General features: G+C 40.3%; 2 protein-coding genes, 1 long non-coding RNA gene and 1 other non-coding gene across 4 annotated transcripts in view; 3 read left to right on the forward strand and 1 right to left on the reverse strand.

Moving 5' to 3' along the window:
* The first annotated feature begins 66701 nt into the window (after nt 1-66701).
* NT5C1B (5'-nucleotidase, cytosolic IB) lies at nt 66702-86505 on the forward strand. Its single transcript, XM_026519287.2, has 11 exons — nt 66702-66723; nt 67447-67562; nt 69534-69623; nt 69931-70164; nt 70721-70858; nt 72715-73182; nt 73486-73653; nt 74808-74937; nt 77826-77948; nt 78371-78555; nt 86173-86505. The coding sequence occupies exons 1-11, from the start codon at nt 66702-66704 to the stop codon at nt 86503-86505; spliced, it is 2007 nt and encodes a 668-aa protein (XP_026375072.2).
* On the forward strand, nt 74309-74411 carry LOC113247717 (U6 spliceosomal RNA). The gene has a single exon (XR_003313360.1). It is a non-coding gene; the product is annotated as a U6 spliceosomal RNA (small nuclear RNA).
* A 3002-nt stretch (nt 86506-89507) lies between the features above and the next one.
* RDH14 (retinol dehydrogenase 14) lies at nt 89508-94298 on the forward strand. The gene is made up of 2 exons (XM_026519331.4): nt 89508-90003; nt 93241-94298. The coding sequence occupies exons 1-2, from the start codon at nt 89611-89613 to the stop codon at nt 93856-93858; spliced, it is 1011 nt and encodes a 336-aa protein (XP_026375116.1). The 5' UTR covers nt 89508-89610; the 3' UTR covers nt 93859-94298.
* Nucleotides 94299-140428: 46130 nt separating this feature from the next.
* LOC123000345 (uncharacterized) overlaps nt 140429-144179 on the reverse strand; it is a 5459-nt gene continuing 1708 nt past the window's right edge. The window contains exons 2-3 of the long non-coding RNA XR_006408298.3: nt 142302-142527; nt 140429-141638 (exon numbers count right to left, since the gene is read on the reverse strand). This is a non-coding gene — a long non-coding RNA (uncharacterized LOC123000345). The remainder of the gene's footprint in view (nt 141639-142301; nt 142528-144179) is intronic.

The following is a 144179-nucleotide window of genomic DNA, read 5'->3' on the forward strand; positions in this document are numbered from 1 at the left end:
AGATGATCATTTGAGGAAATGTCATACATAATGACTAGAACAAGCTAGGATGTGCCACAGATAACCATTTTTCCTTGATTCTTTTCAATTTTGAAGATGCACTTTTTTTTTTTTTTTTTTGTATGTTTGCTCTTTTCCAAAACTGGGACACAGCTTACATTGACTGCCAAAAGCATCTTGTCATCAACTGGACGGAGAGGCAATTGTGAGGTTGTTGTCATTGCTTACTCATCTGTGACATGACTCAGACACAGAGTATCTGTAAATCAACAGTCACCTTTGATTAATACTTTTCATTGGTAACATCACACACAGTTTTAAACTCAGATTTACAACATCAGTTGCTGCTTAAAATGTTTCAAGATTATCTTAGAAAAGCAACATTGAAAATAAGTTTTTTATATAAGCAGATCGCTTGTCACATGCCAAGCAATTCACATAATGGCAAGAAAAGTTGCAAATTTCTCAAAATTAACAAAGATTTTCAAGCTCAGAAGGCAGTAGTGATAACGCAGCAATCGGGGCCCAAGCCGACTATCGATAACTCCCGTATCCTCTCAGACACGTGAGACTGTCTTTCAAACATTAGAAATTTGTCAGAAAGATTCTGGCTTCTCTCAAAAGAAGTTTTGAACTTCCAGCGAGAGGTAATTCAATTAAGGGGGGGAAAAAGGAAACTCTGGTCTTCTTTGACAAACCTCACATTATACTGTAAGTCCTAAGGGTGCTATGTCAAGATAACAAGCCTGAGTGAAGAAAGGGAGAGTGTCACCGGGATGCTCTCTGTAATCCCTAATGGCCAAAATTGATGCAGAAAAAAACACAACAGACTCTGTATATGCAGGATTAGCCTCAAATGTTGATGCTGAACCTCAAAAGAAAAGTAATACGTAACATATGGATTAATGTATTCTAATGGTAGTTAAAAATTAATTAAAAGAACACACTTAAACTGTCTCCCCCCAAAATGTTAGCATTAAATCCATTGACCAGTTTATCATTGTTGGTATCATAGATTTGGTGACATGTGATCAAAACCATAAAACTGAGTAATTACTGGGTATTTACCAGGCATTGTATGACACTTCTAGCTTTTACTACCTCCTTAAATCTCACATCAACCCTACTTGAGAGGTATATTAGTTCCATTTTACAGGTAACAAAGCTGAAATTCAGACAGTGATGAAATCCATTTTCATCATGCAGCTGTGAGGGGATTAAGCCAGAATGTGAGCCCAGGCCTCTCTTACGTCTGGGTCCGCTGCTCAATGACCACAGCCCATGAATTAATCTGTCACTGGAAGAGCACAGTAGTCATCCACCTAACAGAGTTCCAGAGCTAACCAAAACCACACCTGTCCCTCCCATGTCCCTCCCTGTCCCATGAATGATTCAGAGGACGCTACAAAGGCTGGGCTTTGGCAAGCTTTTTCATTTCTAAATATTTGTTTGCTGTCGCATTGATTAAACTGCTCTTTGTAGGCCTCATGTTAACAGTACATATAGGGCTTTCCTGTGTATTTTTCCAGATATGCTAGGAGAGATTCTTGCCAAACTAAATGTGATATTCCCAGGGAAGCATTTCAGGCTTTTTGACAGAGGCTTCTTAGGCACATGGGTTATGTCACTTTTGTTATCTATAACTCTTCTCTCCCATGAGTCCTGATAATACAAAGTAGACAATAAAACAATTAAAGTAGAACTATTTTTCAACTACCTCTCATCAGTAACAGCTCATTCACTCCTAACCTGGAGAGACTGTATGATCGCACACTCCAGTATCAGCTTATCTGTAAAGCAGAGAGAGCCACACTCTGATCCTCTCCCTTACTTTAATGCATTGGTCATTTAATGATATCACAATCAGACATGTCCCAATGTCTCCTTTCCCTGACACACTGCAGATGTCCATGCTTCTGGATTCTGAAGAAAAGTAGCAATACAAAAATGTGTGGCATGACCAATTCTTTTCTACTCATAGTAAGCTTTTTCTGCATGTTACACGTGTGTGTATGTTTTTTCAACCATACCAAGTATGCATTCAAACATATAGACACCCCATGCCATGAGTGTGTGTGTGTGTGTGTGTGTGTGTGTGAGAGAGAGAGAGAGAGAGAGAGAGGAAGAGAGAGAGATCCCATCCACCTTACCCTTGACTGAGGGAGAGATGAAGCTGGTTGTAGTGACAGGCTTCTGTCTTTATGACGTTAGGTTCCCCTGCCTGATTTCTTTACCAAGTAGCTAAATTTTTAAATAATGCATTATACAAATCCAGCCCACAATGCCTACTTTCTATGTCACCTAGCTAAAGATCCCACATATCAGCAAGCTATGCAGACATTCCATTCATTCAGCAAATATTCTTTGAAGTGCTCCTGGATTCAAGGCCCAGTTTAACTATCACCCTACAAAAAGAGGATGCACCAAAAAAAAAAAAAAAAAAAAAAATTTTTTTTTAAGTCAATATGATGTTTCCATTCAGAACAATAGGATTCTCCTTATTTCTCAAAGCTTCAGTTCTTCTGACCCACAGAGATAAGGGAAAATCAGAGAGAGGGCTGGTATAGCAATTTCATTTTTTTTAACCCTATTAGTTTCCTATTAGTCCCATACTTACCTTTCTAAGCTTTATTTTTTTTTTCAGTGAACATGAAAAACATCACTGTTAAATTACAATTCCGTGGAAATACCCAAAATACCAGTCTTTCTAAAATCTATCACATATTCAGAGAGGTCCAGTACATATCCTATGGATCCAAAGTTTTTAAAGCCAAGTATTTGTATTACAAATGTCAGGTATGCCTAGGCTTGTTTAATCCCCATTGAAAAAATAACTCAAGTACTGTCGTGTGTAGACAAAGTCGATTTACTCAATAATTTAAAATCCCATCTGGCTTTAGATCACTGGGAGTAACAGTTAATGGGGAAATGTTCCTCATATCTCGATCTTACTAAATTACTTTAAATATTTTCAGAGGAAATGGGTTGGATTTGGTGGCTTCAGTGCTGAGGTGAGCCCAGGCTTCACAGAAGAGGCCACATCTGCATGTGTATTGGCCACACAGGAGGGGACAGAAAATGTGCCAGGGGCCTTTGTCTTCTGATGTCCCAGGATGAAAGTCTAGGAGTTGACAGCATGTTCTCTCCTCTTCAGGCAGATTTTTAAGGGCACTGAAGGAATATCCAAGTAGCTTCAAAAATTTCCTTCTGGATCTAAGTGTGTAAATTCCCTAGAGCCTCTGGAGAGGGCCCACCTTCCTCCCACCCTCTCAGAGTCTATAAACAAGAGAACAGTACAGTTCAGCCTACGCTCTAATGGAGCAGAGTGCAGTGTCTAATAACAAAAATGAAACCTACAGCTTTGAGACATAAGTCAAGGAAAACCTAAAGCCTTGGAAGCAGATATCTATATGCCTCAGCTGACAGGGCTCCAAAAGTCAGAGAAAAAAATGAAAGAAATAAAATGAAGAAAAGAAATTTAAAATGCATCCTGTTTTTCTTTCCCTTTGTTACATTGCATCATAACTGTCTTTTCTGTCCCTCACTCACTCCCACCCCCACTCCCCAACCACCAATATCCTGGAAGTGCCTTGAAGAGAAGGACCAATTTCCACTGAAATGACTAAGAGTCGATGCCCAACAAATTCAGATTCAAATAATGTAGTCAATAGAAGGGAAAACTTGTTGAAATTGTTTTGGGTGAGATCACCGCCCGCACCTCAGGAACCATGAAATTTGAGTCCCCTGTTCTTGGTCTCCTTTGAGAACAGACGACCTTGAGGATAGCCTGTCTTTATCATTGACTAGCAAGGAGATTTTGGGTGAGTCATTTTACCGCACCAAGTTCAGAGAGCTTAATAATGTCTCCAGCCACTCAACCAGGAGATGGCAGATTCAGAAAAATAGGTCTTAGATCACAAGAGTCAGAGGAATTTCAAAATTTTCTGGGTAGAATACAGATTAAAAGTTAAATCAATGAGATAGTGCATACTTGTAGAAATATAGATATTCAGTAAGTTAAGATACATTCAGGGGAATTGTTAGAAATAAGAATCATCATTTACTGGCATTCATTATGTGCCAGACACTGCTTTAAGCACTTTACATATTACAACCGATTTGTGGCTCATTACATCCCCTCCCTACTTTGCTCAGACTGCTCTCTCTGACCAAATTCCCTTACCTACCTTGCCTACCTGAAGAAGACTCAATTTTCAAGACTTAGCACAAATTTCACTTCTAAATGTCTCCTCCCCTCCTTTGTAGCTTCATTCTTTCAAATATGGACTTCTAAGAAGCAATAACAAAAACTGTGGTTTATTTATTTGTGTATATATTTGACTATGAGCTCCTTGAAGGCAAATACACATCCAGTTTACTTCTATATACTCAGAGCTAGGCCTAATACATTGTTTGCTAAATAATAAACAGATGCTGCTAGATAAATTATCTGCAGATTTACTATATTTCAGATGGCTAAGCCTAACAGAAATCTCTTATTAGTTGCAAAAAAGCAAAAATAAATAAATAAATAAATTTAAAATAAATACATAAATAAAATGTCAGACTGTGGAAACCCAAATGAACTGAGCCAAAATTATTAGACCTCTGTATGATATCCCAGAAAACACATAAAGCAGCAACCCAGAAGGAAACTCAAAAATTAACAATCTCTTCTGAATTTGGGAGAAGAGAACAAACCTAAGTATATCACCTTCTCTGGCTAACTGCAACTTCTAAACCAGCAAGTTTAAAAGGCAGTGGATGAGAGACAAACAGTGACAAATGGCAATGTGGTCCACAGAGATGCCTCGGACGGTGGTGTCTGAGCCCCACTCCATGACCTTGACACACTCGTTAGAAGAATTGCAGGGTTTCATATTTTGTTAATCACTGCTCCTGGACTTCATTTTCCTTTAGGAAGTAACATGATGTAGAAGTGCTGATATCACTCTTTCTTCTCTCTTCTTAAAAATTAAAAATCTGCATATATTTGAATCTCTATAAATAGAGAAAAATATATAGCTCTTTCTTGGGGTTGAGTTCACTGGAGCACTGGCTAAGACGTTAAAGGAAAGGTGATAGTAGCCTGCACTGATGACTTTGTTTATAACTCTTCTGTCCCTAGAAAAAGACCACCTGCATTCTTCTTGTATCAACACCCAGAGCCAGTCTAGTGCAGGGAGGCTCCTGACCCGGGGCTGCAAATCTTCATCTTGTTACCAGCATGTTTTTCAGGCTAGGCCATGTTCTGAAGCCTTTATTTGACTTGTTCCAAAAATCCTTAAATAAAAGCTATGATGAAATCCTTCAATAAGCACATTTTTGCATAGCATATAAAGCCTTTAATAATCCTTCCTTCCCTCCAAAATTGAAAGTATGTGAATCCCTGAGCGTGGTAGTAGACCCGTCCAGGAAGTGGAAGGCACCCTCCACGCAGCTACAGAGGTCCTCCATTGAGAGGCCGAAGCTGGCTACATTGTTTGACATGAGGGTTACTTTTCAGATAGTGAAATTTTAGTTGCCAGGTGCCAGAGGCAATTTATCAGACGCTCATAAAATAAAGATCAGAAAGCCCATCCGTCTCCCCGCGCATCTGGGATCTAGGAAGGAACACTCACAGCCCTGGATCCTTTAAACAGCTCTCACTTAAAGAGCTTGATGTTTATAATAACAAAAAAAGGAGAAAGGGGTCAGGTCAAATTCTGCCGAATAGCAGGTGTTGTTATAAGTGTTTTGTTCTTGCTCTCTCTCTCTTTTTCAGAAAAAGTAATCTGGGAGAATATTGAGCTGTTGCAGTAGATGCCCTCCACGGGCATTTATTTATTTATTTTATGTTTCAACAGAAAAATGTGATCTGAAAACTAGAAAATAAAAGTCTTTTGACCATAAAAAGTTTTGAAAGTTTTTTCATGAAAACATCAATTACTAGACGAACTAAATAGAATCAAAGTTCTTGACAGTGTTACACAGACTGCAGAATGGTGTCGTGTGAGGCTTATGACGCACATGAAACATAGTAATTTTGAGTGACACTAACTAACAACTAATAATAATGCTTGCACATATATAAGAACTTTTTCCTCCATTAACCCCTTGAAGAGCAAAGAGAGGAGGAGACTGGTCTACAATCACATGATGTGTAAGTGACAGAAACACTCAGACCCTGGTCTCGGGACTCCAGGCCTTGTGCTGTCACCACGGGGCCACCAAGAAGCAGAGCTCTGGGGTGCAGCTCTGCACTGAGGCTCAACCAGCATCGTTCTTTCTCACCGAATGGAAATTAATACACCTAAATTTTTGGTTAGTTGAAAGCCAGTTTAAGGCCAGTTACTTAATTAAGATATCCTTACCTTACCTTAGTTCTGAACCTTTACTATTTTCTTTTATTTTTTTTAAAGATTTTATTTATTTATTCAACAGAGATAGAGACAGCCAGCGAGAGAGGGAACACAAGCAGGGGGAGTGGGAGAGGAAGAAGCAGGCTCATAGCGGAAGAGCCTGATGTGGGGCTTGATCCCAGAATGCCGGGATCACGCCCTGAGCCGAAGGCAGACGCTTAACCGCTGTGCCACCCAGGCGCCCCTGAACCTTTACTATTTTCTTATTTTGTTAAGCAAATGATATGATTTTATGTTAGGGATAATGTACATTTTGCAAATAGTTCTACTTCCTTTTTAGTGTTCACTAGACAAAAATTCAAAGCTAAAAATACTTCCCATTAATATTATGGTTTTCATTTCTTGGTAATATCTTCTTTCTCGTTCCCTTCTTCCCATCTTCTCACTTTGTGCTTCTTTTTCCTTGCCCTTATGTCTCTGTTTTGTTGTTTCCTTCCTCCTCCTCCTCCCTCCCATTCACTTTTCCTCCTCCTCCTCTTTTTGTTTATTCTCTTTTCCTTCTTTTAAATCTTGTGATGCACCTTTAATTTTTCTTCATTGTGTAAGAGATGGAAAAGGAAGAAAGGAAGAAAGAAAGAGAAATGAGAGAAATGGGAGGGAAGGGGGAAGGAAAGAAAACAGGGATGGTAAAACAAAAAAAAAGAAGGACTCTGGAAAGATATGATGATGGGAAAAATAAATAAAATACCAAGAAGAAGAAAATCTAGCAGGATATACAAGTGTTAATCACATATAAAAGTTCAAAAATAATGAGAATAAAGGAGAAAAATGGGGAAATTGAAGCTCATGGAAAAATGGCTTATTATTTCTGGAAAAGAATCTACTATTATTCTTATATCTAGTTCTAATTTGTTCATTAAATATTTTAGTCCATTAAAATTTTTGTATATGACCAAGGAATTAATATATTATTACAGACTGATATAAATATAGATTTTAGAGCCTAGAAAGGGCTTTATTATAATCACAAGATCGCAGAAATGCACAGGGGGAAACAACCAGAGTTACAAGAATCCTCAATGGAAATAAGGCAGCTTCAATATTGTGCCTTGGAAAAGTGCTGACCTGGAAGTTAGATCTCTAGACAACATTTCAGATACGTATATGAGAGAAGAAAACAGTAGGTATTTGGCAACCATAGACATTCATTGGTAGGACTAAATTACAAATTAGCTAACAACAAAATATTATTTTCCAAGCATATTGGACACAAGAGAAAATAAATCGAAGAGAGCTTGTCAGACATCATCATAGGCTGGCTCTGAAACTCACACAGGGGATCAGTAATTCATGTGTTTGGGGAGAGAGAAAACTTACAGATTCTTAGGAAAGATGTTTTTCTTAGCCCAAAGCCCTTCCTAAATGTCACAGTTCTTCAGCATCCTTGTGGAGGTTGTATGTCTTGGGGACTTTGAGAACTACTCCCCAAAATTCACACTTACTGGGGAAATGGCAATTTAAGGCATGATGTTGATGGGTTTAAGATCAAAGAATTTCCGCTCCGTAGTTCAGAAAGGAACTACTTCTTGGTGCAGAGAAGTGCTGTGCAGCCTTAGGGCCTGGTTCTTGCCTGTGGGGCCGGACTGCAGGTAAACAGATCTGAGCTTTCTGAAGGACCCACATCACAGCTAGGTCACAGGAATAATAACAGATCACCCCTAACTGCTCCATGGCACCTGATGGACACAAGATGAGTGGCCAGTCTGACAATGAGTCAGTTTCAAGTTCCCTGGAACTCTAATATTCTTTAACTGCCCCAGGCAGCCACCATCCCCCAAAGACAGATGAATTCAATTTTTTTCCCCCTGTGAAAATTCAACATTCATTTAGGAATGCCAACTGTCTCCAAAAATTGGAAAACTCAGATTACTTTGGCAATCTATGACTTTGAGGGTATCTAAAATACTCTCTATTTTTAAAAAAGATTTTTTTATTTATTCATTTGACAGAGCGAGAGAGCAGGGAGCCTGGTAAAGGCCTAGATTGCAGGACCACTAGGTTCAGGACCTGAGCCAAAGTCAGACGCTTAACCACCTGAGCCACCCAAGTGCCCAATACTCTCTGACTATTGATTTCTAGAAGCAATTGGTGTATAGAGAAATCAGGGTGAACCTGAACAAATCACTCATTCAGAGTCTGACTTTTCATAATCCTGCTCATCATTATCAGTAACAATAACTTCACTACTTTATATTTGTACAGCTACCATAGACTATTGTGGGTGGAACTGTGTGTCCCAAAAAGATCCGTTGAAGTACTAAACCCCAAGACCTCAGAGTGTGATCTTCTTTGGAAATAGGGTCATTGAAGATGTAACCAAATTAAGACGGGGTCATACTTAATTATGATGGATCCTAAATCCAATGACAGCTCTCCTTATAAGAAAGTCATCTGGAGACGTAGGAACTTTGATACGCATGAGAGGACAATGACCATGTGAAGACAGAAGCAGCATTTGAGTAACGTAGCTGTAAGCCAAGATATGTCAAGGACTGTCAGCAACCATCAGAAACTAGGAGTTAGGCGTGGAACATATTCTACCTCAGAATCTTCAAAAGAGACGAACTCTGCCAACACATAGATTTCAGACTTTCAGCCTCTAGAACTATGAGAGTAAATTTTCGTTGCTTTAAGCTACCCAATTTGTGGTATTATGTTACACAGCATCTCTAGGATACTAACATACTGTATAGACTAAGGAACATACTGCATGTGAACATCCGATGTGACATTTTATTATGGAAAACTCTTGGGGTAAGTGGAGTCACAGATGTCACCATTGTCTTTACCATGCACTCATTAACTGTGGTATGACTGTGTGCTAGGTACTGAGCCCCACATATTTCTAAACGAATACCACAACCAAATAAGAAAGGTATTATCAGTCCCATTTTATATAAATTAGAATGGTTCAGTAACGTGGCTAAGGTCATAGCTCTAATAAGTTGTGGAGCCAGAATTTGAACACACTTTCGAAGTCAGAACAATCAGCCCTTAAACATTATTATAGAATACTCCATTGTACCAACTCAAAAGTGAAAAGGAAATTCAGCAGATTATTTTATTTAAGACTTCTCCCTTAATAGGTGAAGAAACTGAAACTTCTGTACACAAGCTGAATTTTACTTAGGAACACACAAGATGCTCCATGATATTAACACAGGTCTTTGGTCTCTCCTTCCACTATACCATGTCAAGCACACTCTTCCTGCAGCATTTATGCCCTTCAGTGTACCCTTTATACTATTTTATGCATGCTATATGTATTGGGAGATTAGGGCAAATGTAAAGAAACACCAAATAGGGAAATCCTTGGGCCCAGGCTTCTCAGACAGAACCAGAAATAGGGCCTATAGTGATTAACTCTGGAAAGTCTACACTGGTCAACTAGCTTCCCTGGGCCAATAGTTCTTTCCTCACTTTCTGACTCGCTGTCTGTGCTCCAAAGTTGTGCCCATGCCTGGCTTAAAACAGCAGCCACCACTACTTTTTAGAGGAGCTAAAAACAGACGAAGGGCATGTAGGGACCAAAACAACATCACTGCTTCTATGCCATGAGACTGAGGCATTCCTGGCCCATCAAGTGTTCTTGGTGTGACCTAACAGGATTGGCCACCTTCTTCTCTGATCTATTCCTATCAAAGAGATGTATTAGAACAACTTGAAGACCAGGATGGTCTACGCTGCTGAGCTGTCCTAGTGTTCTTCCTGCTCAGCACATACACAGAACTCTCCTTGGGAAGCATGGTAAGGCACACACGCCAAGTGCTAAGGAAACTAGTGATGCAAGGCTTTGACAACTATAGCAAATCTTGCTTACTTACCTGTAGCACATTCGGTGTTTCAAGAATCAAAAAAATATTCTCAGTTCTGAATTGAAAACATTCTTAATCCCACTCTAGGAAATAAGTAAAAATAGAGCATAATGGGTAAGGACACAGGCTTTAGTCTCAGATAGCATTTGGATTCACTTATTGGCTGTGCAGTCCCGGACAAGGTGCTTAGTCTCTCAGAACATCGGTTTCTTCATTTGTGAAATGGGGATAGTAATCTGTTCAGGGGGACATTATGAGAGTTTATTACAATAACCTATGTAAGGCATTTAGTGATGCAATTAAAATGCCAAATATAAATGGGTTATTATTATTATTATTATTATTATTACTATTACACTAAGGAAATTTGATAAGACAAAGCTTTATATGAAAAAATATTCATTGCAGTGTTATATATAGCAAAATGGAAAAAAAGGGAAACAATCTAATGGCTCAAAGTAGGGGATTAGTTGAAAGTATTTTGTACCAGGCGACATGGGATTTTTGCTTGGGACACAGGATTAAAGAAGCATTGCTCTTGCACTTGAAAATCTCGGAGTCTAGGGACACCTGGGTGGCGCAGTCAGTTAATTGTCTAACTCTCGGTTTCAGCTCAGGTCATGAACTCAGGGTCATGAGACTGAGCTCTGCCTTGGGCTCCACACTCAGCACAGAGTCTGCTTGAGATTCTTTCTCCCTCTCCCTGCCCCTCCTGTTTGCACTCTCTCTGTCTCTCTCTTTCTCCCTCTCTCTCTCTAAAAAATAAACAAACAAATAAATAAATAAATAAAACTTAAAAAAAATAAGAAAAGAAAATCTCAGAGTCTGGTTGAGAAGATGAACATATAAATGCCAAATTCAATACAGTAGCATCAGTGCAGGGATGGAGGAATACACAGTAAGCTGTGGGGTCTAGCTGAGTGGCATCCAAAGAGAGACAGGAATAGACTGCAGGGTCAGTACCTCAGAACATAGTACAGCTGTACTCAGTGCCTAACTGCTGAGCGGAAAAAATACATTGCGTGAAGTAAAAAATTACTTCGTTTTGTTGTCGTTGTTTTGAATCAGAGATAGATCCAATTTCAAGATCTGCAAAGTGGCTTTATCCACATTTAAATAATAATTTCAAATTTTCCTGACTAATTTTACAAGCAAATATTTAAGATAATGGCTTTCTGTGCAATCTGCAGTAAAAGGAAACATACCTGGATTATACCTAAAGAATATCACAATTAGAGAAATTTCCTTAGCTGTAATCTCTAGCATAGCTAAGGGGAGGAAAAAAAAAAACAAAACACCTAAGACATTCAAATGAATGAATCTCATTTTTCATCCAATTTTGTGTCACATTCTATGCTTGTAGTATCAAAATATAAAAAGGACACCACATTAATAGCAATTTGTAGGATCAAAACCATTTACATAATGCAATAATCAAGTAGATTTATTATAAATTTTACTAAGTTTCTGTTTGGGTTTGATGCCAGGAAAGTTCCCCTCTCTTACTCAGTGTAGACAGTTTAACTTCAGTGAATGTACTAAAACTGATAGCATCCGCTCTTAGGATATAAGCTAGCACTATGTCTGCAGAATTGATAAGGAAATTATTTTCTCCAAAACAAAGCAAGGGAAAAAGATAAAAAGGAAATGGCACACTTTATTCTTTATGTTTCTAGATGACAATTAAAGCACTTGGGATTAATTGTCTACCATTTTAGTGACCTCATTTTTTACAAAACAAAGTTATCTTAGGAATTCCCCATTCCCAAACTTAGATTATGGCCTCAATTTAAAGTGTAAAGTCTGTGTTTAAACCACACACCCTTTTTCAAGGCAGTAGTTACAAACCAGCAGCATGCTTAAAAGCAGAGACAGAAAATTAATTGCTAAATATTTCATCAGTCTCTGCGAATTTGCTTTGATGTTACAAACCAATATCAGGAAGAGGAGAATAAACACCTTTTTCTGACTTTTTTTTCACTTTGAGTATTTACGGGTTTAGGAAGTCAAATAGGCAAGGACAAACACACACACACACACACACACACACACACACACACACACACACACATATACTCTGATCTATGAACCCAACCACCACTCCAGAATGCCAAATGTAATGCTTTCCAGAGCTCTAGCAGTCTCTCCCTATACTCCATCAAGCTGTTGGTCCCTAGGATGGATGGCCAGGAAGACACTATGAAAATTTCAACTTCATAGCAGTAAGGAAAAGGGTAGTAAAAAGTTGTATTTGTGTCATGGGCCAAATTCCAGCATCTGGTACCAAGAGACAACACCATCTAGCACACGGCTCCTCAAAGAACAAACTTTGTGAAACATGTATTTAATTTCCAAGATCAACTCCTATTTTATTGAGATGCAGACCTCAATTTCACAAAACTTCATCCTGAGACAGAAACAAGGGCTTAGTAAGTTGGATGCATTTTAAACAGAATATTATGAAAGCAAACAAACACTTAAGAATCCTAACTTCACAAAACTAAAACTTCCTATTATTTAATCTTGAACATTTTTTTGTTTATTTTTCTTCTCATTTATTTATTTGTGATGCTATTTTCCTGTACTCTAAAGAGTTAGGTTTTTGGTTTTTGTTTGTTTGTTTGTTTGTTTTTCTGTTCAACTCTATAAATAACTACTAATGGCCCACTGTGTCCCAAGCATGTCCTGGTCATCACAGATAGAAATATACATAAGTCAAAGTCCCTTCTTCAAGGAACTCAGCTTAGTCAAAAAGACAGATAAGCCAAGAGGCATTTATAATTCATGTTTTATGTGTTAGCCTCCAATATCATCACCCAAAACAAAACCCCAGAGAGGGAATTAGAACTTCTCCTTCTCTTGGCTTCTGCCTTATTGATTCAATTAGTTTAAAAATTTGCTGAAACACTTAGCTCCTTCTCCATATTTTCCTAAGCATAATGGAATAATCTAGGCCCCACTCTATAAAAGGTTGTACAAGATCTGGTTTACTCCTGAGAAAAGTAAGGCCCAGCCACCCAGCAGGAATGCTTTCAGGATTGGATCATGTTTTTATTCTTGCAATGCACCATTTAAGAGCTACTGTGGTTTTTCTGAAGTTCCATTTGTGGGGCATTAAACATGCAGGCATTCCTTTGTATATTACATTATGCTACATAATACGACTAGATTCCAACGTTTTTACCTTTTCCTCTCTAAAGTAAAAGGCATCTAGGCTTCGGGGTAAAATGTTCATGGTACTCTTTTTTAATGCCCTACTCTTCTCAAGATGAAGCAAAATAACCTCACAACTGTACAGAAACCAACCAACATTCCACAACAAAATTTACTGTAAATACCCAATTTGGGTAAAGAATTCCTAATATCACTGTTTGATTTAATAACTATAGGATACTACTTCCTCTGCACAGATTTCCAAAACTTAAATAAACCTAGCATTCCTATCAACTGTTTGTTTTCAAAAATATTTGACATTTTTTCTCCTTGGTAGAATTAAAGACTTATTTAGAATTGCACTTGCGAGGAAGGAATGGTTTGATATGTCTGCCATTTCGTATCAAATTTGAATAATATCAGCTGAAAGCGCACTTCATCCAAAAGTCAAGATGAAATGTAAAACTTCACCCATTATCATATTCTTAATGTTTTAAAAACTATAACCAAAATGTTGCTGTAGAACAACAACAAAAATGAGAGCTAGAAGGAAACTTGGCAATCGAGAAGAACTAGATCACTTTACAAATGCTTAATCGAGAAGAACTAGATCACTTTACAAATGCTTAAACTAGAGTTCAAATAGGTTAAGTAACTGGCCCAAGCTAGATCTTAGTTGAGCCAGGACAAAAGTCCAGGACAATGACTCTTATCTAATTGTACTAATGGGCACAATGACCAATTTACAATAATAATATAGTATCCTTCCAGGCTTCCTCTGCAGCCAGTCAACAGAACATAGTCAGGGTCTCCATCTACAACTTTTTCCTGCAGCACTTCTCAGAATCATGTACAATCCCTAATGTCCATGATTTCACTCTCCATGTACAATCCCTAATGTCCATGATTTCACTCTCCAAGTCACTAAGTCCAAAAACGAAATGAGAACTCTCTGGAGGATATAGGCAGGGAGAGGACTAGCTTATAGCCCAAGGATGGGTCTTCTGGAACAGGACTGAAGAAAAGCTAGGCATTCTCTCCAGCCTAGCATGTTGCTTGCCATTTTCACCAGTAGAGAATCTTTCTTTTTGACTAGAGTTCTCTTCAGTTTTCCCAGAATCTACTCTGGTTTAAAGAACCTCATGCGTGGAGCCCAATCCCAGGACTCCAAGATCATGACCTGAGCTGAAAGCAGACACTTAACCAATGGAGCCACCCAGGTGCCTCAGAACAAACATTCTTTTAATGATGATCCAGCCTTCCCTTGCCACCCTCCCCAAAAAGCATCCTTCATTACAGATACTCAGACTGCTCCTCATTTTGCAGACAGAGTCTATATAGTCCTATCTCCACACTTTTTTGTTTATGGCATATTTTGCTAGAATGACTATCCCTTTACCCATACCCATTTACCAAAATTCACACTTCCAATAAAATCCTTTTTCCCCCCATATCTCTCTTTTTCCATGTGTCTTTCCCAATCTCTAAATCTAACAATATCTCTAGGTTTTGTTCCTACAGAATTTTTCTTTGTGCCTTTATGTTGCATTTAATGTTGCTTTTTGTTTGTTTGTTTTGGGCGGTAATAATTCTCACAGGAGAATCTACCAACTAGACCATGCAGGGCTGGATCTGATTCATCTTTCAAACCTGTCCATGACCAGCACAGTGGTTGGCACATGGCGCACACTCAAAACACATTTGCTGAGTTTAACCTAGCTAATGTATACACTAGAATCATAGAAGACTTAGTATGATGAATTGCTGATGCTAATCTTAGCATTTCCAGTGTGGTAGCCATTCCACTTGCTCCTCCTCTTTTTCCTCTTCTCCTCTTTGAATCCTTACTGTTGTCATTGTTGCCATTAGTATTCTTATCATTATTATCTTGATCGAGAACTCCGAAATATATTGCCTGTAAGACCTGTCAACATATATGGACATACTTGGCTGCTGTATGAAGTCTATAGGTCTTGGCTCCATTTGGTACAGCACAAGATAGCATCTCCTTTCTTAAATCAAGCAAGAGTCTGAGCAGCAGAGAAAGCCTCTGGTCATGCTTCTTTTTGCCATGGCATATATAAATTATCCCTGACCATTAAGGCATAAAATAAAGTAACCTTAAAAAATGCAGGAAGCTATAAATTACCCTGAAAATGTTTTAATCTCTCACTATCAGCTCTTCCTTGGATCACAATCAAAGAATATCCCATTTAAAGAAGCCCTCATGGGTTTCTTCTCCAGCAGAATGCCTTGCTTCAAATTAATGTCTGGGATGGAGGAAAAGCCATTTACGTTTTGTTATAACATTTCAAAAGGATATATTTTATATTCTCAATTAAACTGTGAGCCCCTTGAATTCATGTTCTGTTTCCACGTAAAAGAACTTTGAGAAACAGTGGCCATTACCAAAGTTTTATCACAAAATATTGTTGTGTAAAATTGTCCAAACAGCCCTGCTAAAACAGCTGTTTGAACATCTGGATGACTCCATTACAAAAAAACTCTCTCCCAATGAATCTCCGTCCCCCTGCCGTAGGCATCTCCTACACCAAGGTCTTTGTGACAAGTGATGACAGTAGACGCTCTAGTTTTCGAAGTCAACATCACTAGGCTCCTCATCACTGCAATAAACCAAGGGTTGCTTCAATAGAATCCTGTTTAGAAAGTGCTATTTATAAGAATAAAAAAAATTTATTTGTCCACAAAGAAAACAAAATATTCAGACAAAATTGACAACTTATCATGTTAACTTTGTAATATATCTACATGTATATGTGTATTTGTAGACATTTCTACATATATATGTATTTATCTATATATTCTGCATATATCCACTTCCCAACATTCAGACTATCTGTCAGCAGTTTCTTAATTCCTTGCAACCTATATGTGAACTCTACTGTAAAATGAATGATCACATTTATATTTGGGTTCATAAACTGTTCATAAAATATTTTTAGTAGCTTATAAAGTACTTGGCTTATGTTATTATAAAAGGGAGAAATGTAAGTTATACATCTCACTAAAATCCAGGTTTCAAAATATTGCAAATACACATATTTCCACAAACTCATCAGAAGTGGGCCTGGAACATTCTGAAGAAAGCACAGAAGAAAGTTTCCAGGTCTACTTAGTTCTGTATCCTCAGTACTTTAGTCCAGTACTCAGCAACAGTTGGCATTCAATAAATATCTATAAGCTAGATAAACAAAGTAAAAATTAAATCTTTTGGAGGCAGTATGGTATGATGGGAAGAGCAAAATTTGAGTCCTAACTTCAGTCTCTCCCGGATGCAAAATTTGGGGCCCTTGTCGTTGCCTCTCTGACCCCAAGCTTCTGTCACAACACAATAGTGATCCTCAAGGTATGACTGTGAGAATCAAATGAAGACACATGTGAAAGTCTTCTTATAACAATAATACTACCATCTATTCAGTGCCAAGTATGCACAAAGCAATTTCTATGATATAACCTCTAATTCCCATAATAATTTTTCCAACAGATACTAGTATCTCTGAATTTCAGAAAAAAATTATATACCCAAGTTCCCTAGTTCTGTTGGTTTCAATTTTTTACTTTAATAGGTGGGAGTGGATCTTCCCCTGACCACACTGTAGCCACCCATTTGAAAACATAACATAAAGCAATTTGCCTGTTCCTACATGGTAGCATGGTATCTTGACATTTGTTGGGCATGTCCCCTACCTCATTCTTTTCCTATATAGTCTTCACTGTTCTTGGTCTATTACTCTTTCACATAACTTTCAGAATCAGTTTGTTAAATTCACACAAAAAGTTGGAATTTGATTAAAACGGCATCAAACCTATATATAAATTTGCAAGAAAACTGGCTTTTTTACAAAGCTGAGCCCTCTATCCATAAGCATTTATTTGGGCCTTCTTTACTATCTTCAGTGAAGTTTTTAGAATTTGCTCTATAAAGTGGGTTTCATATCTTATGTTAGATTTGTTTCTAAGTATTTCACATTTTTGATGGTATAGTAAGCAAGCACCTGGACAGAAAGTAGGTAAGCCAGGTTTTGAAGTCAAATCAAAATGTGTGTGAAAGTGCTCTGGAAACATATAAAAGTACACACAGTGGAAGATACTATTATTAACATAATTTTATATCTGGTTAGAGGAATTAGAATAGTCATTGAACACATTTCCTGATTCTGGAAGCCCTGTGTGATATTTAGGTTTCACTTACAGCATGTTACAAAGCATGGCAGGACAATAAAGTGGTGGTAAGAAGCCCAAATAATATGAAATCACTCTTTTCTACAGTCCTGGGAATAAAGGAGAAAAGGAAACTCAAGAACTTGAAGATTGTGCCAGAAATTCCATTTTGGAAGGAGGATGCTGTCTTCAAAGCAGCTAGTGCCTCCCACTTCTCTCTGTTTTGATATACAGCCCGTCACCAACTTTGGTGAAACTATTTCTCATCCTCTACAACAACCTAAGGATCAGATCCCAACTACTTCTGGGGAAATGCCACATCTCCTAGGGCATGTGAGAAAAGAACATTTCAATTTTATGGCACCATGAGCAAAAATGTCATCTAACGGAGCCTGGAGGAAAGAGAAGTAAAATATTATAAATGAACATTCCTTCTTCCTCAGTGGAGGGAAGAAGGAAAGAATTTAGAGCCAGATAAGGAACCCAAGCCAGAGATACTACAGCATTTTACAGCCTGAGGTCACCAGGAGGGGGGCAGGAGGAGGCCAGGATAGAGGAGTAGAGCAAGTGCTAGGCCAAGAAGTGTAGGGGAAATGTGTGGAGTTAGTCCTTGGAGGCTGCCGGGTGAGAACAGGGAAAGTGAAATGGGGAGGCAGCCAGTGAAGGTGTTTGGGGCTGCTTGAGAATATCAAATTTCTTTCTGAGAATAATGGGTCAACATGCACAGTGACAGATTCTAAATCAAGAATAAACTAAAAACACTAGAATAGCCCAGAGGGAGATTGCTACCAAGAGTCCTCTCTCCAGGCAAGATAGGTTACTTATGTCCGATTGCTCCATCCCTGGAATGAAATACATGTGCAAACTCAGCAGATATAAAACAAACAAAAATAGTAATTCTAAATTTGGGAACTGATTGAAGAGCAGAAAAATGCAAGTTTCAAGACTTGTAAAGGTTGGGGGGATGATATGAGTGGTTGTGAAATTGCAACCGAAGAGTTGTACCATTTATTCAGGGGTTGGTGAAAATTCCCAGAAGGGAACATGTGGCAAAGTTGGCTGTGATGAGTCAGAACTGTATTCACCAATCTCCACGAGCATAACAGGAATTCGGAAAATTCCAGGAGAAAGCATAATGAGGCTACAAACTGGGACCAGGGGACTCCATCAGACTCACATCTTTCACTAAACATTCGAGGCACTGGAAAGCTTTTGAGTCTGTTTTTCTCATCTACCTGAGAAAGCTGAATTGTAGCATGACAGTTTTGCTCTTAGATTGAAGAGAATACATATTTCTTTCCCCTCTCCAGCTCCTAGAAATCAGGAAGTCTCTCCAGTACATTCAGTGACAAGATCTAGGTATCTTTGTTGTTTACTTTCTAACTTGTCAGCTTATTAAAATGGACACTGTCCTAGACAATCCGAAGAGAAGTCTGTATCTCTTTCCCACTTCTGCTGCCCCAATCACAAATCCCTAGACCACAAGCCTGTACATAGATGCATAGATGCCAGTCTGTACCCTAGCATCTTTGAGCATGTCCATCCCAGAGTGGTAGAGATGGCTAGTTTCCTGAGGAGCACAATAACTATAATCAAAATACCGATAAACTAGCATGTATTGAGTGTAAGAAGTCATTCTAAGATATTACTACACTTCCCCTCACAACAGTCCTATGAGGTAGATAAATACATTCATTATCCATACCTTACAAATGAAGAAACTGAAGCACAGGGAGAGTAAAAAATTTGGCCAAGGTCATATAGCAAGATTTGTACTCAAGCAGGTTGACTCAGTGTTGTCAACCACTGTGTGATAACTTACTGATGTCCAAGTGCAAAAAAAAAAAAAAAAAAAGGTGCTCAGGGCTTTGGAAAAGAATGTACTTTGTAGTACTAAAGGAAGAGCTTCACTTGACTTTGCAGGTATTTTTCTCTGAGCTCCCACAGTAATACACATCCATCTACATTAACCCATAGCACACTGCTACAGTTGTTTGCTTAAACATCTGTTTCTCTGCCCAGTGTACGAGCCGCTTAAGAGCAGTCACTATATGTTTCATCTAGCATCCTCAATGTCTAGCGTAAGACTGGAATATCTTGGTACTCTATAAATTTTGTTAAAGGAGTGAATAACTTAAAGTCAAAGTATTTTTTCATTCTTTCATTATTCTTTTCATTTATTTACTATGGGCCTATTGTGGGGCCAGATCCCATGCTGAGCACTGTGAAAAACAAAACGAATTGGTCATAGTTCCTGCCTTCAATATGTTCTCATTCTAGTCAGAAAGCCAGATGAACACATGGAAAATTTCAATAGAGAGTAAAACGTTCCTTGACAGAATGAAGTATGTGGTATTACAGGAACATAAAGAAATAGCACAAACCTAGCCTGAGGTTGTCGGTCAAGGTTCCCTAAAAGAGGTTTTGAAATGCCTCCGGGAATTAGCGAGGCACCAGAGAAGCATGGACATAGGCCAGTAAAAACGTGGGTGCATTTGGGCACTTTCATGTGGTTGGATGTTGAGGTAGTACAGATTATGAGAAGTCCATTGCGAAAGAATACTGAAAATGCAACTAGAGGTAAGATTTAAAGAGCAAAAAAGGTTAAACACTGAATTTCCTCCCCGAAGATCATGGGGAGTCATGGGTATGTGGCAAGCAAGCAATAGAGTAGCACTACAAAAGAGATTAGTTCCACTTCAGGCGAGTTGTCAACCAGAAAGCTGGCACCGAGATGTCGGCAGAAAAAGAAAGCACAGGGCCCGTCAGGAATGGACAATAGGTTACAGCCCAATTGTTGCATGTGAAGAAGCAAAACAGGAGAAGATAGCACAGAGTGGCCAAGGAGAGCAGTACTAGAGTCGTACAGAACTGCACTCAAATCTCATCTCTTTCACAGAGTGCTTGTGTGACCTTGAGCAACTTATTTAAATGCTCTGTGACTTAGTTTCTCTTTCTATACCCTGAAAATTAAATCACTAACCATGTAAGATTGATCTAAAGATTAAAGGGGGTAACATGTAAAATCCTCAACTGGAAAGGAAGGTAAGGGTTTCTCTATATTGTGTTGACAAGATTTTGCCAAAAAGCACAGACATTATATAGAGAAACCCTTACTTCCTCCCCATCGGAGCATTATATAGGTTATTTACTCTTCATTCCGATCTTACATGGTCGGTGTTGTTGTTGTCAGAGAACTCAGGATACAACGAAGAGGGGCACTCTGAAGTTTTTCAGAAATATATTTTTCTCTGTACTTACCAGGCTCTAGGCCATTACTCACGTCACATTCAACATCTTCACCCCTCCACTCCACCATTTCCTAAATCCCTATGCTATTTAGGTTTCATCCCTATTATTACCAACACCAGCTGCCCCATTGAAATTGTTCTTTGCTTGGTGTGAAACTCCCTTCTGGGATCCATTCCCTGATGTGCTTTGAGAGCCTCAGCTGGTTAGGAAACCCATTCCCCACCTACTCGCACATCAAGGTACCGATCATCACTCATGTCTTATACCAAACAGGATTCTCACTTCAAGCAGCCTATTGCCAATCATATGGATGAACTGGACAGCCATCAACCATACTAGCAAGAAAACTACAGAAGTATCAGTCCTATTAAATTGTTATTCCTTAGAACATTTACCCCAAGCCAGCACGGTATTTATTTTTTAATGCTTTTATTTCAATTGCTCTAAAGATAACAAGGAACCTGAGTGGTTCTATTGTTTCCTCACTCTGGGTGATGGGTTACTCTGTCTCAGGTCACACAATAACCTCCATTTACCCTAGGCACATGGTGTGCCAACTGGTGGGCTAGCAGGTTGTGGTGGCCCTGGCTTAGAAACCTGGAAGGAGGAAAGTTTCCACTTCTCTCAAATATGTCCAGAAAACTGACCTTGACTTCCTATGGATGATGGCTGGGAAAAGAGGAGCATTTGTGCAAGGAGATAATTAGATTCTAGTCTGTGGCTCTTCCATCCAATCAAGGGCATTTCTTTTAGTCAGGCCTACAACCAGCAAACTTTGTACCCAGGATACTGATTCAGCACACAGTAAATTCTAAAGATGCATATGTATAATAGGAGAAATCCCAGCCCTTGGAGAAAACAAAGACATATTTACAAAATGCAATTTAAAATGCTAAAAGGTACTGCAATAAAAGAATGTCCAAACATTACAGAAACACCAAGGAGAGTGCAAGTATAACACAGGTAAATAACTTCCTTAAATAACAAATTATTATACTGAATGCTTTATTCCATTATCTTATTTAATTATTATAACAATATTATTACATGGACACTATTGTTATCCTCATTTTACATACGAAGAAAATGAGGCTCAGAGCTTAAGACCATACCTTAACCATGCATTGAAAGAAAGAGTTAAGTACAGATTGTTGAATCTATGCAGCACCTTAATGGACCTTAGGAAGGATCCAGTAATACCTCACTTACACACATCACATTCCTACACACACACACACACACACACACTTACACACAATCATCTAAATCTCCAAAGAGGAGCCAGAATAGAGCCTAGCAGATTCAGAGATAAGTTTTCCATCACATGTCCCCAAATGATTCAAAAGACTGTGGTCTGAGAAGTCCCAGACTCTAGAGAAATCCTCTTCAAAATGAATTCCTATTTCCAACTTCTTCTCTTGATATCTACTGCCTTAGTTCAGGAACTCATTAGTTTTTGCCTGAATTATTGCATCAGTCTCTTTGGGGTCCTGAGTGACTCCATTCAGTTGTTTTCTTTTTTAATTATTTTATTGAGGTATAATGTACATATAACAAAATATAATAACATGTATAAAATTTAAGTATTTAGTTTGATGAGCTTTGACAATTGTACATACCCCTCTAAACTAAAACCCAAAACAATGTGTAAAATACATTTGTCTTTACCTTAGGTTCTCAATAGTTTGACTATGATATGCCTAGGTATGGTTTTTGTGTTTGTTCTGTTTGGTATTCAAAGAACTTCTTGGATATGTGGGTTAATATCTTTCATCAATTTCAGATAATTCTTAACTGTTATATCTCCATTTTCCTTTCCCATCTCACTTTCTTCTTCTGGCACTTTTAGTCACACCTATTTTATGTCATCTGTTATTATCCCACCTATTCTAGATACTGCATTCCATTTCTTCAATCATTTTTCTCTTCATCTTTCAGTTTGGATAACTTCTATTGGTCTGTCTTCAAGTTTACTACTCTTTTTATTCTACTGAACTTAGTCTATTATTAAGGTCAGTGAATAAATTATTCAATTCTGGTATATTATTTCTAGTATTTCCCTTTTTAAAAAAATAATTTCCATAATTTCCACTAAGTTCCCCAAATATTCATGCATGATGTTCACTTTTTCCTCTAGATCTCCAAATATATTTATCATAGTTCATCTAAAGACATTTTATGACAATCCATCCAGGTTGTCTTCATTTATGTGTATAATTCTACTGATTATTTTTCTTTTTATTATGGGCTCATATTTCCATGTTTCTTTGCATTTTGTATAACCTTTTTATTGTATGGCATATATTGTGTATAAAATCACAATAGGAGTTGGGGTCAATAATATTTACCCCAGAAAAGTGTATACTCTTCCTCTAACATAAGTGCGTTTGTGTGTGAGTATAGGGTCAGTAGGGCCAGAGATAAGGTTGAGTCCATCTAAACTGGGTCTTAATTTTGTTACAGATCTGGGCAGACAGTTTACCACTGGCTTTGAGATGATCTGAAGCCAAGATCAGGACTTTCTCTTCAAAGTGACTTGGGATCTGAACATGGCAAGATTCAGGAGGACGTATTAAGCTCAACAGCCCAGACTACAGATTTCTAAGCCAGGGAGGTCTCTCCCTATTTTATAGCTCAGTCTCCAGCCTTCTAAGTCACTGAGAAGTTATATTTGCATTCTGGGCTTCTGCTCTGGGTTTCAGTGCCTCAGCATATCCCCACTCCCTTGCTTCCCTTCCCTCAGTCTTCAGTGAGCTTCTGCAGTGCCTTCACTGAAAACTTGTTGCATAACAAAAACAATTCCCTCAGCCCTCCTGTTCTACCCATAGTTTTCTGCAAGCCCCTGGTTTGCAGTAAGTAAAAGCTCTGTGTGCTCTGGATGAATCTCACAGTTGTATTCTACCCCTTGTCTTCCATAAACTTTGCACATGAGGAATCAATTTTATGCCTCAGATCTTCATCTTCAGCCCTGCATCTTCAGCCTACTATGTATCTGCTCTCCACAAATACCCATAGGAAAGTGCTGGTGGATGGATAGAGACTTATTCTGGTAATTGGGGATCCTCAGTATTCAAATCCTCATGCCAGCCCACATGTGGCTATTAGCAGTTCATTAAAACTTCAGGTTGTTTCTCTTTACTTCTACAAAGGGTGTCTTCATGGCTCCTTGTTCCACCAAGGTTGAAAGCAACCATGAATCTCTTCTTTTCTAGGAAAGGTTTGCCTCTTTCTGGAATTCAGCTCATTTAAGTTTCTTTGCATCCTTATGTCTTTTCTGGGCTTTAAAAATAGCTTTGATTTTGTGGCCTCCCTGGCTTTTTTCTAATTGTTAAGGTAAAAGTGGTTGTCTCATGCATATTTCTGCATGAGAAATTTCTCATGAAAATTCCTAACCAAAATTGAAAGTCTCCTCCATTAATATTTGACTCCTCAAACTCATCATCCATATATCCCCAGAAGTGATCTTTTAAAATATATCTTATCATGATATGCCCTGATTAAACCTTTCAATGGCTCCTTATTGCTCATATGCTCCTTAGCATGATTGGCAAGACCTTCCATAAATGAGATTTGCTCCTCTTTTCAGCTTTATTTACTGACTTACATTTTATAGCCCAATAATACTGAACTATTTCTAGAGTCCATTTATTCACCATGATGTTTCTAAGCTTGGAATATCCTTTCCCCCATATTTTGCACTGGGTTAACTCTTAATCATTGTTTAATACTCAGGTCAGGCATCACCTTTACCAGGACTGCTTGCACACTACCTCCTCTCTTCCCCCGCCTCTCCAAAAAGTTTAGATGTGCCTCTTCTGTGCTTTCACAGCCATAGCCCCGTGTATACATTGCAGCCATAATATCTAATATGGATTCATCTAATACGGAAGAGACTTCCGTTTATTTATTTATTTTTAAGATTTTATTTATTCATTTGATAGAGAGAGAGACAGCCAGCAAAAGAGGGAACATAAGCAGGGGGAGTGGGAGAGGAAGAAGCAGGCTCCCAGCAGAGCAGGGACCCCGATGTGGGGCTCGATCCCAGGACCCTGGGATCATGACCAGAGCTGAAGGCATACGCTTAACGGCTGAACCACCTAGGCGCCCCAGAAGAGATTTCCATTTAGACAAAGGACTGACTCCTAGTACATGTCCCACGTACAATAATTTCATTGTATACTTACTGAAATGATGAATGAAAAGAAGGAGAAACATCAGATTTTCATTCCAAAACTATTTTAATGACTGCTACGAGGCAATATCCTAGGTACTAGATATACAAAGTGAACACGGCAGACAAAAATCCCTATTCTCATAGTTTTTTAGGTAACTTCTATTTAAAATACAGAAAAGAATTAAGAATATTGAATATTAGGAGTTCTGGGTCAGGGCACTGATTTGATAGGATGCAATAGAAAATGGACAATTTTAGACATCAAAAAATAAATTAAATATCATCCAAAGACATTTTTCCCTACAGGACAAAATCCACGGTCTGGTCTCCTATTTCCCTTTCCTCAGAAGCCTACCCTCCCAGGCCACCATGGGCTTATTCACTAGCCATACTAAGTCACTCTCCATTTTCTTCATGTTTATCTGTGTTGACTGTGCATTATATGCTCTCATTTTTCAGGCCTTTTCTTCACCTAACAAACCACTATGTTTTAAGATTATCCTCTCTCAAGCATTACTTCCTCTAACTGCCACCTTTCAAGTACAGGTAATCCTTTGACCATTCAACTGGCATCATTTTATTATAGATATCTGAATGTTAAAATGGAAATTTCAGCTCAGATCTTAAGGCAATAGATATTGGATATTAAGTGGAAAAAATATAATGGACAGAAGCAGTTGGAAAGGTCTTTCTTCCTTAAGGTGAGGAAAGTCTTTCTGGAAGGATCACACTTCACCTTAACCAGAAGTTTTTATAAAAGCATTATGATGCAAAAATCTGGAAGAAATAATTCTAGGCAACAGAAACAAGTGTCGAAGAAATAAGCTTGGTGAAGTTGAGGAATAGAAAGAGCAGAATGATACAAGATGAGATCAAAGGGAATGGTTAGATGATAAAGAACTATTGGAAATAGCAAGGAGATAGAATTTTATTCAAATGTTTTTGGATGCCATTGAAAGGTTTTAAATAGGATTATAAAATATGCTGAAACTTACTATTAATCAGAGAAATGTGTGTTAAAACAAGATACCACTTTACAACCATCAAATTGACAAATGTTAGTAAGTTGGACAATAGTGGTGTGCCTGGGTGGCTCAGTCAGTTAAGGTCTGCCTTCAACTCAGGTCATGATTTTGGGGTGCTGATATCCAGCCCCACATGGGGCTCCATCCTTACCAGGGAATCTGCTTGAACCTCCCCCTCTGCCCCTCCCCCACTCGTGCTCGAGCGCTCTATTTCTCTCTCAAAAAATAAATAAAATCTTTAAAAAAATAAGCTGGACAATATCAAGAATGAGTGAGTAGAGAGAAGTGTAAATTATTACAACTACCTTGTGGAGTCATTTGGCAACTCTTGTGAAGTTAAAGACATATATACCCAGAAATTCTACTTCTAATGTATGAAATAGAACAATGGTTCTCAAACTGGGGGTACTAACCCATTAATAGAACATAAAATCAACGTTGTAGATAAAGAGTAACACTTTTATAAGACAGAATCACATAGCATACTGTAACATAGCATGGCAAAAAACAGGAAATAATCAGAAATTATCAGAAAGTAATCTAGGTAAGTATTATGAGATTTCTATTTCAATCATATAAATACATAGGAATACAAAAGACAAAGGTTATAATGTAAAAAGTATGTCTTACTGCATTATTTTTTTTTAAATCACTACTCTAGAGAAATTCTTGCACATGTACACAGGGAAGCATCCAAAAAGGTCAGTTACAACATTTTTTATATTTAGTAAAAATTAAAAACAATTCCAATGTTGATCAACACAGAAAGGAATAAATAAACTTGTGATACAACCATATAGTGTGTTTCACAGAAGTGAAACTTAAAAACTAGAGCCAAGTAGGTGAATCTCAAAAACAAATCTGAGAGAAAAAAAACTACTTGATTCAAATAATGTAACATAGTTCATACAGTAAAAAAAAAAAAAAAAGCAAAAAAAAATCCTATATCTTCTTTAGCAATACATATAGAAAAAACATCAATGCATTCATGGAAATGACATTCACTAAAGTGAAAATAATGGCTACCTTTGAGAGCAAAGGAGAAAAGGATAATGGGCAGGACATTCAGAAAGTTTCCCTTCACTTTCACTGTTCAGTTCTAAAATTGAGAGACAGATACATAATTATCCATTATATGATTCTCCACAATTTCTGTATGTTCAAAATATTTCATAATAAAAAATTAATTCTGCTTGCCATGTGTGGAATATGCGGGGATGAAAGTACTGAAAGCAGTAGCCCACAAGAGGTGTTGGCAGTGGTCTAGAAGAGAAACAATGGAGATGCAGGGTTCATAGAGGCAGTATGCCAGACCGGGAGAAGAAATGTTGGATCTATTTTGGAGGTGGAATGAAAGGCTTTGATTGTGAATTAGATGGGAAAGGGAGTGGTGAGAAAAAAGACAAAAATTAAGACTGCTTCCTGGTTTTCACCTTCAGTAACTATTGGGATGGTGTTATTGGCACAGGGAAGACAGAAACAGATTTGGAAGGAAAAATCAGAAACTTCAGTTTGGATTTGTCCAGTCTTAATTATCTATTCAGCATCCAGTGGAGATGTCAAATAACAATTGAATATAGAAGTTTAGAAGCCAGGAAGTTACAAGCACACACATATGGTTCTGCTCTTTAATGTGCATCAGTATCTTTGAGGCACTAGGTTCTTCCACTTGTTGCAAGAAGACATTCCATGTACTTTGCAATTTGTTTTTGCTTTGAGCCTTAGGATTAAAAATTTCTTTTTATCTTTAGTCTTCCATCTTGAAGCTTCCAAACATACTTGAAGAAATTTACCCACAGATAAACCTTCTACTTCTAAAGGAGTCCAGCAGTCAACAGCAACACTAAGCTACACAGCCACTACTGGGCCCTCCTTCACTGTTACAAACATTTATGGACCATGAGCAAATTCTACACACAAGCACTCTGCAGGATTCCTTTGGGAATGAAGTTTTCTCCCATACCATCACTGCCCTGAGGACATGAAATATGAAATATAACAGAAACCAGAGGATACACATAAAAATCATCCCACAACATCCAACTTTTGTTAAATATTCTGGAGTGCCTATTATGTATTAGGCACTACCCTAGATCTGGGGATTGTAACAGTGAGTTTGACACTTATGCTGGTTAGGGCCAAAAGGCAAATGAAAATAAAGTTACATCTCTAATAGCAAATGGAAAGTAAACAAAAATAAGGAGTCTGATAATTAAAATAGTAGAATATCCTCTAGATCAAGGATCATCACCCTTTTTCTGCAAAGGTTCAGATAGTAAATATTTTAGGCTTAACAGGCTACATGGTTTCTGTTGCAACTACTCAATTATGCCTAGATCCACAAAAGCAGCTACAGATAACATGGAAAAAAACAAACATGCTTTGTGCCAAAAATTATATTTTTATGGACACTGAAATTTGAATTTCATGTCACTTTCACACTCACAAAACACTAGTCTTTTGTTTTTTTTCAACTATCTAAAATGTAAAAACTATTCATCAGTCACAGACCATACAAAAATAGGAGGTAGGCTGGATTTAACCATGGATATTGATTGCATACGCTTGCTCTAGACCAACTTCATAATTCTACTTCAGCCATAAGAATAAGTTACATAATTTGCAGGGCCCATTGCAAAATTAAAGTGTGTGGGGATCAAACATTATTCAGAATTTCAAGACAACTATAGCCGAGCATTAAACTAAGTGTGGGGCCCTTCTGAGTATGGAGCCCTGTCTGACGGGCTCCATGAAGGTGGGCTGTCATGTATTTATATCTTAATTGCACTTCTATTTTCCTGGGTATAAATTGACTGTCATAGACATGATTTTAATTATGTGCCCCTGGCATCAAGTATTTATTTGAATTCTGTACTGCTGGAACCTGACATAGTGTCTGGCACAGAGCAGGTGTTCAAACCAAAGATGGTAGGATGAAGGCAGAATGCAGGAATGACTACAGTTGAATGTTTTGTATCTTTTGTTTCTTGAACCACCAAGAAACAATGATATGTTACTGTCACAGAATGTTATAGTTCCCTTGAAAACCCACCCAGAGGCCTAGAGATATGCATTTCTGGAGTTTGCAATATGAAACCAGCTTGATCTTTCCTTGCAACATTGAGCTCTCTTTCTGTAGCCTCATCTCATCTCTTCTCCCACCGGGTACCTCACTCTCCAGGAAGAAGCACCCACTGCTGTTTCAAACATGCCAAGTCCTCTCAGTTCCTGGAGTTTTTGCACGTTGCTTCCTTTTCCTGGAAAGACTTTCACCACCTTCACCTGGGGAAGCCTCGGTGTCCTTCACAGCTTTGTCATCTTGTTCCAGAAGCCTGTCTTCTCACAATGCTCCCTACAGGCTGCACTGGGTGCCAGGTGCCGCTCCTGCATTCCCCAGACTTCCTGTCCCTGTGTCAGAGCGCTAATGGGGAAGCTTTGAGACTTGTTCCCCCGCTCCTCCAATAGAGCTGGGCCAGCTTGTCAGAAGCAGGGATCACAGGGCATTCATCTTTGTCTCTTAAGCACTTGGCACGCAATAGGTGTTCAATAAATGTTTGATAAATCAGTGAGTGAATGAGTATATTGAAAGGCAGCCTAGTAAATGTAGTCTGCCTAGGTCTTTTATTTATTTATTTATTTATTTATTTATTTATTTATTTATTTATTTAAGATTTTATTTATTCATTTGACAGAGAGAGAGAGCATAAGCAAGGGGAGAGGCAAGGAGAGGGAGAGGGAAAAGAAGGCTCCCTGTGGAGCAGGGAGCCCAGCATGGGGCTGTATCCCAGGACCCTGGGATCATGACCTGAGCTGAAGGCAGATACTTAACCAACTCAGCCACCCAGGCACCCCTGCCTAGGTCTTTTAAAGGCTTATTTCCCTTGGTAAATCAGAACTAAAACAATAGCCTGAAGCCCTCCCCTCAGAAGAACAGCAGCTTACAAAGCTCACAAAACTGGCACAGTCCTCCCTTCGAGGAATGTGGCCCATTGTGGATGGTGAAGGCAGCTGTGGCCACCCAGTGGTCACTATTACAGTTCTCAGCAAAGCCTCAGCAAGTCTGATGGGAAAGTTCTGCATCTGTCTTCCTTTTGTTTCATCACTGATTCATTCATGTAGCAAATACTTATTAGGTCCCAGGCACTGTTCTAGCATGGGGATGTGTCAGTGAACCAAAAAAGCCCCCTTTCTCATTAAGCTCACTCTCTAGTGGTGAAAGTAGACAATAAACAAATAAACACACAATAAATGTCAGATGATAATAAGAATTATGAAGCACAAGAAAAGCACAGTGAGGGACTTGGGCGCAGGTGGAGACAGTCCAACTGAGGGTGGTCAGGGAAGGCTGCTCTGACTAGGTGACAATTGAGCAGAGACCTGAAGTAAGTGTGGGAGTGTGTCAGCAGCAGTCCCTGCGGGGTGGCCAATGAACCTCACACTGTCCTTATGTCACGTGCACAGGTTAATGTTGCATGACTGAGTTCACTGGCCAGGATCAAAACCTGGATGTGGTCTAGTTCACAGATTCCAACCTTCAGAGGCTCTTCTCCCTAATTCCATGCTTATTATTTATATAAGACAAAATGCATAAGTAAGGAGATTACTTTCCAATCCAAAAATACTCAAATCTAACATAACTCTCCTTACTAAGGTCAAATGACTTCCCTTTGGGGTGCACATGTATCATCTAACTTCCTTTTTAAAATCTACGCACTAATAGATGTACACCATTCCTAAATTATCCTGCGCCTTCCTTGAAGAAGCATGAGACATTCTTTAAACATTAAGATGATGGTAAGGGATGAAATGTTTGTATAATTTTCCTTTTTGACATCTACCATAGAGTTTACAGGAAATATGATTAATAGTATAAAAATTGTTTCTATCTTTGGCTAACCAGTATCCGGTAATGAATCAACTCATCACAACCGAAGATAACATGTACTCTGTTCAGATTTCTTAAATATGACATGATTGCAAGTGGAAATATTCCAAATCATGAAATATTTACAGAGCAATGAAAACAGTTAAGACACAATAGGCATGTAGGAACGTTGTTCTGAACAGAAAGACAGACAAAAGAAATGCGTGCTGACAGATGAACGGATATATGGACCCTTTATAAGGGCCTAGGACATCTCTCAGGATAGGCATGTCTTCTTTAGGAGTTACTGATTCAGACCTCTTTCTATTTCTGAGATGCAGCAGTCACAGGATATTTGCTTTCACTTTTGGGTTATAGGATAAAAGCTAAAGTGAGAAATAGCTCTAGACATTGGCCAAGAATCATTTAATGCCTTTCTCTCAATCTCTCTCTCTCTCTCCCACCCTTCCCGCATCATCCTGTTCCTCCTCCTCTGTCTTATTTCCTCCTCTTCTTTCTCCTCCCTCCTCTTTCTCTTCTTTCTTCTCCTCTCTCTCTTTCATTATCTCTACCTCTATGTCTCCCCTTTTCCTCCTCCTACTCCTCCTCCTCCCCCTGCCCCCCTTCCTCTCTTTCTGTCTCATTTTCCCTGAACTTGTAGCTTTAATGACTCAGGGTGAAAAATTGTATTATTAGCACATAATATTCAGGGATTCTTTAAAAATATTGTCAAACATAGAAGAAATTAATGGTCAAATACATGCCAAATTTCTACATATCCATTATTAACATGTGAACAATGTATTGTTACAGTATCTAATCAACTTAGACTCTGGGAACTGACTTCAAGATTCCACATTGAATTAATTTACAAAATTTGCAATGACCCAAGTTCCCCTTCAGTGCATCCTCCCTTCCTTCTAGATTCCATTATCACTGGGATAATATAATCAAACTAATATTTTACAATAATAATCCTAATCTTTCACCAACACAGTTAATATTAAATAAACAGAAAGAGTATTTGTAAACAGATGTCAGAAAACTGTTATTTGTGTAAAATTTAGCCCCCCAAATACCATATTATCTTTGGCATAAGATGAGCTGTGAAGTTTATTATTTTTAAGAATCTTTTCATTTTGAAAGAGCATAGCCTACATTTTGTAGGATGCCAGGTATCGTTTGCCTATAATTCAAGAATGGATTACTTAATATTTCTCCCACTGTTCTATGATTCAAGAAATTCTTAATGAGAGAAAAATGCACTACTGTGGTTAATTATTCAAATAAGAGATAAAAAAATAAGAGCATTTCTTTTAATGGTATTTACGATTCCATTGTTAAAAAGAAAACCCCAGGCCCAAGATGGAGTCACTTATGTTAGGTCAAGTCACCAAACCAGGACTTAGTAGCTAATCTAACTGTAGTTTTGACCTCCTCCAGAAACGTAGTCTTCACTGGTTATTCAGGAATTTTCTGGTCAGCACGGATGAAGTAATCTGTCACATGGCCAGTCCCCATCCCCCAAAGGTTGATGAGGTAATCTACATGATAAGACCCTCTGCCTTACCCTCTAAGGGAAGGTAACCTTGCTTGAAACAATCCTTTTCTTTTGCTAATGACTCTTGTGGTACCCTCCTTTTAAAAACCTTCCATTCTGTAAAACTCTTCTTCTGAAGAGCTCCTGGGTAGCACAGTTGGTTAAGCGTCCAACTCTGGATTTCAGCTCAGGTCATGATCTCTCAGGGCCATGATCTCAGGGTCCTGATTTTAGGGTCCTGAGATTGAGCCCCACATCAGGCTCTGTGATGGGTGTGAGGCTTGCCTAAGATTCTCTCTCTCCCTCTCTCTCTCCACCCCTCCCTTGATTGTGGATGCACACGCACGTGCTTTATCTCTCTAAAAAAATAAAAAATAAATAAATAAACTCTTCTTCCAGTTTCCCTCTACTTTCTGGATGTGAACAGCCAGATTCTTAAGAGGCTTTAAGCCAATTAGATTTACTCAGTTGCATTTTTGCTGTTTTAACACTGCAAAACCAGCTTCTTCAGCCACGGTCTTTATTGAAAACAACAATGGACACTTGTATATATCTGCATTCTCTTGTCCTTGGTATCATTAGGGGCCTTTAAGTACAAGAACTGACAAACAGGAACTGTCTCTTCCTCAGGTTTATTTGAACATTTAAAGTATTACTATTACTGACATTAATCTCTTCTGTGAAGGCTCCATTGCCTAAAGACTAACTGCACAATGTATTTACTCATATTTACTTATCCAAAGGCAAGAGAAATGTAAGTGGCTTTTTGGTGACAATAAGCACCTCTTCTTTGTTTATATTTAGTAAAAGCCCATTCTATGGATGGGTGGACCTCTAAACACCATCTGGGAGCCTTAGGAGAGTTCCCTGAATCAGTCAGTGGTGTGAGCAGGCTTCAGACAAGGGACATCTTGGCTAAGTCAAAACACAGTGTGTTTACTTGGTGCTGGCTTTTATTGACTTTCACTAAGAAATCAGGCTTTTTTTTTTTTTTAAGACTTATTTATTTATGGGGCACCTGGGTGACTCAGTCGTTAAGTGTCTGCCTTCGGCTCAGGGCGAGGTCCCGGAGTCCTGGGATCGAGCCCCACATCAGGCTCCTCCGCTGGGAGCCTGCTTCTTCTTCTCCCCCTCCCCCTGATTGTGTTCCCTCTCTCGCTGGCTGTCTCTAACACTGTCAAATGAATAAATAAAATCTTTAAAAAATAAATAAAAAATAAATTAAAATAAAAAAGATTTATTTATTTATTTATTTGAAAGTGACAGAGAGTGGGGGGAAGGGCGGATGGAGATAATCTTTAAGCAGACTCCCCACTGAATGTGGAGCCCAATGGGGCTCAATCCTCAGACCCTGAGATCATGACCTGAGCCGAAACCAAGAGCTGGATGCTTAACCAACTGAGCCACCCAGGTGACCCAAGAAATCAGGCATTTTTGGTTCCACTGAGATAAACTCACCCAGGGATGGAGCAGTTGTGGTAGTTTCCATTGACTTTATGTTAATGTTGTTACCAGTAAGTTACCATTTATGACATAATGACTATATGCCAGGCATTCCACTATGTATCTCACATACATTATCTCACTTAATCCTCCCAACCACTAAACCATTATGATCATTATCTCCATTTTACTGATAAGGAAACTAAGACTTTCAGAGTTTAAGATTCAAGGGCACATAGCTAATAAATAGTAGATCAGGGTCTTACACCCAGGTTTGTTCGATTCTATAGTTTAGGTACCCCCCCCCCCACACATACACAATTCTTTATTGCCAATCATATTTAGTATATAAACAATTGTTAACACAAATTACATATAAAATGTCTCTTTTTTATAATATAGTTAAAAATACTCTTCCCTCTAATGTCAACCTTCCTCTTGAATTTATTAGAACTCTGAAGCAAACACACTGGGCCTTACATCAGGAGAGATAAGTTCTGGCCTTGAATTTACCACCAATTTGCTGTGTGATTTTGGGAAATTCATTTCCCTCTTTGGGCTTTAGTGTTGAGATCTGCAGAATAATGGAACTGAATTATATTATCTCTAGAGTCACTCACCATTTTGAGATTCTGTGAACTGCCCATTGGTTGAGAAAGACTTGTCTTCGTGAAAAGATATATTTTATCACAATTTCAATGATCATGATTTTTCAAATTAATGGAATTTTGAGAAATGAGCTTCATCTTTAAAAATTGAGTTATGGTTGAGAAAAGTAACCATCTGAATAGCCTAGCTATAAAGATGGGAAATGCCAGACATTGTGCTAAGTGTTTTCACTAATGCCATGTCAATTCTGAGATAGGTCCCTTTACTCTCATTTTACAGAAAAGAAGATTAAGGCTCTAAGAAGTCAAGTTTCTTGTCTAAGGTTATGTAGTTAGAAAGTGGTACAGAAGTGACTCAGACCCAGACCCCTTTCTGGAATCACAGGCTGTCAGGGGTGGAAGAGGTTCTGTAAGTCATAGCCTAATGTTCTGTCTAAAATTAAGTTAATCCTGGGCTGCTCAATCCTGTAAGTAACTTATGATCCTTTTTACTGGATATAGGTTTGAAATGTATCCTGCATCTCCTGTGGTTTAGATGAAGAGAGAGGAGACAGGCATAAACTCATTAAAAGGAAAAAAAAAAAAGTGAGATCCAATGAAATAAAGGAAAACCTAAGTTTAACACAGTGATTAGGAACTCAAGGCTTTGAAACAGACTGACGTGGGTTCAATCTTGACTCTGACACTACATAGATATGTGACAAGGCAAAGCATTTACTTTAAACTCAGTAAGCCTCAGTGGTGTCCTCATCTGTGAAATAGGAATACAGTATCTACTTCACAGCCTTACTATGGAGATTACATGGGATACTCCATGTTAAACTGCTCAGCAGAATACCAGGTACATAGAGAAAAGTAGGCTACTGTTCTTAGGTCTTTCTCAATGAACTAAAGGGGAGGACATAAAACTGTACCCCTTACTTAGCTCTGACCTCTAGGGCTCCAGCCTTCTCCCTCATCCCCCACTGCCATCACAAAGAAATCACATTTCACTAAAGACAAACTGTGCTCATGGTTCAATAACTGGCCTCAATGCTTTAGCCAGTCATTCCAGGTCTGTGTAGCAGTCGCATTACTAACGAACTCTTTAAGAAAAGATGAACAAATATACAGGTACCAACAACCCCATCATAGAGCTTCAGTACTCAATACAAATCTCAGCCTGCTTGACAACATCATCACAAAACCAGGTAGAAACCTATGCAAGCTTTCACTAAAAAATATTTGGCAAGAACTAGGAATGTCAAAAAATGAGGAGGGAAGGCAAAGCATGAGGTAAGGACAGTACTTCAGCCTCAGATATGAAGGAGATGGATGGTTAGTGATAAGGCTATTCCAGTTACTGGTAGCATGGATGATTTGTCTTGCATGAGCTTGTCTAAAACAATAATTCTTATTTACATGCAATTTTTACACTACTTTCCTTGGAAAACATGAAGGCTCTCAGCCCAGTACCTCAAGTTCTTCCAAGGAACAATTAAAATAAATAGTTCTCGGCTACAGCAAGGTGGACAAGGATTGAAATAACCAGAAAACAATAAGGACCGTGGGCAGCAGATGGAAAATGGCGCAGAGACAATAAACTCTGAGTAGAAGCATAACAAGGGAGGGTAATCTCACTAATGGTGGTAACTTTTCCTCTCACTCCAGAAAAGGCCTGATTATTTCCAGGTTGTCTCCTCCAACCTTCTCTCTGTCACCTTTCCTTTTATATGTCAAATTACAAGGGTCTGGAGGACAGGATCACACTTTCATCCCTGTGTGTTTGACCATACGAGCTCAGTAAATGCTTTTTGAAGGAATGATTGAAATCAGAGTAAACTCTAAGGTGTACAAGCACCTAGACTTACAACACTACATTTTCTGGCTCCTTAAACTCCATAATTTTCATGTTCTAAAATTTGGCATGGCTATGTCTCATTGTCTTTTTTTTCTCCTACGAGTATAAACAACTAAACAATGTGGTCATGAACGTTGTCTACTTGTGAAGGGTGGGAAGCTGTAGAAACAAGTTTTATGCTGCTAATGGTCTCAAAGTCCTTTGGCTCAATATTTAGTCCTTCTTAACTACAAATTAATTCGATTAAAGTTTGAGAGGAAATACATGATCTTATGCCCCTTTCTATTGAAAGATTCTGCTAAGACTTTTAGGATATTTGGTTGACTATTTTTAAATCATGAAATATACATAAAACTATATATAAGATATGTTTGGGTTTTTTTTTTAAGATTTTATTTATTCATTTGTTAGAGAGAAAGTACAAGCAGGGGGAGTGGGAGAGGGAGAAGTAGGCTCCCCACTGAGCAGGGAGCCCAATGTGGGGCTCAATCCCAGGACCATGGGATCATGACCTGAGCCAAAAGCAGGCTCTTAGCTGACCGAGCCACCCAGATGCCCCAGATATGTTTTTGGATGTAGGAAAGAATTCTAGCTTAGAATTTAAAATGAAAACAAATGCTGTGGGTAAGGTAGCATGGTATATCAAAAAAGTTGTTGAATGGGAATTAAAGCATCAGAATTCTGGTTATGTCTCAGCTTTAACTTGTCATGTGATGTTGGACACATTGTTCACCCTTTCTGGACACCTTCTTTCCATTTTGTAAATTGAGATGGGTTATTAACCTCAAAGGGTTCTTCACAGCCCTAAAACTGAAAGGTTGGTAATAAATTAATATGGAGCCAAATTTATACCACACATGTATACAATGCTCCCAAATACGAAAGCATACAATATGTGCTATTTAAAATCTGCCACAACACAGGGCACCTGGGTAGTTCAGTTGGTTAAGCGTCTGACCCTTGATTTTGGCTCATGCCATGATCTCAGTGAGATTAAGCCCCGTGTCAAGCTCCATGCTCAGGTGAAATCTGCTTGAGATACTCTCCCTCCCTCTTCTTCTGCCCCTCTCCCTGTTTGCTTGCTCTTTCTCTCTCAAATAAATAAATAAATAAAATCTTAAAAAAAAAAAAAAAAGAGGGGCACCTGGGTGTCTCAGTCGATTAAGTGTCTGATCCCGGGGTCCTGGGATAGAGCCTCATGTGGGCTCCCTGCTCAGTGGGGAGTCTGCTTCTCCCTCTGCCCCTCCCCACTGCTCATGATCTCTCTTTCTCTCTCTCAAATTAATAAATAAAATCTTTTTTTAAAAAAGAAATTCTTAAAAATAAATAAGTAAACAAAATAAAACAAGCCACCATCACAAAAAAAAAAGATTTAAGTTGTATAGCTGGGCAAAGAAATGTCTAATGAAGTAACTATCAAGGAAGAAAACAAAAATAAATTTGGTTCTGAAGGAAATAAATGAGGAAGGAAAAGATTTTGATGACTTTCCAAAACTAACTTAAGTCAAGTTGTTCAATAAAATTTAGCAATATTTATTCAAGATAAAAACTACAGGAGTTGAACAAGTTGTTCTAATTTTAATATCAAATGAAGGATTAAAATGGAAATTAATGCACTAACTCCCACAAGATGAAGAAATTAAAAAAAAACAATAATTTCAAGCAACACAGTGGTAACTTACAGAAGTATTTTAGTTATTTCTGACTAATCAACTAGTAACCATAATACGTATATCAGAACTATTTCCTATAAAGTAATCTGAAAAGATAAAATATCCTTGATTCCTAAAAAAAACAAGCCATATAAACATTTCTATAACATTTTTATAAAATACACATTAAACAGTGCTCTTGAATTGTCTTGAAAATCTAATCAACTCTCACATAACATTCAATCCATGGGAAAATGTCATAGTTTCAAAATAAAACAGAACTCGAAGTGAATTATCTGATTATGGCCCATTATCTGATTATGTGTACTGTAAATACCAGAGAACAGTGTCCTATAAATCCACTTAGGGCATACAAAGCCCCCTATCTGTATAATTCCTTAGGGCCCCAATCTCACACTTCCCCCTTTGCTACAGGCACACCAGGTACAGTATAAAACAGGAAAGGCTGCACATTCTTTTTGTTCACTGTTTTAATTCAAAACCATTCCCTCAGGTCTGTTTCTTGCCACTGACTCTACACTGCCTTCCAAGTTCTGTCTACTAGACTTGCTGCCCATTTTCATCCTTACATTACCTGCTGAATTTGTCACTAACTACCACTTTCCTAAGTTCGACCTTGGTTTCTCTCAACAACACTGTGCTTTTTTATAATATGATTTCCTCTGGTCACCTTGAATAAGCATTCTTAAAGAGTCCACATTGGCCTCAAGACCTCCTGCTCCAGTGTATTCTATAGACCGGGCCACCATTAGCTCTATCCAGCCCACTGGATAAAACAAGACCAAAATTTTTACAATCTAATTGGCAGGGATTGTTAAGGGGTTAAAATCACATAATATGGAAAATGCCTCATCACTGCCTGATTATTTTAAATATTCACTGGCATAAAGAAATAAGAGTATATTACTGGTTAAAATCACGTAATATGGAAAATGCCTCATCACTGCCTGATTATTTTAAATATTCACTGATACATAGAAATAAGAGTATATTCATTTGGCAGGATCATAAAGGATCATTCACCCGGTCAACAAGTAATTATTAAGCACCTACCCTATATCAAGCCCTGTGTCAGGCATCAGGATACAGTAGTAAACAAGATATATTCCATGACCATAGATACTTTAAAATCTAGCAGGGATGAACTTTGACGAGTAATTATGAGATGAAGGTTATGAAGTAGAGGTATAAACTCTACAGAGATGTATAAAAAAAAGGAGGCTTAGCTTATTTTGGGATGTCAAAGAAATCTAGGTGAGGAAGTGAAACAGGGAAAGGACTTTATTAATTATTCTACCTAAACCCTCAATTACAAATAAAGCCATTTCAGGGGAACCTGGGTGGCTCAGTCAGTTAAGCATCTGCCTTCGTCTTGGGTCATGATCTCAGGGTCCTGGATTGAGCCCCATGTTGGGGAGCCTGCTTCTCCCTCTCCTCCCCACCTGTGCTCTCTGTCACACTCTCTGTTTCTCTCTCAAATAAATAATTAAAATCTTTAAAAAAACAGAAACAAATAAAGCCATTTCAAGCTGGAAAGAGGAAAGGACCATTTTGCCCCATGAATTAAAGGCTGACTGGGTAGTAGCTGACTCTATACATACTTCTCTCTCTATCTTGCTACCTATTCTCTAAATAGAACTTTCCAAAACAAATATTGAGTTAAAAAGACTACGATAGAGAGACAGGGGTGTTGTAGGCAAGCAATCAAAATTGTTATGGTAAATAAATATTTAGGAACATTTAATTCAATTCAATGAAAATATTATAAGTAAAAGTAGACAGCACGAAGTAAAATAAATGTTAGTATACACTGACATCACAAGTATTCACTTTGACAGTTTAAATTCAGCTCATCTCTAAAGGCCCAGCCACTTTTTATGTTCTCCAAGAAGCCTTAAATCTGGCCACAGGCAGCTCCTCAGAACTCCTGGCACACTTGACTCCCTGCACCACTCCTATGCCATTAATGTTTATTGCATTATCATCTTTTCATTTTCACACTGTTTTAAGCTTGAGTACAGCAGGAACTGCACATCAAAGCCATATGCATAGCCTTTAGTGCTGAATAATCAAGGAATCATATCATATTATGTTAAGCAGAAATCTAAGATGGCCCTCCAAGATTCTAACCCATGATATATACACCATGTGTAATTCCTTCCCCTTGAGTTTGAGTAGGACTTTGCATATGTTGGATTCCAAAGGTGAAGGGAGTTTTACAGATGTAATTAAGGACCTTAACCAGTTGACTATGAATCAATCAAAATCAAGATTATACTAGGTGGGCCTGATCTAATCAGATTAGCTCTTTAAACAAGAGTGGAAAGTTCTTTTCTTCTGCTACATTTGAAAAAGAGCCACCATGAGTTCTACAGCTGCAAGGAAATGAATTCTGCCAAAACTCATATGAGCAGGAAAGAGTACTCTTAACCTCAGATGCAACTACCATTTCAGCCAACACCTGATTGCACCTTCTGAGCAGAGGACCCCACGAAGGGTATCTATCCTACTGACCCATGGGAAAATGTGATATAAAAAGTGGGTGTTGTTTTAAGCCACTAAGTTTGTGGCAAATTATTACATAGCAATAGAAAACTAATACAGTATTATAATGTCTGTACTCATTGTGTATACCTGTGCAAGATGGTCTGGAAAGAGAAAAGCTGGTTCCTTCAAGCAAACAGTGACAAATAGTGTATTAGTCAGCTTGGGCTGCCAAGAAAAAATACAACAGACTGGAATCTATTTTCTCACAGTTCTGCTGGTTGGAAGTCTAAGATCAAGGTACCAATGGGGTCGGTTTCTTGTGAGGGCTCTCTCCTTGGTTTGTGGATGGCCTCCTTCTCCCTGTATCCTCTCCTGGCCTTCCCTCTGTGCAGATGAGTGTCTCTCCCTCTTACAAAAATACCAGTCCTATCAGATTAGGGCCCCACCCTTATTACCTCATCTAATTTTAATTGTTTCTTTAAAGGCCCTGTTTCCAAACAGTCACATGGAGGCTAGGACTTTAACATATGAATTTGGGGTGGGGTGTAGGACATAGTTCAGTCCATAACAAAGAGGTAATGCCAATGGATGGCAGAGGAGCCAGTGAGTGGCAGTGGAAAAGGAGGAAACGGGACACAGCAGAAAATGTATAAAGGAATAAGGGCCTGATGTTTACTTGGATGTTGAAGATAAAGGAGCAACCCAAGCTGAAGCAAAGTTTTCTGTCTTGGAGAGATCCATCAAAAGGGATGTAACCGACATAAAGGAAATCATTATTACTTTGAGGACTATTGTCCTCTTGTTTTGGTTTTGGAGGGAATAATCAGGAAAAGAGGGGCAGAAACAGGGCAAGGATTTTGTTGAAATTAAGGAATCAGCAAGTCATACACACAGTTTTTATCTCCTAGATAAGAAATACAGTCTAAAAAACGTAAATATAAAGTTCACATTTTAGCCAAAAAAATGATTGATGTGCAAATAGTTACAGAAAGTCTTAGCTGAAATTAATGAAGAACTTATGGATTTTTTCTATTTTTAAAATGCAGTTCTATTTGTTTCATTTCCCAATAAAGAATCAACCTATTGTAGGGACGCCTGGATGGCTCAGTCGGTTAAGCATCTGCCTTCAGCTGAGGTCATGATCCCAGAGTCCTGGTATTGAGCCCAGTGTTGGGCTCCCTGCTTGGTGCGGAGTCTACTTCTCCCTCTCCCTCTATACCTCACTCTCTCTTTCTCTCAAATAAATAAATAAAATCTTAAAAAAAAAGAATCAACCTCTTTTATATTGTTCAATCCAGTTACATGTGAAAAAGTGATCAAATATAAGTTTATCAAAACTGGAAATATTTTGTATAGAAGTTCTAAAGCATGTTTTATAAAACATAAACCTCATAAGGAAATCTATTACAGAGTTTTGTGGTAAAAAAAAAAATGTACATCTAGGGGTGCCCAGGGAGGTGCAGTCGGTTAAGCATCCGGGTCTTGGTTTTAGCTCAAGTCATGATCTCAGGGTCTTGAGATCAAGTTCTGCATCAGGCTGGTGATCAGGACAGAGTCTGCTAAAGTTTCTCTCTCCTCTCCCTTTGATCCTCCCCCCTACTTTTCTTGCTCTCTTACATAAAACAAATAAATATTTTTGAAAAATGTACATCTAAGTCACTACTTGAGAGCCATAATGCCCATTATCTTATTAAAGATTCTGAAATCAATGAGGATAGTCTAGATCAGCGGTTCCCAAATTTGGTTGTATATTAGTGTCACTGAGGGAAATTTACAAAAACACAGATAAACAGGATTTACCCTAGGTTAACTGAGTCCAGTCGTGGTGCTGGGCCTAGATGCTTCTAAATTTAAATTGTCCTCAGATAAATCTGATGCATGGCTACAGTGTTGGTCTGGAACAGGTTAGTAAGACATTTACGCTAATCTTGTGCTTTGTCCTTCTGTCATCATGAACAATTAAGTGATTCCTATTAGATGTTGCTATTAGCCTCATAAGACAAAGGAGGAAAATAAGATTTTTAAAAGTTAAGAAGGCCCTTCCTATTTACTGGTAAAAATGGTGTAACCCAATCCAGGACGTTTCAACTCCAAAGCATGTCCTTTCCACTACTCTAAGCTTCCTTCCAGTGTTTGAGAAAACTCATATTTCATTCAGAAATCTATGACTGCATTCAATGAATATTTTATTAGTATCTACACATTCACAACATAAACAGTTGTGAAAGCACAGTCTCTGCCTCTAAGAAGCTTAGAAGCTGGTTCAGGGAAGGAGAGAGTAGTGAGCAAAGGACAGAAAGAAGAGGAGGGAAAGAAGACAAACACTGACATGACTATGATAAAAGCAGTAAATGGTTTGGGAGAGTTTCTAATAAAATGCCTGGGAAGGAGGATGGGAACAAGGCTATGGAGTAGGACAGGGGCAGGGTCTTAGTATATCTGAATGAGGGAGAAGATAAGGAATGGCTTCATGGGGAAAGGGAAGGGGTATTTGACCTGGTTCTTACAGGCAAACCCCCTCCTACCACTTACAGAATGGGGAGCAATACAGTTAGAGTGCCTTCTCTTCATCTTCCAGGGATGTGCCCTCCAGCTGCATGGTCCACTCTCTGAAGGATCAACCTGGAAAGGTTCCCCAAAGAGGTCATGGAAAAATGGTTGGAACATTTTAGGTGGAGAATTCTGGAGTCCCAGTTACTTGGAACATGGGGTAGAACACAGAAAGGGTTACTGTGTAGGCTCAGGAGGACACAGGCCTTTTGGTCTTAATGATTTTGTACCTTATAGTGAGAAATATGGCTAAGGAAGGCCAGAATGGGCTCCCTAAAGCCCAAGCTGTCCAGAAGGCAGTACCTCTTCAAGTCACAATCAGATAGGATTCAGAGACAGTGCTGGAGGAGGGAGGAAGAGGCAGGGAGAAAGGAGAGCAAACTGATATACTACCCACATGCCCATGTGGATGTCACCTTCTCCTGGAAGATTTCTCTTGCAGCCCCTCCTAAATTTTAATCCCACCTTCTCCCCTTTGGCACTGCATTCACTTGTGCTACAGTTACGTATGCACCTGTCTTCTCTCTCTGATGGACTGAAAGCTCTGGTCCAATTCATCACTGTATTCCTGAAACGTAACACAGTGCCTGGTGCAGGATAGGTACTCGATCCATGTTTGTTGGATAGAAATAATTAAAGGAAAAACTTATAAAGAACAAAGCCTATAGGAAAATGCTCATGATCAGTGCTACATAAAAATCATTTTTCTTTCAGATGCAGAGCTACCCTGAGTTTCAATTATTTGGCACTTACTTTCTGACAGGCATTGTGATAGCCCCCAATAATGCAAAGATGAATCAGATATAGCCCACAGTTAAAGAACGTACAGGCTATCAAAGGACATATTCAAGTCAACAGTCACACTGCAATGTGGTAAGTAGTAGGTTAGAATGCAGCACAGGGTTAATTCTATGGGAATTCCAAAGCAGAAGTGCCTTACCCTTCTGAGGATCAGGATGAGGGGGGATGGGAAAGCAGTGAATGGTCAGGGATAGTGACAGCTGAGCTGGGACCAGGACTGGGCCTCCCCACTCTTTTGGAGGTGACTGAACACACAGGACTAGATGGTGGATCTTAGTTCTTCCAGCAATATTTATTTGAACAATTCAGCATTTCACTGAATAGCAGGTGACTGAGCATGAATTTAGAGAGAAAGGATCAGTAGGTGACACCTTTAAAAAACAGCCACCTCCTGCAGTCAGTGGTTACCCCCACCAGGAATGAGATCTGAAAAGGCAGCAGGAGGGATGGTTACAATGAGTTTGCAACAGACTGGAATGCAAGTCCAGAAAGTGCAAGACAGAAGACAAGGAGCTGCCACGGGGGAAAATTCACAAGGAACTGACCTAGTTCTTCAGAAAGGGCTCCTCTGGACACATGGCCCCGCAGGCTCCTGACACTCAAGAATGACCATTGCTTGCAGTCTTGGAAGCTACTCCAACTAAGCAGATAATCACACTGTGAAGCAATGGCCCCTCCTTTTGCCTCTATCCCACTATATTAGTTTGTTAGAGGAGCTATAACAAAGTACCACAGACTGGGGGTTTAAACACCAGAAATTTATTTTCTCATAGTTCCAGAGGCTGGAAGTCCAAGATCAAGGTGTTGGAAGTGTTGGCTCCTTTTGAGGCCTCTCTCCTTGGCTTGTAGATGACCTTTTTCCTGTGTCTTCACATTGTCTTCCCACTATGTCTGTGTCCTAATCTGTTCTTCTTATAAGGGCACTGGTCATATTGGGTTAGGGCCCACCCACATGACCTCATTTTATAGAAATTACCTTTTTAAAGGCCCTATCCCCAAATACAGCCCCCATTCAGATTCTGGGGTGCTAGGGGTGAGGACTTTGATGTGTGAATGGAGAAGGGGACCTGATTCAGCCTGCAGCATCTACTGAAAGGGGCACTTCTGTTCTGTGTTAGACTAAGTTTTCTGTTTCTGAGGAATTTAAGAATTCTGAGTGGGAAAATTACCTCCCCAAGGTTGCTAGTATCCCTTTGGAAGAGGTAAGTGCTCTCTCAGGTAACTAATGGAGCCGGGAAGGACAGGTCCTGAAGAAGGCAGAGGTAGATTGATGAAGCTTAATAAAGTTTGAGCATCAAGGTCTGCTACCATGAGTCCTAAGAGCTATAGACTAGTTAGCAGGAGAGAAAACGCATGACTGCCATCAAGAAGCATTTCTAGATGAACATTTCCAATAAACTGACAAATAGATTTCAAGAAAAGAAATCTGAATATCCAGGTCTCCAGTAATGTGTTGTGATTATGTTTCACGTTCTTAACAAATATTTACTTTTATACCTAATTTAGTATTCACAATTTTGCATTCTTTCTCTCAAGTTTTGGCTTCCCCTCAAAACTAGATCTGCCTCGCAGAAGAAGATGAAACAGATGAAATTCTTTCTCATAGCTTGGACATTGAAATGTCCACAAATCTAGGGTGGATGGAGCTCCGGAGTTGGGTGTTAGATATGCCATCTACTAAGGAGAGGCAGGGGAGGGTTGGGAAGGCAGAGTGGACAGAACCTAGACACTGGTGCTGTCTATTCTTCATGGAACTTATCCACCTTTGAAGTATTCAGTCTGGGCCTGATACTCACACTAAAAATGCCCACTGTAAAGACACAGGGGAAAAAAAAAAAAAAGCTTTCACTGGAAAATAGTTTAAAAGCCTATATATTGGCTCTAAAATTATTTTTAACAAGAACTAAGGGACTCTTTTCCCCAGCAACTGAATTCCCCAACTCATCCAAACCAGACCTTTGTAAAATCAGATCAAGGCGACACACAGGACCATACAACTTGCGTTCACCAGAGCTGGCCTGGCCCATTCTGGTGAATAATCCCAGCTGCACAATATGCACCATGCCAAATGCCGGACTTAGAGGCCCCGCGCCGCAAGACCTATGCAAAGGAAGCTGTGTTGCCTTACATCAAGGCTACTGGGATGCAAAATCTCATTCTCCTCATGCTATTTTGCATTCTAAATGCCAGTCCCTCTAACTATGGCTCCATTATTCCTGGCAATGAGTTTTAACTTGTGAATAATTACAGCTCACTCCTCAGTTTCAGTTTCGGGACTAGTTGAGTGTCAAACATGGCTGTCAGAGCGATGAAGACCAAACACCAGATGTATTACTTAAAATAACTAGATAGGAGGAGGTGAATGAGATAGATCATCACAGTGAACTATCTAATATTTCCTCCAAACTTCAATTTACCCATAAGCAGAGTGGACAATTGTACACATGCCCAGCCAACCAAGTTGCCCTGGTAATCTGACCACACAGCAGAGATACTCTCTTTGCAGCTGGACACATCTGAAAGAAATTGAATCTAGGAGCAGTCACACCAAACTGCCTGCTTCCAAACTCACCCATTAGATAAACCATGTCTATTCCTATGGGAAGAAGTGAGTGGAGACAGGAGGGCAAAAAAAGCCCAGGAGGGTCCCTTTGGCCAGAACAATGGACACAGGGACTGGAGGCTTCCATCCTATGGTATGGGCAACAAATATCTCCTGTCTAAAAAAATGTTTTGATCTTTATATCAAGCAACTCAGTGTTCAAAAATATATCAAAAGAAGATAATCAGTGATACAAAGAGTTATGTACCAATATCCTCATTTTAACATTAGAGCAGGACAAAAGTCAAAACAATAAGGAAAAAGAATAGTATGTCTCTATTAAAATGTTTTCTAAATGTTTTTAATAAAATGAAAGACATTCATGTTGTAATGGTGAATTTTTTTAAAGGCAACAAAAGCATACTGCAACATAATATCAAAACTTTTTTCAAAGTGTTTCCACAAAAAATGTAAAATGGATAAGAAACATTACATAGGTGTATTTTTCTTATATTATTACATATTTTTCAAATGTTCTACAAAGAGTAAATATTATTAGTATAATCAGAACAAGATTATTTTTTCAATGTGCCTAATGTAGCCAATCCATGATGTTCACTATGTACATGAATTTCATAAAATAAAAAGGAATTTCATATTTAAGTATCACTCTTCAGTCATGGATTATAAAAAAAAGAAACCTAAACCTGTATAGCATATTACTATATAGACAACAAATATCAACAAAAAGGAAAAAAACACAACAAAACAACAAACAAAAAACCAAAAAAAAAAGCACCTTACCATAAAGATATCAAATATTCATATCTGTATGGATATCCCCATATTTCTACAATACAAAATGGAAAACATATATTTTATCCTACTGTTATAATCTACCTAAAAAGATGAGGATAAATATCTAACATACTATTGACTCTAGCAAAACTAATCAATGATCAAATAAATTACTGTCTGCGAGCCAAAGCAGTATCAACATTTTTTTAAGGATTTTCTTTTCTTTTCTTTTCTTTATTTAGAGAGAGAGAGTGTGAATAGGAGGGGTAAAGAGAGAGGGAGGGAGAGAACCTCCAGCAGACTCTAGGCTGAGTGCAGCCTGATGTTGGGCTCAATCCCACAACCCCAAGATCATGACCTGAGCCTAAATCAAGAGTCAGATGCTCAACTGACTGAGCCACCCAGGTGCCCCTCAACATTTATTTATTTATTTATTTATTTATTTATTTACATTCAATTAATTGATATATAATGTATAATTAGTTTCAGAGGTAGCGTTCAGTGACTCATCAGTCTTATATAACACCTGGTGCTCATTACATCACATGCCCTCCTTAATGTCCATCACACAGTAACTCCATCCCCTTACACCCCTCCCCTCCAGCAACCCTCAGTTTATTTCCTATGATTAAGAGTCTCTTATGGTTTGTCTCCCTCTCTGATTTCATCTTGTTTTATTTTTCCCTCAACATTTAATTATACACTATTAGGGTTGCCAGATAAAATAAAGTCAGTTCAATCAAATTTGAATTTCAAATAAATAACTTTTTTATTATAAGTATGTCCTTTGCAATATTTGAGAGTCCATGCAATATTTGGAACATACTTACACTAAGAAATTATTCATTATTTATCTAGAATAACAATTTAATTGGCCACCCTGAATTTTTATTTGCTCAATCTGGCAAAGCTGTTCATGAAGTCATTTCAGAAAGCCATGTTCCCTCCCCTAAATATCCATTACTCCAGTTCCAGCAGGGGCTAGAACAATTGAATTAACCAGAAAGCACTCATCAAATGAAAACTAGAGCTTCCTAATTCAGAGGGAAACACTCCCAGGAAGGACACCTGAACAGATCCCATGCTTGTAAAACTTGCTGTGTACACTGCACTATAACTGCCTTTGCAAACTTCTCCCTATCCTGATTCCTGTTGCAAGTCCCAGGTCAAACAAGAGCAGCAGGGAATCCAAGAGCCCTCATTTCCCAGCTAAATACTAAATGGAATACGTAGGAGCCAGCAATCCTCCCCCCACCTGAGAGCCACCCCGCTGCACTGCTGTACCATGCAACAGCTTCAGGAGGGTGGTCTGCACCAGCAGTGGTTCCTCTGCAAAGCATAGACGTCAGAGAAGCCAGGAATGGCTAGAGCGCTGTCATCACTGGAAGAAACAAGGAAGACGTTGTCTGGCTTCCTTCTTATTCCAGAGATGGTTATCACATATTGTGATCAGAGTAAAATGGAGGCTGAACAAGGGCAGGAAGGACACTTGGACAAGTGATGTATTATTATCCTCTGGCTCTTATTCCATTGTATGAACAATAAATACAGATACAGAACAAAAGATGCAGCTATTCAAATCCTCTCTATCTCACATATACATAAGAACTCAATCTCCAAGAAGACTTTGGTAGCCAGGTGGCTCTCTGGATCCTTATCAAGTGCTGACCACAAACTCCAAAATATTTCTACCCATTGTTTGGTGCATTACTTCCAGGAAAGTTGTTTTAAAGGAAGATCAGCCACAATACTGAACTCTGAGAACCGTAACAGCAGGAGTAGGAAGGAATCCAGCAGAGGACACGTTCTGCTGTCTGAGCTTTTAACCAGATGACCCACCATGCCAACAGGGACTCACAAGGGCAGCTGCAGGTTCCTCCCTGGGTAATCTGCCCTCTCCTCAATTCTCTGAGACCTGCCCCATCCCAGCAAGGAGGTTTTATAGCCTAGTGTAGAAAGTGACAAAGTAGACAAGTAGACAGCAGCATGGTTAACTCCTGCTATTCAATCACAAAAATGGCCTAAGACTCAAGCCAATAAATTATACATTTATCACCCCGCAATTATACATTTATTCATCCTGCAACTGCCCTGTTCACCTACAATTGTCCAGTACACACAAAGTGAGGATAACACCAATGTCCAACAGTTTGAAATCTATACTATTAGCCCAATGCTGATTGGATGCAAACCAAGAAAAAAAAAATCATGCTTTTTGTATTCTAATTCTTGTAACTTAAATATCATTTGCTTTCAAAACTATTTGTGTATATGCGTGTGAATTTTGCATTTTGCTGCAAAGCTAACGTTATCCTCATGTGTGCGTAGCATATTTTCTTTTAGCTCTTTCCTCTGTAATACTACATACTTTACTTATATGTCATTTGCCTTAAGACCCTGTGACAACCCTGTTTCCAGTCCTCTTCACCCAATCTGGCTTCTCAGTTGAAATAGTCTTACCTATCGAAGCTGATTGTCTCCAAATGTCCTGTGGCTGGAAGCTTCCATTCAGCCAGCCCAATAGCATACCCAAAAAAGCAGAATGCTGAAAGAAATCATTCTGTGCCATTAAGAATAAGTTCTATTCCCATCTCTCTGATCTATTTTTACTGACACTGATGAAGAAGAGGCATTATTCCAGCAGGCTTTGAAAATCCTTAAGACATTGAAAGGACATTGACATTGAAGACATTGACATAAGACACTGAAGTGTTCTCAACAGAACACTTCTAATAAACATTTGCAAATCAGACCTGCTCTTAGAGAACCTAAATGTCTAAGCTTTCTATTGACACAGGCACCCACCAGATTGCTTCTTCTTCCCTGACTCCATGTGAGTATGAGGTGGCAAATACTCTTTAATTCATTTTGGTTATCACTCTGTAATATGAATGGACAGCATCTAAATGAAAATGACTCTTTCAGCCTGCTTTCCCTTCACAGAAATGAAAGTGGGGTTAATCTACTATATATTTGTATCAGGAAAATAAAACTCTATTGATGTGCATCGTGAAAGGAGTGAAAGGACCACCTCCCTCTTTCAGTACAGTGTTGGGGTGGGGAGCGGTCAAGAGAGAGAAAGGCTGGTTGAGTCCCTGGCTTCTACTTGCCAGAAGAACTGAAAGGGAATTTGCCTAGTGTGCGTGTCAGCTTTCTCATCTACGACACAGGAATGAAACCCTGCCTACCTCCTAGGCCCATTGTAGGAAATGAGTGAGATCATGTGAGCAAAAATATTCTACAAACTGTAATGACCCCAATAGCTGCAAGTTCACAACATTTGAGCTCTAGCTACAGAGGAGAGTCAGTCTCTAAAGATTCGCCTCGAAGCAAGGGCGGAAATGGTGACTTGAAAATAATGCTTTTATTTTAATCTGAGTGTGTTAAACAATGTATATCTGCACCAAGCAGATATGTTACTCTGGGGGAAAAAAATAGCTTGCTGGTATTTCAGTTTGTTTATTTTATGCCAATCCTACAGAATAACACAGCCCTTCTCTCCATAAAAGCCCTTCCCGATCAATAATGTGTTTAATCTCAACGTTAAAGAGGTATTTAAATTAGCACATGATTCTCAAGTTCCTTCTCCCAGAGAAGTTCCACAGAGTAACCTTCTAAATATTGCTTTTGTCTGGGCCAAATCAACTTGAGATGCCAGAAGTACATTACTACAAAGCTGCTTATAAGACAGTGCCATCATAACAAAATGGTGAAAACCAGAGCAGTTTTTATTAATAACAGCAGAACCTAATTTCATGGGTTTTAATTTACCATTTTTACATTTTACTATGACATTATCCAGATATAAATTGTTATGATGAGAAGCTATTCACTAGGGACCAAAAAAATTACAACTCTGCTTTCAAAAAAAGATTTTGCATATATCAGTGAAGGACACGCTAATAAAGATTGGTCTGGAACATTTCTCTTTATGACGATTGACTTATCAGCAATAGTTACTGCCGCAGAGTTGGAAATTACATAATTGCGAGAAACTGTAGATATTTGACTTGGCAAGAACCCTAGGTTTATCTGATTTATTTTTGTAAGAATTGGGCCCCGTGGATATTTAGAAATGTTTAATGAAAGAACAGTAGAATATAAATGAAACAAGCAAAAATCCTCTTTTCAAAGGCTTCATTTAACTCCATCGTCACTGTTGTGATAACACAAATAAACCAAAGACAAACCTCTGGTGATAGCATTGGGGAAAAGCACTGCTCTAAATTAAAACATTATGAGCTACTAACATCTGGACAGTTTCTCCCTCTTCGCAATCATTCTCGTCCATTCTCTGCCTACTATTTATCAGTGGGCACTGCATAACGTGACATTGAGCTTTGGAACACATCCACAGTAATGAGCACAAAACACGATGGGGCCATGTTCATGTGCAGGCATGTTCTGACCTCTGTACTCGGTAAAGAGGCCATCCCTTGGAGAGAGAGAGAGAGAGAGAGAGAAACTAAGAGACAGAGACAGACACGGAGAGACAAAGGCAAGTGTTTTGTTAAGCCCAGGCTGTTCTCCTGCCTTTGGATCTCCAGTGCCTGGTCAATGCTCGTTACAAAGCTAATTCTCACAGAGTGCTTTGTTGTAGAATTGAAGCAAATGGTTACATGGACTGACTAGCTGGATATAATAAGAAAAATCAGAACACAAAGACCTGAGTTTTTCTCTGGCTGTGTCATCAACACTGTGACTTTAGTTAAGTCATTTCTTCTTTCTAGGCCTTGGTTTCCTCATCTGTAAAATGAGTTCCTTTTGCTTGATGGTATCTGAAATATCTCAAATATCATCTACTCTATTAACCCAATTTTTTAGAAGCTTACTGTCCCACCAGAAATGTCATACTCCCTCCCCAATACAACAAATTGTTTACTGTATTTACTCATTCAATTGACTTATTTTGTCAATGCCCCCCAACAGAACTTCATCAGTAGCTAATTTTTCTGTTATGTTCTTCTTGATTTCCCCACCTAGCATAGTTCTGATAGTATCCAAGCAGTGGTGGGCAGAATCACATAGCCAAAAAAAAAAAAAATTCACATTTTGGAGTCAGGCCAATAAGAGTTTAGATTTTGGTCCCTTCATTTTCTCAGAAAGTTACTTAGCTCCCATGACACTTGAACCTACAAAGCGAGATTCCTACTTCCTTCATCACAGAGTTGTTGTAAGGCTAAAATAAGATAAACACATAAAGCAGTAATTTGGACCTAGCAGTTTCTCAATATTGTGTTTTTGCTTATAATCCACCTGCATCTTGCAGATCCATTTTAGAAATTTAGGTATGTCCCCTCTTTCCCATCCCACAGATTCACATTGTGAGATCAGGCCCAGAAGTGAATGGGTTAAGCAGACCCTAAAGGAAGGGAAACCTACCTATTTCAGAAATTAGTCATTTATCCTTCATTCCTTCGGAAACATTTATTGAGGACCATGATGAAGCACGATGGTATCATGCATCAGAATACAAAATATAATCAAAGTGTTGTAGGAAGACAACATATAAATGACAATTAAAATGTCATGTAATATGTTTGATAACAGAGGGATGTACATGAAGATATAGGAGCATCAAGGAGCATCTGAATCTGGTTACAGTTGCCACTGGCTTGGTAGTTTCAAAATTCTCTTGTTTCCATTAGTAAAAGGGGAAGATAGTGCTGGGTTAAATACTCTCCCCCTTGAGGACCTTTTTTTTAAAGCAGAGTACAAAATGATAGGAATGATAGGAATTGACTCCCTCCATAGGAATATAAGTAATGGGATTTTAGTTGAATACTTATTTCACAGATATCTATGAATGTAAAAGGATTATTAAGTAAGATCAATTTGTACATTAAAACATAACAAGCTTGTGGTTTTCTCATCACCATAAAAATGTTCATGCACACAAATACTTCAAATGTCTATAACAGCTTTATATACTCAAAGTCATAAGAGTAGCAAAGTTCCTCATTTTAGAATGTTATTCAGATTTAATAATGAATAACTATCATATAGAACAAGTCTTTTCAATGATCCAGTTGCTAACTGACTGGCAAAATGAGTAGAACTCTAATCTAATACTTACATAAACACAGTAAGTGTTGACTCTGTTTTCAAATTTTTTTTTCAATAAAAATGACCCAAGTTCTTTTTAGATCCTTTGTATTCTGTCTTTCATTGTCTCTTGAGCAGTAAAACAATGGTTGTAGCATGTCAAATATTTAAAATTTGGTCTGGAAGCTATGTGGAGGTAAGAAATTGGGGCAAAAAACACTAGAGGCAGGGATACAAGGAAGAAGACTTTTAATTTATTTAACGAAACCATATTTACACAGTGTTATGAGTTAGCAATTCTAAAACTAAAAAACTCTAAAGTTGAGGAATAAATTATGCTGGGGGGAACTGAAAGAAGGAAGTTACAAATATGAAAGGAAGGTTAGAATGAACCCTGTAAAGCTGGATTGTGATTGGAGATCTCAGCATCAATTTACGGTTTTTAATATCATAGATAGGTAGGCAGACAAACAGATGTATAAATAAACATAGGTGTGCGCATGTGCCTCTGTGTGTGCGTGAGTGTACCACGTAGCCCACCCACAGGAAGGGCCTAGCAGCAATGACACACTAGAAGCAACAAGCCACTTAATGCCTTCATACTGGTTTCTATATACTATCGTTCACTAAAAGGAACTAGAACTCTAGAGAAATAGCTGATTCCAGGGATGGAAGAGAAAAAGTATAAGGTAAATGTAGAGAATTCTGTTATTCTCAAAAGTAAGAAAGTGCTGAAGAATCACGGAGACATTTCAAAGGTATAAAGGAAGCCACTTGGAAGGGTTCCAACTAGCCAAATCTGGGACAATATGAGCACCTAAAAAATATGATAACAATGAATACATCCATTGAATAAAATACAAATATGAGTCTACACATACAGAAATGAGTAAATGCATGAAAAGAGAAGGTACTTTATTAAAGTAGAATGCCATCTAATAAGTAAAGAAGGAATGGAGCTAGAAAATCATCAGTAAAGCTAAAACTAGAGGTGAAAGTTGGTGAGGATGGGATATTTGCACAGTCTCTCAATGTAGCTCCTCGCAATTATGCATTACACACAAAGGGGCAATCAACAACTTCATTATGGAGAAACCTGGAAGACACAAATTCAACCAAATCTTCAAATTAAAATCACCAATATTGGGACAAACTGAAATTGTGATCCTCCTGATGAGATGCACTGAGAAGGGCACAGTATCGCTTCAGGGGCATTATTCCAAAAATACCTGAATCTAATGAAAAGGAACAGACAGAAAAACCCAAACTGAGGAGCATTTTAAAGAATATTTTGCTAATAATTCTCAAAATGCAAGGTCAAAAACAAAACAAAAGGAAAGGCTGAAGAATTTTACCAGAGATAGAAGATTAAAAAGACATAAAAACTAATGTAACTTGTGATTCTGGATTAGATCCTGAATAAGAAAACCCATAACTATAAGAAATATTATATTGCGACAGTTGCCAGATGGGAACAGAAACTCAGGATGAGATAATAATATTAGATCAATGTGAACTTTCCTGATTTTAATAAGTACATTGTAGTTATGAAAGAGAACCTCCTATCTTAGTAAATGCACACTGAAGTATTTAAGGGCATAAGGGGCACAGCTTCTCCAACTCTCAAATTGTCAAAAAAAATTATCTATCTATCTATCTATCTAGAAAGAAAGAAAGAATGAGGAAGAAAGGCAGAAAGAATTAAATGGAATAAAATATAAACCATCGGTGAATCTGAATAAAGGGAATGCAACAGTTCCTTTTACTATTTACTTGTCTGAAAATTTTTAATTACATTGAAATCAACTAAATCATGCATTTATTCAATAAACATAATTCTGGCTCTCAATCAGTTCACAGTATAGTAGGGAGAATTTAAACTACTACGTGGGACACCTTGTGCTGGTAAAGATATTTACTGGCACAGTGGTAACCCAAAATAAGAAGTGGTCACCTCAGCTCAGGGAAATCAGTGAACCGAGTTCAGACGTTCCTATCAGAAGTGATGAGGTTTGCACCCAGAGGAGGGTGTCAAGAGTATTTAAGAGATGTCATGGGGGGCGCCTGGGGGGCGCAGTCGTTGAGCGTCTGCCTTCGGCTCAGGGCATGATCCCAGTGATCTGGGATCGAGCCCCACATCAGGCTTCTCCTCTAGGCTTGGGAGAAGCCTGCTTCTTCCTCTCCCACTCCCCCTGCTTGTGTACCCTCTCTCGCTATCAAATAAATAAAAATCTTAAAAAAAAAAAAAAGAGAGAGAGATGTCATGGAGGTGGAATCAGTAGAACTCAGGGACCAGATGAATGGCAGGATGGCAGAGCGAGGAGAAGCTTTGCATGCCTCTTGTGTTCCTACTCAGGTAACAGAGCTCATGGGATAAGAAAAACAGAATGAAGAAAATATATTAGAGGGAGAGAATAAATCCAATTTTGGACATATTGAATCATCATCAGGCATGATCATCAGGCAGCAATGACACCTCTATTTACTTAAAATAGTCTTTGTCAGATATCAAGTAGACTAATTAATCACTGAGGACACTTGGCCGAGAGTTGGAAAACCCCAAGTAAGTACAATGTCATTCAAACCTCCCATTGGTGGAAATACAATCGGGGTCTAATTTTAGGGTCATAGAAAGCACCTCCTCAAACCCTAGTCTGGCCTCTGATACAGAAAGTCTTTCCAAGGGACACAATATCTTTACACTTGTTTTTTTTTTTTTTTTTTTTTTTTTTTAATTCATCCAGGAAACATTTACTTCAAACACTGACAAGGCACTGGAGATACAGAGATGATTAATTCATAGGCCCTGTCCCCCAAGGCTTATCACAGACTAGTTGAAAAGAAAAATAATTATAAATTGGTGTGCTTAGGATAGAGGCTGCACAGGATGGTGTGGAAGGGACCAGAGTATGACAGTGAACATGGGATTAGGGGTGTGGCTCGTTTTGAAGATATTAAGGAAGTCAGGCTAAAAGATGCTAAGAAGTGACCTCACTAAATGTGACAGGGAGGAAAAGGGATCTAAGACAAAGTCAGGATGGATTCTACCTGAGCTACCTGAAGGCCTTCCACAGGAATAAGAACACAGGAGTAGAAGGAAGCTTTTTTGTTTTAATGGGGAAGAGGAAGCAGCCAGCAGAGGGGACTCACTAGAAAAGAAAGGAGAGGCTATCAATCTCAAAGCCAAACTCCAAAAAACCGAAAAATGTCACGAACGCCAATTTTGTCCATATGCATTAGCAAAAATACCGAATGCAAGCTGCACTGGACTTGGGACTCTGCTCTGGGTTACGCAGCATAGACACATTCATCTCTGACCTTTATTTTGCAATAATAGCGAGGGGAAGCACTTCTGAAAACAAGCTGCTTGCTCCTTAAATAGCAAACACACATATTTTCTCACCAGGAAATCACAGAGACCCCAAATCTAAAACAAGCCAAAGGAAAACAAAGAGAGAAGCCTACTAGTCTCCTGTTCATGGGGCCCTGAAGTTCAGGGCAAGGCCCTCTCTAGGTGGTCATGGGGTCCTGATAAAATCCTCCCAGAGCCCCTGAAATTTGTTTATGCAGGTGAATCAGGAGGCAGGGGCCCTGGGAAGAGGGTGGTTACTGAGTGTCTGCTCTGTGCCAGGCACTGAGCTTCACCCTTCATGTTCCTTGTTTCCTGTCTCTCCAGGAGGTCAGTATTATTATCATTCCTATTTCACAAATGAGGAAACAGGCTGTGAGGTTAAGCAACTTGCAGAGGCCCCTGGGGAGTGGCAACACTAATGTTCAAAGCTAAGGCTGCAGATGACAAAGCTGTTTCTTTTCTCAGCAGTGTGCTGCCTGTCTCAAGGAGGTAAGCGCGCTTGCTGGGCGTTCCTCTTGGCTGGAAGGGAAGCACCTAGGACTGCCACCTCTGATGTGGGAAACAAATGCAGAAGGAAATGGAGGTAACATTAAATGTCCTTACAACCTGCAGCCCGTTGACAAACACTTGAGGCAGGCAGAGTATGATGTTCCTCCAGAAATCTCCCAACTGTCTCAATTTTAATGCCTTGCTAGAGGGTAAAATATCCTTGGTTTGAGAACAGCAAGGTCTCCAGTATCCTGTGAGTCTTCTTTAGCTGTGAAAATCCTTTTGGAACTTCTCTTACCTTTACTTCCCCCAACCCCAAAGTTGCTCCTCACAATCTCCGGGCAGCGGCTCTTTCTGCCCATGGGTCCTATACCCATGCTTCAATAAAACCACCTTTTTGCACCAAAGATGTCTCAAGAATTCTTTCTTGATGGTCGGCTCTGGACCCCAACAGCACTACTCCAAAAACTACCTCACCTCCACACAGGAGATAACCTGAGGACAATGCAGGGGCAGTATGATTAACGTGTGTATGGGCAGGTGTCTCAACCATCCCTTTTTTGTCGTTTTCCTTTCCTTTCCTTTCCTTTATTTATTTATTTATTTATTTATTTATTTAAGATAACCTAATAGAGAAAGCCCCTTAGTCCCTATAGTTCCTCTCAGATTATGGGCTGTCTGAGCAAGCTGGTAATGTCTTGAAGGTCTAAGGCCAGGAGGCATTTCAAAACTTGCTCTGGAAAACAGAAGCATCAGAACATCACACGGAACCAGAGAGCTCAGAAGGCTGCTGTGAAACCCAGGACACGTCTTCCTTCCCACACGGCAGTTCCAGGTGCGGTGGTTATTATGTGCCATGAACATGAGGAGGGCACATACTGAAGTCCCATTTAGCACTTGGTTCATCTGACCGGCATGCAGCAGGAAACTGGATAATTTTTTTTTTTCCCCTTGGATGAGGCATAGCAAGCTGATTAATGATGTGAGGGAGAGTGGGCTAAGGAGGGGAGTTCTACAAATGTTTCCTTTCCGAGAGCCATTGCAGGCATGGGGAAAGAAAGGTGTGCATTGTAAGGGGGTGGCAGGCAGTACTGGGCTAATTAGGGTTTGGTTAATGCTGGTGAGTGTCGAACATTCCTGCTAATGGCTGTTACTAATGGGAGAAATGGGATCATTTGTTAACTTTACTTAGGAAAGTGAGTGTTGAAGGCAGGATGGAGAAAAAAGGTGAGCATGGCCCATTCTACCTAAGCCAAATGAAAAGTGGAAAAAACTCCTCATGATTTTCCTTAAAAAAGCAAGACCCCGATTTCACACGGTTACCAAGCTCCCTCGCCTTTGTAAGAAAGTGATCACCAATTTCTACCTTGCCTGCCTGTTTTTCAGGACCTTTGGCCATCTTCCAGTTGACCTTTTCTCCCTGTTCAACATGCAGATTTTTAAATGGAAGTTGTCTTGAAGGCATGTGTTATTAAGAACTTACTGTGAACTGTGCTCTGTGCTTTGACTTGCATGATTTCATGCAAGTTTTACAACACAATTGTGAGATGTATATATGCATCTAATTCCTATTTTACAGATGCAAAGATTAAAGCCCAAAGCCCTAATCTACACAACCAGGTGGCACTTTCATTCTTCAAGGCCTTATGTTTTGTAGAGCATCTTTACCTTTAAGACTCCCCAGGATAATCTTTACAACTTATTTTCTAAAGCACAAGAGTTTTCCTTTTCTTTTAATTCTTTCCCAATCCATCTGACACATTCCATTCCAGTGTCCCACAGAAAGAGTTCTCTGGCCCTTTGAATTCATAGTAACCCCTGAGTCATGTGGGTAACCAAGATGGACTGACCCAAGAAATATGAACTTGAAAAACAGCTTATTCTTTGCTAGTGAATTCTGAATGGCATACTCTCCTCTCTGGATAGCCTTCCCAGAACTTGTACATTGCAGACGTGACCTACATAGGTGGAAGGCTGACATAAAAGTCACCTGGGCAGAGCCTAGTGTATGTGCCCATTGGCCTTCAGTCAATATTTTGAACAAAGAAGTTCCACTTATCAGCTTTCAGCAAGAGTGCTCTGCATAGGCACTATGCACAGGGTCGATATGATGACCCCTCCTTAATCATGTTCCCAGACCTGTAAAGACATGGTCTCACCCAATAGGGTTTATATTTAGAAATATGAAGACTCATTCTTTAGACTATTGAATTAACTGCACAGGATTTCAGATTGACCTGTTGTTAATCTGGGTATTGGAGAAGTTCCCTCAAGAGGAAGTACCATTAAGCAGTTATTGAAGCTTTAAAAGCAGGTAGGACTGAGAATCTTGATTCTACCAATTGTCAGTTTTGTGACTTTGGACAAGTTACTTCACTCTGCTTGGTAGTTGAAAAGTAGTAAATAGTATAAAATGTGTAAAGTGTCTTTTAATTCCTAAAGATTTCAAACCATCCCTAGGGAGCAGCATCCAAAAAGGGGAAAGAAAAATTAGTCGCTGAAAACCTGTGAAGACCTGAACACTTACACAATGTTACTTCCCCAGAATTATACAAGATAAAGCAAGTCATGGGCAGGCCTGAATTCAAGGGGTGGGAAATAAACTCTACTTCCTGTTGGGAGTGGCTGCAAAATAATGTGCATGACTCAGTCAGCCACAGAACCAGGTACTCTGAGCCGAACATACTGCAGGTATTGCCCATGTAGTTCTCCCTTAAAAACTCTCAAAGTAGGCATTACACACCCATTTTATAGACATGAAAAACAAGGCTTAGAGACATTAAGAACTTATCTGAGATTAACCAAGTAGTTACTAGCACATCTCGATTTTAACAGGTTTTACTCCAAAACCGACACTGATAACTTAGATATATACATTAAAGGCCAATCTCATGAGCAATGCCTCCATTTCTATAGGAAGGAGCTAAGAGAAATATATTACTTTATCTTTACATTTATTTTTTTAGGACTATTCCAAAGAAAACATCTTGAGTTTATACACTCTCTATTAGGTGTCAAGGTGCTTCCAGGTCTGTTCAATGCCAGCCTCAACAATCTATCGAGAGAGAAGTGTCAACCACTCCTCCAAAAATGTCCAAAGACACAAATCCAAGGAACTTAGAAAGAGGCTCAAACAACTCTTCATATATTACTTTTCCCAGCCCATACTCTCAAAAAATAGGAAATGTCTTTAAATCAAGTGCTAAGAGCAGCCCTAGTTAGCTCATGTTCCCAGAGATAGATGATGTCCGTTAAATGAGTGTTGTAAGCAAATTTTTAAGATGACTCCTCCACAAAAAAACACTCCCCTTTGAATAGCTCCCTCCCCCGTGAATACAATGGGACATTACTTCCATGATTATGTTATTGTACATGGCAAAAGGGATTTTGTAGCTATAGTTAAGGTTACTCATCAGTTGACTCTAAGTTAACTGAAAAGGAGATTATCCAGGTAAACATAACCTAATAATGTGAGTTCTTTAAAAACAAAGAGTTTTCTCTGTCTGGTAACAGCAGAGAAAGGGAGTGAGATTCAAAACATGAGAGGAATTCAACCAAGGCAGGTTCTCCATTAATGAGATGAAGAATGTAGGGCAAGAATCTGAGAATGGCCTCCTCACGCTGAGAGTAACCCTTGACCAACATCCAACAATTTGGACTTCAGTCCTACAGTCACAAGATACTAGATTCTGCCAACAACATGAATGGGCTTGGAAGCAGATTTTTCCCCAGAGCTTCCAGATAAGAGCCCAGCCTGGCTGACACCTTGATTTCAGCCTTAGGAGACCTTGAGCAGAGAACCCAGATGAGCCTATCTAGATTTCTGTTTTACAGAACAGTGAGACAATAAACTGACATTGTTGTAAGCTGCTAAATGAGTGAGGATTTATCATACAGCAGTAGAAAATGAAAACAGCAAACCGATCCAAGTGGCAGATGGAGGCAATAGGACAACCCGAGTCTTTCCCTTTCTCCAGAACCCTCCTCTATCATCTCAGGCAAGGCATACCTGTTGACTAATCTTAGGCCTGATATTCCCCAAACTATTTACTCTGTGATATGGGCAGTGTCCATGGCTTACTATATTAAATTTTCTATGATAGTCTTGATTTGAAATATATCATTAGACCACATGTTTTCATTTTCAATACCTCGCCTTATTTAGGTAGTAAAGCATTAGTCATAGGATCACAGCAATGCTTTATGCAATATTCTGTTCACTCACCAAAACAAAATAATTAACACCCATTATTGGTAGGCACCTTATTATACTAACAGTCATCTTCACAACCTCTCTGACAGGTAGATATTATTCCAATTTGGAGGTCAACAGAACTAAAGTTTGAATGGAGTAAGTGGTCCAGAGACACTGACCAGCAGCAGTTGGATTTGAACCCAGCTCAGTCTTACTCCAAAGTTCAGAACACTATTGGAGAGTGATGCATAGATCTGTAAAATGGGCTGTGAAGAAAGCATATTAGTGATTACCTCATGCTGGAAAAGGGGCAGATGGGGCATGATATCTCAAGGGTGCTAGTTTATTTTTGAAATGATGACAATATTCTAACATCGATTGTAGTAATGGTTGTAAAACTCTGTGAATACACTAAAAACCAATGAATTACACACTGTAAATGGATGAATTGTATAGTGTATTAATTATACCTCAATAAAGCAGTTTTCTAAGAAGAAAACTGAGAAGGATCTTGTAGAAGAAGTTGAGGTATATGAGGCAAGGGAAGCAGGTGAGGAATGGGTGTGGGCTAAGTTATGGAAAGCCTTGCATATCAGGCCAATCTGACTAAAATCTGTTCCTTCAAAAATAATGGGTCCCTACAAAGGGTTTTAAATAAGGGAGTGAAAAAATCCTATTAGTGTTTTAGAAAGATACCTCCAGTGGCTCTGCAAATGAATTTAAGAAGAGGGATGCAATACTGTAGACCTGGAGGTTGATAAAGAGACTCTTGCTTAACTCACTGAGAAGATGGACTTGACCTAAAGCTAATAGAATGGAAGAAGGCCTAGTGTTTGAGAATCAATGCAGACAGAAAAGAAATGTAACTTTTTGAAAGCCTGAGATAAGGAAGAAGGAGAAGCAAAAGAAAACTGGACTTTCTAGTCTGAGAGGCCAGCTTTGTAAGGACAATGCTGCCTGGCATTTTATAGAGCCTGGGGGAACTGGACCCATGGCAATTCTGGGCGGTGGAGGGAGAGGGAGTTGGGTACCTGTAAATTCTACTTAGATCCAAGGGCTCAGCCCTCTAGCCAAATATAAATGATACTGATATGTGGGTCCTATACCCAGAGATTCCGATTAAGCCTGCCTGTGATTATGGACTGGGCAGTGGAATTTTTAAGAGCTCCTAAGTCATTCTAACATGCAGCCAAGCATGTGAACCTCTGGCTTGGATGTTCCTTTCCAGCTGAGGCTGGCAGAAGAGGGCACAGCTATTCCTTGCCAAATGCTTATAGCCTAGCCAATAAAACATGGCTCTGCTGAACAGAGGTGTAGCCCCATCATCAGTTACTTGGGGTCTGACGGGACCATCCAAGAGGCAGTTTCACTGATGGTGGGTTTTACTAAAACAGATAAAATTTAAGGTAAGGAGAAGACTATTTGAACTGGTTAACATGGAATCAGTGGGCTAGCTAGAGCTGTACTGTAGAGTAAGAATTCCTAACTACTCTAGTGCAGTGATTCTCAAAGTGTGGTTCTCAGACCAGCAACATCAACTTCATCTAGGTACTCATTAGAAATTCAGATTCTTGGGCTCTAATCCCAACTTAATGATCACAAACCTTGGAAATGAGGCCCAACAATCTGCGTGTATTTTTTAAAGTAAGCTTCTTAAAAATTTTGAAATAATTATAGATTCATAGGCAATTGTAAGAAATAATACCAGGGGTGCCTGGGTGGCTCAGTTGTTAAGCACCTGCCTTTGGCTCAGGGTGTGATCCCAGAGTCCTGGGATCGAGCCCCACATCAGTCTCCTCCGCTGGAAGCCTGCTTCTTCCTCTCCCACTCCCCCTGCCTGTGCTCCCTCTCTCGCTGGCTGTCTCTCTCTCTGTCAAATAAATAAATAAAATATTAAAAGAAATAATACCAAACAATCCCATCACCCTTTGCCCAATATATCCCGATGGCATCTTGCCAAACTGTAATACAGTATCACAGCCAGGATATCAACATTGATACAAACAGGTTAAAAATATAGAATTCTTCCACCATCATAAGGTATCTCTCATGTTGCCCTTTTATAACCATATCTAATTTCTTCTTGCCCTCACCTACTTCTTAAACCCTGGCCACTATTTTCCCCATTTCTATAATTTTATCATTCAACGATGTTATATAAGTGGAATCAAACAGAATATAACGTTTGGGGATTGGCTTTTTTCACTCAGTATAATTCTCTGGAGAGTCATCCAGGTTATTGTGTGAATCGAGGGTTTGTTTCTTTGTATTGCCGAGTAGTGCGATGTTTGTGTAACCATTCACCTATGGCAATCTTGTTTCAACAAGCCGTCCAGGCAATTCTGATGCATGTTTGTTTTTGAGAACCACTGATCTCTAGACAAAGAACTTAAAAAGATAGGGAAGAAAAAAGGCATTTTTCTACTTCGACTTCCTACTCTGAACTTACAGGTCTTCTCAGAGAGATGGGAAACCACTCCTTTTCATCTTCACCACTACTGTTAACACAGTACTCTGTATCCTGCTTATGGCTGCTATGCATTTCTTAAGGGATTGATGTATTTATTTAAGAAATATTTATTGCGGTGCCTCCTAGTAACTGTTTCAGGCACCAGGAAGACAGCAGTGGAAAAGGTATACCGGTCCCTGCTCATGAATAACTTTCAAGACAGTGAGGCCAGAGGAGACAATAAACAAATACAGTCAGGTCGAAATAAATGCCGTCAGCTTACAGCCCAACCAACCCGAGGTGGCCCTCTTGAACACAACTCCAACATGAGCACTTGGATTCTGATAGGCCCATCCAGCTACATGTTTGAATCTACTGGTCACTGTGGAAAGATTTTGTACGAGGAACTTTACTTTAGCTGAGAAAGAAGGTACTCGGGAAAATATTATTCATAAGAGCAAAATCTTGGATATACTCCAAATATTCAATAGTAGGGAAATACTTATGCAAATTGTAGCAGACCCACTCTAGAGCATATGGAGTCATTAAATTGATGGTTACTCGGAGCAGGTAATAGCATGAAAATACCTGTGTTTAATCTTATATAGAAAAAAATCAAGATACTGTGTTATGAATCCTATATAATTCTAATAATATTTTACAAAGGAAGAAAGATTAAATTTCAAACAAATGGATGAAAAAAACTTTGGAAGAATATAATTGTGATTATGACTATCAGGATACTGAGTTCACAGACGCTTTCTTTTTTTGAACTCTCTAATTTTCACTAAATTTTATTATCTTTGAACCTATCTATCTACATACATATAAACATTTTAAAATACTAATAAATGTTGACATTCTGACATGTTAGTGACTTTTGTGTCTTTACACTCAGAGAAGAAAAGCTATGAAAGCAACAGAGCCACTTTCCACAATATTAATTTCAATAGATCAGGGTGGACATGGTGAAGAAAAAGATTCTTCAGGTCTTCGCAGTATATTAGTGCCTAGTTGTATTACTCAATATGTATCCTATGTTATGAAAATCTCCTGGCTAAAGGAGAGTTTACTAGTGTCCTCAGAAATTTTGCATAATATCACAACCTCATAAGAAAATAAGAAATAGCAGGATAGCCAAGTAGGAGTCATGTCCCACAAATGACTCTGCAATGCTCTCTTAGCTCTGTCAAGGGAATGGGTATATTCCTCTCAGAAACCATGGCAAGAATCAAAACACATTTGCCAAAAATAGATGGAGAATGCCTATTTAGACATGTTTGTGGTATTCCACAATGTCTTTTAAGCCTTTTATTGAGCTCTTTTTTTAAAACAAAAACTAGAACTGACAATGAAAATTTCATTATAAAAACCAACTTTGGGTGATCTGGAAAGGGTGCATGACAATGTCAGAACATTGCAGCATCTTGGCTTTATTATTAAGGTTGAACTCACGGAGAAGCAAATCCAAGACAAACAGAAGATATGTTGCTGTGATGGTTTTTTTATGTAACAACTGGACCGGGCTAAAGGACGCTCAGATAGCTAGTTAAACATTATTTGGTGTGCGTACATGATTGTAATCTGGAAGAGATTAGATCTGAATCAGTAGACTGGGTAAAGAAGATCCACCCTTACCAATGTGGACAGATTTCATCCAACTCACTGAGGGTTCAAACAGAACAAAAAAAGGTGGAGGAAGGGTGAATTCTCTCTCTCTTCTTGAGGTAAAACATCCATCTTCTCCTCCTGCCCTCAGACATCAGAGCTCCTGATACTCAGACCTTCAGACCCTGGGGCTTAAACCAGTGGTCCCTTGGGTTTTCAGGCCTTTGACCGTGGATTGGGAGTTCACCATTGCCTCCCCTGGTCATTCAAACTGACGCATATCACTGGTTTTCCTGGTTCTCCAGCCAGCTGATGGCATACTGTATGATTTCCCAGCCTTCACAGTCATATGAATCAGTTTCCATAGTAAACGACTTCTTATATATCTATGTATCTCCTATTGATTCTGTTTCTCTAGAGAGCCCTGACTAACACAGCTGCCTACACATATGTGTAGTTTTCAGTGCTCCACAATAAAGTTAATCATCAAAAGATAATAAAGAAAAACAAATCAGGAAATTTGAAAAAATACAAATAATTATTTAATATCAACCTCAGCACTCAGAACAAAATGATATATTTAAATCTCAGTACATAAAATAATTCAAAACATTCATGAGGCTCATATTCTATCCTAAGCTGTGTGTTATGGGAAAAGACCAATAATCAAGGAACTTATTGAATATATGGATGCTGATTTACATGGAAGAGTCATGGAAAGGACCAGAAGGAAAAGCCTATCTTGGCTGTAGACTAGAAGGACCAGACAGAAACCAAAGACTCTTTCATTCCCTCCTCTCTGAAAAATCTTCCTCCTGTGTCTCAGAGCTCCCCAGCTTTTGTTCCTAATTGCTACTCTAACTGCCCCCTCCACCAGTAGGGCTAGAGAGTTTAGGGTATGGGAAGAATCACCAAACTGACATTTGATTGATTATACATGTATATGAACAACGAGTATTTAAACTTCTGTTCCTACAACCAGATTGCATTGGAGACCAGAGATTTCTATTTGAATTCTCTAGTATAGCTACAGCAGAATTATAAATAAAACAGTAATAGCTAACAATTTTTAATCACTTATAAATACCAGGCACTGTCTTAAGTACTTCATACTAGTTCAACCATCACAACTACCATTTGATGTTGATCATTTTCTCCATGTTATAAATACGGAAATTGAGATTTAGGAAGGTTAAACCACTTGTTCAGGGTCACCCCAAGATCCTGGCAGGGGCTGGGTTGCAGGAGGACAGTGGAGAAAGAATTCAAACCCAGGTCCTCTAAACTTGAGCCTGCATGTTTCACTTCCTGGAAGACCCCTTAGAGAACTTCGCTCAAAGTCAAAAACTTCTTCTGATTTTGAAACAAAGTTATCAACTCCAATTACAAGAGGTGGAAATCTGCCTTTGTTCATGATGGTTCCACCAACTCAGGCTGGTACGTGAGTCTCTTATTTAAAGCTTGGGTGATGATAAAATCAGAGCCATAAAATGCATTATATTAGTAGACCCTGTAAACCAGAGTTGGGGGCTGGATTTACATATTTTCTGTGTATATACAAGAGGGACAAATGAGTGTTTAGAAGTTCAAGGATGGGGCAAATGGCAAGAAAGATGGGGAAAATGGCAAGAAAGATGGTGCGAGTACCATTCTACTACACTGTGTCTGGTCATAGGGAGAATGCTTTGAATTTGTGACATAGAAATGGTCTTGGCACTGTGAAAGACCCAACACTAAGGCTAAAAACGAGTCTAAACTCCTTGTCTAGAACGAAATCTCAGCTATCAAAAACAGTCTGCAGATTGCAGAAAGTTCTCCAAAATCTGTCAGGATGAACAATAATAAATGATTGGGTCCACAAATGAGTTTACCATTCATTTTGGCACTGCCAGAAAATGTACAGCCACAGTGGGGTTTATATCATGAGTAAAATAGTAATGTTTAAAAAGAAAGAAGCAGTAATATTGATATTGCTTCATATTAAACATTTTAACATTGTTTAGACATCACTTCCTAAAAACTCTAAGAATGGTTATGAGTGGATGTACTCAAATATGAAGAAATACTATTGCTTTTTTTATAATCACATATTCAGATTCAGTTTGTTACTATGGAATCACATATGATGTCATAAATTTGACATTCTAAATGCAAACCTAGGCAGAGCAACAGAAACATCAGGAAATGGAGCTGGGGAGAGGAAAACCTGCATAACAACAAAAGAAATTCAGGACTTAAAAGCAATGAGTCAAACATCTCTGAAACAGAAAAAGAAGGTGAGTGAATTGAATGTACTAGCATCTCGCCAAAGAGCTAAGGAAATGTAGACATCAACAAATGTAGATATCATTACCTCTGGGAATGTTCTGCAACAATTAAATCACTTCAGATAACGACTACTTGTGGAGTACAGGGAAGGAAAATAAAGAATATGAAGAATGGAGAAAAATGAGATTAAAGCATTCAGAATCAGTCAATCTAATAATTCAGCATTATTAAGCATATGCTCATATGTTAGTGGCAAAAGGTGAAAACACTGTTGCTATCTTTGAAGAATGCACAGCCTAGTAGGAAAGAGAATACATAAACAAAGTACAATTCGGTGCTCAGTAAAAGTATGTACAAAAGACACAGGCAACACGAAGGAATGTTTAACTCTGGGAACTTTTCCCAGGTCATGCTGAGCTGGGTTTTGAAGAACGTAAGGAGAAGAGGAGGTTACAAGGAGATAGGGTGATACATAGGCAAATACAAGTGATTTAGCACAAGCCAACATAGAGATAAAAGTGTACCGTGGAGGGCAAGTTGGAGGTAGACAGGATACACCATGAGGCTCCTGGTCTGTAAAACCAAGTGAATGAAGAGTGTACACAGAAATGAAGCATAATTAGATTAATCCTTTATAAATATCGCTTTAAATAGATAGGGTCAATGGATCTAGAAGTTGGGAGGAGTTGGGGTTATGAAATCTAATCAAAAGTCTATAATTCTAAGAATTCAGGCCCATAATGATCTGAGATCTGGAACAAGGCAATGATAATAGGGATGGAGAAAAGGGATTGAGTTTTAAATATCTTTTGCAGTTATAAGTGACAGGATTTTATGGTGACGATGTGGGGAGTGGCTGGAAGGATTTTAGGATCAGTTCCAGGACCACACAGCTCTGCCATTCTCTGCAGTCACAGACTCAATCATCCAACTAACACTGATGCAAAACGAGTATTATGCATCAAACTGAGGGCTTCAGAGGGGAGGGGGGTGGGGGAATGGGACAGACTGGTGATGGGTAGTAAGGAGGGCACGTATTGCATGGTGCACTGGGTGTTATATGCAACTAATGAATCATCGAACCTTGCATCAGAAACCAGGGATGTACTGTATGGTGACTAACATAATATAATAAAAAAACATTTAAAAAAAAAGAGTATTATGCAGACTGCTCCCGAGGACATTGGTCTAAGCTAGAAGATGAGCTCTTAAACACAGAAATAACACTAATCTCGATCGCAATACAGCTACCGAATTAGCATGAAACAATACAAATAATGCTCCAATACGATGGTATTTCCTGCAATTGAAAATGAACATATTTGAATAGTGTCCATGACAAAAATCATCTCCCTGTGCTCTCCTACAGTCTTCCCTATTAGTTTGTTCACAAGAAACCTCTTTTTACTCTAGCTTGAAAATATGTACAGAAGGCAGGACTGTCAATAGATCTGCACAGGATTAAGAACCTTGATTTTAAAAAACAGGCTATTATGGGTGAGGTTTAGATCCACAGAAGATTAGAGTTAGGGTTTATTAAGGAAACAAACAAAAGAAGTTTCAATTCTACACAGCCAAAGGAAAAGTTCCTTAAGTAGCAACCTTCAGAGTAGTAGAGAAAATAAGTTATTCTGTGTGAGCATGCCACATTTAAATCAAAGTCCTGCTGAGCTCTGGAAAATTCTCCCATAGCCTTTTGCCTGATATCATTTGTTTAAATGATAAATGCCTCATGCCTCAAATCTATAAACCAACAAATTTCTATATTAAAGATTGTTTACATAGTTCTCTGATATGTGTTATTTTTATTAACGTCTGTTAGAACAGAGGGAAAAATGTCTAAAATTTATATATATCTATATATATTTTATACTGGCAATGAGACAAATTCTAATTTTTATTCATCCTTTTATTCCCAAACTCAAGGTTTCTAATGCTCCTGAGATTAATTAATAAACATTCTTTGTTTCCATATTAAGAATGAGACTGGATCGAGGAACTCAAAAGACAGCCTAGACACAGACAAAAGAAAGGATTCTGAGAAATCAGGAGTTCGTCTGAGCACTCAGGTGAGCTGACCTCTTTTAGAGTTGGAGAGAGAATTAAGGAGCAGAAAGCATAACGGAAATTTAAGGGAACAGGAAAGTTCTGGGAGAGAAGACTGAGCTGCCAAGATTTCTATTAAGGGATATCTAATGTCCTCATGAAGAGGTTAAGGACAAACTAGGAGAAGCTGGTCCCTGCCTTCCCCACCAGTAGACACCCCCACCGTCATCTTCTCTGCTCAGCCTATGGGAGGAGACTGATCTTTGTGCAGATCAGGGAGGGGAGGGGAGTCTGGCCATCGCATTGACCATTTTCTGCACAATCTTTCAGATGAGGCGTGCAGTCAATCCGAATCACTTGCTGAGATGTTGCCCCATGCGAGGTCACTCGTCGTGTAGACGCTGCCTTTGTGCAGCTGAGGGAACAGTACCTCTTGGCCCCTGCCGCACAATACGTATTTATATTCACATGTGCCTGTTGTGGGAGCAGGGCCGGCAGATCACCATGATCAGGGTGAGCAGAGATCAAACTACTGATTTTGGAGGGGAACCACAGGCAATCTGGGTGAGGGGAAGGATACGGGGAATAGAAACTTCCACTTGCCTCTCCATAGTGTCTTCCAGTCTGATTCCTCCCAAAGGAAATGCTAGAGTGCTCTACTCCCCCTTAGGCCGCTGCTTGGGAGCCCTGATGCAGCCTCACTTAGATGCTAGCCGCCCACGTCTTTGTAATGTGCTCAAAAATGGTAAATGTGTCTTCTTAGCTTCAGCTAACAGGCTTAACCTTAAGGGAAGAAGTGGGCAAAAGATCAGAAAAATGGTCAACTCTACCATGTTCCATATAAGAAGAGTCACAGGTGAAAAAATACGAGACCAGATTTGTTTCTTAGTTTTGGATTCTCCTCCAGGTGGATCTCCACTTTTTGCTCATCACAGAATTTAGGATTGGGCCAGAGCTAGAATAGTACCTAAGGGTCAATGTTGAATTAAGGTCATATAGGACAGGGACCTTCTCATCGGGTTCTACTATGTTTAGCTTGAAATGGTTGTTCTGTAGGCATGTGCATGGCAGGAGTGGGTGGTGGGGTATTACACCCCTGGGTCTCTTTTTTCCTCCAAAGGGATCGCAGGAACTATCACTGCCAAAGACTGATTCTCGAGGGTACCTTGTGCGAAATCAGTGGTCCCGAACTTCACGAAGCCCATCCACCAGAGGTCCATCAATAGACGAACCCCGAAGCAAGAGCACCAGTCTTAAGGTAGAGATGGGAGATGAAATGAAGGAGAACATGATATAATAATGATGATAACGATAATAATAATAGTTAACATTTATTGATGCTTTCTATGTCCCAGGCCCTGTTCTATATACTTCACATGTTTTAGCTAATTCAGTCATCATTACAACAAACAAACAAAACAAATCCATAAGCCTCATTCCACAGTTGAGAAAATTGAAACACAGAGTAACTTGCCTAAGATCTCATATTAATAACACTAATAGAGGTAGATTAAGACCCAGGGTCACTAAGTCTATAAGCTGTACACTTATTTAATGATTAAGCCCTTTGACTTCTCCTTCCTCTCTTCATTCATTCAACAATTATTTAATGAGTAATCAAGCCTTAGAAGACGGAATGGATCAATGTTTATAGCAGCAATGTCCATAACAGCCAAACTATGGAAAGAGCCCAGATGTCCATTGACAGATGAATGGATAAAGAAGATGTGGTATACATATATATAATGGAACACTACTCAGCCATCAAAAAAATAAAAAAGAAACTTGCCATTTGCAACAACGTGGATGGAACTAGAGGGTACTATGCTAAGTGAACTAAGTCAATCAGAGAGAAACAATTATCATATGATCTCACTCATATGTGGAATTAAAGAAACAAAACAGAGGATCATAGGGGAAGGGAGGGAAAAAGAAAACAAGATGAAATCCAAGAGGGAGACAAACCATAAGAGACTCTTAATCATAGGAAACAAACTGAGGGTTGCTGAAGGGGAAGAGGGTGGGGGGATGGAGTAACTGGATGATGGACATTAAGGAGGGCATGTGATGTAATGAGCAGACTGATGAATCACTGAACTCTACCTATGAAACTAATAATACACTATATGCTAATTAATTGGGTTTAAGCTAAAAAAAAGAAGAAGAAGGGGTGGAAAAATCAACAAAGTAGATAAATTGTTGAAAAGTGTTAGATTGTGTGGTGCTTTGGTCCCTTAATTAGGCCTGGCCCCATGAGAAGAAAATGCTAGTTTTGAAATTAAGTTTTTGGATGCACAGAGAGTGACAGACCTCACCACTGGGAGAACATGTATCTCTGTGAAAAGTGGATCAATAGTCTAACCAAGAATATGCCTTTTGAAACATGTGAAACAATCACAAAATCTGAAATAATACATAGATGCCTAGTAATTTATTGCACACCTTACTAAAGGCATTTTTCTCTAGAATCCTTCCTTTTTATAAAGGAAGATTCTCTCTCCAAATAAGCTCCACTGACAGAGTTCTGAAGGCAATGGGAAGATACTTGGTTCTCCAGTCTACCAACCTTCCCAGCAATCACTGAATTAATCACAGGGCAAATGTAGAAAGAGATACCTCCAGGTACTTTGTAGAGTCTGCTGGTGGGAGCGTCTGGTCTAGTTGCTCATAGAGTTAACTGGAGGTCACAGATAAAGGCAGTGGTTAGCAATGACCTTTACTCAAGCCCTCCATCCTACCTGGAGGTCTCTGACTGAGCAAGCATAAGGGAAGCAAGCAACAGAACTTTGCAAACTACAGGCCAGCTGGGTTGGCTACGGGCAAGGAAGAAGATCTGTCAACTCCACGGGGAAAAAAAAGTGCGAAGTGCTGATGGGGGAAGGTAGGGGAAAATAAAAGCAGTCTATCTCTGTGTTCATGTAACAGAAATATCCAATAACTGGGGCCCTGAAACATCCGAGCCCCTTCAAGCCCTGCTGAAAGGAGCTAGGATGAACCAGGATCCAACTAAGGGCTAAGAATGGAACAGAGGGAAGGGGAAGGCTTCTTGACTCCTGCCAAGCAGAGATGGGGACAGGTGAGCATCTAACTCAGACTTCCGCTTTCTTGCTCCAGCTCCCCAGTAGCTCCACGACCTCCCGGACTTCATCCACCTCCCCCAGCCAGCAAGATTCCCTGAAGCAGCTGCCAGAGGAGCCCTCGCCGCCCACGCCGCCTATGCCTCCCACTCCACCCATGCCTCTCGACTCGCGTCCTCCCACCCCCCCGGAGCCCCATAGCTCTTCCCGGCGCAGCACCAAGATGCATGAGAATCCCGAAGCCTGGGCTCACGGCATCGTGCGGGACATCAGGGACTCCCGGGACTCCACGCAGCTGCGGGATTATCCGCGCACGCCCCCCACCGAATGGAAGTCATACGCCCAGCGCAGATCCACCTACTCCTCCCAGCTAGACCGGGACTGTCTGTCGGAACTGCCCAGGCAGCATCATCAACGGGAGGAAGAGGAGGACGAGGACGAAGCCTACTGGGCCTCAGTGAAAACTCTCTATGAGAAGATCCCGAGCTGCTCCCGCCCCCGACCGGTGAGCAGGGCCCACCCATCTGGTACTGGAGACTCCCCTCCTGGCAACCCTCCAAACCTGAGTGTCCCCCAGCCTCCCCTCTCTACAGTGTGTAGGGAAGTCCTGCCCAGACCCCTGCTTCTCCCCTACCCCTGCAACCTCAGGAGTTGGGAGGGAATCCCAGCCCTTGGCTGTCTCCAGCATCCCAGCGCCCCAAAGCGAGGCCTAGCTGTTTTCTTCCCTCCTTGCCCTGGCATGAGCCCCTTTCCAGAGTCCTTCCCTCTGTGTGACTGACTTTCCTGCCATTGGCGCCCCTCTCTGCAGCCCAAACCCAAGAATGCCATCACCATCGCTGTGTCATCCCGGGCGCTTTTCAACATGGTGGACGGCAGGAAAATCTATGAGGAAGAGGGTCTAGAAAAGTACATGGAATATCAGCTCAACAATGAAAATGTCATCCTGACCCCAGGGCCCGCATTCCGCTTTGTTAAGGTACCCTGCAAAACTGTGTTTGGAAGGTCAGGACCCTGGATGGAGAGGGAAGGACCCAGGCAGGCCCTTGGGATCTCAACCAGTTTCCCTTATAATTCCTGGTCCCCCGTTGTAATTCTTGCCCTTTTCGAGTTGACCCCAGGTCAGCTTACACTTCCAAAAAGGCTCCTAGACTGGTGAGGAAGGGCCTCCAGTTCTAGATTTGGGATGTTGAGAAGGCCCTCAGTGGAGTTCTAATCAAGACACCTGTAAGAAAAAACCTTTGTTCCCTTCCTAGGAGTGGTAACCAGAAGCAATAATGAGTTTACAATCCCAGCAGTAGAAACAAAAGCCTCATTAAAATGAGATGAAATTCACTTTAGCTGCTTTTGCCTCAAACATAATATACTAAGAAAATCAAGATGATCTTGGTTGGCTCTTGGGGGGGGGGGCATGATTTTAATAGAATAAGTAAGGTTCTCTGAACTTACACTGAAATGTATAGCACTTGTAACACTGATCCCCTATATAACTTATACAAATGTTACACAATAACATCATAACCAGCCAGAAAAAATGACAACTACAAGTTGTGAGTAGAAAGTACTTATGGAGCATGGTAGAAGCATGGGAGGAAACCACTAACCTAAAGACTCATGTTTAAAAAATAGACAAAGTGAGTTGGTAGCACATATCCTAAAATTGGAACAATACAGAAACCATTAGCATGGCTCCTATGCAAGGATAACATGCTAACTTATGAAGCATTCTATAGTCTATATTTTCATAATAAATAATAATCACCAGATGATCAAGAAAAGAAAAGCAGATTTCAGGAATTAAAAAAAAAAAAAAATTGACAGGGCCTGAAAGGGTTAGCCTGATCCTTCTCTCTACCTACCCCAAAGAGAGAATTCTAGGAAACCAAATATTGTAACAATTTTCAACAAACGTTACCTATCTATTCAGCAAACACTAACTGAGGTCCTGTATATAAGAGGCTGAAAATAGAGAAATGAATGGCATAACCCTGCCTTAAAGGAGCCATAATCTCTTAGTGAAGAGTCTTCAGAGTTTGAATTTGACACCAATGATATCCTTTCTCTCCAGACTCCAGACTCCAATGGCCACCTTTCCTGGCCCTCTTTACATGCACTCATGTTTGTAACCTGCAGGCACTGCAGCATGTCAATGCTAGACTCCGTGAGCTGTATCCTAATGAACAGGACTTATTTGATATTGTACTGATGACTAATAACCATGCCCAAGTGGGAGTGCGGCTTATAAACAGCGTCAATCACTACGGTAAGTAAAATAAATACCATGTGGAAGAACAGCTTGCTGCTCTGAGAGAGAGAAGCCATGTTATTTTGCTAACTGTAGCCTAACTAATGCAGTGTCTTTGATACTGACACCCCCTTCTGCGTGAGGAATGTTTATTTGCCTATGTCAGAGAAAGAGAGGCCATGTTCATTTTTAACTTTAGCACAGAGTTGGGCCCAAAGCTCTGGACTTAACTTGTCAAGTGCGAATTTCAAAGTCTTAATCCCAGCTCCTGCAATATATTTCTCTGTTTTATGTTTTTCACTTCTGAACTTGACTTCAAGGAGCCATCAACCCAGAGGCTTTCTCTGTATGATCAAACTTCTTGCTCACCACAGATCTGGGTTTAAGGTTTATGGGTTTTCACCTTTCCTTTCCACTCTTACAATCTGATTCTCCCTGACTGCTCTCCCCACACATCAAATCCATACCCATGTCAGCAAAATTGTCTTTGTTCCTTTACATGGAAATTTTGACTAACTCTAGTCTCCTCATAGCATTTCCATCAGTGTGTTGGATTCTTTAAGAGAAAATCCCCAGTTTCCTGCTATGGAATTACCTGACTTGTTATTTAGGGACCTTTTGACCATTTTCTAAGTGACCTATCCAGGCTTATGGTTATGTCGAGTCAAAGTAAGGTTGAACTTTGGCATATTTAAATTCAAGGTTTAAAGTGGACGTAATTATAAATAATCAAGACGTATTACAACTTATGAGTTTTACATTATCCTAATTATAAGGCTGATATCTGAGGCGTGCCTGGTGGCTCAGTCAGTTAGGCACCTGCCTTTGGCTCAGGTCACGATCCCAGGGTCCTGGCTGAGTCCTGCATCAGGCTCCCTGCTCAGCGGGGAGCCTGCTTCTCCCTCTCCCTCTGCCACACCCTGTGCTTGTGCTCTCTCACTCTCTCTGTCAAATAAATAAATAAAATCTTTTAAAATTAAAAAAAGGCTGATGTCTGAGACATAGTTTAAAAAATGTTTGCCTTTCAAAAAAAGCAGCTTTCATAGTGTTATGACATGGAAAGAGAACACAGATAAAAGGTTTAGCATACATGAGTAGCATAATCACTCAGTATACAGTAGTGATTATTTTTTACAACATACGATCTTGCACAATTTAGTAGGTGACTTAGGCCTATCTATCCCTCACCAAACTGAGCCCAACAAGGCTAGTAGCGTTACGGAAGCAGAGTTATCTACCCATCAATACTGCTAATGAGTTTGACTGAGCTCCTTCTTCTCATGCAGCCTTATTCATGAACTAACAGCCTTTCACCTGGAAGAGTTAGTTAGTTACTTCCCTTCTCTGGGTGTTGGAGGCAATTTGTATCTTCTGCTGCTATGGCCTGTTAAATTATCATTCTCTGTTTTACATGCCTGGCTGCTCAGTGAACTGTCATCTCCTTAAGGACAATGATGTTTTGTTTCTGAAGTCCCCAGTGCCACCAAGTAATTTCTGATCATTACATTAATATTATTTAAGGATTTGTAGAATACACTTTTGTGCCATTTATGCCCAATTTTGGCTTAAGTGAAAAATGTCCAATTTTGGCTTAAGTGAAAAACTAAGAGTATTTCCCTAATATCATAACAAACACTTCCACCTCAATTGTTGAGGAACCCTATCTACTCTGTGGGTCCATACAGATGAAAAACAACTGATAAGCCTCAAAATTCTGCTTTATATCGTGTGCAGCTACCCAATTTATTATGTATCTAAAAACACTTCGAATGGGCAATACACTATCTTATATGCATAATGTTATACTTTATTTAACTGTTCTCAAATCGTTAAACAGTGTTCTGCTTTTATAAAAAATCCTGAACTGAGCCCTTTTCACATAAATCTTTATCAGAGTTTCAGATTATTCCCTTAGAATGAACTAAAAAAATTTCAAAAGGTATAAACCAATTAGATTTCTTGATACATGTTGTCAAATTACTTTCTAGATAGCTTGTACCAATTTATACTTTCATCTAAAGTGGAAATGGGTGCCTATTTTACAAACGTTTCACCAATATCTAGCACTTGTTTTTAATTGTTGATTTGGAAGACATTTAATGGTATTTTAATATTTAGTCTCCTAAATAATTACATTTAAAATTTCAAGTCAAGGGACAGCTGGTTGGCTCGGTCAGTCAGGCGCCTGGCTCTTGGTTTGGGCTCAGGTCATGATCTCAGGGTTCTGGGATCAAGCCCTGACTCAAGCAGGGAGTCTGCCTGAGAATTCTCTCTCCCTTCCCCTCTGCCCCTACAGCCCCCATTAATGGTTGCTTTCTCTCTCTTTCAAATAAATAAATCTTTAAAAACAAACAAATGAACAAATAAATAAAAATTCAAGTCAAGAAAGGGACAATTTCACACCTGTTTTTGGAAAACAGTTTACATCCTAGCACTGCTTGTCATTACTATTACATTGTTCCTGAAGAAATACAGAAATGGTACTTAAAATAGAGCCACACATTAACTATCTCTTTCAACAAGTGAAGAGCCTATGTTTGAAGAAAAAGTACTCTGTCTAGTCTAGACAAGAGTCAATGTGAATCAGTGGGATTAGACAAGTCTTTATGTCTCAGTTTCCTTTTCTGCAACGATGATAATAATGCTTATCACACAATTGTGAGAGCAAATTGGCAAGGTCTATATGGACATACTTAATAAATTATCATGCACCAAACACATCCACTATTATATACAATAGCTTTTTTTATATATAACATAACGATTTTCCAATATTAGTGCTACAAAGGTAATTCTAAAACCTCAATAGGCACTCAATTATTCTTAAGATAACTTTGATTTACATCTACAGTAAGTATATTGTCTTTAGTCTCTGACATAACAAAGTCTTTCTTGCCCAATAATAGGCTTACTAATTGACCGCTTCTGTCTGACTGGTGGAAAAAGCCCTATTGGCTATTTGAAGGCATATCTTACCAACTTGTATCTTTCTGCAGATTCCGAAAAAGTACAAGAAGCAATACAAGAAGGTATTCATTTGGTTTTATTCTTCAAGTTAATAAAGAGGTTTGCACTAATGTTGACTTTCATTGGACTTCGTATACGATTATGTGGCTTATGTCCTTGTTAAATTTTCTGCTAAGTTGTTTCCACAAGTAGCAGCCCCTAAATCTGTCTTTTAGAGCTCTGACCTTCGCGGAGGTGGACATTCTCAGTGACTGGCCTACAACCCATTTTACACTTTCCCATCCATTACAGAAATGGAGGCAGTTGTGTAAACAACTGTTTTGAGATATGTGGTTACAAAGAGCAATTGAGTCATGAAGTTAGCTAGAAAAAAAAAATCTTGCAAGGTCTGGGAGGACCTTTTTTTCCTTTTTTTAATCATTAAAATGGTAGAGGAAACTGATGCTCCTGAGAAGAGTATTAATATATCTCCATGGTCTGCCAGGGATTGCATCTGCAACAATGTTTGATGGCGCCAAAGACATGGCTTACTGTGACACACAGCTCCGCGTGGCCTTTGATGGGGATGCCGTCCTCTTCTCTGACGAATCTGAACATATTGCCAAGGAGCATGGGCTGGACAAATTCTTTCAGCATGAAACACTATTTGAGAATAAGCCTCTTGCTCAGGTAGGTTCAGTGAGTTCTAATTAATTTTTATCTACTTATTTTCCAACATATAGATATACATATTTTAAATTATTTTAAGCAGGTAACTCTTCATTTCTTATCCTTTATACTCTTCCCCCTTTTATGAACTCCTCCTTTTGAAACATCTGCTGCCCGCTTAGGTTTTTTGTTTGTTTGTTTGTTCTGTTTTGTTTTGTTTTAACATCCTTTTATCTATCCTTTTTGGAAGTGTTTCTATGCTCTTCTCATGATAATGAGTTCACCTCCAAATTACAAGTAACAGAGGCAATATGGCTTACCAGTAAGCTATTTCTATATAATAAGTACTCAGAGTAGTAGAGTGATTTCCAATTTTTCAGTAAACATTTGTGGACCTCTCTGCAAACTCACTAACGGCATTACTTAATTGAGAAAATCTGCACAAATGAGAGCTCAAATTGAATCAAAATAATGAGCCTCAAACAAGTGCAAGCTATGAACACCTAATCAAAATGAAACTGAATATTTAGGGTTTTTGGAATCAATCCATGAACTGAAGTGTTAAAGTCACAGTGTGAAATAAACAAAACTTACAACTTCTGAACCAAAGGAAATCTGAAACACCAAAATATTCTCCAAACTGAATCTGAACTGATTATTTAGTTTTAATCTAAGAACTTTATGGAAGAATTGGTCTTTTTTTCTCAGCTCCTCTTGAACTTAAGATAAACTTAAATGTTGTTATTTTTATTACACTCATAAGAGTATAAATAGACTAACTGAAAGCTGAAAAGTTTCACTAACTCACCTCATGTTACAGCAAATGATATTTAAGCTGTGTGTGTGTGTGTGTTTTAATCAGAACTGTTGAGGTATAATTTATATATAGTAAAATTAATTATTTTTAGTGGAAGCTTCTGAGTTTTGACAAATGTATACAGTTATGAAACCATGACCAAACTCAAAATACTCATTATCCTCACAAAATTCCCCCATGCCTCTTTGTAGCCATCCTACCCTGCTATCTCTAGGATCTATCCACTACTAATCTGATTTCTGTCCCTATAGTTTTGCCTTTTTCGGATGTCACATAAATGGAACCACACAGGATACAGTCTTTTGAATTTGACTTCTTTTATTTAGCATTTGAAATACATCCATGTCATTCCATGTAATAGTGGTGTCTGTTCCTTTTTATTGTTGAGTACTAGTCTCTTCTTTGGATGTACCACATTTTCTTTATCCATTTACCTGTTGGAGGATATTTAGGTTGTTTCCAATTTTCAGCATTTATAAGTAAAGCCGCTTTAAGCATTTGCATACAGGGTTCTGTGTAAACTTAAGATCTGATTTCTCTTTATAAATACTTAGGAGTAGGATCACTAGGTCATATGGTATATGTCCCACTAGGTCATATATTTAATTTTATTAGATACTTACAAAGTATTTTCCAAAGTGACCAGACTGCTTTGCATTCCCAATAGCACTATATGTGAGATTTTGTTGCTCTGTATTTTGTACTGGTAAGTTGTTTTTTGTTTGCTTCTTTTAAGTTGTTCTAGTGGTTATATAATGGTAATATTGTGGTTCAAATGTGCATTTCTCTAATGACAAATGATATTGAACATGTTATCAGTTATTTATCTGCCATCATTTGTACTCCTTGGCAAATATATCTGTTCAAATTTCTTGCTCATTTGTATTGGGTTTGTTTATTATTGAAGTTTGAGAGTTCTTAACATATTCTGGATAGAAGTCCTTTATCAGATGTGTTTTGCAAATATTTTCTCTCAGGCTCAAGATGAGCATGTCTTTTTATTCTTTTTATATCTTCAGTGTCTTTTGATGAACAGAAACATAATTTTGATGAAGTTCAATTTATCAGTTCTTTTATGAATTGTGTTTTTAATGTCATATCTAAAAACTGTCAAAGTCACATAAATTTCCTATGTTTTTGTACAAAATTTTATAATATCAGGGTTTTTTAAGGATTATGACCTATTTTGAATTAATTTTTGTATTTTTGCAGAGTATTGGTCAAGTTCACTTTTACTGCTTACGGATATCCTAATTGTTCCAGTGTTATTTGTGGAAAAGACTGGCTTTCTATTCCTTTAATATAGGTGCCTATGCTTTTACCAATATCACACTGTCTTGATTAGTGCAGTTCTATAATAAGTCTTGAGATCAGGGTAGTGTGAGTTCTTCAAATTTGTTATTTTTCAAAATTCTTTGGGATATTCTGATTCTTTTGCATTTTTATACAGATTTAACAACTAGCTGTGCATTCCTCGAAAAAAAAAAAAAATCCTGCTGGAATTTTGATTATGATTGTGTTGAATTTTTAGCTTAATCTTGGGGAGGGGGACTTCTTAATATCAAGTCTTTCAGTCCATGGACATGATATATTCTCCATTTATTCAGGTCATCTTTGATTTTTTTCATCAGTGTTTCGAATGTTTTTGTCTACAGATATCACACATACTTTGTTAGATTTCTACCTAAGTATTTTATAATTTTTTGGTACTATTGTGAATGATATTTTAAAATTTTTATTTCCAATCTGTTTGTTGCAAATATACAGAAATACGGCTGGTTTTTGCATATTGACTTTGTATATTACAACTTTGTTAAATTCACTAGTTAGTATGGTAAAATTTTTGTAGATTATTTGAAATTTTCTCCAAAGACAATGCTATGAATAAAAACACTTTTATTTCTGTGTTTCCATTCTGTATGTCTTTTAATTATCTTTCTTGCCTTATTACCTTTGCTAGTACATCCAGTACAGTATTCAACAAGAGTGATAAGAGGGCACATCCTTGCCTTGTCCCTGATCTTCAGGGCAGATCATTCACTCTTTGACTCCTAAGTATACAGAGAGAATATATTTTGTATGATTTCAGTTCTTTAAATTTGTTGAGGAGTGTTTTATTCCCAGAATATGGCCTATCATGGTGAATGTTTCATGCGTACTTGAGAAGAATGTTGATTCTGTGTTGTTGAGTAGTCAAAAATGTCCATTAGCTTAAGTTGACAGTGTACTAGTCAGGTAATACTGCCCAGGTTTTCCACATTGTCAATGATTTTCTATCTATTTCTGTCCACTACTGAGGAGGCAGTGTTGAAGTCTTCAAGTATATTTTGAGGATTAATCTATTTCTCCTTTCAGTTATATGCATCTTGCTTCATGTATTTTTAATCTCTTTTGCTTACTGCCCGAAAATTTAGGATTGTTATATCTTCTTGGTGAAATAATCCCTTTTCATTATGTAATGTCTCTCTGATAGTCATATAACCACTCCAGCTTTTTGCTTTTTGTTTGTTTTGTGGACACGTGTTTGTATTGTATAACTTTTCTATAGTTTTTACTTTTAACCTATTATGTTTTTACATTTAGATTGTTTCTATATTAAAATTGGCTTTCTTGCAGATTATGTAGATTGAGATAGATAGATAGATAGATAGATATCATGTTTTTTGGTACAATCTGACAATCCTGTGTTTCATTGCTATTTTTAGACCATTTACATTTAATGTGATCATTACTCTGGTTGGATTGAAATCTATCATCCTTCTACTTTTTTCTATATGTTCCATCTGTTGTTTGTCTTTCCTTCTCTTTCTTTTTGCTTTTGTATTTATTGTATGTATTATATGTTTCCAGGATTCCATTTTATCTCCACTATTGACTTATGACTCATTTTAAATTTTTCTGTGATTATGCTAGGATTGACAACATACAACTTTAAGTAATCACAGTCTACTCTCAAACAATATAACGACACATCATGTATAGTGTAAGAATCTTACAACAGTATATTCTCAATCCCTTCCTCTCACGTTTTGTACTATTGTCACACATTTTATTTTCACCTATGCTATCAACTCATAATACTTTGTTATTATTTTTTATTTGATTAATCAATTATATATAGAATGAATATGGCTAAGATAAAAAATATGTCTTTTGTATTCATCTTCATTTTAACCATTTCCAGGAATCTTGATTTCTTTGTGTAAATCCAGCTTTCTCCCTGGTATCATAATCAGTTTGCCAGAAAGCCATTTTTTAACACTGCATGTACAACTGATATGCTATTACCAAAAGCTCTGCTTTTCTTTGCTTGAAAAACTCCTTATTCTCCATTTTTGAAAATATTTTGACTGGATATAGTTTTCTGCATTTACCATATTTTTCTTTCAGCACTTTGAAAATACCCATTCATTATTTTCTGACTTCCATAACAGTCTCCAATCCCACTTCCTGTGGTGGAGGGGTTTTTCTTTCCCTTTCCCCCATAGCGGTGGATCTTTACCTGTGCCCTAGGGGTAACAGTGTTTGAAGCCCTTCTTCTGGCAGTGTGAGACTTTTGTTACTTAGGAAACATGAAGCAAGGTGGAGTTTTAGGCTTTTCTCAAAGTGGTAACTGCCCTTGTCCTCCAAACCTGCACTACCAAGGACTGCTTTCTCTCATTACCCATCCTGCCTACAGTCTTTCTCATAAGCAACTAGTAAAGTCCATGAAAAAAAGCATGTAAGAGAGCATTTCCTGGGTCTGTGACTTTCAGGGCTTCTTTGTTCTCTCATTAGTCCACATTTGTCCTTTAGCAATATTGTTTTTTTTTAATTATCTCAATTTTTCATACTTGCTTATATATGGTGTCTGGTATGTTGTCCTCCATTGCTTTGCCAAAGATGTGCCAGTTCTTGAATTCCCTATGTTGTTAAAGAGAACCTTAGATTTTTCCCTTAGACTTTTTTTCTTTACATTTCATGTTAGTCTGTTGTCCTGTTACCTCAGCTCTCTAATGGGTTCAATAAATGTTATCATTTTTTTTTTAGATTATCTGGGTTTTTCTTGTTGTTAAGATAGGAATATCATCTGTCTTTCCAACTTTCTACATCCTAGGCAGATTCTTAATGTTTTAAGTCATACAGCTTCTCAGGAAAGTATTTTTTTAGTAACTTTACCTCAAATTTCTATATTTTTATTGACAAATTATATACCTGTACTACTGTACAAATGTCTAAATTATAAAACAAACCCAAAAATAGGAATACGGAAGGATGATGTGGATACCTGTTTTGAATATGGTGACATAAACGGACTGGTCCCTATTTATTCCCTCTGGAAACTACTCAAAAGCAGTAAGGAGAACTGTATTCCTCTGTGTTTCAAAGCCAAACTAGTCATGAGTTGGGTGACTCCTGCCAACAGTCACTATCCCCACTTTGCTATTGTTGCCAAAAAAAAAAAAAAAGTTAATGGTTTTTTCACACATATATAGATAGATATAGAGATCTTTCACCATTAGAAAGTGAATTTTACTTGTTTTTTTTTCCCCAATATACGCTGCCTCAGAGAAACCGTGATCTAAATAATGTACAGACCTAAACAGACAAATGATTATCTAAATAAGCCATGTTTATTAAAAAACAGTTTGTTTCCAGGACAGCAGAGAAGAAGGGATCTTTTGAATTATGAAATCAAATCAGCCTTAGAATATTAACCTTGACCTTTGCCATAAAACCTCTAATTGTTCCAAGGAAAACCAATCTGTTTCAGTGATGAGTAACAAAAACAGAACCAGCACAGAATATAAGCAAAGATACTGAGAAAAAGACAAAGAAGGGTAAAATCTAATAAGAGACACGGATCTTTCACTAGAAATAATAGCCAAAGTATAGGTAAAAATTGTGCCTAAACTTGAACTTTTAAAAACTTAATAAAGCAAGTCAGGGTCATAAAGTAGAAATGTAAGAATCAGGGGACAGATAGTAAAAAGTTAAATGGTAGAACTCTGGAAATTAGTAGAATTGAAAAATAAGATCTTAGAGAGAAAATGACAGAAAATAGATCAGAGGTAAAGAAAATCCAACATACATATAACTGAAATCCCTGAAGAAAAATACTGACATTATGTTCTGAGTGGAGAAGGAGAGGGTTATGTGTGGTAAATACAAAGATGCAAATGTATATAAAAATATAAACCAGAAAACATCTTAAATTATCAAAGATTTTAATGCATACATTAAAGTATTAAAATAAATCGAACAAAATGATCATCATCAAGATGTGCCCTAATAAAATTTTTTGACATCAAAGATGAAGTAGCAATTCTTTGGGCAGCCTGCACATATGAGTGGGGTAAAAATCAAGCTGTCCTCAGTCTTTTCCATAGCAGCACTCAATAGCAAAAGACAGTGGAGCACAACATATAAAAAATCTAAGAAAATGGAAAGAAAATAATCACAGATTCTGTATCCAGCTAAAACTTCATTCAGGTAAAAAGAAAACAGATCAGTTGAGAATATCAAGGATTGTTATTTCCATAAGATTTTCTTGAGAAAACTAGAAGATAACATTTTGGCCAACATGTAGATGACTAGAAACACAAAGGGACAAATAAGCACAGAATATATTTAATCACAGATCTAAAACTAAAACAATTGTAGAGAATAGGGTGGTAGAAAAGAAAGCACACATTATGTGTCCTAACAATGTAGAAATTATATAACTAATGAAAACTGGAAAATGTGGAGGAAAAAGACCTAAGGAAGAGTAAGTATGTTGATATCTTCAGTTATAATAGGTGATCAAAGGATAAGATGTAAATCTAATAAACAGAAATAAAAGAATCTTTAATAATGAAAATTTAAACATTTAGAAAGAGGAAACAAGTAAAATTGGATGGTTGCAGAAGAAATCGAGGATAAGAGAGAGGTGAAAAAGTACTGTAATTTCATTTTTCTCACTGTAAAAAAATAATAGATCCTGGATTTTTAAAAAAAAAGAACCAACAGTACTATAAAAAGTTATACTCACACAGGTAACCAATAGAAAGAAATAATACAAACCTTCCTAAATCTTAAACGAAGCACACATACAGACATGCACAAAGGAAAAAAAAAAAAAAACACCCAATGAACAATCTTTTAAAATCTTTAAACAAGGAAAATGCAATAAAAATCATAAGAAAGAACCATTATCACATATATTTGTAATACCAATAAATACAAGTGGCCTAAAACTCAACTTTGTTTAAAAATTAAGACTTCCAGGTTGGAACACATAGCAGAATCCAAATCTTGCTCTATTCCAGAGAAACAGCTAAAACTAAGTGTTCAGAAAGGTTGACGATAAAAGTAAGTGTGAAGATACACACAGGTAATTGTAAATATAAGACAAGGTTAGAGTCAAGCCACGAAGGCAGCAAACTAGATAAAGGAGTATACTTCATAATATTAAAATGTGCAATTCACAAAAAGAAAACTAAAATAGTTCTTTTGGTGATTAACCAAACTTTCTTCAGAGTATTCCATTTTGCCATGGACAATTTATGTCTGTTGCCCTTTTACTTTTTATAGAAACTTACACTCTTAAAACATCAATGTTTAAGTAATAAATTATATGATCATCTTACATTTATTCTGGGAATGGCAAGGATAGTTCCATACAAGGAAATAGGCTCACATAAATGCAAGGAGTTTCAGGACTGTTCCATTGGCCTTAGAATACCGCAGGTCTAATGCAGTACTATAACCTTTTATAAGCTCTTATAAGCCTCTGTTTTTTCAGCATTCACCTCCTTTAGCTCACTCGATCACAGCTGTGACATATGTTCCTTTTACAGGGTCCCTTAAAAGGCTTTCTGGAAGATTTAGGCAGACTGCAAAAGAAGTTTTATGCCAAAGACGAACGGTTACTTTGCCCTATCAGGACCTACCTGGTTACAGCCAGGAGTGCAGCCAGTTCAGGCGCCCGCGTGCTGAAAACACTTCGCCGCTGGGGTCTAGAGATAGACGAAGCTCTTTTCCTTGCTGGAGCCCCCAAAGGTCCCATTTTGGTGAAGATAAGGCCCCACATTTTCTTTGATGATCACATGTTCCACATTGAAGGCGCGCAGAAGCTCGGCACCATCACAGCTCATGTACCTTATGGCATTAATCAAAAAATGAACAATTAGGGATGGGGAGGAGAAATAAAGCAGTAAGTCCGGTATTACAGAAGCCACTTCTTGTGGATCTCTAGGGTAATTAGATAGGTATTTCAGAAGATTGGACCAGAACTTAGTTCATTTGGAAAGGTTTCCTCTTGATTTTTTTGAAAATATTTTGAACCCTCAAGTTAATTTCAAGCTACTTCTCTTTGAGCTGTCAGTGCTGTTGAACACCACTGCACCTACCCTTGTGTGTAACTCATACTGATGACTCTTTAGGATAAGCTTAGAACTTGAATGTTTGAACGCTGAAGGGGCTATAGCCTAGTTAGTTTTGCAAAGCATTGCTCATTTTTGGATGTTAGTAGATAAAATGAATTGATAACCATCATCATTGTAGAATATTGGTCTTCAAACAAGGACAGAGTAGGGTTAAACACTCTTCGAAATTAGAGCTTTTTATTCTGTTGCATCTGTGACCAGCTTTTTAATCAATGCAAAATTAAAAGGTCACTCCACCTACATGAGTATACCAATTCTGACATCACTCATTCAGAAATAAATCAGCAGGTTATTCAGATAGGGCACTTTCCTTCTAAGATGAGCTCCAGACAGAAGCTCCTGGCAAAGCTTCTTCGAAGCTTACCTGGTGGGGGCATTGCCTCTGGACCACAAGGCTTCATATTTGAAGTCTCTGGCTCTGGGCCTGGAAGGTAGATCCAATGTTTACGTGGAAAAAATGTCTTGGCTACCATTTCAAAATGTAACATGAAGTGTAGTATCCTAGCCTTTCACTGTTACCATTCTTTTGTTATTTTTATTTGTTTTCAAGAAACACTGACTGGTTTTTAACGATAATCTACTGCATAATAGGCACAGTGAGCTGGTTATTTTCATGCCACCTCATTTTCTTACAAACCAAGTGTTTGTAACAGAATAATATTATTACCCTCATTTTTATCAATGAAGAAAGATTCACAAAGAAAAAGTAGCTTGTCCAGTAATGTGCAGCTAATAAATGGTAGAACTAAAATTCAAAATCAGGTCTTACTTCAAAAGCTATATTCTGTCTATTTTCTCTGTGTTATATAGCCTTCCACATCAAGCTGTTTTTATTAATTCCATGGCCATAGGACCCATCCTGAATAGATTAGTCATTCCATTAAGTTCTAGGCTTAAAGTACACAGCAGTTACATAGCAGATCTGGGGATTTCCCTCCTCCTCTCCTCTTCATGCCCTCTCTTGTTCCTTCTACCCCCACCTCTTTCTCTAGTGCACCCATATACATACTCCACCCCACCTCTAGTTAAAGAAGACTGCTGCTGACATATAGCTTTCGCTCTGCTGCTTAATTTGATGTAAGCTAGTCCAAAATATATCCGTCAAGACACTCATTAAGTACCTACTGTTTTCTATACATTCTCTAGTATGAGGACCACAAAAGAAACTCAGACATAATCCCATCCTTTAGGAAATTTAAAACCTCGAACAATCCAGTAGAGTAAGTCAGTCAAGGATGCAAACTGATATAGTCAACACTAGATGGCCGTTTGTCCTCTGTGCCAAGCGAGGGTCACACAGGAAGTTGAGGCAGAGATCTACATGGGCTGGAAGTGGTCAGACAAGAGAACTGAGGTGAATTTTGAAGGATGGAGAAAATACGGATAGATTGTAAAAGAAAGAGGAAACAGATATGCTCCGGGATCAGTGAGTTTGAGAGGCAGCTTCAAATTACAGAAAGGGTGGAATAAAGCCCCATCCCTAGTGATTTCTGCTCTGGTGCCTTGTGGAACCCCCAGGGACAGCTCTCCTTCCCACCTGTGAGCTCCATCTCCAACACTCACATGAAACCTTCTTCTGGCATTCTAACCCTCTTCTATTTGTAATATGACTGTTCACTGCATGTTACATCCTTCCCAAGAGAGTTTATCAAAATAATCTAGGGAGTTTATTTCAAACTATGCAGGTTGTGTGTCTCTTCTCTTGTCCTGATTATTCTAGAATGGGGGCTGTGGCAGGGGATGTCTCTATCTCTGTACCAGACAATAAGCACCTTGAGGGCAGAAATGGTGTCCTATTCCTCTGTGACTCTCACAGGGCATCAGGCCTCGCACATATCAGATGGGTGAGTAGATGAATGAATGAGGACTTGAGAAGAGCTTGGTCTAAAGCTATGAAGTTTGCAGCTTGAAGATGGGTCCCTGTGGCAATAAACCCTGATATTTTTCAATCACTTTATAGTGTACAAAGCACTTCCCCTTCCATTATTACATTTAATCGTCTCCTGGAGAAGGGGTGGAAGCACTTGTGAATGGGCCTACTCAGAAGTCTGTGTCTAGAGTAAGTCCAGGCTTTCCCACTGTATTTCTACCAGTATCAAATAAGACCACTGGAGGATGACTTTTGCTTTAGAGAGCAAGGCCACAATGGTTTTCAGTTCTCAGACTGAAATCACCTGGGAGCTTCTTAGAAATGCAGTCTCAGGTCCCATCTGGAACCTATTGAGTTCTAAACTCTGGTACTGGGCCCTTCAATTCGGGGGGGGGGGGGGGGGGGAGTTGTGTTGTTTTTACGAGCTCTGCGGGGGATTCTGATACTATGGTAACGTCTGAGAACCACTGGTCCATTTTGTTTCCGACTGGTTCATGTTGCTAAGTTCTTCGCCTCATCATACTAAAAAAGAGCTCTTCCTCAGACTCCATAAGGGTAGGAACCACTCATTCTCCTGAGTGGAGTAAAGTAAACCGCATGGAGGAGTAACAAGTCCCAGGAGTACTTAAAGGAAAACACACTAAGCAAGCCCTGATATGTGGGATTTGTAAATTCAAAATATTCCTAAGGCATTCCCACCGGGTCGACCACCACCACTCTGGGGTATGTGCTCACCCTCCACGCTCAGGATGGGGGCCGGTTCCACCGAGTCCACGCGACTCAAGGCGCTGCACTCCCCTAACCAATCCCGTGCCCTCGAAAGGAAAACTACAAGTCCCAGCATGCCCTACGCCGCCCCGTCAGGCCGCAACAGGCCCCGCCCCAGAGTTCTTCGCGTGCAGGTGGCAGCTCCAGCCCCGCGCGTGCGGCGACTCCGGAAGTCCCGCGCGGGGGCCGGTGGGCCATCGGCCCCGGCGGCTATGGCCGTGGCTACCGTAGCGGCGCTCTTGGCCGCACTGGGCGGGGCCCTGTGGCTGGCGGTCCGGCGGTTCGTGGGGCCCAGGGTCCAGCGGCTGCACGGAGGCAGAAACTGGGGCCTCATGCACGGAAAGACCGTGCTGATCACGGGGGCGAACAGCGGCCTGGGCCGCGCCACGGCGGCCGAGCTGCTGCGCTTGGGGGCGAGGGTCATCATGGGCTGCCGCGATCGAGCGCGCGCCGAGGAGGCGGCGGGTCAGCTCCGCCGCGAGCTCCGCCAGGCCGGGGGCCCCGAGCCGGGCTCTGACGCCGGCGAGGCCGGCGAGCTCGTCGTCAAGGAGTTGGACCTCGCCTCGCTGCGCTCGGTGCGCGCCTTCTGTCAAGAGATGCTCCAGGTGTGGGGCTCCGGGAGCCAGCTGGAGATCGGGGACCGGCGCGGGCCTTGGCGGACGGGCGAGGCGGGGCCGGGGCTTAGCGGGGGGGCCGGGGAGGGGGAGGTGGTACCGCCCAGAGTCCAGGGGGTGTGACCTTGGAAAGACTGAGCATAAGACTCAAAACAGTCAAAGAGTAAGAGAGAACTTGGGAGTGCAAGGCTGGGGAAATTGGTAGGAAAGGCCTCTGTTTTCCAAAGATGCTGAGAAAACAATGGCCCCAAGAGGAAAATAAACCAGCATCTGAATATTACCTTTATTATGTGAGGGTGGCCCAGGGGGAGATCCGCCAGATCTTCAGATTGTTTTTTTCTGGGTCTGAAGTCAGTGCACCAAGCCATATTTCAGAGAGCCTGAGAGCCAGGGACCTTGAAGCATCCCCCCCCCCCCCCCCCCGCTGGGGTGCCACCAGTGGACTCATTAGCACCAGCTCCTTAAACAGTCTCTGGCCTGATTTCTAAATAGATTGGAGCTCAGAATCCCAGTAGCCATGTGCTCTAAACGGTTACAGAAATATAATACTTAGTTATTTATTGAAGGTTTCCTATGTGCCAGAAGCTGTACCAAGAATTTCAGATACTTAAAAAATTTTTCTTTTAATGAAATTAAAGTGCCTTTCGCTATTATTGTCATCGAATCCTCAGTAACCCTGGTAGATATTATTATCCCCATTTTACAACATTAGGCAACAAAGGCATAGGTAGGCCAAATAATTTGCCCAGGCTGTCTCCAAAGCCCTTGTTTTTAACTTCTCTAGTCCTGCTGCCTGCTGTGAGGTGTTGGAATCTTTGTTTAGGTGATAAATATTCCACTGAAGTGGATGTCCTCTGTTGAAATTGAGGTCTAAGAGTTTCCTGCAGAGGTGACTTGCAAAAGGGCATATAGAAGAGTGAAATTTAAAATTAGCTGGTGTGGGAAAGGTGCCCATGAGAAACCGAGCCTCTTGAGTCTACAGCAGAGGTTCCCAAACTTTCTAATTTTTTCATGATGCCAGTAGGCCAGAGGAAATATCTATCCGTTTATTAAGTAATTAGGTCCAAACAACCTAATAAGTATTTATGTCCTAACAACTTAGTAGCTGTTTGAGAAAATAATACACGTAATTGAAAGAAAAAAGATATTTCATTCTTCAATAACCATAATTACTAATGGGAAATGTACACCTGTTGTTCACTCCATCAACTTCTCAGTCTTTGGAATCAGATTGGAAATGTCCACCACCATTTCTTGTTCTAAACTGATACTTAACATTGTACTTGCATTTTACTAAAACCTCAGCTTTACAAAGATAGGACACCATTGAAAGGAATTTAGCACAATTTAATGTTAAAGGTGTGGACCATTTGCAGCTAGTAGTTTTTGAGATGTTGAGCAAAGTATCACTTTGTTTCCCTGGAAAATTTAAAATCCATAGCACCCTGTGGAGTTCCTTGTGAGGCTCTGGGGCATCTTGGTGCACAGTTTGGAAACTATTGCAGATCTAGAGAGGTTTTCTGTTTGTTTGTCTTAATGGCTAGTATTTCATTGTCAGGTAAAACAGGTTAAGAAATAAGTACTAGTGTATAAAAGATGTTGAAGCATTAAAAGTGGGTCTTCCTATTGTTCCTTAAAAATGTAAATGTGTCTGGGTATGCTTCTCACTTCTGATACTTGAGGCATTTTATTACTTTGGCCACTTGAGACAGAACCAATTAAAAGTTAAGGAGATAAACTTTATTAAGTTTCTTTTTGGCTCTGAAGTCCAGTGACTATAACCAGATTTTTTTTTTTTTAATGGACGTATAAATTTCCCACAGGTTGGTATTCATGGTATTTATGTCATTTATCTCCTAGAATTTAAAAAACAGTGAATGATAAAGTCTTAAAATAACACAAGCCCAGCAAAGAATGATGGCTCAGAAATGATTAATACAGGAAACTCTTCCAAAGGATTAGTGAAAAAAGAACACTCCTTTCTTTCCCCCACGGGTGAACTTTTGCCTTCTTTTTGAAGTTGACTGTTGGAAAAGCCAAAGGTGCTTAGGCGACAGAATGATAAATAGTTAATCCTCTGACAGGTAGGCTGTGATAACAGTTGTGAAATTTAACACATTTTTCTTTTTTCTTACACTTGGCAAAAGGGCCAGTGAAATTTGAAATTTGACCTCAAATTAATTTAATTGTAGGTCATCACTGTGTCTTTACACCTGGAACATGTTGTACATTTCTTTTTCTCTGCCCATCAAAAGAGACAGAGAGGAGCCAAGAAAGGGTTAGGGAAAACCAACTTATATGAATTAAGGAATGAAAAGACTTCCTTTTGAGGACAGTCTAAATTTTAGCATTTTACTCTGGAGAGATGCAGGAGGGTACAAAGTGTAAAATCCTGACTATCTAGATCCCGTAAGCTGGGGGCCTTTCAGAGTTTGAAAGAGGTAGATTTTATATAGGGAAAAAACTGAATTCTAAATTTATAATAGAGGTTAAAGGTGTTTGTTGGTCCTAACTCCTCTCTAAATGTCCTTTGCTTTTACTGTGAGACTTAGTATTTATGATTCATTGCTTTGTTTCTGATACTTTTATATTACCTATTTGATTTTTTTCTTAACATTTCTTTGATTTAGTCATGATGTTCTCTCCAGTTTTGATTTGCATCCCTGACCCTTTCTATTGCATGTCCCAGTTTTAAGGAAACCACTTGGAGGTGCTCCATCCCCCTGGTACCATTTGCCCTTAGAAAAGTACAGAATGAAGCAATCCTAGTTTGCCCCTGGTGTTGTTAATAGCAGCTCTGGGAATAAACAATGCTGACCTACCTTCTGCCGGATTTCCACTTCCTAGCTCACATCAACTCTCTAGCTATGATGTGAAACTCCCAATTAGAAAAGCAAGCTAGCTTACTAATTAAAAACAGGGGCATTGGTGTGAGAAGATTTCATCTTCCAGTTTTTGTTTGCCACCCAAGAGCCCTGTGATTCCGCACAAATCACCTAACTTGGGTGCTTAGTTTGCTCACTGAGTTGGTGAGGGTAGATGAGAGAATATGTGAAAAGCACAAGGCCAGGCCCCCATTAAACACACAAGTCTTTCCACTCTTCACCCCCCAATTGTTGAAAACCCACAGAGGCACTTTATAGAATTTTCGTAGTTTGCAAAAACTTTTAAAAATTTCATTTTAGGCCTGTGTTCATAATTGCCCCATTCTCTTTTTGACATTTAAAGGAAGAACCTAGACTGGACGTCTTAATCAACAACGCAGGGATCTTCCAGTGCCCTTATATGAAGACGGAAGATGGGTTTGAGATGCAGTTTGGAGTGAACCATCTGGGGCACTTCCTACTCACCAATCTTCTCCTTGGACTCCTCAAAAGTTCAGCTCCCAGCAGGATTGTGGTAGTTTCTTCCAAACTTTATAAATATGGAGACATCAACTTTGAAGACTTGAACAGTGAAGAGAGTTATAATAAAAGCTTTTGTTATAGTCGGAGCAAACTGGCTAACATTCTTTTTACCAGAGAACTAGCCCGCCGCTTAGAAGGCACAAACGTGACTGTCAACGTATTACACCCTGGCATTGTGCGGACAAATCTTGGCAGGCACATACACATTCCACTGTTGGTCAAACCACTTTTCAATTTGGTGTCATGGGCTTTTTTCAAAACCCCATTAGAAGGTGCCCAGACTTCGGTTTATTTAGCCTCTTCACCTGAGGTAGAAGGTGTGTCGGGAAAGTACTTTGGAGATTGTAAAGAGGAAGAACTATTGCCCAAAGCTATGGATGAGTCTGTTGCAAGAAAACTCTGGGATATCAGTGAAGTAATGGTTGGCATATTAAAATAGGCACAAGGAGTGAAAGAGAGCTATTTATAAAACTGGCTGCCAGTTATTTCTATAATCAGAAATGGTGTGGCTTGAGTACTTGCTACTTGAAAACAGTTTTGGTTTTACAGTAGTATTGCTGAGATACATATGGATGTTTTGAAGTTACTAAGAAGTTATTTTTTGGAGAACATAAAATTTCAGAAAAGTCTTAAATATATAATAAACATAATAGCAAAATGAGCAATATAATTATACTTTAGAAATTATAATTGAGCAAGCATGAATTGTAAATATTAAAGAATCCAGTGACTTAAACACCTTGAGAAGTTTTTCATATATCTTTTGAGTTTCATGGCCAAAGTGTTAAGTATTTTTATTGCAGTGCCGGGTTTTGTGTGAAAATAACATGCCTGTTATGTGCACAATTCTTACTTGGAATAAATTTAATGATGCAAGTTCTTAATTGTGTATTTTTTTTTTTACAAGTTTCACTGAAGTGAGTCCTTTATCATCTTATTAGCCTCCACTGATCTTGGTATGCACAGTGTCCTTTCTTCCCACATATCTTGCATGCTGCATTAAGAAGTAATATTTCTAAAGCCCAAATCTGTGTCATGGTGTCATGTGCCTGCTTAAAAATATGTGGTGGTTTCCAGTTGCCTCTGACTGTGGGTTTCTAGCCTTTTCTTAAGCTGCAGAATTCGTTCTTCAAAAGAAGTCTCAAATACAGAATCCGGATGGGTGAAACAGGTCATAACAATATTGCAGGGGTAGAGTCTCCTTACAAATATGTTCCTTTTGCCGGTTCCTGAAAGGACTTTGCAGCATATGGTAATTTACAAATCATTTTCATTTAAAGATTAAGCTCCTTAATATGCATATGAGACTGTCCATGAGCTGGCCACAGGCTTACCTTGTCCTCTTAGTCCTGTCCAATAGAACTTTCTGCAATGATAGAAATAATTGTGTCCACACTGTCCTATGTGGTACACTCTAGATACTTGTGGTTATTGAGTGCTTGAAATAGGACAACTGAAGTTCTAATCTTATGTTAATTTAAATTTAAATAGGCACATGTGCCTAGTGACTACTGTCTTTGACAGCACATCTCTGTTCGTTCTGTTGAATAACCCTGTCCTCAGTATAGACCACACTCACTTGTCTCTTGGCCTTTCCTTATATTGTTCTTTCAATCCCTGTAGGCAGAACCAGTCCTTTTTTTACTTTGTTTTAATTGATCTTGGCAGCTTTACTAATTACTTGTTCAAAAATCCAGTTGGATAATAAGAATTTTCCAAAGAAAGATTTTATTCTTTTATTATATTCTTATTAGTTTTCCTTCTTCAAATACCAAGCATCGTACCTGATACACAGTAAACATTGAATAATGATGTTTGAATGAATAAGTAATGAATCAGTGGTGTGCATAAAAATAACAGTCTGAATAGGGATATTTTAGGTATCTGTTGAAGCATCAAAAATAATTGGTAATTCTTTGTCTTAACCATCTGTTATTAGAAAAAGGAATTATGACAGTAAATGATAGACTGTACTATACTGAATGGCCATTTTGGTCAGGAGTAATCCTTGATTGATTATTATTTTTAAGACTATTTATATTATCTGGTTACCAGTATCAGTTCCTTTGGAGAATGGCAGGATCTTGGCAGATCATACAGAAAATCTGTTTTCCGTTAGAGCATTGGGTTGTGAATATGAGAAACAGTTAGTGTTTGTACTGTCACAGGTGTGTCTTTGCAGGTGTAGTGGGTATATCTGCATCATGTTCTTTGAAATGTATTTTTTTAAAATAATCCTACAAAGAGACTTGCTGAACTTAGAAATATGGGCAGGAAATACACTAGAATGCAACTTGGAAAAATGGAAGCTAATAAATCTGTCCTACACCTTGACTTCATTAAAAAGAGCACTTTTTTTTTTTCCTTTTTTTCTTTTTTATTCAGTTAATACCATCTCTTCTGGCTGCATTTTGATACCTGATGCTTTTCAGGGGAGTTGGGCCTTTCGTAAGAGTTGAGCCTTGCAGAGTTCTTGTTTGTGGCACCATAATAAAATGGGATATATTAATTTATCATGATGGGAAACTAGAAACTCATCTGGAAACACCAACTATTTAGGTAAAATGAGCTGCCATTTGGAAGATGTCCTTCCCACCCTGTGTTAGATGGAATCGAGGACTAATAGCTATAGTACGACTAGTTGGATTTTGAAGATTATTAAACCCTTCTGTTCTGCTGACTTTTGTTACATTGATACTTACTCTCACCCTTAGCAAAATAGTCTTAGAAGGATGCAATGTGCCAGATAATGGACTAATTGAGCTGAAAACCCATTTTCATGTTAGTTTCTGGCTTTATCTTTTGAAATGTTGATTTCAAGCAACTTGTTCTGAAAAGAAGTGAGATTATAACTCCTCTGTCTCAACTCTACTCAGAGTAACTATTTTTAATAGGAGGTCCCCAGCAGCATCTCTCTGGGAGAGGGATCTCAGGGCGTGAACACACCACCACTCTGGGTTCCATTAACAGCTCTACCGCTCAGCTCTCCTGCCACATTGGCAAGATACTTCACCACCCCCACCCCATCCACCCCTCAGCTTCTGTTTTCTTGGCTTTGCCATTGGGATAATCCCTTAAAGGATTGCTCAGTGAAGAGATTAGCAGAGTATATAAAGTGTTTAGCAAAGTGCCTGGCACATAATGGGTGCTCATCGGTTTCCCCTTCCCCAATGCACCTGATCATTACTATTAATAGTAATATAATTAGTAATAGTAATGTTTACAGGTGTACATATGATGGAAACAAAACTAAACCAAGGGTCAGCAAACTTTTTATAAAAGGCCAGACTGTAAATATTGGTTACTAAGCCATATACAATCTGTTACATGTCTTTTTTTTCTTTTACAGTCCTTTAAAAACGTAAAAACCATTTTTAGCTTATGCAGGCCATACCATTACACTGATGCAACAGTCTCATGGACTGACTTTTCTCTCTCTCTCTCTCTCTTTTTTTTTTAATCTTTCAGACACTGTGCATGATAGCAGTTCTTGAATGTTCTGTAATTCCAGTTCCTTAACATGGCTCCTGTTGTTTCTCCGTATCATTTTTAATCTTGTATGACGATTTGTTTGCAGACCCAGGAAGTCTAGAGAATGTATTTTTTAAATCTCTCTCCAGCTATCGATTCTGGTGTGAGGAAATCACAGTGATCCGCCGTCAACTCTCTCCCCTCCCAAACCTGCTGGGCCTGGCCCGAGATCTGAGAGAACCTCTATTTGAATATTTAATTGATTCCAAATGTCCTAAGGAACACTGAAGAGAGAACATGTTACTGATCACCCTTCAGGAGCTGGGCCCCCAGAGATAGCTTCAGATGTTTCACAAAGCTTCTCCGGACAATAGGGAGTTAAATTAGTTACAGGTTAACATGGAGGAAGGTAGTTTATTCCTAAAGGAAAGTTAGGTGGAGCGCCCCTTTTTACTCAGTAAGAGTTTTTTGCTAAATTAGGTGTTTAACCGAAGTACAGAGAAGCACCTTTAACCAACCATTGTCTAACAGACTTACTGTAATAATTCCATTCTTTTTGGAAAACATGCTGCCTGATGCCCACATCATGCAACTGTTCCAAACTGGCAAGCTCCCCTCCAGCCACCCCCCCGCACTGCTGTTCCCACCTGCTGCATCATATTTTTAGGGAGAGACTTGTGTAGCTTTCAGTTATTCACTTAACAAATATTTATTGAATGTCTATTGTGTGCCAGTCATTATTCTGGGCTTTGGGACGCAAGAGGCAACAAGGAAAACCCAACCAAACTTGTGTGGGTGTTAGTTGTACTTGTTATTAATCATAATAGAAGTTATTCATCGTAACGCAAACCAATGAAATACGAGTACAAAGAGAAAGAATTTCTATGAAAATTAAGTTGAGTGCTTTCTAAAAACTAAATGAAGGCAAATCACTAGAAACACTCTTGAATGAAGTTTCATAACAACCATGAAATACTAAAAATAGATACTATAAAATCTAAAAGGTGGCTATATTTAGTGCTTTGCAAGTGACTTTAAACTTTGACTCCATTTTAAAGACACAAAAGCTGGAAATCATAGACTGTACCATTTAAGGGTGTATAATGCAAGAGGATGGAGTTCCCAGTGAACGCACACTCAGAAAAACAACAAAGAAAAGCCCTGAGCCTTGTGTCAGAAGACAGGCAAATGAATGAATGCACCGTATGTTTCAAGTTCGGATAATAAATCCCGGGTGCATATGATTCATCTTTATGATTTCCTTCTTTAATCAACTTGTTCAGGTAACCAGCCGATTCCAAATAAAAGGGCTAGTACCGTATAAAATAGAGCTATCACTGACATCAGAAAAGTTGCAGTTTGGAGGAACTGACAATAACTGTGCTCTGCATAGTGAGTCATATTTTCCCAAAGACTCCTCATCTAAGTTTGAGATACACATATTTTTAGTGCCCCAATTTACCTAATTGACTATTGGATTTATTGGGTCCTGTTTTTGCAGCCTAAGATTTATTTTCATCCTCAACCCTGTGTTTGTTTCTCTTCTTCATTCAAAGCTCCTACTAATTGTGTTAAATAGGTTAAGTTCCTGAATATTTAAGTGATTTTTTTCAGTATGTCATTTTCCCTTTAGAAATTGCCATGTTACGTATGATGTATGACAGCCTGGTCTGTCCTCAGTTGCAAGTTTTAAAGTCTATTCAAAAAACAGCAACAAAAAAGAAGATGCTAACTTCCCTTGTAAATTCTGACTTAAAAAAATACTTGTACCTTTTTTTTTTTTTCCCTTTGGGGGTCTACCCCATAGTCTAGATAGTTATCCAGTTACTAGCAGAATGGTTTCAAATCCTAATGGCACCTTTTCTGCCACTATGAGAGCAGTGAGATGAATGAGTAAATAGGGATTTAAGTTGTAAATATATTCAAAAGGTCTTTGTACAGACCTACATACAGTGTCGGCATTTTAGGAATGTCTTGAAGTTGTACACATGGTTTGAGGAAATGCTGAGCTCGGAGAAATACATAATCATTATTAGTTTGTGAAAAAAGCAAAGCAAGTTTCTGCCACCAACCCATGAAAGCACAGGAAATGGCTTCATGTAGTAGGTGTCGGAGTCTGAGCATTCTGTTGACAGAAGCGGGTTCTACCCAGGGGTTTTGTGTTAATGTAATCAAACACTTCAGAGCTGCAGCCTAGCAAGCTCAAGTCCGCCCACCTCAGAGTTTATCTTTAGCTCATCTGGAAGAGTTTATTTTAAACATTGAACATTGTTTGCTGCTGTTGAAATGAAAGTGAGAGAGTTACAAGCTTTCTTCCACTGCCATCTGGCAGATTTACTGATGGATCGGGTTCTTTAATCCATGTAGCCCCGTGTGTGGGAGCTATTGTCTTTGGGTTGATCATGCAGCTGGCTTGGCTGAACTTTAAAAAGCTCACACAAAGCTATCAAGAGCCATCCTATAGATAAATGAAGTTGGGGGGGTGTTGCAAAAGTCAATGGAGCCTTTTGCAGGAGAGTGGAGAAGGCTTGGATGTATACTTTTCATTCTGAACGTACATTTTCAAATCTATAGTTCTCTTTGTGACCCGGAAAAGAGGAAGATAACCATATTGGAATATTTTAAAAGAAATAGCTGAAGCTGCAAAGAAGTGACTATAGCTAAATTAGAAAAGCATGAAGCAGAGTAGAATAGAAAGGAACAGTAGATTTGGGGGGTTATATCTCATTAAAGGTGAGATTGCAAGAAGTCAAATGAGTATACGCTTCTTTTCAGTGGGGATGTCCTGTTATTTATTTATTTATTTATTTGCACTTTGTGTCGTATGGGGACATTCAAAGATACACACGTCACGTACCTAATCCTTAGTTGTAGCCTTTGGGAGTATGGAATGATGCGGGATCTCAGTACATTACACTGAGTATAATTCATGACTCATTTCAGTGCATAATTCTTATCATAACCACAAATGCATACACATGCATTAAGAGATTGCATGTGAACGATGGGCTATGTGCAAAGCAGGATACCTTCAATATACCCTGCATTAGGTTTATAGGAACACAGAAGACAAATAGAACCAGAAATATCTCGGATATGTTCGATTGGCATTCAGATTTCTTTCCTAAAACTGAAAACAAAGAACTACATGGTGCACATTCTGGATGAAGACAAATTGGTGTCCTAGTGTGAGATTTTGAAGGGAGGATTAAAAGGAGGTCTTCTTCTTACTGTTTTGTTTTGTTTTGTTTTTGGCTATTTTCTGGTAGTCCTGGAAACAGAGTTGCTTCTTTTTATTCAGTTTTGTTTTTCTTCAGTTTTGCTTTTTCTTCAGTTTTGGTTTTTGTTTTGATGACAAGAGGCAATTGAGGTAGACCCCATAGCTCAGTGCCCACTCACTTCTCGCTGGGTGTTGAGGGGGGTTGCCGTGGTAACAGCATCCTGATTCTGGTTTCCTGATACCAGAATCAGAGCAGTGTCTCCTAACTAAGTATTTCTGTCAGCATCCTCCAGGTTCCCACCTTCCTGACCGCGGCAGAAGGAGCAGCTTCCTCTTTCAGGTCAGCTCTGTAGTCTTTCAGGATTTATTCCTCTTACTGTCACCTAACCCTCTCTTTCAGCCCTTCCCATTATTTTGTAGGCACCTCCTGAACTACTTTACTATATTCTATCTCTTTCTCCTTAAAATATCTGGGAGGATTCAATTTCCTATTTAAACAATAACAACAACAACAGCAAAGCAAATTAATCAGATGACTGACCAGAGAGAAGCAGCATAAAGTTTCAAATAAAAACTACCCTGCTGATGATCAAGTGATGGCATAGACAGAAGACACAAAGAAATTGAGCATTACAGCTTGAGAGGGAGGGGGCTGATGAAGGAGAGGCAGCCATGATGGCATTTCTTTGGTGAAAGCACTGATGTCAGAACATCAGTTTCCAATGTGAAACTACCAAAGGAACTGGAAACCTACCAAAGGAATTTGGGTAGCACATAATATCCTGGTGAGGAGATCCATTTGGGGAACTAAATTATAACCAGAAATTTGATTATAGGATCAGAAGGAAGGACGTGAATTCTGTCGGAGGTTGAACGTGGTGACATGAGCAGTGATACCCGTATTAGGTGAATTCATAAGCAAGTGCTTTATGCTCCGGATGGCCAAGGCTCTTGAAGTGGGCCTTGTGAGGATGTGTTCTGTTATTGCTGACTACACCACCTTCTGAGTGACATTTTCTCCGTTCTTTTTTTAAATATGTGCTTATCACCTAAATATTGCTAGTCTGCCCCAGGAAATATTTCACCTCTATTACACCCCACAGAGAAGTAAAAGGGGCCAAGTGAATTAGCCATACTCAAAGACCCAGGTAGGGGTAGAGGTATATATTATTCATAGTTGGAAAAGCTGACCTGTGAGAGAGTATCTGTGAATCTTTCCTAATATGAGATTTCTGGTGAACAGATTAATTTATCACAGCTGTTTTCCATTTAGAAAAAATGTAATAAGTACTAGGCTTCCTTCAGCAGGCAATTTGATGAAGACTGTAGAATGACGTGTGATGGATAATCCTGTATGTGTTTGGGGCAGTGTGAATAGATTAGAAAGACATTCATAACCGAAACCCCGGCTACACTAGGAATATTTATTTCTATTTATCTGCTGCAAGTCACATCAGAGAAGTAAAGGTAAGAGGGGATTCAAAGTCTAGATGTGAGTTTTTAAGAACCAGATTGCAGTGCATTGAAGGCAAGGACATGTTTGAGTATTTTCTGCTTCCTGCTAACATCTGCCGAGGGGCTCTAAGATATCAGTGACTCACAGGATACTCGGGTGATTATTTGATTAATTATTTAACGACCAAAAACTAAGGTGTCTACCACCCTATCGATGGCCAGGGTAGATGGAGCTGATTTAAGTGGCCTGACAGATGGTCTCTTCCTACACCCTGGAAAATAAGTTCAACCTTCACAGCGAGTAGAGGGTTCTTTTGGCTTCTGACAGAAATGCTGGATTCTCCCGTACACTCTTACTCAAAACATGGAATGAGCCATATGACAGAGCCTTGAGTAAGTGTGTCATCGTTTTTGACAGCTATAGTCAATAGTAAATTGGAACTTCGTAGGAGGGAAACTAGAATGTCAACAAAGAAAGCTCACAGGCTAAAAAGAATTTACCTTGCCACAAATTCCCCTGGAAATATCTATATAGTTCATTCAAATTATTGACTAGTGCCTCCCAGTTCTTTCTGCAGATACCTGTGGATTCTAGTAAGTAGTCTGCCTTCCGTCCTTGAAAGAGGATTTACCAAAATCAACACAGTTAATTCTGCCACACCCAGTATGTATTTACTCTGGCTAATAATTAATTTTCAAATAAGTATATATGCACGAAAAAAAATAAAGAGGCCTTCTTTTCTTTTTAAAATAATGCCACCATTCTTGCAAATCCCTGAGATCATCAATTCATAGGACAAATTAGAAAACGTGATTAAACTCACTAGAGAAAGTTCTTTCTAGAATAATTACTATTTATGTGAGATATTTCACATATATTATCTCTAGTACTAAGTGACATGCCTGGAAACCGATGGGCCCATAATTTGAACCAAAGTTTTTCAGGTTTTAGAAGTTTTGGCTCCTTCCTATACTAGTGCATTTCTTTTAGTGAACTAAAATAAGGCCCATAGAAAAAGTTAAAATTTTCTCTAAAACCAAAGCAATAGTAGATTTTTCATTTTCATATTTATAATCATTGTTTTTCTCAGTCTGTCCCTTTAATATATTCATTTTCTAGAGTAGATGATATTTTAAGTAAGGTTATGTCTGCCTGATAGGTCAAGAATGTGTTAAATTTTTTTCATTGACTACTATATTTAGTTTCTGTCAACACAAGTTAATTGAAAAGGTTTCTGCATAATATCCCTAAGTGTAAATTATTTATCAAGGTGGTTAAAAAATCCAGTGCCCCATCCAGAGTGTTGGTTTCCTGCCAAAGGGATATATATCATCTTTCATGGGTTTGCAGAAATTGCACAAACAATGAAATGTCTGAGTTAAATCATAATACAATGATCAAAAGAGCTGTATTACTGTACTTTATAGTAAATGCATCCATTTCTTTTGAAATAAAGCAGTTTTCACTCTCCAACATCTGCTGAAAACTCAGAAATTATACATATCCTATTAGTGAAAACCCTCTAAAGAGTCCAAATACTTAGAATAGTTTTCCCACTTTGCAATTGATAACACATTTGGCATATCAATATTATTTCATGTAAAATTTTCTGAATAAAGTAAGAGGTGACAAGGAAAATACTTTTTGTGTTTCATTTTCAAAAAAATTATTTGAGGGAACTTTGGCTTCTGGAAATGACAGGCTAGGTTACTTAGACCAATACTTATTTAAGGACAATGGACAATTCTGGATAAAAATAGAAAAAAATAGGCAAACAAGGTGGTGGGAAATTTTTAGGTCAAAATCAGGCAAACATGAAGTAAGAATCCTAGAAGTTAAGAAAGAAGGCAAATTACCTTTGTCCAGATGACATTTGTCTCCTTAGCAGAAACAATGATGAATGTAAAGTTTTGTTTTGACTCCCCAGAACCTGAAGGAGGATAGAAAAGAAATCTTCCATAAAATCTGGGATTCAATACAAACTCTCACAAATTTAAATTAAGCTGGGATTCCGAAGGACTCCACACTCATGGTAAGTAGGAGAAAGAATTAACTTTGAATTATACTCCTGACTGGCCCATGGAATAGGGACATTGTCTTCACACTGAGCGGAAGAGGGAGCATATAATAGAAGAGAAAACCCATACCTGCAAGTAGGGCTAAGCCATGGTCCCCAGGCAGAAGTACATATGGTTTCACCACAGCGATCCAAAATCAGCTCAAACCATCAATTTGGTCTAAAGTCATTTAGGACTGGCAGTACCCTAGGTGACCAGCAGAAAGAAAGCCAAATCCTCCTCTGAGGAAAGGACCTTCATAAAAGGGCTTGGACAGCCTCCATAATTAATTTTTTTTCAAAGTCAATGAGTAGCTAAGGTCCACGCACAGGTACCGGGAGTAAGAATCAGCAGCACTGATCCAAGAATTTCAGAGACGGGAATTATCAGACATAGATGATATAATAACTATGTTTACTATGCTCAGAAAAGTAAAAATGAGCTTGAAAAGTTCATCAGAGAGAAACTACAAAAGTGACAACTTTTACAACTATGTAACACTTCTAGAAATGAGTTCATTTAATTTGTAGCAAATTATAACAAATATAATTTATAACGAAATTCTAACAAATGAAAAATTCAGAAGATGGATTTGGCTGCTGATTGAACACAGCAGAGGAGAGAAGTAATAAACTAAAGAGACGGATCAGAAGAAATAATGCAGAAAGCCGCAAAGGGACACATAAGGATGGACATTTTAGGGGAAAGATCAGGAAATGTGGTTGCTAGAAAATAATATAGTTTTAGGGGTGTGTGGGTGACTGAGTTGATTAAGCATCTGACTCTGTTTCAGCTCAGGTCAGGTTTTCGTATTAGGCTCTGTGCTGAGCATGGAGCCTGCTTGAGATTCTCTCTCCCCTCTTCCTCTGCCTCTCCCCCCACTTGCTCGCTCTCTCTCTCTCAAAAAAGTGTATATATATTTTATTGGAGTTATAGAAAGAACAGGAAGAGAGAATAGGGACAGAGGCAATATTTGAAGAGATAGTGACAGAGAATTTTCCAGAACCGATGAAAAACAATAATCCTCAACTTCAACAAGCCTAATTGTAAAAGCAGCATTCAAAAGGCACACACTGAAAACTTACGTCCACACAACAAACTGCACAACAGATATTTAGAGGAGCCGCACTCCTCAGTACCAAACCTTTGAAGCAACCAAGATGTACGTCAGTAGGTAAATGGTTAAGTAAACTGTGGTACATCCAAACAACGTAATGTGTGTTTTTTTAAATTTTATTTATTAATTTGACAGAGAGAGAGACAGCCAGCGAGAGAGGGAACACGAGCAGGGGGAGTGGGAGAGGAAGAAGCAGGCTCCCAGCAGAGGAGCCTGATGTGGAGCTCGATCCCAGAACACCGGGATCACGCCCTGAGCCGAAGGCAGACGCTTAACAACTGAGCCACCCAGGCGCCCCCAAACAACGTAATGTTACTCAGCACTAAAAAGAAATGAGACCTCAAGCCATGAGAAGACACAGAGGGACCTTCGGTGCATATTGTTAAGTGAAAGAAGTCAATCTGAAAAGGCCACATCCGAAATATATACACATGTGAAAGGTAGTAATGGACTGAATGAAACTAACTGCCAACCTAGAATTCCATACTCAATCAAAGTATAGATCCAGGATGGGTGTAAAATAAAAATGTGAACAAACATAAACATACCAAAATGGAGAGAACGGCCACAGCTGAACCCCATCAGAGGACATTCTAAACAATTCACTTCAGGCATAAGGAAAGTAATTCCAGATGGAAGTCCTGAGGAGATAAGACCGAAGAAAACATTAAGTATAAAATAGATAATTATATTAGAAAATAAGAATTCTATGAACATTTATTGTATAAAGATAATAATGTGAAAGAATAGACATAATATACCTGATAAGATTTAGGTAGAAATCAGGAAGGGATGATCTGAGTAAAAGTGTTCTAAAGGTTTTCCATTATCCAGGAGTAAGATTAAAAAGTCAAGATTGGTATTATAAAGGGTGCATGGTGTACTAGAGAGTAACCACCAAAATAACTTTTAAAAGGTATAATCTTCAAACTAATACAGCAGAAAAAAAAAAAAAAACCCAGAACAGAATAAAAATCGTCTTTCTAGCAGCGCCTGGCTGGCTCAGTTAGAAGAACATGTGACTCTTGATCTCGGGGTTGTGAGTCTGAGCCCCGTGTTGCGTGCGGAGATTATTTAAATAAATAGAAAGTTTAAAAAGTAATCTCTTTAAAAGAAGATTAAAGATAAGAAGAAGAGTAAAAAAAGTGAGACGAATATAGGACACAAAATAATATAGATTTAACCCAAAATGTATAGTTATAATAAATGTAAGTGATTAAATACTCCTGTAACAAAATCAAAGATTTTTAGACTGTTTTTTTAAATGCAGAAAACATTATTATAGGTAAAGAAGGTCACTTCATAATGATAAAAGTTTTAATTCTCCAGGAAGATATGACAGTTTTTTTCAAACATTGCATGAACCTAATTGTATGAAAATTTAAAACGATAGAGCCTCCAAATATATAAAACAAAAAAGCATACCTACTGTCATAGTGTTTTGTTTTGTTTTGTTTTGTTTTGTTTTGTTTTAAACACAGATTGCTCGGTAGTTGCTACAGAAAGCTGACCAAATGTCAGTGAGCCTGCAGGAGATCTGAACCATAATTTGATTAACAAAGTTGATTTAATGGACAGCTACAGAACACGACACTCAATAGCTGAAGAATATATGAATTTTCAAGCGTATGCAGAAGAATTTCAATGTGCTTTTATATTGGGGTATAAAGCAAGTTTCAATATATCTCATGAATTTGAGATCATATAGAATGTATTCCCCAATTACAATGCAGTTAAGATAAACATCAGGAACTAAATAATAATCAGAAATTATCTTACCTTTCCAAATAAAGAAATATCCTTCTAAATTATCAATGGATCGAATGAGAAATCAATACAGAAATTTTTAAATGTTTTGAAAAAATAATGAAACAATAGCCTTGAATGAATATATTAAAAATAGAGAATAATTGGGAATCAATCAGCTGTGCATTCATTTCTAGAGGCTAAAGTACAGCAAATATTAGCTCAAGAAAAGTGAAAAAAAATTAAAGAGCAGATATTAATGAAATAGGAAACAAATTTATAATAGAGAAAATCAACAATGTTGGTTCTTTGAAAAGATTTATAAAATTGGCCTACATTTCGCAGAGGAGGCACAAATAATTTTTTTTTTTAATGTCACTTACAGCCCTCCAAGCCCTCACTGGCAGAATCTTCTTTAAGATCTTTCCTGCTTTCATTAATGATCTCTGTGAGGCTCTTGCAAGTTCTGCCTGTTATCTAGTCCCAAAACTACATCACCTTTATATTTATTCATTTTACGCCATTCTCCTTTAGATACCAAAATTTCTGCTGCTTCTCCATTGCTGTGAAACAAAGTACTCTAGAACTTAGTTGCTTAAAATAATAGCAACCATGCATTTTGCTCATGAGTCGGTAATTTGAAACTGGGCTCTGCAATGGGGAGCTCATCTCTTTTCCTCCTGGCATTAGCTGGGACCCAAGCTGGTTTTGGGGTATGCGATACATGTAGGTGCAGAGGGCCTCATGCTCATAAGCGGGCTCATGGTTGGGTTTTAATGCTCTGTAGTCTCTTTCTTCAACTTCTTAATAATTTTATCTTTGAATTTGTGTTTTGTAAGTGAAATCCGATGGGACAATGAAACGTGCAGGAAAGGCTTGGAGCCTAAGGTTGTAGGTAGGTTAGCCTCTGCTACCTCCCAGCATCCCAAGGAGGGTTTCCAGCTGCCTGGCTGCTGCCTCTATCAGGCACCCACCTGAACCATCCCTATTCTTGCAGGGTGCCCAGGTACCTTTGGGGGTCTGCACTCGCTTGGCATCTATCCCTGTACCAAAGGGTGCATGATATTAAATAGCAAACAACAACAACAATAAAAATCCATAATGGGTTAACCAAGGGACCATAAATAAAAGGGAAAAAAAGCTTTTCTCCTAATTTAAGAACTGAATTTTCAGTTGCACTGGGCCCCACAAATTATATAGCTGGACCGAAATGGGCAACTTGTCTGAAATGGAAGACCCAGTTCCAAGAGAACTCATTCACATGGCTGGATAGTTGGTGCTGGCTGTCAGCTGGTTGCTCGGCCAGGACTGTGGTAGGGAAGGGGTGTGGTTCCTCTCCTTGTGGACCTCTCCGTTTGATGGCTTCACCGCTTAGAGCATGGCATCTGGATTTCAAGTGGCAGCTGCTGTTTCCTAAGGCCTGGGCCCGGAAATCTGCATAGCATAGCATCGCTTTTGTACCCAGATGGTAGATCCTATCAGACTTGAGCGGAGAGAGCATAAAACCCACCTTTCAGAGGAAGGAGTTTCAAATCACTTGTGATCATCTGTGATCTGAGATACATAGGTGAGTGGCAAAACGATATAGCAAACGAAGGAAATGAACTTCTCAGAAGGCAGGATAGTGAGTAACTAACTATAGGACAGAGGCATAAAACTGTGATCCGGTGTCTGGGGTGCTGGGAGGGTTCTGTCTCTTGAGTGGTTGGGCACTTTAAGCTATTTGCATACGTGTTATTCTTTATGGGGGGTATATATGTTATTTTTAAAATAAAAAGTAAAAAAGGAAAGTAATTGAATTTAGAGCTAAGGTTAGTTTTCAGATGTTTACAGGATAGCTGTAAAATTATTAAAACTATTGCTAAGTCACATTTGTAACCTAGAAAAGCACCATTTTTCCTAAAGAAATTGTAAATTAAATAAAATCTCATTATTTAGACTTAATTGAGATTCGGAAATAGCATATTTGAAGATGAAACGAGTTGCCTTCACATGCTCTGAGGACAAAGCATATCAAGCAAATGGACGTGCAATGTAGTGTTTCACCTGATCAAGAGAAATTGTTTTCAAACATATAAATAATTGACATATCTAAAGATTATCACATTTCATTTAAATTTTGTCTTCTATGGACATGTATATATTTGAAACATAATTTCTAGTTTATAAATAATGATCCATATTAGCCCTCCTGACAAATCTGAATCATTTTTTCCTATGATAATCTACTACCCTGCCTAGAAGAGCCTAAATTATAGTATTCTGAAGAGTAAAACTCTGATTATTTTTATTTATCAATACTCAGAATGATCGCAAGTACTACAGGCTCTGTCTCTAGAATTTATACTCCATCTATGTTACCATTCCTCATTTCTGACTACCCCAAAATACCACTTTATATGTCTTTTGCACATTGCTAGAAAGTTTCCCCGGGAGGCAGATTCTGAAGTGGAGATATGCATGCAAGGGGCTTATGACAGAGCACTTGCTTCATATAAAGAGATAAGGAAAACAAGGTTGGGTTTTGGAAGAAGTTTGAGAACTTACTTGGATATGGACTGCATTCTATCAATATTCGTTACAAAATTGCTCGACATCTTTTTTGAAAGGGAAGTAATAAATCAACATAAATCTCAGAATACGAACACCTTTGAGATTAAATTTCCAAGTAGTGGATATTCACTTATTTGTTGGTGTTTTGTTGAATGAATGAACAAAATGAGTGCTGAAAGCAAACAACTTCTACCTTCAATCATATGTTCATCGGGTTTGAGCTCATTATCTCTGAATTCAGTTATAAATTTTAAAATATATATACATATATATAGGGATATATATAGATAGATAGATATATCTATAGATATAGATATAGATAGGACATACATATAGAGATAGAAACAAAATACTTAAGGGGCGCCTGGGTGGCACAGTGGTTAAGCGTCTGCCTTCAGCTCAGGGCGTGATCCCGGCGTTATGGGATCGAGCCCCACATCAGGCTCCTCCGCTATGAGCCTGCTTCTTCCTCTCCCAGTCCCCCTGCTTGTGTTCCCTCTCTCGCTGGCTGTCTCTATCTCTGTCGAATAAATAAATAAAATCTTTAAAAAAAAAAAAGAAACAAAATACTTAAAATATTACTTTTAAGATCATACCAAAACAGGTCCAGTTATGGATTTTGTCATTTATGATTATCTGGGATCAACTATTTCGTATAATATATCTATATTGGTTGTTCAGCCTAAATGGAGCTGACTTTCATACACCTCCAAGAAACATATCATGTACGGAAACAGCCACGACTTTGCCTTTGTCTTTTGATCTTCACGAGACTTTGTGAGGCCAGTACCATTAGCCCCTTCTAGAGATGAAGAAACTGAGTCTTGGAGGTGTGCAGCGGTAGCTGATAAACAGCACGGTGGGCACTCTCCGGCTCCCCCCACCTGCCGCCATCCTTCAACCTCGCATGCATTTAGGCCTTTCCTTCAGCAGATCCATGAATCCCTGACAGTGTGAGCCAATCAATCTTAAGGTGAGACTCCCCTCTCTCTGGGTTAGTTTGACTTTCTAAAAAAGGCTCTGAAAGACCCAGTGGAATGATTATGATGTCCTGGTAGATCTTCAAAAACAGTAGATTAAACTAGGAGAGGCGGGTGGCTACTTCCGAATCCCAGCCTTCGATGCATTAATCCCAGTGACCAGGGGAGGAAAAAAAAAAAAGCTTCTCTGGGAGAAAAAGGCTGTGGCCTCTTCTGAATAGTGGGAAACCTTTTCAACTGATCACCATCATCTTAAAGGGCTTCCAGAACTGCATAATACCCCCAGAATTAAATAAATTACACGTGTGGTTATGAGCAAGTTAAGTACTTATTTATCCACATCATTAGTCATCGAAATTCTTGTAGGGAGTAACAGCCAGCCCCACAGGTCAGCCACTTCATGTTTCCTTAACACTTCCACTGTTTTTTAAACACCCGCTCCTTGATTGATGGCTGTACTGTGGCCTCCGCCTGGGCCTAATAACACAGCACGTACCACCCCTGATCGGAGTGACACACACATTCCCTCGCACCCATGTAAGTCATCCCATATGTGGGCCCTCGCCGTTTACTCTGCTCTCTGGAAGTTCATGCAAACAGGTGACCGGCGTGGCAAGCCAAGGACCTTCACTTCAGCATGAAGACTTTCAGCGAACGATACTTACTCCTTGGCTAACGTCAGCCACTCAGTATTCTTGAAGCTTTTTTGGCTGCTTCTTCTTTTCCTCCAACGGGACCACTCACTTCTGCTGGGGATGCTTCCCCTTGTTTTCACCCTCCACGGGCAAGGGATTGTTTTTCACTTCCTTCAGAAAATCACTAGCCGTGTGATGAACCCCAGATCACATGCCACCTCGACAGGAAGTCTTTCCCACCCCCACGTCCTTTCGGGCCCTGAGCACACTACCGTAAGTCACGTCTGTGTCTAGGTCAGAGCCACGTACCTCTCTCTATGCCTGGCACATAAGAGGCAACCCCCAAAATTATACTTTTTCTGAGTCTCTATTATATTCCAGGTACTGTGCTGGGTGCTGGCAATACATTGATGAGTAAGACCAATTTTTGCCCATGAAGATACTCCCGGTCTCGCAGGTATAGATAAATACATGCTTAAGAAGGAGCTAAACCCTAGGTGATTGGATCTGTGATAAAGAGCTCACAGGACCGACTAACAGCAGCAAGGGGGAAAGCTTTGGTTAAGCATGTGGTTTTGCCTTGGCCTGGGAAGCATGGGTTCCTCGGGGAAGAAGGGACAGAAGAGGATCACAGCAGTGGGAGAAGCACGGGCTAAGGCACAGGGACTCACCTACGGAGTGGCAAGAGGGTGGACACTAAGGGAGACGCAGGAGAGACGGATGAGGCAAGGGTCAAGGGTCAAGGGCCTTCACTTGTGTGAAGGGCAAGTGAGGGACAAAAAGGTAACCCAGGCTTTTACCGTGGGACGTCACTGGAGTCTTGTTAGGAGACCAATGTCGCAGCTAGCTCTGTGTTTCAGATAGACTGTGATCACAAGGGCAAAGTAATTGAAGTGGGGGTCGTGGGGCAGAAAGACCAGTTACAAGGTTGAAGCTCTTAGTCCAAGCCAGAGCTAGTCAGAAGGGATAGCTACTTTGGAAGGAGAACTGACCTCTCAGGGAGATTTATTGGGTGTTGGAAGAGAGCAAGAGAGTGGAGGCGAGGAAGACTTTAAATAGATTGAAATAATTTATCTGATTCTTGAGCATTTGAAGACAAGCATCCTGACGGCACTGTCCTCCCCTGAAACTGGGCCGGAGGAGCTGATTACCTCAGGTAGAATCCTCTCTTTGGTAGACTTCAGTGAAGTCATGAGGATCTTCTCAGACCCACCAGAGGAGGAGAGACCAGGGGGGTGGCCATTGCCCATGAGTGAAGGGTCTGTTTGCCCTGGGGAGTACAATGTTTTCCACTCACTCACTCATTCATTCTTTCATTCCATTGTTCACCAAACGTTTACACAGCAGCTTCAATGAACTTGGAAGAAATAGGCAGATAAATGGATGTTTGGCCTGAATTTTGTCCCCCTCACCCACCCAAACTCATATGTTGAAGTCCTAACCCCCAGTACTTAGAATGTGACTGTATTCCGAGACAGGGCCCTTAACGAGGTCATTAAAGTAATACGAGATTAATGGGTGTTTCCTAATCCAATATGATTGGTGTCCCCACAAAAAGAGGAGGTCAGGACACAGACACCAAAGACAGAGGGATGGCCATGAGGACGCCGCCAGAAGGCAACCATCTGCAAGCCAAGGAGAAAGCCCTCCGAAGAAACCAAGCCCTCTGACACCTTGATCTTAGACTTCCAGCCTCCAGAACTGTGAGAAAATAAGTTTCTGTTGTTCAAGCCCCCCAGTCTGTGGTATTTTGTTACGGCCGCTCCAGCAGACTCATACCACGGACAACTGTAATTTGTAGTGGTAAGAGTGTGATAAAGTCTAAGCCTGGTGCCATGGGGCACAAGGGAATCATGATCAATTCAGCCTGGACGAGCTAGGGGATGAACAAAATCTCCAATGAGGTTTTGAAGGCTGAGTAGGAGTTTGCCAAGCTAAAATTGAAGGATGACATCCCGGACAGAGAAATTCCTTCTCTCTGGCTCCTCAGTCCCTGTCTCCATGCTAGTCTTCTGGTCCGTTATAAAGGTTTTGTTTGCTTCTGCTGACCCTCAGCCAGTCATTACTAACAGAGAGAACACAAAGCCCGATCTTTCTCGAGGCCCCAGGCTCTGCTCTCCCTGCCTCTGCTTGGCTTCATCCTCAGGCAAGCTGCCCACGCATTTGCAGGGTGGCTGCTGACAGCCCTCAGCCCACATAGCCCTGCCAGCCTGGGTTCCTCCAAACTGCCCCTCAACCGAGGGCACTGATTTAATCTCACAGACTGTCCCTGCTTGAAACACACGCCCACCATAGCCAGGGAAGTGGTGTTCCCCAATGAGCCAGGCTAGCCTGGGTGACAATACCAGCCCTGTGGTCCATGCCATCTAACCCACGAGGAATGGCTTTCACACAGGAAGGAGGAGCTGCGTTACTCACCTAGAAGGAATACCATGTAGACAAAAGCGGGAGCTGCTCTTTGCAGTGTTATTGTCATTCCTATTCGGAGAAGAGAAAGCAGATTTGGAGAGGTTAAGTGGCTTACATGCACTATTTATTCACTCATTATATTTTTCAACTATAATTTCTGACTATACGCTCAGCACTGTGCTAGGAACTTGGAATCGATTAATGAACAAAACAAAGACTCTACCCTAATGAAGCTTGAATTCTACTTGAGAAGGACATCAATAAAGAATCAAATTATATGAATAATATAACGGAATCAGTTATATAGTAAGAAGGTGGTAGGAAAAACCTGAGGAGGATAAAGGGATTCCTGCAGAAATGGTAGTAATTATAAATAAAGTTCACAGGGCATGTTTCATCAAGAGGGTGACATTTACATGATCCCAGGGTCCTGGGATTGAGCCCCATCTCAGGCTTCCCACTCAGAGGGAAGTCTGCTTGTCTCTCTGCCCCTCCCTCCGCTTGTGTGCTCTCTCTCTCTCTCCCTCTCTCTCCCTCTCAAATAAATACATAAAATCTTAAAAAAAAATTATCCTCTTTTTCCTCAGGCCTAGGTCTCTACCCTCAGTGGGCTAACTGTTCCCCCAGAGCTGGGCCAGCACCTGCAGATGGCCTGGTCCGAGGGATAGGGAGGTAGCTGGGGGCAGAAGTGAGGAGTGACAGTGGGGGACCCCACTCAATGACAACTGGTCGTTAGGGTCACCTCAGCCTAGAGGGCCTGAGGTGAGTGTCCTCCTATCTTTTGATGGAAGCTGCTGGGTGTGCAGGTAAAAGCAGTGGTTCTAGAACTAGCCTCAGCTCTGCTGTCACAAACTGTGTGCTGGGGCCGAGTCCCGTCATCTCTCCAAACTCACCTCGTGGGCATGCAAAATGAGAATAAGCAGGACGTAAGTAACATACTCAGTGTGGGGCATGGCACACAGGAAGAACTGAATATTAGCTATCTATATAAGGACTTAGATTTAAAAGCCCTGAATTCAAGCCCTGTTCTGTCCCTTCTCCGTTTTATGGATCCGAGCAAGTAACCTCCTCTGAGTCGTCTGTAGCATGGGGTTAACGATCCCTGACCATCTTCAAGCATTATTTTGGAGACTGTGTGACATCAGAGAGGGAAGTACCTTGTCCATTGTCAATGTACTCAACAAATATATGAGATTCTTATTATTTCAAAGCAAATAATCTCATGGCGGCCTTGTACTTTCAGAAGATTTTGATTTGGATAAACTGACGAAGGAAAAAATATGCTTCATAAAGTTGGCACAGTTGGAGTTGCAGCCAAGAACTGAGCTGTTCTTAGGCTGGGGCCCCCAAGCTAGAAAATATTTCACATGGAGGCAGCAGGCAGTGGGCCCGCCATCTTGGTTTTACTATGAAATGGGTTGCACTGCCCAAATTTTAGGACACGCTGACACATTGCCTGCGGTCCCGGGGCAAGAATACGAGGAACCAAACAGCAAATGAGCAGGAGGTAATGGAGAGAAAGTGAACATTTGTACATACATAAGAGGACTCCACGGTGTCAAGACCAACCTAGTTGTGTGGAATTCCCTTCAGGACCTAGTTTACACAAGCATGGAAGGAAACACAAAGTCACTATAATAATGGAAATGACAAAGATTTTTTGAGTGATTATTAAATCAAGCATTCTGCTAAAGGGGTAAAGGCATTAATTTCCACAATGTTTCTATGACGCTGGTATTGCTCTTTTCACTGTACAGCTGAGGAAACAATGCCAAGAGGTCATGTGGCTTGTTCAAGATCACATACTGGTAAAGGCAGAGCCCGTATGTCTGACCTGTCTACTTCCAAGGTCTGCAGCACTCCACTGATGGCAGGGGGGACAGTTCTAGACTGTACCAAGCACAGCAGACACTGAAAATAGCAGAGGTAGGTTTTGAGAGGCAGGAGAGGTCTTTGTGGATGAGATCTGTCTGGAAAGCCTTCTGGAGTAAGTCAGAAATGATCTTGGCTGGAGTGTTGGGAAAAGATTATAGGAGAGCAGCAGAAAGAAACTAAAACCTAAAACCATCACTATTTGTTCCTTGCTTAGGATGAAAGGGTGAGAGCACTCTTGGGCTGTTTGAGGAAGTCACCCTTGACATTTGAAACTGCAAGGGCTGCTCCCGCAGGTCAAGTTTGTGGTCTAATGGGCTCGAAAACCTAGTTGAGAAATAGACCAGAGATGGGAATAGGCATTTCCAGAAAAGGCAACCTGAAATGTGATGAACTTGAGAATGCCGCTAATAATCAAAATAAGAAGATACAAATCCATTTCTGTTTGATGAGCAAAGATTAAATGGTCTCATTAGTCAAACATTACGAAAGCTAGTGGTCATGGATTATACACACACTCATGCACTGCTGGGGAAAATGTAAAGTGGCTCGTCTACTTTGGAAAGAGAATTGGCAATAATAAGCAATGAAATTAAAAATGAGCATCCTATTTGGCTCTGCAATTCCATTTCCAGATGTTTATTCTAAAGGGATTCTCAGAGATGTGCACAAGAAAACACGTGCAAGAATATTCATTGCAGCCATGTTCTTCACAGAGAAAAATTGGAAAACACCCCAACGTCCATCTATAAATAAATAAACACAATGTACTATATATGTAAATTCTATTCATCTGTTAAAAAGAATGACCCAGAACTATATATACAAATCTCAAAAACATGTGTTAACTTCCACTTCTGGTTATGATGCAGTAGTGGGAGCAAACCCTTCTTCTGGGGGGAGGGGGGAGAAGAAAAGTAGATAAAGTAAAAAGGCAGCAGAGAGCTACTGAAGCAGCCAAGACTTTCTGGGCTGAGTTGTACACACAATTTTTTAAACGCTGTTTTGATACGGTGTGTTTGCCAATTCTTGGTGCAAGGAGAGGGGCGGGGAAGCCTGGTGGAAGGTAGCGGCTGAGAGGCAATCGGAACAGCCAGGCAGATAAACACTGGAGGTTAGAACTGCCACAGAAGCCAGGGCCACCTGGGGCCACAATTCTGGAGACAGCAGATACTCAAGGAAGGGACAAAAGTACTCTGTGGGCACCCGGCCATAAGGATACTGACATCATGGTATTGTCATAAGAACAGAATAAAACGAGTGTGCCTGTTACAGTGCTTTCTCCACAGTGATTTTCCCCACATAGGCAACGGGGCGTGCCAAATGTGCTAGGAATGGCACATTACTAGAGGATATGTTGCTGGGTAAATCATATATGAAATTTTAATCCTGATTCTAGTCTTTTTTCCCCATTCCCTTCTCCGAACTTCCACATTAGTTTGTATATTGTATGGTATGCTAGAAAGTCAGATGAATGTAAACATAGGTACATGAGGGGTGCCTGGGTGCCTCGGTCGGTTAAACATCTACCTTCGGCTCAGGTCATCATCCGGGGTCTTGGGTCCCTGTGTCAGGCTCCCTGCTCAGCCAGAAGTCTGCTTCTCCCTCTGCTTCTGTACATGCTCACCCAGCTCGTGCTCTCTCTCTCTCTTTCTCTCAAATACCTAAATAAAATCTTTTAAAAAATGATAGACTACATGAAACAATCAAAATTCAAAATAACTCAAATCTCCAAAATTTAGAAAAACTGAGAATTGCATAACGAGCAGGAGTGCTGACTTAGTTGTAAACCCAGCTCCGGATTGCCCACGGCAATGCTATTGTTGTTGGCACACACAAGTCCCTCCCCTGTCCATTCTACCGTTTACCCAAAGAGGTGGGGGGACGGAGCTCTTACTGTCATTTCTTTTGCTACTCTGTGTTCTCATCATTTAATTTTTTTTCTATCTCTTGCATCAATGTCATCCAAGGGTGCAGTAAGCGATGGGGATAGTGCTATTGCTGGGAAACATTCCTGAGAATAAGAACCTTAGAAAATAGATTGAGATGTGATAGAATGCCACAAAGATGACCAACTACGTGCCAGGACAACCCAAGCAGTTGATTTAGAGTTGATTTAAGAAAACACTAGAGCTAACCCCAGGAAAATAAAAAGCAGCATTCAACAAACATCCCCAAGTGTCCTGGAAATCTTTATTTATATATTACTTATTATTTTAAAAGTAAATTCAAACCATTAAAAAAAGGCACCGTTTTTACGATAATTATAAATCTGTAAATCTCAAAAATACATCCTTCTTTCCTTATGCCTATAAGAAAATGAGTTTGGGATTATGCAAATTTGTAATTATGGGAAGTCTCCAGTAATAAATCACTCGCATAGAAGGGGTTCGCCCTGTACTGACCTCTCCGTTGCTTCTTGTAACCCAGGCCCTAGCCCTGTGCTGGTGGCCTCTCTTCCCTCCTGGGGTAGTTTCCAGCACGGAGAGTTTTCCCAGAGCCCCTCTCCCTGCTCAGTCTTCCGAGGGCCATGGAACCTTGGAGCTCCCATACCTCCCAGAATCCTCACCCCGGGCCTGGGGGACAAGCCCAAGATTGCAGTGCTTCCGATGAGGCAAATAAAACTGACTGGCTAAACCTTGAGAAGTTCACGTGTAGGAACTCGATAAGGCGGTGAAAGCTCAGTGCAAAGAACGGCTGTGCTCCAAGTCTTGATAATTTCAATATGTTTCTCAAACTCCACAGATAAGTCCGGCCTCCAGCCAGGCTTTCACAACGACCTTGAGGAAAGGCAGCAGTACCCTTGGATGTGGCTCTGCTGGGAGAGTCAGCCGGTGGAGCATGTGAAAGAGTTTAGGGTGGGAGGCAGTGGGGCATACGGACGACCATGGGGGAGGCTGTTGGTAAGGGGGGTGGGGCTCAGCTTTGCCCACACAGCATATTCAACTAGTTCTTTTGGCTTCCATTTCCTCATATGCAAACTAAAAACTGCACGTGATTGTTTCTGAAGCTCCATCTTTCTTTATGGGAGTATGAAAATAAAAAAGAACTACCTACTGCCCGCTTCCCCTCACCCCCCATGAAACTGAACGTAAATTTTTTTGTGGGCAAATTAAATATACTTTAATAATAATAAATGATGTTGAAGTTCTTAAAAAGGAGTGCTGGGTATTATACAAGACTGATGAACATACATTTTAAGGCCCGGCAAAACCACGCTGTCTTCCTTCTCCCGGTGCTGCTCCTGCCACCTTGGCTTTGAAAATGCTCAGAGACCTTCCCTGGGCTTTCCGTTTTATGATTTGAACTTGACAGAGTCCAGAGAAGAGGAAGAAAATGTCTCCCTCTTCTCAGGACCATCCCTCTGTCTGCACGTGCTCAGCTGTTAAAATGAGAATAACAATCATTACCATAAGGAAATACTTATCTCCAAGGGATATGGGGAAAGTTCATGAGATAATGGGTCCTGTAGCTAGCTGCCAGGAGGGAGGAAGGGGAGCAGCAGCCCCTACCCCCACCCTGGGACGGAGTAACTCTTTCAGGATCAGAAGGAATTGCTCTAGGTCGGAGGAAGGTGGGAGCATCAAGAGTGTGGCATCTCAGGTCAGACTTTTTAAACCTCCAAGAGCTTTGGTTCTCTGTCCTTCCTCCCACCTGCTGCAAGATGCTGGACCAAAGACCCAGGACCTCTGCCTGGACAGCCCCTCTCCCAGAACTTCTGTGCCCGACATTTGTTTGGGATCACTGACAATACTCCGGAAGACACAATACGTGGATATTACCACCCGCCCTGCCCCCAACAAAACTTCTTCTGAGCGTGTATTAAAAGAGCTGACTTTTTCAAAATTAGAATTGCATCTCATTGCCCCCCCCCCAGCCCCCAGCCTTTCCAGGCACCCAGGCTAGCGTTGGGAAAGGCCATTTTATTTTTAGGTGTGGATACTGCCTCACCTTTCACCCACAGAGAATCTGGATGCTTTTGGCCTGTGGCCACACAGATGTCCTCGAGGCCTTACCACTGCTGTGCTCCATCTGCTCACACCTGCGTCATTGCGTTAGCCGCTGTGCGGTGCCCTCCCCGCGCACCCTGCCAGCCCCCAGCGCGTTCCTGAGCAACCTGCAGGCCCTCCCGCTTCCCAGCATCGGCCCACGTCTACCTGGGCGTGCTGCTGGGCATGGGCTGCTCTGGGGGCCCTCAAAGACCACATTTTGCTTTTTCGTCAAAATGACCTCTGAGGGAGATAAGCGGTCCTGTTATTGCCCTGATCCTGAACATGAGAAAATTGAGGTGCAGACAGCATTTTGCCCCGTCTCAGAGCGCTGTGCATGCCAAGACCAGAACTCCAGCCGAGGATTCATGAATCTAAATCCAGGGCTCTTTATCTGATACCTTATGTCCTTTATTCCTTTTTCAGCCTTTATTCTCTGCAGAGTCATCTGTGGGGGAGGAAAAAAATCACGAGCACTTCAGACCATCTGTGGAGAGTCTGACTGAGGAGAGCTGGGGCCTGGGGATATGTATTTTCCAAACGACGATGTGCTTCATCCTAGGTTGACAACCACTGTGCATGCGGTCAAGGAGGGACCTCGCTGTCCATTCTGACTGCCCCATCTCATCCGTGGGCACAGTGAGTCCGTTGGGCTGGTAAATCCACTGTATTCTGAATTTCCCCATTCTACCCCCCTCTGCTCCTTTGTTCCTGTGGGACCTGCTGCCTGGGTGCTCCTCTCAGTCCTCTCCGCCTACTCAAATGCTCCCCTCCCAGGGCTCTGGTTAACCCTGCCTCTTCCACTGAACCTGCCACCAGTGTCTGAGGCTGTGGGATGAGCTCTGCGTGGAAGCTTTCCACACACTCGAAGGCTGAAGCATGTAGCATTTGCTCCCTATGTCACTACAGATTTCTCTTGTCGCCGCAGAGGGACCACGAGCGGCGCAGAGCTGAGTGTGGTTTGGCACCAGGAGCGTAATGTTCAAGGTCTCGAGCTTTGGCTCTCAGCCCTGGCTCCGCCAACCACTGACTACAGGCCACGGGGTCTTTCTTGGTGTCTTTGGTATTGTTTGTTTCTGTCTTTGAGCCTCAGCTATCTTTCTTATAAAAAGGAGATAATGGTGCTCACCTGTCTCAAGATTGTGTCTCAAAAAGCACCTGGCACCCTTGCTGGCATCTAACAGGCTTTCGAAATTTTATAGGCCTCACTCCGAGACCTAAGCCTAGGCTCGCTGTCCAATTTTGTCCTCATTATACCACGTGAGTGCGAGAATTGGATTTTCAGAAGCAATCACTTCAAATGTGACTTCTCATCACCTCCTAAATTCAGGAGAATCCCAGCTCTGCAAACACCTGTAAATAAGTATTGAACATAAGGATAAACAAATGAAGTGGAATGGAAATCCCGTAGGGCATACGCTAAGAGGAAAAAGGGAGGGAATTCGTCCATCTGGTAAAGAGAGTCAGAGAAGGCTTCTTTGCAGATGTGATATTTGGGTGTTGAGGTCTGAGGATATAATTAATAACTTCTCTCTTCACCCTCAGGATTCAGAACTGATCAAGCATGAGAGAGGGAGTCAAATGAAGGAGCTAAAAGCATTGGCGTTCCTGCCGCTACCTCTGGATGGGAGAATATGCCGGCCCCCCCACCCCCAGGCCTTTGCGTCTGAAGCTTGGGAGGCTCCGTGAGGGTCTGCAGAGCAGATGTGCTTATGCTACCCGCTGCGGGGGCATCACTAGCTCAGGCCAGCCCTGCCGCAGTGGACTGACAGGCACAGAGAGTGGGGTCTAGTGACTGCTTCTAGAAAGTGGCAGGAAACCCTGGTCCAAGGCAGCTGGTAGGGACCAGGCAGGAAGCCACTGATCTGGAGACAGAGGGGGCCCTCCAAACAGGGAGGAAGGGATGGCTGAGCCGGTGTGCGTAGGTCCTGGGCCCCGTCAACTCTTCCCTGTGAAAGGTAGAGAGACAGGCAGAAATGTTCCTCTCCTTTTCCACTCCAGGAGAAGCTGGTGAAACTCTCCATCTTGCCTCTCCTTCTCTGTGGAAATATGAGGGGCGTATAAGCATTTCTCCCTAAAAATGCTCATGAATGTAGCAGGCAGACAGTCCAGAAAAGAATTTCAGACAGAAGAAATTGTACGTATAAAGGCTTGATGTGAGAAAATGTGGAATGTGTGTGCAGAAGGGGGGTGCTCCGTGGTGCCTGAAGCCCAGGGTGCTTATAAGGGGGTGGGGGAGGATAAGGCAAGAAAGATATTGCCAGATTTGGAGAGCCTCGAATTCCAGGCTTAGACTTTGACTTTGATCATTAGGCAGTGCAAATCCATGCCTCTTATTGGAAATATAACTCTAAGCATTTGCCTCCACCAGAGCAGGGAGCAGTGCTGGGTTCTGGCAGGAAGAGCTGGGTTTCAGCCACCCCTCCACCATACCTGCTTATGAGCAAGGCTAGGTGCACTCCCCTAGGCTCCAGGATGAGATCACGTCGCACGTTTACCTGGAATATAATATGGGAAATCTGCAACCCCAAATCCTTGAATTAAATACAGAAACAACAGAATTGCAAACAGAGGCTGAGTGGCTCAGTTGGTTAAGCATCCGACTCTTGATTCAGGTTCAGGTCATCATGAGATCGAGCCTTGTGGCGGGCTCCACACTGAGTGGGGAGCCTGCTTAAGATTCTCTCTCTCCCTCTCCTTCTGTCCCGTCCCTGCTCACTCTCTCTCTCTCTCTCTCTCTCTAAGAAAGAAGAAATGCAAACAGCAGATGACTGAGAATGGGCCCCACTGCAGGAAGGCTGGGAGAGGCAGAGGATCAGCCCCGCAGCTCCTCACCCCACATCCTAAGGAAGGGGCAGGGCTGTGCACGAACGCTGAGTGAGGGTCACAGCTAACATGCAACTGTGAACTTCGGACTCGTTAACTCAAGTCAGACATAACATTAGGGAAAAACAAAGGTTAACCCGTAAATAGAGGAATTTTATTCAGCTTTAGAGAGAATCATGCCAATAATCCAATTTAAGGGATGCAATGAACCAGTATACGACTATTCTGCCAGTTTCTCTCCCCCGTAATGACAGTGTGAACTCTTTTTATTCATTCAGCACATTGCAATTGACAAAGCCCTTTCACATGACGTTATCTCATGAATCCTCACCAACAGCCCTGTGAACTAAGGAGAGCCCAGTCCCATGACCAGGTCTAAAATCAGGCCAGCTGTCCCTCTGGCTCTATCATAACCTCATGGTTTTGTTGAGCGGGGCTCTCTGTGAGGAAGATGATGCAGGGATTTTTCATTAGCTCATTAGTCTGTCTTCTGCATAGAGGTCTGCAATCCAGAATATTTCTATGGGGGCACCTGGGTGGCAGAGCGGTTAAGCATCTGCCTTCGGCTCAGGGCGTGATCCCGGCGTTATAGGATCGAGCCCCACATCAGGCTCCTCCACTATGAGCCTGCTTCTTCCTCTCCCACTCCCCCTGCTTGTGTTCCCTCTCTCACTAGCTGTCTCTCTCTCTGTCAAATAAATAAATAAAATCTTTAAAAAAAAAAAAGAATATTTCTATGATCCTTCATTCTATATGATACCATCCATATATATGATTTCCAAAGTGACTGTGTTAACCTAATCCAAAGCGGGCTAGTAGAATGGGAAATAGAACAGTATTTATGAGCAAGAGTAGGATGTTAAAATCAGGCTCAACTAGGCAGATTTGGAGTTTTCTAGACTACCAAATTTATTTTCCTCCTTTCTTGGTCTTTTAAGTAGGCACAAAATATTTAAAAGGATGTGTAGAGATACAAATCAGTAGCCTTTGGCTCAGAAGATATTTAGCATTTTCAAAAACTGTAACTTGAACACCAAAGACGGTGCATGTACCGTGGCCCCCACCCTTCCCTAATCCTCATACCAGACACACTCTTATTCACTCATCCAGTCAACAGATATCTCCTGCACACCTGCTGTATGCCAGGAATGCCCTCAGAATTATGTTTGCATTACTTGCCTAGACCCTGCAGACATTTGAGTAAGTGACTGCCGTCCTACAGAAGACTGAGGCAGGTTAATGATGACTAATGTCCCTTCATTCATCTTAGCGTAACCATCGTAACCTGAAGTTTGAGTCATTTTGAGGCTAGGATATTCTAACTAATGACCCACCAGAGCCTCCAGAGACCGGCTTTTCTGAAGACTTGCTATTTTCATTTCCATAGCCCCATGACCAGTGGCAATGGTAGGCGTTCCTTCCCCAGGATCCCAACCAGGTGACCAAAGCCAGGAAACTCTCAAGGACCTGCCCGAGGCCCCAAAGGCAGCAGAGTTGAGGCCAGCCTGGACAACTGGTTGCCTTGATTCCAAGCTGGGGCCTGGGTCTCCTGTCCTTGAGGGGCTCTGGTTTCAGAGCCTGCCTGGGAGAACAAAAGAGATTTCAGTTGTCACATGGACCCAGCCAGAGCTGCTCTCTTTTCTGACTTGGCTGGCTTTCCCTGTGTGCTGTTTCACATCACATACCTTCTCCCCCCTCCCCTTGGATGATTGGTTGAAATTAAATATCCTGAAATTACACTGAAAGGGGAAGAAAAGCTAATACAAAATTTTAATCAAAACACAAGCTTAACAGTTCCCAGGCTTTGAAATGTGAAGCAGACACTGGTTCCATGGGGACGTCCCAACCTGTTCTCAGGTGTGAAGTTCCTTCAAGGAAGGGGCAGTCTCCTGACTAAGAGAATTACAAGGAAACCAGCACGTTGCAAACTAAGGGTTTCCAAATGCAGCTGGACCTTCTTTCCCTTTCCACCGTGTGTACGGGCGGGCCAACCCAGAACAAAACTCTCGCTGTGGACCATAGAGGAGGAGACCTCCAGAGAGAGCGAGGTTTTCTTCCCCATCCCCACCCTGCTCTGATCTGTAAGTCTGTATCCAGGGCCTGAAGGTTAACTGGAGAAGGAAAGGACTGGACAAAGGGCTTCCAGGGGAGCTGAAATCCCCCTCGAACCAAGAGCGGCCCTGACCACAAGAGGTGGGCATTGGGCGCCCCCTGGTGGAAGAGGCCCCACCAGGCAACCTGAAGGATTTCTCCCTGGATTAACTCTATAAATAGACAGATGATTTATTAAACAGATTTGAGGCTCATTTGAGGCGCTGGGCCACGATTGCTTCAGGGCTCAAATAAGGGAGTGCTTAGGACCCTGCCTCTTATGCGACACCTGGACTTACTTAGCGAGTCTCTAGCATGATCTACAAGTGCATCGGACTGTTGGCTCAGCCGCTCCCAGCCGGGAGATGCCAAATTCCTCATATATAAAAGGAGCTTTAGTAACTGAAGCAAAATAAGCACACTTTTCCCCCCACCGCCTTCCCAGAGACTGAGGCGGCAGGGTTTCTGGGAGGATACACAATACCTTGTTACAAACCATGTAATGTTTTAAAAAGTATCTATCTGACAGCCTTGGCTAAAGCCAGATCTTCTATCTCGATTACTTCAATATGTCACATCCATATCGCACCACGGCGTCCAGGCTCGCAGAGCCAAGGCCTCTCTGTCTTGTCCAACCTTCCCATCTGGAAGCAATGAGCTTAATATTCTGGCTCTCCCCCCATAAAAGCTATGTCACAAAAAAGTAGCAGCCTGTGAACTGCTTTATCCTCCCAAGACACACCGTAGCTCACTCTATTCCGTTACATTGAAAGACCGTCCCCAACGCCCCGCCCTCTGCTGCCCTACATCCCCAGATGGCCTGTAACACTCAGCACAGTACCAGGGGGACGGGAGTGAATTGACAATCATTTACACTTTAATCCCACTTTTGACGTTTTGAGGGATGCAGCTTAAAATATAGTGGAGGCTTGGGGACTCCCTCCGGATCAATGTGTTTGCGAGAGAGAAGCATCCCTTAGCAAGCAGCCTACTGTTTCTGGTGACACGACAGAGACCCAGCTTTGGAGCCTGTCTTGCACCCCTCTCCCGCTCATCTTAGCTTCTTAAGCAATGCCTGACGAGTTCCAGGTGACCTCGGTGTTTGGTACTGCTCGGTGATAATGCCCTTCCCTAGTATCTGGGCCTTATTGATTCACTGATATGCTCCCTCATCAATTTGGGGTCGAATACCTGGCCTGTCCCTTTGGCTACGCTCTCTGTGTCAGAGGGGTCCCTGGCCTGCGGGAGACTAAGTATGTGAAAGGGACAGACCCCGAATTCTGAATAGTTAGAAAAGTGGCCCCAGAAGCAAGGAATCCTTGGGGGGAGGGGGAGCATGTGAACCATGCCTCTTTCTGGGCCCCGGCCCAGACCTACTGAATGAGAATCATTTGAAGCAAGGCCCAGGAATGTGCATTTGAACAAAATCCCCAGGTAACTTCCGCATACGGTAAAAGCAGCAAACTCACTGAGTTAGGTCGGAGAGGCAGCAGATAATGAAGTGTAAAGTTAGGGGAGAATTCACGCGACCTGAAATGAGAACTTAGGTCTTTTTCTGGAAATGATATAATGCTGCTGCTCTTCCTCCAGTCCCAGAGTTCTGAACGATTACAGGGAATGGAAACCACCCCACAGCTGAGCTCCGAGGACTTTGGCTACTTGACTGCTCTCCTTTAGTTGGAAGCTTCTAGGGGCAGAGGCCAGGCGTCCTGTGCTGAGTCTTTGGGGAGGGGGGTCCGAGTACTGGAAGGGATTTGAAAGAGCAGTTCATGCAAGCTCCTTGTTTTATAGGGAAGACACCTAGCCTGGGAAGGCAAGGAGGCTGCCCAAGGTCACGTCACCCTTCAAAACACATTTCTGTGGGTTAATTCTTTGATTTGGAGACATCAACATTTGGGTCTAAGCCAAGCCCATGTTTATGAAGGCTCATATTCTCCAACTTCTGAAAGCATTGCCCATTCGCTAATGTATACTAAAGAGTTTGTAAAAGTGCTCATGTGAGAGCCATTCCTCTGGTAGGGCCTCGAGTGGCCCAGCCTCCACAGACCACATGCATAAAACCTGTTTCCTGAAATGCTGCCTTGCTGCAGTGAAGTGAACCTCCTTTTTGGCAAATTGGTTCATGACCCGGGGACAGTTAAATGAAACTGTAGGCACATCAAGAAGAGGTTATTTGTGTTCTGTCTTTTTTTAGCCCGTGCCTCTGATATGTTTATTTGGAAGCTTGGCTCCCGCTCACTATCCCACTACTTACAGTTAATCCTATGTTTTCTTTGAGCTACCTTGAAATCTATGTTGAATGAAAAATACTGCCTGATTTCGAAGTACATGGTATTATAAAAGGAATCCCAAGATTTATGATCTCGAATTTATTGTCAAACGTATTTACTTCTTATTTTTCTTTCTTTTCTTCTTCTTCTTCTTTTTTTTTTCAAGTTCAATCCAGACTAGAGGTTTTTAGTGCAAGTCGTGAAAGAGCAGGGACAGATGAGGCTGGGTAGAGCTTCCTGGGGAACTCCTCGTCCTGCAGAAGAGATGTGCACAGACAGTGCTTTGCGGCTATAGCCTCTTGAGGGGCAAGGTAGTTTCAAGGGGCTGCGACCATGTCCGAGTCTCTCTGTCCTCAGTCCCTGACCCAGTGTGTGGCACACAGGGGCACTCGGCATGTGTTGGCTGGATTAATGGCCTGAAGCCTGCCCCTCCATCCTTCTTGGCATTGCTTCTCTATTGGGATGGGTTTTTAAAGAGCTGAAATATTTTTGTTATTTTCTTATATGTCCGTGAGACAAAGCAACTCAGTCTCAAAAAAAAAAAAAAAAAAAGAGTTCATCTGTTTAAAGCAGTTCTATATTTAGTTAAATATCCTGGAACTGACTAAAACTGTACAAATACACACATGCATCTGATGTTTGCTTTCAACTAGTTATTACAAAGCAAGACCTGGGGAAAACGAAGCTTGCTTTTTATAACAATATTTTTAATCTTAAAATAAACGTCTTTTTATCACAACTCCTCTTTCCTACTGGTTTTAGGACTCTGGGCTGGAAGACTTGCAGACGCTGGAGTGTCCTCAGTGAGGCGGGGAGGCTGACCATGTCCTCCCCCAGGCCCTAGGAAGGGAGGTTTCTTGAGGCGCGGAGTGTGAATCAGGCATCGGCATCTCAGCATCTCAGAGCTGTCCCTTTTCCGAGCTCTGTGGCTCTGTTCTGTCTAAAGGGTCGTGAGTAGGATATGTGGAGAGGATGAATGAGACACCCGCTGGCAGATCCGGGGTGGGGAGGGGGGAAGGGAATCCACTGTTCCTCACCCTCTCCTTTTCCCGTCACTCCTGGAACCACACTCTTTAGCTCAAGATGATGGCTGAAGAAACACCAAATGCTTTTCAAGCTGGTTCACCTCAGACTCATATCTTGAATCTGCCATGCACGTTGGCAGGTACTACCGAGTCCTTCAACGTCTGGCTTTGTCTTCGACCATATCCCTGGACATTAGGTTTCATTGTCCCATTTGGTTCTGTATTTCTGTCCTGTAATTGGCCTCACCTCCCAGTCAGAGTCCAGAACCAAGACCTGTGTGCGTCCCACCCATCACCTAGCTCGGTGATGGGCACAGCGTGGATGTTCCCTAAATGCTCCATAAGTGCAAGCGATCACTCCCTAGCCCCATCACACCCCTCCCCTTCTGAGCATTCTCTCCAGATTTCTCCAGGCAGATGACCCAGGTACCTCTAGAAGACTTAAACAGGCACAAAAGAATCTGCAGAGCCCTGCAGCTAGTTGACCTCTGACCTGACTAGAGATTTTGAAATAATGGTTAAAATCCACAAAGCTGCCTAGAAATGCTGCTCAACCGCATTAGGCAGATTGTGAATCACAACATAAATATTTTGCATGTTTCATTCTATTTATCAAGCCCCTGCCTTCTGGAGCTGTGGAATTTAAGATGACTCGACTCCTGCAGGGTTAAGTCGACTCCATTTGGGTTCACTCTAAACAAGCTCACATTCCAGCCTCGCGGCCTCTGACGCTCGTGCAGAGCCCGCCGCACGTCCCGTGCACCTTTCACATAGGAACCGTCCATCAGACATTAATGTGACAGAGCCATCACCAGACAAGTTCATCTTGCCATTCGTATCCTGGAATAAGAACACTGAATAATATACACATCCTGAGATTTAATCTGTAAACAGAGCCCCACGCATCTGGGGAAAGGAGGCGTGTTTATGCTTCGACAGTGCTACTTCCATAAAGCTCCTTGGGACTCTCTTGGGCACTAATCAGAGACATTTTCTGAATGGTGGGAGGGTCAAGGCTGACAGGATGTTTGGCCTACCGTCTACATGTGCCCCGATGGCCGGTCAGGAGCTCCAGTGCTGTTAACAAGCCTCGGAGAATTCCCAAAGGCTCATGCCAATGCCGTTGCTGGTATTTCTCTTTGGTCACCTCTGTCGGGGAGTCAGGTGGATGCTTCTCTCTCTTTTTTCTGGGAAATGACGAGTTCAGTGGCAGAGCCGCCTTCTGTGGCCCCAGGATTCTAAACAGCGCTGTCAGCAGCTATCTCTTTGGAGTGGAAGGTCCAAAAGCAAATTTGAAAAGAGTTTGGTTATCATTTCTGAAGTATTGAAGTATTTGAGAGACTTTGACACTTAGAATCACTCAAAGCAAATAATTTCCAGCTTTCTCCTTTCTATCCTATGCCAAAAAGTGGCCTATCCCACCTCCTCTAAGAGTAGCTGCTTCCGTCTCTTCTACCCAATTCAGTGTGGGCTCTCTGGGTCTGTGGTGATGAATTGAGGATGAGGAGACAAGAGTAAGGAAGAAAAATGTGTTTTTGCAAAAGGAGAAGAGGGAGGAAGAGAAGAAGAGAAGGAGAAGAAGAAGAGGGGGAGGGGGAGGATGGGAAAGAGGAGGAAAGAGAGAGAGGGAGCGGAAGGAACAAAATGACTGTTTGAAGTTAGGGTGAAGCATTGCCTCAGATGCTGATTTTGAACAGACTGCCTTCCCTTAAGAAGAGAAGACTCAAACTGGCAGTCACACAGGGCATCCCGCTCTCAGGAGTATTTTGCTTGGCCCCATCAGCATTGACCTGGGGAGTCCCTTTGAAACAGAGGCATACGTTTGGCTCCGAGAAACTTCTACACATTTGCCCTCCAACACCCAGAGAGAGACACATGTAGGCCTGGGGAGGGAGTTAACTCTTGGTGGCACCGTGGTGCACCGTTTAGACAGAGGCAGCCCCCAGAAGGAGGTAATGTAGTCTCGTGGGCACGTGAGTACTCGTCACTGCTGCTTCTGCTCTTGCTTCCATAGGTGTGCTGATGGCCCAAGCCCTTCCCTACTGCCAGACACTCCCCCCAGCCCCCCCCAACACACTTTCTCCCCACGCAGGATGGCTGCAAGGGGCTGCAGCTGAGGCGTGGCTCGCCTCCTTCAGGCAATACGTGCCCTCCTGTTGGCCAGATGCACACGTATTTATCTGTCTGGTCCTGTAGGCACTGAACTTTGTAAGCATCTCTGATACCTGCTTTGTTGTATAGCTTCCAGACTCGTCATTTCTCTCTTTACCTCCGCAATGACACTGGGAGTCCTAGCAGAGCCCACCAGAGACAAGAGTTCTGGTGTCGAGTCCAAGGCCAGTGCAGCCAGCGACCCGCATACAAGCACATTCAGTTATTTCCAGCCTGTTCTCCTTGATTGAGGCTCTTTGTCCCCTGCAAGGACTGACGCATAGAGACGCTCTCACTGGTGGACACTCCATGGTTAATATCCTTTTCTGCTCTTCTGGGATCAAAAGAAATTCTGTTTCCTCAGAGATGCTGGAAGTTCCCTACGGAGAAAAAAATATTATCATTTCTCTCTCATGTTCTTGCACTTATGTGCTAACAGAGTTTCTCAAAACTCAAGGGCTGTGCTCACAATCACCCAACCAAGGGAAAAGTAGCTGGGAATACAGCCCAGAAACGTGTTCCCAGAAGTTTAGACTGGCTCCATGTACGGCCCCTCACACGTGCACAGCCTGCCTGTGTTTACTTAGAGCACGTCCTCCAGCTGAAGCCTGATTGTCACAGCAGCCCCGACGGCAGCAGGAAAAATATCACCATCCTCCCACAGGACAGACGATGGGATGGGACCCTTTGTCCAGAATCTTCCAGTGGGTCATGGTGGAGCTGGGACCCAAAACTCAGGTGGTCTGGCTTCTTTCATAGTTCCTTGCCATCGGCTGTATAGACTTCTGGGTACTAAGAATCCAAAACAAATCAAGTAAGACATTGAATTTCAAGCTAAAGATAGGGCTCTGAACTGTAGATAAGGAAACACAATTGGCAAATTCATGATTTAAAAAAAATCATGCTCATCGTGTAGATGGTGAGTGAACGTGAGGGACGAATGACTGGTAGGGAGGACTCCAAGGACAAAGGGGCCATTTGGGCTTTCGAAAGTCTCATCACTGGACTCTCATTCAGTGCCGGTTGGAATGCAAGCTGGTACAATCATCTGGAAAACAGTTTGGCACAATCCCTTGAAGGTGAAGGTCCATGGAGCCTGTGATCCAGTCTTTCCACCCCATTCTACTCCTGCATATGCTACAGGAACTCTCGTGCACATACCATCGGACGTTTATAAGCATAACCAGAATAACACAAACTGGAAAGACCTCACTGTCCACCAACAGTAGAACAGTTAAATGAACTGTGGTACATTCCTACCACTGGATTCTAAACAGAAAATAAAATAAACATAAGCTCCGTGCAGTACTATAGGGAAATCTCCACATATGATGTTGAAAATGAACAGGTCACTAGAGTCATTGAAGCATCTCGGGAAAACAAACACATGATTATGACAGTAGTGAGCATCACGGTCCCCGCCAGCAGATGAGAAGCTTGTGATTGGGTGGAGGCAGACTCGGGGCTTCTGGGATTCTGCAAATGCTCTGTTGTGGGGCACCTGAGGGGCTCAGTCGGTTAAGTGTCTGCCTTCGGCTCAGGTCATGATCTCAAGGTATTGGGATCCAGCCCCACATGGGCTCCCTGCTCATTGGGGAGCCTACTTCTCTCTCTCCCTCTGCCCCTGCCCCTCATGCTCTCGCTCTCTCTCTTTGCCTCTCTCTCATATAGATAAATAAAATCTTTTTTAAATATACTGTATTGCTTGACCAGGTGCTCTTTTCACAAAATTTCCCCTTTGTAATCACTCATTAAACCTTGCATTATGTGTGTGTGTGTGTGTGTATTTCACCTTTAAATATATATCTTACAATATGAAAATGTTATGAACAAGGAAGGAAGGGAGAAAGAGAAGAAAAGAGAGAAGGAGGGGCTAAGGACAGGAGGAAAGGAGCTGGACAGACTTCATGGATGCAAATGTCAGATCCCATCCTCCCCCCTAATTGTTATACAAGCTTTTGGGATGTGCTTATTGTTTGGATGGTTGGATATGTCATAATCATCCCGGGTGCCTTCCTCTGGAATGGCGAAGTAGCCATCACCCCACCTTGCCAGTGCAATGACATTTTCAAACGCCAGATTCCATACAGACCTGACCCTTGCACCTCTAATCTAGATAAACTCCAAGCCAGCGGTGCCTTGGTTGCAAGAACCTGAGGCTGCACTCTGCTTCTGTGAGGAACTGCCAATGTTTTGCCCTCAGGCAGAAAGGAAACCTGATTTCTTTCCCCGGACCACATCTCAGAATGTCCAGTTCCAGCAGTTAAGATCTCTCCCCTGCTGCAGTTGCTAATTAAGACCATATTCAGTCACCTCTCTGTCTCTCTTTCTCTGTCTCTGTCTTTCCTTCTCTCCCTTTTCCATTGATTCAGGCCTGATTGTCCTATTCTGTAATACCGTTCAGTGAGGCTGACACTCATTTCAGATATGAAATGTCACAACCTTTTTACTGCTTTGGCCACCTCTTTACTGTCAGGACAAGGAAAGAAGTGCCATTATCTTTCAGAATTTCAAGTTGTATGGGGATTTTTTTAGTGGCTCCCTGAGAACTGAAAAATATTTTGCATACTTTAACATAACTTTATGGGGCACCTGCATGGCTCAGTCCCTTAAGCATTGACTCTTGATTTCGGCTCAGGTCATGATCTCAGGGTCCTGAGATCCAGCTCTGTGGTGGGCTCCACACTCAGCAGGGAGTCTGCTTAAGATTCTCTCTCTCTCCCTCTGTCCCTCCCATCCCCACTTGTGCACGTGTGCTTGCTTTCTCCCTCTCTAAAACAAAACAAAACAAAACAAACCCTCAACTTTAAGAGCAGCCACTTTCTCACTAATATAATTTAGAAATGATGTCAGGTGAATGTGAGGAATGCGAGTACAATTCTTTGTTTCTCTGGAGTTTCCAGGATTGAGGGGTACATTGGACCAACTAATACTCAACTCTCAAGAGGCCATATATTTTTAAGTAACCTCTACACCCAACGTGCAGCTCGAACTCACAGCCCTGAGGTCAGGATTGGAGTGCTCTATGGACTGAGCCAGCCAGGTGCCGCCCCTCAACAGACCATATTAATGGAGTGAGTGAGCGTCCATGTTTCTAACACATAGGTAATGTAAAAATAATTTAAGAGCATTCTGATTTATACATAGATATATTTTATTCAGATTTACTCCAGCTAAAATGAAAATAGTGATAATAATTTGATTCATTATTAAGCCCATACTATACCTCAGGCGTTGTACTAGTTGCTTGATACGCACAATTCAACTTCACCGTCATTAGTTCTGCAGGGGTGTGTGGTCTCTTTGCAGATGAAGAAACTGGGCTCAAAATACTGAAGGGAACTGAACTTATGGTGCAGGTGCTGTTGCACCTTCAAGAACCAGCTCAGGTTTCTCCCTTCTCTCAGTTCCAGGAGATTCTCTGACTGAGCTGGCCCATAGGGCTCTCTGAAAACAAGGTTCTCACTGTCTACACCCATAGTTCCTCTGACTACTCTATCTTGCCTCACAATGCCTCTTCCTGTTTTATTATCATTCACATTGTCATGGATATTCACCAGATTCCCCGACCTGACTGCGCAAAACACCCTACAGACACATTTCCAGCTTTTGTTTCTTCTGGTCATTTAACTCAGAGATGGCTTACAACATGGAGAAGCAGTAGAATGGAATGCATGGATGAAAAGATGGTGACTGAAAGCACTAGATCCTTTCCTTTGTGTCCATCAGCAGATGTGGAGGAAGATGAGGTGGTCTGGGGGACCCTTCCAGATGGTTCCATCTACAGCTACTTCATCTGTGGCCCCTTGGTAACTGTCACAGGGCCATTCTGAACCGTCCTCCATGGGGTGAACATTAGCAGGTTCTTTTCCCTCAAATAAGAAACTTTATCATTGTGTCTGGGAGGTCTGACTGAGTCTGAAATATTATTTTGAACAAAAATCAAAATGTAAACTAGTGATAGGGTTGTGTACGTTGTAGGGGTGTTGAGTATGGGGTAATGGGAGCGGTGAGCTCGGAGATAAAAATCCCTAGAATCACCACATGTCACCCTAGGAAACCACTGGTGGTTCTAGGACCTTCCTTCCCTTGTCAACTGAAATCTGGAGATGGGCCTGTCACTTCAAGTCTATGTTGGCGAGGATGCGTGTCAGTGGTGTTTCTCATTTGCTTTAAAATTCTGTCATTTTTTCCAAAATCCCTTCAGAGAAGCTCCCAAACCAAAAATTAAACTCAAGGAAAGTTTCCTTTTTGCAATTTAGCAGTTTGGAGTTTTTCGTGCATGGGCGCCACTCCACCCCATCCCACTCCAACCTAAATTGAGTTTGAGGCTTTTTTGTTTTCACTCTTGCATAACATGAAAACGAGTGAACACATTTTACTCAAAATTTCCATCTCCAAATCTCCTAAGTGGTGTGAAAAATCCTGGAAAATCTCAGAGCAAAAGAGGACGCTAGGAAAAATCAGGACAAGTGGAAACAGCAGTGGGGGATGTAACCTAATGTCTGTGTTAACACGACCAACATTCCCCAAAGATGTCTTCCCTCTAGTCAGGCTGGGCTGCTAGAGCAAAACCACGAGCTCACCACCACTTAGCAGTGACAGTCATGATTCAATCCTACCCCATCCGGCACCTGACACACATCTGCTTTGTCCCTTAGGGCACTCTAGGCCCAGTGCCTGCAGCCCATAATATGGTCAAGATTCCACGAAAATCATGTCCCCAAAGTACTGGTTCTAAAATAAAAAAGAAAACTGGAAAATTGAAATAAATATGGTCAATTAAATATCTATGAAACAGAACATTATGTTAACTAGTGATATAGAACTCAATTTATGTATGTATGATGTACGTACATATATACACACACATATGTATAGAAACATACATACATATGCCTACGTATGTATATATGCGGGGATTTCCAAACATAAATATGCATATACACACAATATCTAATTGAGATATGAGTACATTTTAATATAGCTGATATAATTGTGGCTTGGACTTTAAAGTAGACTCTTAATAGCCCAGTCCAGCATGCAAACTCTGTACCTCATTACCCTTCATTCAGATGAATAAATGACACGTACGTGTCACACGAAGAAAGGCCAATAGATTTCCCCTTATGCACAGTTCTAGAAGGTAGATCCCCTGACTTCAAAGAACACAAAAAATATACCCTATATAGCCAGTTATTTCAGAACAAGATAAATTATGGTATAATTTTAAAAGGTAGTTGGCAAGTGAGTGATAACAACAATTAAGAGAGAGAAGTGGTGATTCTCGGACTACCACAGGAAAGTCTTCAAGAAAAACCCGGGCTTCAAGTTGGGTCTCCTATAGGGCTGAAGACGTGGATAAAGGTAGGGATATGTGCAAGAATTGAAAGAAGGACATGGAAGGTATAGGTAGAGTCTTGAGGACGGGGCATGGCCTAAATATCTTTAGTGGACTTGGGTAAGTGCGTTCATAAAGGAGGTTATAAAGGAATTGATGTTCTTTGTGTGGATTCCAGAAAAATCATTCAGTAATGGGCCTCTGACAAAAGAGCTGCTAGGATTTGGAACTTTTTTTTCCTTCCCACAACTAAAATGGTAATGCATTCAAGGTCCAAACTACTTCTTTATTCCATTCTGGGAAATTTTCAGAAATTCTTTCTCAAATGACTTCCAATAGATGGCATCATTTCAGGCACCGTGATATCAAGACAGGAATACATTATTTGAGGGATTTGTCAAAATGACCTTCTGGTGGTTAAGACTTCCCCCTGTGATCCGTTTCTGTCAGTGATTATCCTATCTTCAAAAGAAAGAGTAAAGGGATCAAATCCTCTTCTAAGCTCCCACTCCATTTTCTCTACATTATTATATAATGGATACTTCAATCCTTGTGTTAGAGTTATTTCAGCACATTTGAATTCCCCAGTGGACTGTGAGTCCTGTGTGTGAGGTGGTGGCGATGGTGGTGTCTTATCTGTCTTGGTGTCCCCAGTACCAAACACAGTGTCCAGCCATTAGCAGGTGCTCTGTGAGAAGAATAAAGGTAACAATGACTTGAATAAGTGAAGAAACTAAAAATATACACTTCTACAAATGATGTCATGTGTACATACATACATTCATGGAGAGAAAGACAGAGAGAGAGAGAGAGAGAGAGAGAGGGAGGGAGACAGAACTTCAGGTTTATGTGATTTCCAGAAGTCAGAGGGACAATTTCTTTTATTCTTACAGAAAATAATAATTCTGGAAGCTTTACATGACAGAAACCATTATTGTGAACCACTGTTCACAAGTATTTACCCCGGGTATAGTAATGAAACTTTGGTTCCAATAGCAGGAGTGAGTTTATATTTCTTGACCTCTGATTATAGAAATAATGAGATTTGTGCTGTGCAGAAGGAGAATTGGATCAGAGAACACAACTGGGTCCAAATCCAGCACCCCAAGCAGGTGGTCCTATAACTTCAAGAAGTCACTCATTCTCTTGAAGGATTAATTTCTCCTCTGTAAAGTGAGGACACTTATGACATCACTCTTCCTAACAGTTGCTGTGAGGATTATATACACGCCGCCCCCTATTAATTGTTAAGCTTTATAAAAATAGAAGAGAAAAATACTATCTTTGTTTCAGATTCAGAATTCTTTGCTCCTATAACTTTCTCCAAAGCATTATATGGAAAGGAAAGAAATACTTCCTACGGATTGAAAAATCACCTGAAGGACTCAATGCCCCAGGGGTTACCCCTCTTTTCCAGATGGTTTCATCTCAAACTTACTCCATGTCCTGGGTGAACTCAGTGGATTTTAGAAATAAAAGAGATCACCAAGTCTAGACTCTGCTTCCTGAGGAGGAAACAAGGCTCAGTAAAGGGAAGTGGCTTGTTCAAGTTCAGAGAGTAAACCAACCCTGACTCCTAACACCCTCTTCTTCTGGGTCACACTGTCCCCACAAGAAAACAACCTCACATTTCTGCAACTGAGGTTGTCTGTCCATGGGTAGGTACCTTCCCATGTCAACAAGAAGAATGATTAGGGTTTATGGGAAGGAAGCTGAGGCAAAATGATCCTTTTGCTAGTCTCTCTTTTTTTTAAGATTTTATTTATTTATTTGAGAGAGCATGTGCATGCATGCACGTGGGCACACAAACAGGGGGAGGGGCAGAGAAGCAGGATCCTTGCTCAATAGGGAGCCAGACAGACGCAGGGCTTGATCCCAGGATCCCAGAACCCCAGGATCATGACCTGAACTGAAGGCATATACTTAACTGACTGAGCCACCCAGGCATCCCCCTTCTTTTTTTTAAGATTTTTTTCTTCCTTTTGCTCGTTTCATTGCACACCATGAAATTAGTGTAATAGAAGTGGAGATGCTGCAGAGTCTCACAGAAAGACTATGTGTGAGTTTTGGAATCTGGCCTGGGTTTGAATTCTGACTCTCAGCGCCATCCCGTGCCCAACCCCACAGCACATACAACTTACTGGCTTTGTAATCATAGTAAAGTTACTTACATTTTTAAGTTTTAGTTCCTTCTGTAAAATAGAAGGGATCAATACTGATCAATAAATAGAGGTGTGCCGAGGGCAGTTAATTGAGTTCACGTTGGCAAAGCACTTAGCACAGTTCCTGGTATGTAGTGAGATGCGCAATCAGCATATGTTGCAGTTTTATTACAAAAATATGATTAAAGTGTTCAAGCCATAGTTAATCCATGATTCTCTGCTTTATCTAATGATGGGGTAGTCAATTCTTGGAATAGATAGAAAAACAAAAAGAAGCCAATTAGATATCTTCTAAGTAATTCAGTCTACTTTGGCTAGTTCCTAAAATTTTTGAGATTTTTTTTTTTTATGGCTGACCACTGAATGCTATTATAACTATAAAAAAGCATGAAAGAATATTTCAATTAATAAATTGTTAATAAGCTAGAAATTTAAAAAGATGATATATCAATGATTATAAATATAACTATGACAAAAAATTTTTACAAAACTGTGAGGAAAAATTCAGAATTTGAATATGTGAGAACAAACTGAGGGTTACTGGGGGGGGTGGACTAAATGGGTGATGGGGATTAAGGAGGGCACTTGTGATGAGCACTGGGAATTTTATATAAGTGATGAGTCCTTAAAGACTACACCAGAAACTAATATTACACTCTATGTTAACCAGCTGGAATTTAAATAAAATTTGGAGAAAGAAAAATAAAGAAACTAAACTGGAATAAATAAAAAAATACAAAATTTTGTATACGTGAAATAATAGTCTACCCACATATAGTACAAGAAATGTATTAGACACGTGTTCATGATGATCAACTTTGGGCGAACCACCAAGAGATGAAGAAGGAGAGTTCTTTAAGCACCTACACAGTTGCTCCCAGAAAGCACAGGGAACCACAATTCACCAGAGAGCCCACAATGACACAGTGCTAACATGAAACATCGCTACACGTTCATTATTATGGATTCCAAGTGGCATGTCACGTACAGCCAGCACTGAGGACTTTTCATCTGCCCCTTGCATTAGTTAGAATACAAGCAACATATTCAGCTATGGCTCTGGCACTTTCCATGTAGGAGAACAGTTGTTGCTCAGAGATGAGAAACACATACGAATGAAGAGAAACCATGATGACCCATATGGAGTCAGGTACAAGCTTAGGTTCATAGCACCTGCACGAAGAACTAAAGCATTTCTTTCTGGGGTCCTTGCTTGAAATATTTTTCAATTAAGATGTTATTCTTTAGAGCAGTTTTAGATTCACAGCAGAACTGAAGGGAAGGTACAGACTTCCCATATATCCCTTGCCCCGCACACCCATAACCTCCCCTATCATCCACATCCCCCACCAGAATGACATAATTCTTATACTTGATGAACCTATATTGATACATCACAATCACCCAAAGCCCATAGTGTTCACTATTGGCGTTCGTTCTGTGGGTTTGGACAGATGTATAAGGACAGGTATCCATCATGATGGTATCACACAGAGTAATGTCGCTGCCCTGAAAATCCTCCATGCTCTGCCTATTCATCCCTCCCTCCACAATCCCTGGCAACCACTGCTCTTTTTACTGTCTCCAGAGTTTTGCTTTTTCCACAAGGCCATGTGGCTGGAATCCTATAGTATACAGCCTTTTCAGGGTGGCTTCTCTCACTTAGCAATGCACGTTTAAGGGACCTCCCATCTTTTCACAGCTTCATAGCTCTAATCTTTTTAGTGCTGAAGAGTATTCCATTGTTTGCATAGTCCACAGTTTATTTACCCATTCAGCTATTAGAGGACACTTGGTTTTTTCCAGGGTTTGGCAATTATGAATAAAGCTGTATAAGCATAGTGCAGGTTTTTGTGTCGCTGTAAGTTTTCAATTCCTTTGGGTAAACCTTGCTTGAAATTAAAAAAAAATGCACGTAACAATACTTCACTTTCCCTAGTGCACTAAGAATAAATTTGGCTGCATATAACAACCATAACAACAACAAAGCATTCCAGAAGCTTTAGCAAGACACACATTTTTGTGTGCTTATCTATTACACAAAAACGTGAATAGTCGGAGGTCACGTGATAGCTCTGAGGTCATCAGAGGCTTAGTCTATTTTTATTCTTATTTTCCACTTTCCTTAGCATACAAAGTTTATCCTCAAGTTTATATCATGGTTGTAAGATGTCATCTGTAGTTCTAACCATCCCATGCACATTCTAAGCTGCAGGAAAGAAAGGGAAAAGCATAGATTCCCACACCTCTCGCTGAGTTGGCCCCAGAATCTTCTGGGAAGATCTGCCCACCCCTTCAATGCCTTGACTTACCTTGATTTATACCTCATTGGCTCCTTACAGATGCAAAATAGGCTGAGAAAGGTAATCTTTTAGCTGTGTGTATGACGGCACTGAATAAAGCCAGGTGTCTGTTAGTAAAACAGAGGAGAGAAAGAGCATGACCCAGGCAAGTAGGTCTCTACTACAGCTCACATTCAAACCATAACTTAGCTGGTGGCTGTGATTTCCTGATGTCAGAATACATTTTTTTTTATTTTCACAAAAGCATAATATTTCCAGCCAACACTTTTATATCAATTGATGGTTTATAAAAAATCATCTTTACATGATTCTGTAAAAATTTTCTTTACAAAATACATCATATGTATTAATTAATTGATTCTCACAGTGACTCTGAGAAGTAACTATTTTGTGTACATTATCAAAGAACGAAATGAGCTTAGAAAATCTTAGTACCTTGCCCAGGGCTAACCAGTTAGTAAGAGGATGTGACAACAATTTAACCAAATCTGACAAACTCCAGAGCCCATGTCTTTTTATCTGAAAATTGATTAACAAGCTGTCAATCCTCCCTAATTATTTTTTGACTAAAGAGTTATAATTTTCCACCTATTCCATCCCTTCATTGTAGCTCACTATTTCTTTTCAAAGGGGTTAAAAAAAATCAGAATTATTTAATCCACTGCAGAGAAAGGAATGGAAAGAAAGGAAACCTATTTGCAAGCATTATCTACAACGTTCTTTTGAAAGGCATTTTACCTTCATTGTTGAGTAGATACCATGATCCTGCACATGAGGGAACCGAGATCAGAGAGGTTATGACAATCTTGTAAGCTCACCCTGTGAGGAGGTGACAGACGGGATTCGAAGGCAGCTCTTTCTGACTCCCCACCCGCACTTTGACTTTCTTCATATCTCAAAATATTTGGAAGGTTGTTTCCTGATTATTTCGCCATATAACCTCACAGGTGTGAGCAGTAACAGAGGAACACGGTAAAGGAGACTCGCGGTCACGTGACTAGCAGACCTGGTGAATCATGAAGGAAAGATAAACAAAGAATAAGAAGCTGTGAAAGATTGAAAGTGTTTGTAGATGGTTCTTTGGGACGATCCCAACTAGCTCTTTTGTCCAGCTTGAGTTAAACATCCATTTGCTTTAAAGACAGGGGCTGTACATGGTTTCCTCAACTGCCTCTCTCTAGTGCTAAGTTCACAGTAATAATAGCTACCTTTGAACACTTACACTATATGACTAAGGTTACTGCATGTTGCATGGGACATACTTATGCTAAAACAAATGTTGTAATTTCTAAATGGAAAGATTTGGAATTTACTTTAAGTTTATTTAAAATGATCTTTTTTTTAAAAAAGATTTTATTTATTTATTTGACAGAGATAGAGACAGCCAGCAAGAGAGGGAACACAAGCAGCAGGGGTGGGAGAGGAAGAAGCAGGCTCCCAGCAGAGGAGCCTGACGTGGGGCTCCATCCCAGAACGCTAGGATCACGCCCTGAGCTGAAGGCAGACGCTTAACAACTGAGCCACCCAGGCGCCCCTATTTAAAATGATCTTAAATGCTAATTTAACCGAATGTCCTGTGGCCCATATATGGCCACTGCATGGTCTTTGGTCACAGCATCTTTTCTCAAAGTCTGCAAATAAAAACAACCTTAACATTCTCTAACAAGGAAAGAATTTAACTATTGATCGATTATCCTAACAGAGGGATCACATGAAAGCTATAAAGAATCCAAAATCTGTCTCCTGAACAATGGCTAAAGCATGTGATATTTTTAATGTCTTCCAGATCATTAAGAGAAACAAACAAACAAAAAAAGCAAAGAAGTGTCCTCTCAGTGGTTTTCAACAGGGAGTGATTCTTTGCCCAGGGGGACTTTGACAATGTCTGGAGACATTTTTAGTCATCACAACTGGGGGTGCTACTGGAATCTTGTGGGCAGAAGCCAGGGATGCTAATGACCCTTCATTGCAAGGACAGAGCCCATGACTAAGATTGATCTACTCCCATGTGTCAATAGTCCTGAGGCTGAAAAACCCCAAGTTGAAATAATCCGTTGGGGGTTTAATGTTTTTTCTTTTCATTTAAAGTTGCTATACTGAACAGAGAGCTGGAACATGGCCGTCTGGGAGAAGCCATGAAAGAGTGAGTTCTCTGCTCCAAAGAGTCACAAAACCAAATCCCTTCATGGCATTTTCTGGAGCCTGCAGAAGTCCAGGAGGGGTGGAGGTGGTGGTAACAGGAGCCTTTTGGAAACTCGCACCTTGTAACAGTTTCACCACGTCTTTAGCAATCAAAGCTGGTCTTTTCAGGACTGTCTTTTCTGTGTTTCTGGGTGGTTGGGTTTTCTTCTTTGCGGTGATGCTTGCATTGGTTTTCCATGTGGACGATTCTAATTCAAGAGTGTCTTAGTTTTGGACAACTCAATCCCAAAGGCCACATGCGCAGGGACATGGAGTTAGCCTGAGTCTAAGTCTCTCCCATCTGCATCTGTCGGTCTATTCCCAGCTCCACACCGCCTCTCTAGATGGCCCTGGCTGTTCAAATCTGGGGGAAAGAGAGATTGCAGCTAAAGCACACCGGATCAGTAGAAAACGCACGAAGCCTGGAGTCAGGCTAACATAAATGCAATCTTATCCCCTGTGTCGTCTGGCTATGTAACCCTGGACGGTTTTTAAACTCTTCTGAAGAGCATGGTTTTATCATTTGCAAAATGCAAATAATTTTTCCCACCTCACCAAGTTGTGATAAGAATTAAATGAGGCAAAACATCTTAAAAATTGTTTTATAGTTTACGAAGCACCATTAAAACAGATTAAAGTCTCACAGACTATTCGCAATGAGGGTTTGAAAGCGTGCGTTAGGTTAAAGCGGTCACCTGCGTTCGCAGCTTCTTAATTCTATTGACCAAGTCGGTCTTATTTACCATTGTGTAGACGTCCTGTCCTCCCTCCACTGGAGGAAGGGGACTATTTTGTGAAATTTGTTTGTTTAAACACTTTCTCCCTTTTTGCAGGGCGGGTGGTTAGAGAAAGCAGAATAACTTTTCCTCAAACAAATGCAAGAAAAACCCGATCCTGGTTGACAGAACTTGGTAAACAATGGTTGGTTGTGAAATGTTGATGGCCTTGGGGTACATTTGACTGTGAGTGGTGCCTTAAGCATCTCTTGACAGATGAGAATTTATAAAGTGAGAAACACCAGACTGACCTTGGCTCTGCATTACCAAACTCAAATAGGACATCATTCAGAGTGAGAGAGTGGTCTTCTTCCAGGGGGCTGGGGAGGGCTTCCAGGGCAAACACTTGGGGGGCTGGATTCTTTAAAGTTTTCTTTGAGTAGAGGTTTCCTTAAGAGTCTGATTCATTTCAAGATTCTTCTGTTCCTGGTCCATGTCAGAGTTACAGAACACCCAAAGCCAGAAGGAGGCTGATTTCTGAAATGGAGAGAAGTGTGTCAAGAATCTAGAAAGAGCAGGCTAAAGTCAGATGTCTTTACTCTTTGCTTCCTTAGCGCTCTGTTCCTTGCAACTTTCCACATTGTGTTATTATCTATCTATACACTTATTCTTCTCCATGAACCCCTTGGGGATAGGGAATGAGTCTTATTTATTCTTTTAACTGCAGTGCTTTGCATGCAATCTCTATGACATAGAATGTGCCCAATAAATAAAAGAGGAAGAAGGAAAAAAAGAAAGGAGGAAGGGAGAGAGAGTAGGAGGGAGAAAGGATGGCAGGAAGAAGAGAGGGAAAGAAGAGGGAGGGAGGGAGGGAGAAACAGAGAGATCTCTTGCCCAAGTTTGATCTTGGGCTAATAGCAATCAAAGAAGATTCTTCAGTCCAATGAAGTTTATCAGATAAGTGGTTATTACCTTAAAATCATAGTCTCTTTGTGAAAAAGCATAACACATTCTACTTCTGCATTGATTGCCCGGGCCCTGGTTCTGCAGGAGCAGGAGCCTCATTCTTCCTGGCTCACCATACCACCTAGCTCTCCGGGTGCTCTCACGCACCAGCATCCGTCAGTGACCTGCTCACTCACCTCTGTGTGCTGGCACTCCACTTTGTTGGCCCTGTTTGGACATAGCGATCTGGTTCTGGGTGTCATATCTGCAATCTGAGAGGAAACCCTGAAGGACACTGCTCCTGGTAACAGCCCAGATGCTCACTTATCTCTCTGCTCATCAGGGGTTCACGCTGGCACCAAGCTCATTTTCCCAGACACCAGAACCCTGAATCCTGCCTCTTAGAAAGGGAATCAGAAAGTAATGTTTTCAAACAAGACCCCTCGGCAGGTGAGGCCTACAAAATGCTAGCATTTCCTTTCTACAGCAAGCCATATCTAAAGCCAGCACAGACAGGTAGGAAAATATCCACCTCCCCTGATTGCCAGCCAGTTCACCTATGAAGGGTGGTGAAAGGCTGCCATGAATTGAATGACAGAAGTGCTATCCCTACAAGACTGATAATTTTATTTGTGGTTGTTCTTTGATGAGCACAAACCTGCCAGCCCTGAACCTCCCTTTTATCAATCATCAGAGTCCCACCATTGGACAGCTACTTTTATTGTATCTTGTGTACTTTCAGACAATGCATTATAAAATCCAAATTCATCTGAAGGGATAAATAAAGCATAAATTTTTTGTGTAGATTAGGCTGAGGGAACAAAAAATTCCATATATGGATCATTCAACGTAAGAGCAGTTTATTTCTAAATCACTTAACGTCCTGGGATGGCTCCAGGTCTGTGGCTGGTGAGGGAGCTCTGCTCCATGTGACTATTCATGAAACTTCACAAGACAGCAGCTCTCCAACTGTGAACATGGTGGTTACAATGTTGAGGGGAAAGAAGGTCCTGACTCCCTTCAGCCTTAAAGGTAAAAGGGCATGATTTCATTGGCTAGAGCTCAATCACATGGTCACAGCTAAAGCAAGGGAATCTGGGAAATGTAGTCCAGCCCTGTGCTCAGCTAGTGGAGCCACCACAATAAGCAAATTTCTATTAAAGGTGAAAGAGAATCAATTGATTTCTGGATAAGCACTGGTTTCCCCAGGAAAATGACAAACAGGAAAATGTGTCTGGGATTTA

Source organism: Ursus arctos, unplaced genomic scaffold (genome assembly GCF_023065955.2).
Source record: "Ursus arctos isolate Adak ecotype North America unplaced genomic scaffold, UrsArc2.0 scaffold_8, whole genome shotgun sequence".
NCBI classification, from domain to species: domain Eukaryota; kingdom Metazoa; phylum Chordata; class Mammalia; order Carnivora; family Ursidae; genus Ursus; species Ursus arctos.

Excerpts from the sequence above, each read along its gene's own strand:
- NT5C1B (XM_026519287.2), top strand. The coding sequence starts at position 66,702 with ATGGTTCCACCAACTCAGGCTG. Across the intron at positions 67,563-69,533 it reads CTCTGAAACAGAAAAAGAAG|AATGAGACTGGATCGAGGAA; the intron begins GTGAGTGAATTG and ends TTCCATATTAAG. Across the intron at positions 73,183-73,485 it reads GCTGCTCCCGCCCCCGACCG|CCCAAACCCAAGAATGCCAT; the intron begins GTGAGCAGGGCC and ends CCCTCTCTGCAG.
- RDH14 (XM_026519331.4), top strand. The coding sequence starts at position 89,611 with ATGGCCGTGGCTACCGTAGCGGCGCTCTTGGCCGCACTGGGCGGGGCC. Across the intron at positions 90,004-93,240 it reads TCTGTCAAGAGATGCTCCAG|GAAGAACCTAGACTGGACGT; the intron begins GTGTGGGGCTCC and ends TGACATTTAAAG.